We start from the raw sequence: 144,179 nt of genomic DNA on the forward strand, positions 1-144,179 counted from the left end.
GTAAGCTTTGATTGTCATCTTCAACCTTGAATTGTTTTGTGCATGCGCGCGTGCGCGTGTGTGTGAGAGAGAGAGAGAGTGGTGTAGGAGATGTGTCTTTTAGTGTCATAGCAAAGTGAGCTGAGTGTATGTTATCTCATATGATGGCATTGAAGCGCAGGGAATAAGACTTGGACCATGTATGATCCCTCAACGGCACAGGTTTCGGGACTTAGACGCGAACCCAATTTGCAGGAGGTAGGGAAAGAGACGGAAAGAGAAAAAAGATATTATTAATGTGTTCACCCAAAGGGTCTATAAGACCCGACAATAGAAGCCAACGAGGTGATAGCTCAAGTGGCGAAGGTGTTTGCCTAGGACCTAGAAGTCTTGGGTTCAAAACCCCCCTTGGTGCTTCCTCGGCGGCATTGCCTTTTGGGTGGATAAATACCCGGATGGAAGGTGCAGAGGAAGGTGTTCTTCAGGGTGGCCCAGTCTACAAAGTGGTCAGCTGGAAACTCATTGAACCACTTATCAACAGAGCCTTATAGAGTGGATGAGAAGGCATCCTCCCGCTTAAGGCCTTGGCTCTTTCATATGGAGATGAACTGATATGGTCATCTACATCTTCAGTGGGGAGGATCCTTTGAAGGTTGGAAGCTTGACATTGACTCGACCCAACATCGTTGAAAGGGGTTTCGTGCGCTAGGAGGATTGGCTGGACCAGGAGGGTTGACTTGGCCTCCGGCATATTACCGAGAGTGGGATTACCAAGGTTGGCTGCCATACGGAAAAGTGGAAGGGGAGCATACTCCATGCCATCTCCACATGTGCAATTCTTGTTCTCTAAAAGACCATTCTGTTGTGTGGAGCATAAACAATTGTCAAATCCCTCTTGATCTTATACTCCTTGTAGTAGGCATTAAACTTCCTTGATGTGAATTCTCCTTCTTGATTTGTTTGAAACTTCTTTAGCCTCTTTCATATCTCATTATCTATTACCAAGCTATATTATATTTTGAATTTTCCAAAAGCTTTAGCCTTATCCCAAAGAAAATATGCCCACATCTTTAGCCTTATCCCAAAGAAAATACTCCCACATCTTCCTTTGAATTTTACAAATGCTTCAGTCTTATCCCAAAGAAAAAACGCTCACATCTTCCTACTAAAGTCATCGATGAGTAATAAGTAGAAAGAATCACCCAATGTAGTGGTTGGCATTTTACCCACAAAGATCTATATGTACAAGCCCTAGAGGAGCCTTTGGATGATTCTTGCTTTCTTGTGAATGCATGCTGATGTTTCTTGCTTATCATATAAGCTTCACACACATCTGACATCTTTGAAAATACTGGTAGATGTGCCACAATCCTAGACCTTTGCATCTCTTTTATTAAGACTACAAAACTTAGGTCTCATGCCATAGCTTGCTTGTCTCAACATTGGCTTGGGCTATAAAAGCTGATAACTTATAGAAGTTATTGCACTAAATACCTCTCCCAAAACGACATTGCCGTCCGCTGGCATATGTGATAATTGCACCAGCCTTATCAAAGAGAACCTTCAAGTCACGGTCAATTATGGCCGCACAACAGACAGCAAATTCCTCTTGATGTCTGTGGCACATAAAGGACATCAGACAACTTCTTAGTACCACCATTGCTAGAAACAAAAGAAATGATACCTAAATCCATGGCTAGGAATCTGGCATTGTTATCGACTGTTACTACAAGGATGGACTCCCCCACGACAGTGAGGGAGCTATACCAGCTCTTTTAATTGGTCATATGTTGAAATGCTCCACTATCAATGATGGACCATTGGATGCTAAGGAATATTCTATCTTTACACATATTTCTTCTATTACCACAAATGGATCCAATTCTGCTTTCTACACTATTCTTGGACTCCTTTATATGCTTGAAAGTGCCATTCTTCTCACTTGTTTCCTTCGGTCTACATGATTTGATCACATGACTAGGCTTGGCAGAACAATTAGACTTTGATTTTTTCTTTTTAGAAGATTTAGGGTTACCAGAGCCCTTCCCCTTGCCTTTCTTTGCATTTGTGGAGAATGCAGCGTCACTACCATCTCTAGCTTTGAAACGCATCTCCTCCTCCATGAGCATTGCACCAAATTCCTCAAAAGTAAGAGGCGGGTTCTGCACTTGCATGTTTACTGAAGTCACCAACCCAGCTTTGCATCAACCCCTATTGCAGTTTTTCCACAACTTATATGAATTAAGAATAGATGTAATCTTGAACTTCCAGAGAGTGTTATTTATCCCATGCAACATTCCAGCACCAAAACGTGGAGGATGAGCACGGGCGAGGCTGGATTATTTTCAAGTTAGGCCATCTCTCTAAATCTGCCTTCAAATAGCAAACTATCAAAACAAGCTTTACCTAGATCCTATGCTCTAATACCATGTAAGAAAACACAATAGCGGAAGCAACATCAACACAATACAAAGCACTGAATTGCATAAGAAATGGAGAGTAAACGATATTATTTCTTGTAAACTTTGATTACAAACTAATGGATGTCCGCCCACTTGTATGCTCCAGGTAAGAAGCTTTGATGGGCGATATAGAAAGACTTTGGATGGAGGAAGAGTGTTTGAATACAATGAACTCAATAGGAGCTAAGGCTTCTAAACTAGTCTATATATAGTACCCATGCTCAGCTGCATCCACGTAGGTCGATGCAACTTCCACGGTCATCTGAGACTGTATGGATCCTCAAATAGGTCCCAGCACTCACTAATGTGGGTCACATAGCTCGCACAAGCATGCATCCTACTTGGCAGAGTGCCAAGTCTACATAAGCCGTCTCCTAACTATCTGGCTACATTTGGCCACCATTCCCATTGTCTAAACTGGGAACTATTGGGTTCCTAGATGCTCACCACAATGGCTACTCCTCGTAAAGTGGGCCTTACAAAATAGAGCACATTCATCACCTGTCGAGAAACAATAGGAGGGTGGATCATTGAGCAAATGCTTTTCCAACATATTTTTTATGTAGATCTTTGTAGTAAAATACTAACCACTCTATTGGGTGGTTCTTCTTACTTTTTATTACTGAATAATGACTTCAGTAAATAGGAATATGTGAATGTATTTTCATTGAGATAAGGATGAAGATTTTGGAAAATTCAAAATATGGCAGGGTTTGGCGAAGAATGAGATAAGAAAGAGGTTGAAGAAATTTCAAATAGATCGAGGAGAAGAATTCACATCAAACAAATGAGATAAGAAAGAGGTTGAAGAAGTTTCAAATAGATCCAGGAGGAGAATTCACATCGGGTGAATTTAATGCCTACTATAAGGAGCATAGGATCAAGAGAGATTTCATAGTTGCTTAAACTTTGCAATAAAGTGGTGTTAGAGAGCACAAGAATCGCACAATTTGGGGGAGGGCATAGAGTATGCTTAAAGGTAAAGCAATATTAAATTCTTTTTGGGCAGAGGTAGTTAACACTGTAGTGTATATCCTTAACAAGAGTAACACAAAGGTAGTAAAGGGCATGAAATCTCAAGGAGCTTATTTTGGTAACCTTAAGTTACACATTTCATGACATTTAGATGTGACTATTTTGTACATGTTCGAGACTCATCCAGAACTAAATGGGATTTCGAAGGCTAGGAAGTGTATCTTCTTAAGGTACAATATTGACTCAAAGGTTTACCAACTATACGACCTGGAGGCAAAGAAGATAATTGTCAGCCATGATGTGGTGTTCATCAAGGAATGTCCTCATCAGGTGGAGGAGACTAAATAGTGGCCAAATGTGGCTAGATGGTTAGGAGACGTCTTATATAGACTTGGCACTTTGCCAAGTAGGATGCATGCTTTTGTGGGCTATATGACCGCATTAGTGAGCCCTAGATATCAAATTGAGGACATACTATTCTCGGGTGTGGGGCTTGTTTGAGGGCCTAGATGATTTGAGATGGTCGTGGGAGTTGTGCGATGTCCTTACAATGTGTTGTTCCCCAGTTTGGCAGCCTTTGTTTATCATTGATTTCATTGTCTTCAAGCACTCTTGTAAGCTAAAAATCTTCTGTCTAGATCACCATCAAAGCTCCTTACCACCAAGAGTACATAGGTGGGTAGACAACCCATCAATTTGTAATCAAAGTTTTCAAGCGGTAGTATTGTTTACTCTTGAATTCTCTTTGCAAATCAGTGATTTGTATTGTGAAGATAATGCTTCCACTATTGTGTTTTCTTATAGCCTTAGTTTTTACATCACATTATACAAATTTAGATAATGATGAAAAAGATGAGTATAAAGATAAAAATTATATTTTTTCTAAAAATATGGTAGCTATTTTACCATATTAAGCTCTTAAGTTCTTGAAAATTGTGATGATCAAATAATTCTCTCTCTAAAGAATACTACTTTGGACCACAACATCATGATGAATCACATGAATAGTACTTCAAAGTTATTAGTTGAAATTATTGATAATGTGAAAAAGAAGACATTTATGTGATAGATTATAAGTCTCTTTGTATGTATATATTAGGTTAGTAAGACTTTGTACAACAAAGAATAGTTGTACATAACTCATAATTTGGAAGTTTTTATAGCAAACATGGTGTTTCTTAAAGATAATATTAAGCTTTAACCACATTGTTCAACATCCTTGATATCTAGGTGCGCATTGTCCGTTATAATATTATATAAATCATTTCCATCTTTTGTAAGTGTATAGTTCCATAAGCATGTATGGTGCCAAACATAAGTTTCAAAGAAAATGAAGGAGTTATTAACTTTGTTCATAACAATAGAAAAGAGAAAGTCTAAAAAGCCAAGGACTAATTTAAAGTGTTGGCTAGGAAAATGTGAAATAACTCCATGTTATAAGTTAATTTTGTAAATCAACGAACAACACATGAATATATCTACACAATATTGTGGGGAGCTCTTACCATATTGCCAAGCTTTAGTTGATACTGTCAAGGTTATAGTTGTATTTTATGAAGGGAAACTAGCCAATAACAAATTGCGCATATTAAGAAATGTTTGAATGTAATCATCCTAGAATACAAAATAATCTCACACCAAAGTACATCACATTCTTGTCTACGAAGCATATCCACAAATTTCAAAGCTAAATAAACATGAGTATCATCACACATTAAGATTGAATCACATGAAAATCACAAATGCATGTTGCATACCTTCAAGTATTTACAAATACATGGATCTCATAGATTGAACTAAGTAAACCCCCTCATCACACTATGTCAATTTATTCCACCAAATTTAAATCTTGCAAAACCAAAGCACAAAGGTCACATAAAGGCACCAACTCATGTCCACACGGTGTCACCCAACACATAATGCAAGAAAATATATTTTTCACCTTCTCCAAGAGAGAAAAATTTATTATTTTTTCACTATTTGTAAATAATATCATGGCCAACCGTTATTTTCAGATGTATTAAATTTTGTAAAAAAAAGAAAATTTTTAAAGAAAAGATATCAAAATTCAAAAGCTCACCTAGATTTGAGAGCAATCTTTGATCTTTAATTTTGATGGGAAAAATTAGGGTGAAAACTTTGATTTCATGTGAAGGAGATTTGAGTGAAGATGTTATTCTTTGAGAGATTGTATTAAATGCTTGAAATAAATTATTAGTCTTTCCACTAAAGAGGTTGTTCTACAATGGTTGATTTATTGAAGGAAAATGCTTTTTGTTAGGTTGAAATTCAAAAGTATTGGAAATATTTCTTTAAAAAGATGTTTCTTTTTTTCTTTTTTCTTTTAGAGAAACTCACACTCTTTCACCCTCTATGGAGTGAGGAGCATGATCGAGCCAAAGTCATGGGAGGAGAAGGGCACTGCCTTAACTACCCGACTATTGTCCTTTGTGAGTTTGGCTAAATTTTCTTACATTGGAAAAGCAAACATTTCCTTACAAAATAGAGCACATCCATCACCTGCCGAGAAACAACATGAGGATGAAGCATTGAGCAAAATGCTTTTCCAACAGATTGTCCATGTAGTTCTTTGTAGGAAAATACTAACCACTCTATTGGGTGGTTCTTCCTACTTTTTATTATTGAATAATGACTTCAATAAGAAGATGTGAGTGTATTTTCATCAAGATAAGGATGAAGATTTTTGAAAATTCAAAATATGGCAGAGCTTGGTGGAGAATGAGATAAGAAAGAGGTTGAAGAAATTTCAAATAGATCGAGGAGAAGAATTCACATCAAACAAATGAGATAAGAAAGAGGTTGAAGAAGTTTCAAATAGATTGAGGAGGAGAATTCAGATCAAACAAATCGAGGAGGAGAATTCACATTGGGTGAATTTAATGCCAACTATAATCAATATAGATTTCTTAGTTGCTCAAACTTCCTAATAAAGTGATGTTAGAGAGCACAGAAAGTGCACAATTGGGGGGGGGGGGGGGTATGCTTAAAGGTGAAGCAATAAATAATTCTTTTTTGGCCGAGGTAGTTAACACTTCAATGCATATCCTTAACATGAGCTACACAAAGGTAGTAAAGGGCATGACATCTCAAGGTTATTTTGGTGACCTTAAGTTTCACATTTCATGACATTTGGATGTGACCATTTTGTACATGTTCAAGACTCATCCTGAATTAAATGGGATTTCCAAGGCTAGGAAGTGTATATTCTTGGGATACAATACGGATTCAAAGTTTTACGGACTATACGACCCGGAGGCAAAGAAGATAATTGTCAGCTCGTGATATGGTGTTCGTCGAGCAATGGCCTCATCAGGTGGAGGAGACACTGGGTGGATAGTGGCCAAATGGTTAGGAGATATATTATATAGACTTGACACTTTGCTAAGTAGGATGCATGCTTGTGTGGGCTATATGACCGTATTACTGAGCTCTAGATAACAAATCAAGGACATACTATTCTCGGATGTGGGGCTTGCTTGAGGGTCCAGATGATTTGAGATGATCGAGGGAGTTGTGCGATGTCCCTACAATGTTGTGTTGTTTCCAAGTTTAACAGCCTTTGTTTATCCTTGATTTCATTGTCTTCAAGCACACTTGTAAGCTAAAAATCCTCTATCTAGGGTTTGTCTAGATCACCATCAAAGCTCCTTACGCAGAGTACATAGGTCGACAGACAACCATCAATTTGATCAAAGTTTGCAAGCAGTAGTATTGTTTACTCTCCAATTCTTTCTGCAAATTGGTGCTTTGTATTGTGAAGATCTTGCTTCCACTATTGTGTTTTCTTACAGGCTTGGTTTTTGCATCACATAAAAATTTAGATAATGATGAAAAAGACGACTATAAAGATAAAAATTATATTTTTTCTAAAAATATGATAGTTGTTTTACCATATTAAGCTCTTAAGTTCTTGAAAATTGTGATGATCAAATAATGCTCTCTCTAAAGAATACTACTTTGGACCACAACATAATGATGAACCACATGAATAGCACTTCAAAGTTATTAGTTGAAATTATTGATAATGTAAAGAAGAAGACATTTATGCGATAGATTATAAGTCTTTGTATGTCTATATTAGGTTAGTAAGACTTAGTACAACAAAGAATAGTTGTACGTAACTCATAATTTGAAAGTTTTTATAGCAAACATGGTGTTTCTTAAAGACAATATTAAGCTTTAACCACATTGTTCAACATCTTTGATATCTAGGTGCGGATTGTCCGTTATAATATTATATAAATCATTTCCCTCTTTTGTAAGTGTATAGTTCTATAAGCATGTATGCTACCAAACATAAGATTAAAAGAGAATGAAGGAGTCATTAACTTTGTTCATAACAATAGGAAAGAGAGAGTCTAAAGAGCCAAGGACTAATTTAAAGTGTTGGCTAGGAAAATGTGAAACAACTCCATGTTATAAGTTGATTTGTAAATCAACAAACAACACATGAATATATCTCTTGTTTACTTGCTTTTTGCACAATATTGTGGGGAGCTCTTACCATACTACCAAGCTTTAGTTGATACTTCCACGGTTATAGTTGCATGTTATGAAGGGAAACTAGCCAATAACAAATTACTCATATGAAGAAATGTTTTAATGTGTTCCTCCGACAATACAAAATAATCTCACACCAAAGTACATCACATTCTTGTCTACGAAGTATATCCACAGTTTCCAAAGCTAAATAAGCATGAGTATCATCACACATTAAGATTGAATGACCAATGGAAGAACCATTGGACCACAGAGGTCATTGCTATACAAGGCAAATATCTTCCCCTTTATATTCAAATGTTATTACATGATGTAAAGACCACTCTTCCAAGCATATTATAATAAAATATAGTTTCTTCTCATAATCCCATATCCTGTAGGAACCTTCCTTCGCCAACATTGCATTATGCCTTATGCCATTCTCAATGTACCGATGGTCACTAGATAACCACCAAATTACAATCCATGAATAGGTCCAAACTAGGCCCAATGTACTACTCGTGCTTATCTCACGACTTTATGTTTCTTGTTCAAAGGAAAAGTGAATGAAAAATGCATTGGTTTAGATATTTATAGTACAACCCCTTTGCATAGGCCTCAACAACTAAGGTATAATTAGCTTGAGGTCTCTTACTAAGAGATCTCTTCTATGATTGAAAGTGAGACTTTCTTACTAGTAGGTATTTACAATTGCTCATGTAATTTTTACATTTTCTCTTTCTTTCTTTTCATCAACTTTGCGATCAAGAAGAATCAACAATGTACTTTTGAGTGGCTGCCACAATATCACCCCATAGATCTTTGCAAAGTGGATTACATGCTGATAGGTCTTAAGCTTATTTCACCTCACTTCATTTTTGTAATCTTTAACTCTTATATCTTATGCCCAATTAAATAAACTTGCAAATGATGGAAGTCTATGGTCTCATCTCGCTCTCTCACAAAAGTCTCCATGAACAAATCGTGGGAGACCATCGAGGTCCTTGGAACATGGAATCATGTCTTTAAGGTGTTACCACCAAGCAAAGACACAACCTCTAGGGAGCAAAATAAAATATGCTCCACAAGGCGCTTAAATACACCTCCTACTCAAAATTATGAACGAAGGATAATTGTTTGTGGGATAGTCCATCGTTGTACTATACATGTTGCATACCTTCAAGTATTTACAAATACATGGATCTCATAGATTGAACCAATGTAAACCACTCCTCACAATTTGCCAATTTATTCCACCAAATTCAAATCTTGCAAAATGCACCAACTCATGTCCACATGGTATACATTGAAGCAAAGTAATCCCTCATATCACTCAACACATAATGCAAGAAAATATATTTTTCACCTTCTCCAAGAGAGAAAAAGTTATATTTTTTTCACTATTTGTAAATAATATCATGTCTGACCATTATTTTTTAATGTATTAAATTTTAAAAAAATAACAAACTTTTGCAAAAAATATATCAAAATCCAAAAGCTCACCTAGATTTAAAACAATCTTTGATCTTTAATCTCGATAGAAAAAATTAGGGCGAAAACTTTGGTTTCATGTGAGTGAAGATGTTCTTCTTTGACAGATTGTCTTAAATGCTTGAAATAAATTATTAGTATTTCCACTGGTTGTTCTACAATGTTAAGGAAGATGCTTTTTGTTAGGTTGAAATTCAAAAGTATTGGAAATATTTATTGAAAAAGATGTGAGTTCTTCTTTTTTTTTTTTTTTGGGGGGGGGGGGGGGGGGGAGAAGCTCACACCCCTTTGTGGAGTGAGGAGGAGCATGATCGAACCCGCGTCCCGGGAGGAGGAGGCCTTAACCACCCGAGAATTGTCCCAGAATGGCATGGCACGTGTCTCCAAACCGTTGAAAACACACCTTTTTTCAAGTTTCAAGTTATGCAATGGCGAGAAGGAACGGTTATCAGTTAACGTGTCAAACGGTCAACCGTCGTACACAAGCTGCCGAAATAGCTCTCAGAAAAAGCCCGCTAGCATACATGGAGCTTTGGCTCAGCGCTCACTGTTGGGAAAAACTCTGATTCACTAAGGTTCAGCCACCTCTGCCTCTCTTAAATAGACCTTTTTCTACCTTAGCTTAAAGCCTCTAAGCTTCTCTGAATAATCTCTTTCCTCCCTTTCTCATATGTTCCAAAACTTCTAAGGTTCCAATAGAACCTCTCTCCTTCTGAAATACCCAACGCAAATAGATATACACAACCAAACAATCTGCCCCTCAACAATAGATGCTCTATTTGGTTGCTCAGTTTCATGGTTACCCACAATCTTGATTCATAACCAAATTTACTAACTCCATCAACAACCCATTAAAACCAACACTACAATTAAAGCTTCATAATCTCCACAACAAAGTAAAACACCAAATGATACACCCCAAAGCAAGAATCACTAAGTGCTAAATGTCCACCCAAGATCTACAGCCACAAAAAAATCCATGAAGCAATCAAAATATAATCCACAGTCACCAATACTTGAACAATACCATAAGGACATATATATGGGTGCAACTAGCACTCTCCACCCAGCCATAGGCTCCAAACCAATTACAACTGTAAGCCACTCTTGAGCTAGAGACCACACAACCCTGGCCTAGTCCGCATCCTCAAGGCGTATTATGTCCCATGTTGTGCACTGCACCCGAATCCTCACATTTGTCATTGATGCAACTAGTCAGTGGGCTAACCCCTTGTGAGCCCCCCTTCCCAAGGTTTGAGTCTCACAAAGGAATTCCCTCTGAAATGAGCCACAATGCAATTGTATAGCCCAATAATCCAATCCACACTAAGTTAACTGTCCAGTCTCATGCTAGTCTCCCAGCCTTGTTATGTTCTAGTAGTACAACCGGCATCTAATAAGGTAATGCTCCTCCATCTCAGCCTCCATAGTAGAGCACTACCTCTTTTAGATGCAGGGTGTAGTAAGAGAGAGAGAGAGAGAGAAGGGGGGGGGGTGGGGGAGGCACGCTTTTCACTTGATGCACTCAACTCGAATATGTAGATCAGATTTTTATTTATCATTGGTAATGTCTTGTAGAGGTTACATGAGAGAGAGGGAGAGAGCATATTAAGGGCGATATAGATGAACAGATTTGGAAACAGCTTGACGGCAAAAAGGGCACCGCGTGACCACAGAACAGCAATTTTGACACATAACATGCCCACAGGGTACCAACAGGCTGTTCACTTCCAAGCTCAAACATACTCGGCACAGCCAGGATGCTCGTGCAGATTCCGCTTCTTTTGCTGCCATATCTGCCCTAGCCTGTTTACACACAGTCACAGTGGTCAAAGACGTAGAATTCTACAAGTGAAACATACCTTTTACAAAACAGTGTGAGAGGTGATTGATATTACGAAATAAATGCTCCCTTCACATCCAAGATTCACATTCCTTAATCACGTTATGTTGCCAAAACCAAAATTATGCATATGATTCCACTCTTTGCAGAAGTTGAAACATGACAATGCTCTAGCAATAAATTGACCCGAAGTGTTTAGCCTGCCGCACATAAACAAAAAAGCTGCTCCAAGAGGGTGAATATAGGGCCCCCAACCCCCCTCAGTAGGCCACCTCTGGCACTTTGGGGTTTTTTCATACTCAGTATTATAGCTCTGTGTTTCCTCAAAAAAAAAAAAAAATATAGGGCCCCCAGCTGTTTTTCTTCAGAAAAAAACAATTAATTTGCTTAGAATATGCCAGGTTGCCTAGTTTTTTCCCTAAAGTAGATTAATTTATTTATTGGGCAAGTGCTGAAAAGAAGGAATCTGCTAACTATGCTCAGGATGAATGGGCATCCTAGGTGCAGTGTAGCTATGATCCTTCTCTTTATGATGCATGCATGTTAGTGGCAGATACACATAAGTGGTTTTTTGATAGTGATGCTAGCAAGCACATTACGCCATAGTGCCACTTGTTTACTTCATTGGGAGATGCACCCAATGGAAGTATTGTTACATGTGCCAACAACTCCTCTTATCCAATCAAAAGAGTTAGGAAGATTATGCTCATTGTTGCCAATGGTGGGACAATCACGCTCTCCAATGCATTGTACGCTCTACCATCCCACTTCTCCACGGATTATGGTTAGCCGCGACAACGTTTTTGGGGAGAATATATCTCAGCCCTTACTTGAATGCAGAAAACAGCCAACTATTGGCTCAGATTATCTCTTTGATGCTCTCCTTCCCTTGTATTGGACACACTTACCAGGTGTTGGGCATTTGGACACTCAGCCTATGGCTCAAAATCAGCCCATAGTTAATGGAAATCAGCCCATAGATGCTGAAAATCAGCAACCAGAAATGCCAGATGTCGAGCCCATTGGTTATGCAGACATTGATGATGCAATGGAAGGACAACAGTTTAGCAAGCTAAATTGGTGTCTCTTTGGCTGTTGCAAACCTTGCCATGTAGCAGCTCCTTTGGTAGGTAGAACATGTGCTAGTTCTCGCCATGCATTTGGGCATTATGTGGATCATGCTCTTATGAGCAACTTGTGTAATGAAGAACCACCAATTCATTTGAAGAAGAAAAAGAGGATCAAAATTGGATGCACGGCATGCAACAAGAACATGATTTCATTTTGAAGAATGGCACTCGGGATTTAGTTGACTTGCCTTTTGGCAAGAAGGCTATTGGTATGAAGTGGGTCTATAAGATCAAACAGAAGTCTGATGGTAGCATTGATCGCTACAAAGAAAGACTTGTGGCAAAGGGCCTCATGGTTTTGTTTAGAAGGGTCACGAGGCCAAAGCATGCAGGTTATGGAAAGCTTTGTATGGTGCTCCCAGTGCATGGTCCAAGAAGATACATCCATATTTGGTTGCACGTGGGTTTTGTGGCAGTCCTATAGAGAGCACCCTCTATGTTAGGAAGACTCAAGAGGAATTGCTAGTCATCGTTTTATACGTTGATGACATGCTACAACTCACATGTCCCAATGTTAAGAAGATTTAAGGCTAAATTATGGGCTTCTTTTGAGATAACAGATTTGGGCCTGTTGCATTGCTATTTGGGCATTCAATTCTCATAGCGTGATGATGGGATTGTCATGATGCAATCAAAGTATATACACAACTACCATTGAGTGTGTGGCTCAGATGCCTTTTGGCACATCTTAGTGCTGGACATCAGTCCACTCCTATCTTCCTAACTCTTAGAGCGCATTGGCAGTTGCGAGGAACCGAGTATTTCATGCTTGCACAAAGCACATTGAGGTGCATTACCATTATGTCAAGGAAGACTCAATGCAGGAGAGATAAGCATGGTGTATGCCTCTACACATGACAATGTGGCAAATTCGTTCACGAAGGCTCTTCCTCATGAAAAGCTTGAAGCTTTCCGCAAAGCTTTAAGCTTATTGCCATTTGGGGCATAGTTGCAAACATTCTCGAATGCAAGGCTTTGCAAACGTTTGCAGTTTGCATCCCTTTGCAAACTTTGCCTGCAATTTTTTTAACACTTACAAATTCAGCCAATTTTGGGCAGTTTTAACATAACGACTCTTCTGGCGTACACTTCCGCTCCCTACGCGCTGTCGACCAGCACTACACGCCTACGCTCTCGGCTCCCTTGCGCGTCTCTACTCACCCACGGCGAGGCCCAGCCGCCCAAGGGGCTTCCGACCCGCGAGCTTCCGACTCCCGAGCTTCTCTCTACTACCGAGTGCAGGACTTCCTGCCTTCAAGCCTTTGAGATCAACAAGGAGAAAGATGATGAGAGACTTGTTTCTCTACAAGAGGCTCGTGAGTCTATGGAGGATGAGGAAGAAGAGGACATGCATGCAGTTGGTACTGAGCAAGCTGAAGCTGATATTGTTGAGACAGATGAGGATGCTACTTCATCTTCTTCCTCTGAAGAGGAAGATGATGAATGATCACGATTCACCATGTAAATGACCTCTCACACACGGGCACTTTTTCCCTTGGCTGGACAAGGGTTTTTTCCCGTGTGAGCACACTTCACTTTTAGTGTGTTGGGCTCTTTGCCTTGGGACTACAGTCTAGTACTCTGACTTATGTACTTCACTCTTTATGCGATAATATGAGTATTGAGTACATTTCCAGCACTCTTGAGTCTTGAGTCTTAAGTTCTAAATTCTAACATCTTTTAAGTTTCAAGCTTTCAAGTTTTTCATTGTGTTTTCAAGCATTGACTTTGAACATTCTATTTATGCCCAAAAAAATAAATTTTTTTCCCGCCACGAATGCGAATGCATCCACCCTCGATGCATTCTTTTGCAAACTCGGCATTCTCAAATGCGAATGCACGAATGCAAAGAATGCTTGCAACTATGATTTGGGGATTGATCAGCCATACTATTATCTACATAGATGTTTTTAGGGGTAGGATCATGCTGTCTGCAGGAAAAGTAGTGAGACAAGTGGAGAAAGTTTTGAAATGGTGGTACTAGTAGTGTGCCCGTGTGCTTTCATCATGCAATTATGTTCATTACTCTCTTATGGACTCTGGAGCCAACAGATTTGAAGGCTGGCTGCACGGATTTAACCCCGTTCCAAGTCTAAACTTAGAAGAAAGTCCTAGACATTTATTTCCAGGAGCGCTCGCTAACAAAGGAATAAAACACCATCTCAACCACCATGCCTATCTGTGAGCTGCTCTACCTTGTCAAATCTCTGTAGTCTCCTAGAAAAGAGTCAATCCATATAGATCCTTGCATAACAGAGGGCAATGTCCAGAAGCTCAAATAAGCACTTCCTTCTGATGACAGTCAGCCGATAACTTTGTGTATTTGGTCCAGTAAAATAGTACTCATTGAGCTTTGCAGAGTTTTACTTCATGTCAACTAACCTGCTCAAAAGAAAGGGCTGCCTGGGCAGCTGTCAAACGCTCCTGAAGTGTGAGAGCTTGGTTGAGAAGAGTCTGCTGATCGAGAGCCAAAGGAAATCCAACTGCAGCCATCATATCATTGACTGCATGCACCACTGCTGCTGCTTGTACGTTCTTTGGAAAGCTTTTAGCATTTCCCTCCTGCGATTAAGGAATCAATTAGTCATGTCAGAGACATAAGCCTGTTAAACAAGCTGCAAATTGGAGTCCTCACACGGTCCACAAATACACAAATACAAGAGATGGATGGCTTACTAGACTGTGTGTTCGCGAACTGTGGTTTATGAGTGCCATGCTTCCATCATGAATGGAATGCAGTGATTGGGATGCTGATAAAGAGAGTTGATCATGTGAAGTCTGGAGCTCCTTTTCAAGTGTTACACTTTTAAAGGAAAACACATTTGACGATAGAAGACTTTGAATCTCTCCTGGACCAGTCTCAACTTGCACATAGTATAATGCCTGCCCTGAGGGAGCACGCACATCCTCAATCATTATTCCATACCTCAGCTTGGTATCAGGTGTAAAGTCAGGGCACCAGGCCACAATTTCTCCAGCATAGTAGGGTCTCAAGGGGTGGACTTGCACTTGTGCAGCATCACCTGTTGAGAGTTCATTTCCAGGTACTATGCCTTGATTATCTTTATGTCTGCTTTTTGGGTTTTCATGTTGATGTGGTCTCATTCTCATCACCTCCACAGCATGGCCTTCAGAACCAACAGGTACACTAAATAGACCCGCGATTGGAAGGCATGCAGGGCTGTCTACGACCTTGCTGACCATAACAGATAATATATCTAAAACAGATAGGAAATCAGGAGGCTCCGCCAACAGTACCTTCCCGCTTTGCTTATCTATATATTCATAAACTCTGTGCCCAGAGTTATTGCCTGAACCCGCTCTTCCAGCCTCACTGTTATTTCTTTTTGTGATATCCACATTCCCATCTACTATGACAAACCGAGTGTAAAGAGTTTTTACACACAGTAAGCTTTCGGCTGCCAAAAGAAGCTTTTTTTCTACCTCAAATTTGGTCCAGGGCCTCAAGTTAGGCATCTCCTGGGAAAAGTCCTGGACTAAAGTCCAAACAGCAAGTTGGAAAGAATCGCTCTGTAGCTTTTCGACAATGGCACTTTTGGAGATACTACCAAAGTGATCTGTATACTCCAATGGCAGCACATCACTGAGAACCTGCACAAGATGGCATGCAAAACAAAGTGAGACATTACCTTAAGAAACGACTAGCTTTTATAATTCTTCAAAAAAGATTACCTCTGCAACAACTTCAGAGAGCTTTCGTATTCCAAGCCAGTTGCAACGATCCTCTTGAAGATGGGGATGCACAAACCTCAACCTTGAAGTGTCTATTTTTCTTACCATTGCACAGCCAGGTGCATCAATATAGACACAAGCCTGCGCATGCAATAATCTGCCTGCATCATCAGGCACAACTGCACCATCTGCCAAGGTGTGAGACTGGTTATCATTTGCAGCAATCCCAAACATGAAATCCAAGATTTTCAACACAGCATGGAGCTCGTTTGGGTTGAGACGCTGGTATCCACAGGCATTTTGCATTTGGAACAGCAGACTCTGCATCCTAGCAAAAGTTGGGGACTCTTGCATTCCAAGGTCAGTGAGCAGTTGCACAAATGGAAGGTAAGAACTTGGAAGCTGGAACACAAAGGGGGCAAGGTTCATTTCAAGCCGCACAAAAATCCTGTTTGCAGAGCATAGACGTGTGCCATTGGAGACTGGAATGAAGGGAACTTTCTGTAACAACGTTTTGTCTGCACCATTTCAACATTCAAATCAGTTAATGTAGCAATCCTCTTTGTACATAGTCAAAAACGAACATGCATACATGCATATGCACACGCACACATGCATACGCAGCACCCATGCAGGCATGTGTACACACACACACACCTGCACGCGTGCATCAGTATTGCGAAGAACGTGGCATCCTTGGCAACTTACTATACCTTATACACCCAAGTAGAACAGCAACACCTATAGATTGTTGCAATTGTCACAATTTTTTAAAATGGTAGAAAATTTCAACAGATAAACACTTACCAAGCATAGAAAGATTGCCCCAGTTTTTGTCCAAATACTTGAGTATCTCTAAGAAAGCATCCTCCACCGTCATCATACCCTGCACAGAAGGCCACCTTGCCAGGATATCCTCTCCATCGTGTTCCCCTACCATCTGTGTCCAAAAAATAGTATCAATGGCTTACTTTTATGACTCTATGAAGAAGTTTGTTTTACAAAACATAAATAAAAGTATCACCTGAAGATGTCTAAGAACCGTCCGAAAGCGGGGAGGGCTTTGCAAATGTAATAAGTGCCATGAGAACTCGGGAGGCACTAAGCTTGCCTTCGTAAGTATAGGACAGCAAGTCCAAGCCAGGGGCCAATCCTTCATCAAAACCACTTCTTTGTAGGAAGCAAGTACTCTCCTTCCACCATTTCCATTTGTGATAGGAAGTCCCATTTCAGCTGGCACAAATGCAATTTCACTCAATGGTTGGCAAAAGCTGCTTCCATAGACAGATGCAAAGTTTGCCAAGATAGCCTCCACAACAGTGCTCGCAGTCACAAACACCTCTTCAGATACTTCTTCCTGAGCAAACCTCGACTTTTCTGACCCATTCGTAGTCCTCATACCCTCCATTCCCATCTCTTCCACTTCTTTTGCACATTCTAACAAAGCCTCTGCATCCACTGTGCTGCGTAACCCTGCTCTCCGGAGGATATCGAGCCATTTATCACTAGTGAATCTTCCAGCTGGAAATCTAAACAATTTCTGTCTATAAACTTGCCTAAACAAAGATATTGTTGGATCTAAAAGTTCTCGCGGTTGGAACAACATGCTGGGTGTGCTGTCTCCATTTGATACAAATTTTGTGTCTGCCAAAGCGGCTACAACGCCATCATCATGCTGCAAAATCTCCCAGTTTGAGTACACATAAAACAAAATGCGTTCCTGATCCTGTGCACTTGTACCATCAAAGTGGGGAAAACAGAACTTCAAAAGTATTTCACTGTTTGATAGCTCTCGAATGCCAAGAACTTTATAGTAAGTGCCACCCATGTCAGGAGGAAAATGTTGCAAACAATGATCATTTTGGGGTTGGAAAAAGGCTTCTGGTGTCACAATGCAATGAGATGATCCATCAATGGATGTGTAAGTTCCGATGGTTGTCTTGTGTATGGGTAGAGACCTCAATAGTGCAAGGTCCGCAGGAGTGCAAGCAGAAGCCATAGAAGGAACAGAATGGAACTCAATTGCTAAAAGCGAGAATAGAGCATCACAATCTGAAGACGACATGCTAATTTCAGATGTTATGAGATGTCCAGATTGTTGAGCGGCCAACAGCTTTGACCTGATGACATGGCTGAGACTCTGCCCTTTCACAGGAAGACAGGACTTCACCGCTTTGCAGTCTAAGAAACTCTGATCAAAGATGGGGACCTTGCAGTGTTGTAGAAATGGAAACAACCAAGGATAACTTTCCTGGACTTCTGTAAAAGCCCTGTGATAAGCGTCAGTCACATCACAAAAATCTTCCATTTGACTAGAGCCATCCTCACTAGTCCCTTCATTGGTTGGGACCATATCAACCAGTGGTTCCGATCTTGGTGGAATGAAGATTAGATCCAGATATTGTACTTTGACCAGCATTGTTGAACCAAGTACAGCAGGAAGTAAAGGCCACTGCTGAAACAACGAAAGATCTTCTGTTGACACTACAACATTCCTCCAAAACATGCGTAGCCACTCAGAAGTTGGAGATTGCACCTTTGATTCACTATGATAATCCCATGCCACCCAAGGAGCAGAAGTTATTCTCTTAATCCATTGTTTAGGCAGCACAAATGACATATTATGAGACAAGAGCTGGGTTGTGAAAGGCTTTATTTCTAGAATTTCTTGCACAGAGGAATCATTAAATAGTCTCAGAAGAAGAGGTCTGTCTAGACAGCTTGTGTGAATAAATCTTGCAGCTAAAGGCATCAACAGCTTCTGCTGTTCACTATTTCCAACCCAAGTTTCTGTCCTCCCCAATCGAACAATGTCAGTAGTTGCTGTTGGGCATGGCAATCCCTTAAGCTCATTTATCCATTTCTCATATTTAGTTGCTGACGAGCTGCCACCAGGTGGGTCAGAGGAATGTTTCTGCACTGTACCTTTTAGACCTGACTCTGTGCTGAAGTCTTCTACAACACCCTTCCCAAACTGCAATATAGCTTGCCGGATGTTAGTCACAATATCCAGCGCATTGCCCCCTGTATCTTGAAACCCTACAGACCTTTTGTTCCTCAAAAACGCCACTTCTTCTCCAGGAGAAATCTGCACAGCAGAACTCTCACTTTTGCTTCCTTCATGTGTTACAAAGACGGTGCTGGAGTTCTCAGCTCTCTCCAGCCCTTCTTCGCATACACTCTCGAAGTCCGCACAACTATACTCGAGGAGCTCAACATATCTGTCCACAGTTGAAATTTTGGGCACCATAGGTAATGCACACAAAAGATATCTGACCATCCTCGGTGTGATGACCTTAATGCCAACCCGAGCATCTTCTAGCTCTTTCGTAAGCTCACAAGGCACTGCAAAGACTTTGTAGTGCTCTTTCAGAAACTCACAAACAGCTTCTGGTGGTAAAGGGTTTTTCTGTTCTGTGCTTGGATTAGAGAGAAACATGCCCTCGGTAGCCCTAGCAAGTAATCCTCCGTGTAGTTTCCAAAGAGGAAGATCTGCAAGCCGCACAAACATAGGTCTGATTAACAGCTCTACCAACCATTGTCTTTCTAATCCTCCCCAGTTTGACTCTTGTGTTACTTCGAGTGGAGCTGATCTCAGTTTTTGAGACATAGGCCACAAAGAGTAAGATTGATCGGCCAGCATCTTCCATGTTCCTTTAGGTATTTGTGAGTTGACAAAATGGGTACTTTTAGAAGATGAGTCTTGTCTTGTGTACATAGACTCAATAAGCAGCTGTGTATATGATTCACGCACACAAGCCATCAGCTCTTGATTCCACACAAGGTGTATGGGAAAGCTTGCTTGTTGTGAGCCTGAGGAAACTGGAACTTTTGCAGCAAAATCATTCACTGAACAGCTTGGGAATAGGTGCCGAAAGCCTTCGTGGGAAACAATAAAGCAACCTAGAACTGCAACTGGAAGCTTACAGCTGAATGATAATGGCAATGGGCACAAAATGCTGCTCTTTAACGGGGATGAAGGCAGTGAACCATTACGAGCTACATGTGCAGCAACACCAGCAACAGGACTTAGATTATATGATAGAAATTTCCTGTCAAAATTTCAAAACAAATTATCTCCTCTATCCTTGCGACAGTGGTTTGTACATGATCCAAACACAAGAGGCAATCATGCAAAATAATCCATTAAACCACCCGGGCATAGACTATATTCCTTCAAATAAATGAAGCACCAATGGCTTGGCTTCCAGACAACTATAGATGCCCCAGTTTAAAATTTAGGGTCCTAAATTGATCCACTACATCACTGCCTCTGTCACTCAGCAACGGATGGACCACCTCTCAAGGATATTTGATGAATCTATACCTCCTGAAGTCCGAAGCAGCTCTAAGAGGCTCCCATCCACCCTCCATGTACCAACTGCTATATCCAAAATAGAAAAACTATGATGGGTTACAACTTTGGCCTGAACAGGGGCCCATGCTTAGGGACTCCTAAAGTAGTAATGACTTTAGGGTCACTTTTGGCACCAAACAGTTGAGAGAGCTAATAATTAGCAAAATAATGATAAGTGTGCTTTCTAGGTCTAAGTAACTGAAAACTCACTACTTGGTAATACCACAATGGAATACCCTGAAAGCCAAGACTCTAGTTCAGGCCTAGGCTGTGCTCTAGCCATACACCCCATTGGGATGGGCACTGGTCGTATGTGACACTAGGGTTTGGTCAAACAGCTCAGCACGATGTTGGTATAGCCTCAGGCTTCTAAGGACGAGGGCTCTTCCAACTTACAAACCTCATAGCCCTGGGGTTCTGTTTTAGTTTTGTATCCGAGCCAGTTCACCAGCTTTTCCCAAGAGGGGTTTCCATGTATCTCTGTCATACAAGGTGGGCGTCCACCCTGTAGGTGTCTGAGATCTCTCAGTAGAGTGTGGGCTGCACAGTCCAAGACCTTAAACAGAGTGGTTGCGCTAATCACCCTGCTTTTTCTGGTACTCCTGTTCTGGCCTTGTGGAAAAGTCAGAGCTTGGGTACAAGGATCAAAAAAAGTAACACAATCTCTGACTGACGGGAATTCTTGGCCTGCTATTGTATGTTTTACATGTTTGCAAGGTAGAATGGAAGAAAAACTAGCCTTGATATGTTTGCCAGGATCCATCTCCTTCATGAATAGCTTGCCCTTCTAGGTGCTGTAGCCTGTCAGGAACTCACCGAGCCATATTTCTTCTGGTGGAGATGAGACATAAATGACCAGCCTACCCTAGACTATCCATCGCAGAATTTTAAAGGTCACTTTAGGGCTAATTTCACAAAGATACTCACTACCAAAGAGCTTACAAAAGAAAAATACTATACTTGAAACAGTGAGACAGTGGAGGAATACTTGTACAAATAAAACACCTTGTTTGATAATGATGAAATATTAAGAGCCATTACCTGTCGAGTGCAAGAGTCCTTGTTTGACCACATCCAAAGCTTAATACAACGAGCCACTTATCCATGATGCAGTTACCATCTTGATTGATAAAAACATCTATAGTGTTCATCTTTGTCGCATTAGTTAAGCTGTTGAAGATTGTTGAAAGCTGAAACTTTCTGGAGTTCTTTGCCAGAAAGGGATTACGCAACGCAGCACATGCTGGGTCAACTTTAACTGAGAAATACTCCCTTGAGCTATGCTCATCAACTTCCCACTTTGACATGTGTACCTGCAGTGTTAACAGAGAAAGAGTTTTAAACTTTTCTGGAAAAAAACTTTACCCAATGAAGTCCCTGCTTTCACTCTGGTTATCTTTCCTACCTGTTAACAGGTCTCACAAATTGGGCTTTTAGTAAAATCCTATCATGCTAAACAATAGTAAATTTATGCAGTGAGATTATCACGTGACACAATGTATTTAGGCTTGTGCTCATCAAATTTCAGACATGCACAACCCTAGTCCCTGGAACCTTCATGGCATTATTTTCCTCAGCCGTCTGGTGCACCTTGTAGCCCTAAGTGAGCCCCAAACACAGCCCAAACAGCATCTTCCTGCATAAGATTTCAGCGATTGGCCAAGGGCTGCTGAGGCTTCTTCTTCCCTTTCTTTGAGCGCAAAGTAGTATTGTTAGACATTCAGCCTCCAGCCATTTTACTCTGATTCAATCTTCAATCCACAAGCAAGAGGGAGTTTTCAGGTAGGAGCCCTGAACGGCTTTTTAGTCCTTTTTAACTTAATTGCATCATTCAACTTAGGAGTACACTTGGCAGAATCTCTGCTTGCTGCCCTAGATATGATGGAGTCAAACATTACTCTATTTTGCTTTTTGAAAATGCTTGCTAGTTGCCTATAATCTCTCAAAAGTATTTAAACTTATTTACGACACCCTTACTAGTATGGAGCTAAGCACCGCCTCCCCTAACCCCTTTACTTCACTTTTGACCAATAAAAGGGTGTTTGTTCGAGAGCACTCAAAAAGGCAAGAATATTTATTTGTATATATGCGTCCATACATGCATACATATTTTATTTATTTCTTTTTCTTGTTCTTTATATTCCTATTGACATTGTATATTGTATAATTACATTTGTATTTACATTCCTTCATTATTATGAAAATAAATGAAGGTCAATAAAGGGACGCAAGAATTGTGTATGATACAGTACCGTCTACAAATTTTATTCTGCAAAGAACAAGGCACTGGCATGTTCATGAATCATGTGCCTGTTTAATCTTAAAAATTAAAAACTTCTAACTTCTAACACCATTTCAGGAACTAACCAGTTTACAGTTTTAAAGTTGTTAATAGAAGTGAATGTTAGCTTGCTTACAGCTTCAACTGAATTCAAGAACAACAATGCTGTGGGCGCATGTTTGATGAAGTTTTTCAGGATGCAGTCAAGAACTTCTTCACTAGATCGAGTTCTGAGGCTTTTTTTTGCCTCACCAGACACCGACTCCATGTATAATGGCATGCGCAATATGGTAGTCTTTGGCTTTGCCCATGAAAGATTTTGATTAATGGCAAATGGTAGAAACTGATCAGAAAACCTTTGAGGTATATCTGTACCTGTAGAGACATGCATCAAAACGCAAATTAGTAACCATACCACAAACACATGAACCAATGTAAACATAGAGAGCATATATGGGGCACGTCTAGCACAGGCAATGGATTGACCAGGTAGCACCAGCAAGACCTCCCAGGGTGACATGGGCACACCAGATGGGCATCTTCTAGATGCCAATATATAGGCTGGCCAGTAGAACAGCAGTCCAACATCAAATCAATTACTAGTGAAGGCCAGTTGCCCTTCATAGGAGGTTCAGCAACACTGGCCTGCTCCAACAAAGGGCTATTGAAAAGCCCTCTACTCTTCCAAAATTTCTGCAGTAACGTGATCCTCCATCTCTTGCCAGCCCCTTCTGCTCAACCCCCCTGCCTTCTGCCTCCTCCCTCCCGTGGCCTGCAGCGCCAATCAGCAAGCAGACCCTCCCCCCCTTTTTTGCTGCTTCCTGTCCCGTGCCCACCGTTCCGCCTCCACCACTTTGCAATGGATTCCCCACCATGTGCCCCCGCCTCCTCCCCACCTGCCTTTGTCTTCCCGCCCTGCCGTATGCCCCACCTGCGCCCGACCCCTCGCCCACATCCTCTTCCCGGCCCACATTCTCTTCCCGCCCCCCACATTCCCTTCCAGTTCTCAGGTGCAGTTGCTCTATTCCCGCCCTTGGTCTTTCCTCTTTGGAGGACTCTTATGGCAGCCGCTCCCTCTTCCCCATTTGAGGCCGTCCCCAACTTGCTGAAATCGAAGAGAGTTGGTACAACCAACAAATTGCCAATTCCCAATGCCGGCTCCAGTTCATGTCGCAAAAGAAAAGCAACACTGGAGAATTGTTTGCTTCCACCATAGAAAATTTCATATCTAGCAAAATGGCCAAACTCGCCACCATACTCATGCTGACTGTGTTCTTGCAAACAAACTATATCTGGTCTCGTCATATGTACATAATCCCATAAACTTCTCCATTTATGAGGATTGCAAATACCCTGTACATTATAGGTAACACACTTTATTGGAACAATATTAGAGAAATGAGGGGATTTAACTCTCATCCATATGCGCCGACCCCCCCCCCCCCCCCCCCCCCCCCCCCCCCCCCCCGCCTGGATCTCGCAAAATACATTCCAAATAACATCATGCTTATCAATGAACTAAGTACCTTTAGTACAAACTTGAACCCAATTATGTGAGACCGCATTGCCAGCAGGATTCGCTTTTGCATTGAAAACATTAGCCACTAAAGAATCCACATTGTGAGCTACATTCTCTGAAGTTTGGGTCCAATCACGGGTTTTGTACAAAGGCACCTTGAAAGTCTTTTTCGGGGCAATAAAACCATCATGATCCACTATACTTTTCCCTTTAGACTTGGCAAATGGCACAACCTTACTGATGGAGGCTTGCTGATTAACTATAGGCAATGAGCCTTTTAGTTTTTCTTGCTGCTTAGCCAAAGTAGTAGAGGGCGACACAAGAATGGCATTTGCAGTAGAATTAGAAGGTGAAACTGATGCCCCCGGAGGCTAGGCCACAGTTGGTGGTTTATGAACGACAGTAGGACATTTATTGGAAATATGCCCAAACTGTTTACATTTAAAGCATGCACCAGTAGAAGTGCCCCAAATAAGCTCATAGTTCCGATGGCCAATCCCAAGTTGTCTATCATCAGTACATTTTATTCCAATAGAGACCGAGGGAACAACTTTCCATCTTCAACAGGTTGAGGAGGACAAATAACCTTACCCAATGAAGCAGCCAACATAGGCAAATGTTCACGGAAATGTAAATGCTTCACTATGACCCACACCGGGCATTTATGCTTAATGACATTTTCATAGTCCTTATTCGCTGACCATGGCAATACATGAACCAACTGAGTGCCTCTTGCAGCCTAGTACACACCATCAACTACATTTCCTTGCCGTTCTAATTTATCCATTGTACCACCTCAATTGCAAGAGGCATCTTGCCCGGGATGAAAACCACTGCAACATTTTCTAAGAATTTATTCGGTGGTGAGACCACCTTAGGGAGAGGAATATCAAACCGAGACTCCTAGAGAGATTTGCCAAGCTCAGTACAGAGAACCTTGTTCCTATGCTCATGATTCTTGTGAGCGTGATGGTAAACCTTGAAATTCCCATTCTGGTCTGAAGCCAACTGGTCTGGAGAAGAGGCCATGCCAAACCAAGCACTGAAGAGATACAAACTGTTCACTGTACACACACAGAGGGTGCAGGAAGCCTTGACAGAGGGAAAACAAGACACGTCAAAACACCAACACGAGCAGCGAACTCCTGTACACGCACAGCAGAGACACACACGCAGACTCACGTGTGCAAAGGCGCAAGAAGCAGGAGCACCGAGGTAGAGACGGCGCTGCACAGCGGGGGCGTCGGTGCTGCACAGAGGCGAAGGCGGTGTCGGCAGCAGATCTCCTCGTCATTCCTCACGTACCACACACACTTCTTCACACACACACACACCCCCCAACATTCGTGTCACATACACCATCAGTGCTTCCTAGGAGAACACCAGGATGGAGCTCCTTCATCTCATCCCACGTCAGAAGGGGCTACACCTCTTCAACTTCTTCCACCTCATCTTCACAGCAAAGCGTGGAGTCTACCGATGGCTCCATAGAGAGAAGGTTCCACCCGAGCAGACCAGGAAGCAGGTTGGGGAGGAGTGGGTACATCTCTCCACGTGCATCTGAGCCTATATGGGGAGGATTTTCCCTCGCATCAACTGCCACTACTCCCCATCAAAACTTGCCTCAAAGATTATCCATGCCATGGACATACTAGCCATGGCACCTTACTTAGCTTTTAGCCATGAGGATTGTCTCATGGAATGTTCACGGGCTTGGAAGAGCCTTGTGCAAAAGGTGCAAGTTGTCCGTCAGGGCGAACCTTCAAAGGGCCCTAGTGGGGACGTACCGTTGATGGGTTCAAGATTCATAAGCATCACCTCACTGCCCACCACACGCATTGCTGTGCGAAGGTTCTTCCCGCCAGCAAGAGCCACACCTATTGGTCCCCAGCTTTTGGTCCCCTTGGGAACCAGGGTGGAATATGGGAGAGTCAGTGGCTCCCCGAGTGGTGGGGACACAGGCATGATAGTCCCTAGACAAGCACAGTGGCTGATTCTCGAGGTTGAGGAGACCAGACTTGGCCCCCTCAACATATATGCTCCTAACAGAGCAGACTTGGCCTCCTTTACAGCATATACACTCCTAACGGAGCAGCGGATTGCACCGCCTTTTGAATTCAGGTGCACTAGGGTCTACCCCATGTAGGCACATCAAGGAGGGAGATGAGAGACTCAAGATTCACCAGTGGAGAAATGAAATGAAATGAAATGATATATTAACGTCTCTAAGAGGCCATAGTGGCCTATGAGACCAAAACTGAGAGTACATCTGAAGTTGGTGTCTCATCAAAGAGAACAACTAAATGAGACTAAAAAGTACAATAAACTGATTGTCCTACAGTTATAAGAACAAAACTATAAGACTCCAAGATGATACTGAGTAGAAAATATTGGAAAATGTATATCAGGTAGATCCATGTATGCCAATCAGTTGAAGTGTTGCCCTCTCCTTAGTTCAAGTATCTCCGCCATGGGGCTGTCTAGAATGGAGAGCTCCTAGAAGCGAGGTAGGCGCCTCCGATGCCGAGCAATAATGGCTCTGATCTGGCAATGGTGAGGATGCCGTGGTCGGGATCCTGGTGGGCGTGGCCGACGAGCACGACATAAGATAACTGCTCTATCAGTGGTGACTCCCTGGGAGCGTGGTCGGTGCCCTGATGGCCCAGTGGAGAAGGTATCAGGATGTGTGTGGGCTAGGTTGCTGGTGCTGGTGCTGGTGCTGAAGAAATCTGTTAGGGTCCTCTGTCTAGGTACATCATGGCTCGGCCTCCTGTTTGCCAAGAGGGTCTCTCTGTGTCTCCTGAGCTCAAGTAGAAACAATCCCAGGCATCTCTGATCCTCAAACTCCATGACCCTACGTAACGGCCCAAACCCCTCTCGGAAAAGCCAATGATATCTCCCTTGGATCTCATAATAGACTGTACATCGGCAAATGTAGTGTTCCTCTGTCTCTACCTCTTGGTAGCATAGCTGACAAATGCGGTCATCCAAGATTTGAAGCACATATCGCCCTGTCTCAATCCGCAGCTGGTGTGATGAGGTCTGGATCTGTCCCCAATGGCACAACGTATCCCATGTGATAGGTGTACATCCATGTACGCAGGGCGGGTGATAAAATCATCCGGTGAGAGGTGTAGAAAATGGCTCTTGTAATAAGCCATTTTCGTGCCCGAGGGCTCAAGGGGGCTAGTCCATGTCCTCTCTGTGTCCACTCTAATGATATCCATCCTGATCACGCGGTTTTGCTCTGAGCGGGTGAGATCCAAAAATGGACAATCCAGACTGTACTGAAAGGGTGGTAGTGCCTCTACCCACAAACCATGTAGGTCAAACCATGATCTCATTTGAGCATACCAACAATGAGTATCTCCATCCTCTGCCAACTGTATGGATGAGGTCAATGCCAATCAGGAGTACCTCTGCGGAGGGAGCTCCCATAGCCGCTGTAAAAAGGTAACTGCCTGGAATAGGGCCTCGGTTACTACTGGTGGGGCACCCAGCTCAGCCCGAACAATCTCATGTGGTATTGATGATTTGCTTTGAATCATGCGGGTAATCATCATAATCAGTGGTCTCTCCATTTGCCTCCATCCCTCATCTGTCCCTCTCTGAGATCTGTGATGTATACTGGGTCCCCAAATTGGAGCTCCGTACAGGAGGGTCAGTGTGACAAGCGTATCAAATAGCCACAATTTGGTGCGTGGCTCCTGAAACTGTATGTGTGCACACTGCCTCTCAAGTGCCCCCAAGGCTGCATGCCCTCGAGCTAATCTAGCTACTGCTGCCTCCTTCGGGGAGCACCGCGGTCCTGTGAAAGTAACTCCCAAGTAGACATATGACCCGACGTACTCTACCGGCTCCCCTCGGAAAGTGAACTGAGGCTCTGATCTCGTCACCCATGCCTGTGTGGCGTTAAACACCATAACCTTAGTTTTCCCAAGGTTCACTGTCAGATCTCTATCCGCACAGAAAGCTTGTAATGCATCCAGGTGTCTCTGTAATCCCTCCAGAGAGTCTGAGATTAGAACAATATCATCAGCATATAACAAGATGGGTATCAACACCCCTGCCAAGCATGCCCCTGGGCCTCCCAATCTGTCTACATAATCAGAGACCGCATCAATGTATAGTCCAAAGAGGGTGGGCGATAGCGGGCATCCCTGCTTCACCCCTATCGTGTTGGTCACCCTATCAGATAGTCCGCCTAGACCTCGGACTCTGACTGTCACAGACTCATACAAAGCATATATCCCCCACTGTATATCCTCGGGTACCTCAATGTCATGCAATCTGTGCATAAACCTGGCACGTGGTACGGTATCGAAGGCTTTGCAGAAGTCCACAAAGCAGTAGTATATCCTTCTCTTCTGTGCCCTGCCCTCTTCAATAAGTGACCGAAGTGTCAGTATGTGATCCAAGGTAGTAAATCCTCTCCTAAAGCCAGCTTGTCCATGTGCTCGATGACCATGCCTCTCTGCCCATCGCCTCAGCTCTGACTCCAATATAGAGCCATATAATTTGGCCAAGTAATGACCAATCATGATCGTCCTGTAGTGGCCTGGTACCATGGGGTCCCCACTCTTAAAGAGTGGTACAATGATATGCTCTGTCCAACTTGTCGGGAAACCCTCACAAATGGCACGATTAAACACATGTACGATGAGCGGAGCCAAAGTGTCTCGTGCATATGAGAAGTGCTCTCCAACTAGCCCATCATGATCCTGTGCCTTTCCATTCTATAACCTGTCTATCGCATCTAGCACCATCCGCATAGTAAAAAAGGTGCTGCTAGCCGGTCTAGCTTCTAGTGGAGGGGGGGTGGGGGGCTGTCCTGGTGCATCATATAGCTCTCTAGCATACGTATGCCATGCCTCACGTGCAGTAATCGGAGTACCAGGCTGTCTCTCCTGAAACATCTTCCATGCCCTCTTGCTGTCCTTCCCCAGGAAGAGTTGGTAGATCTCCTCCTCTAGCTTAGCTAGATAGGCTCGTTTCTTCCTCCGCACAAGGCGCCGAAAGATCATCCTAGCCTGTCTATGCGTGTGAGACCCAATGGCAATCTCACGCTGTAGCTGTGCTCGTGTCTCACGACACTCATCATCATACCAACTGTTCTGTGGGGCAGTGCTACGGGGGTGGGAAGGGATAATAGTGCAAGGAAACGCATATGAGGCGGATGCATGTAGTACACCTGCCAATCCTCTCGTGATCTCGTCCAGAGGGCTATGCGGGTCTAAAGCGTCAAGCCATCAGATACTGCATCTTGATAAACCCCAACTGTCTCACGTGTAAACTGATATCTCGGGTACCTAGGTAGATGAGTGGCTGGCCCATCTCTCGGGGATCTACCTACTAGTGTGAAACTCAGGTATGCATGATCGGCTGCTATGCCAATGGGCCTACTGGAAATCGTGAAACCCCGCACATCAGGTATCAATGAAGGAGATCCCATCAAGTAGTCCACTGTGCTCGCTCCCCCTTTAGAGTTCCAGTGTGTGAGAGCATCTGATCCTTGCCATCTCGATAAGCCATTGTATATGACCAACCCATGTGCACTCCCAAGTGTGAGAAAATGCCTGCCATAATCTCTAATCTCCCCCTCATCCTGTGGCTAATCTCTGCAACCCTACATCCTCTACCGTGATCTCCCGGTACATAGCCTCTTGAGTATCATACAACTCTGTCTGCTCTGTGCCTATACGTGCATTAAAGTCTCCCAATAGTACTATATCTCCCATGCTGGCAAACCTCATGATATCATCATATAGTGGTATATAGGGCGACTCTCCTGATGGTGCAAACCTGGAGTGGGCTGGGGGAAGTAGCATACCGCCACATATAGCTCGCAGAGCCCCTCTCTGCATATTCGAACCCACATGTACCTCGCATCTGCATCTCTATAAACCACATGTATTTTGTCACGAAGCTCCTCCCTGTAAAGTATTGCCACTCCTCCAGATCCTCTGGTACCTCCCACTGTCCTCTGGTTGAGGGTGGAAAACTGATTCCCATCTATAACCCCGGACGTCAGGAAGCCTCTTGTTTGTGCACTGATGGGTCTCCGTATACATAGCAATATCACTGTGTCTGAAAGTATCCTCAAAGTATCCTCAAAGTATCCTGCATCTGTTCTAAGGGCTCCGTTGCAATTCCACACCGTGAATCGCAAGGTCTCATAGGCCGCGCACCATCAAGCGGGCCTCCTCTCTGTAATGATGACTCGGCGATCTCTGTATACCGCCCATTTCCCCTCTTTCCTTGCCTCAAGCACACGCGGCATGTGTTCCTTCCGGTGTGCTATCTGTGCCAGTGTAAGGTCCTCATCCAAATAAATTTTTTCCCCCTTAAGGGCCATCCTTTTGGAGAGGAAGGCCTTCTTCTTCTCCAAGTCACCAAACCTGATGATCAATATCTTCGCCCTGGTTTCATCTCTGCCTACTCGCCATGTTCCGATAATGGGTACATCAGTGGCTCCAATTTTTGTTGCAAGAGCTTTTGCATCCTCTTGGGGATTTCCCTTATCTTCCCACCGAACTACACGTACATGTAAGGCACGTGCCCGTCCCTTGGCTTCCTCTTCCAATGTAGCATTCATCACCTCTACCTTATTGACTGGTGTATCCTTCTGTTTTTTTACTACTTCAATCCATGGGTTGACTTCCTCAATTTGTTTCTTTGTGGCACTGGCAATTTCAGCCCATCAATGCATTTCCTTCTCACCCGCAGCCACTTTTGCCTTACATGATTCCAAAGTGTTTTTCATTTCTGTGATGTCTTTTTCGCAGTCAGCCATACATGTCTTCAAAGTGCCTTCGTACGATGCAACTGTTGTGCCAATCTCTCGGAGCATGTCATCCTTCCATTTATGTATCTCTTTTTTCATTTCCGTGTGCATCAAGGCTTGGGCTAATTCCATCTCAACCCGTACTTGGGCTTGCATTTCTCCCTTCAATTGGACATATATCTCTTCCTTCAGCGTTTCGTATATCACTTTCCTTTGGGCATGCATCTGCTCGGTCCATTCCTTTTCACGCTCATGTCGCATGGTGTTCATCTCTATCCTTATGTGCAGCTGTAGCTCCTCATAAAGGGCCTCATCTCGTCGGGCCATCTTCGTAATCCTTCGTGAGCCAAGGGACATGATTCCTTCCCTCAGTCTTCTACGGTAGGCATTTGGTGCCTTTGTGGGGGTGTGAAAGGTTGTCTCACCATCTTGTTCCCCCTCTAGGGGTTAAGACATGTTTTCCCCTACTAGTTGCTGACTTGGGGGCCTGAGCAAGGGTGGGTGGGAAGAGGGAGCAGAACTGAGAACTGGCAATGCTGTGTTGTTGCAGCAGCAGGCGGAAATTCTGCACAGGACAGCAACAGGTGAAGAGGCGCAGCCAGGTAGTAGGTAAGGAGACGGCGCAGTTGCTGGGCAGAGGCGACACAGTAAAAAGTGGGGGACGGCGCTGCTGGACAGAGCAAGGGCTGCACAGGATTGAAGGCGGCACTGTAGGTGGTGCTGCAGGTTCAGTGGCGCCTCTCGGATCTGATCCCCTCGACATAGGTAGGATTTATTTGGGATGGGAGCATCCTGGACAACATCACTTTTTGGGAGGCCACCACAACAGCCAGGATGCAGGGAGAGGACCTTGCAGTGCTCCTCCTCGATTTCGAGAAGGCGTATGATCTTCCTGGAGGGGATTATGATCCACATCTTGGATTCGAGGCCTCTCTGCCATCTACTCCAGTGCCCTCATCCGCGTCTTCATACACAGACAGACAGGAGATCGCTTTGCCATTTCGTGCTCTGTGGGGCGAGACTGCCCGCTAGTGCCCTTTCTATTCCTCTTCCTAGTGGAGGCGATACATTCTTTCCTCTAGGCAAAGGACACACGACTCCAGGGTCCACCTTCCCATCCGCACTCTTGAGGAGCTCCTTAATTCCAAGCTTTAAGATGACACCCCTACAGACCTAGAGGCTCTGAGGGGAACGTCCGCTGATTTGCAGTAGCAATCAAGGATTTTCGGCTCGCCTCAACGGCTCAGATCAACTAGCACTGGGACTTGACATCACCTCAAAGTGGCAGATCGCCCCCCTCTTGGGCATTCAGAGCAAACTTCTTTGCTTGTGCACCGCTTGCCTCTCCCTCGCTGGCTGGGCAGTAGTGGCCAACCAGGTCCTCCTCGCCACCATTTAGTACATCACCTCCTGGTAGACCAGACCCCGCCACTGGCTGCACACCATTACTTGGGAGGCCAGGCAGGGGGAGGCCAGAGCAGCACTCTTCTATGAGGACAACGGAGGTGGCCTGGCTCTTGTACTCTGCACCGCTGCATTTCAATGGCAACAATGGCCACAGCCCGTCCCCTCAAGACTTGCAGGGGGAGGCCAGAGCACTCTTCTATGAGGACAGCGGAGGTGGCCTGGCTCTTGTACTCTGCACTGCTGCATTTCACAATGGCCACAGCCCCTGTCCCCTCAAGACTGGCACATGCCAACACTGGGTGAGCGTGCTGCCGTGAGACTATTGCAGGTCAGTGCACTACCCCCACAGAGACCATTCAAGCTATCTGGGTTGATCACATCCACAACCTGTGGGGATGCCTGGAGCACTTGGCAGGGGACTCAAAGCACATGCAGAGACAAGGGGCTGCTTCCTTCCACGCCTGGAGCACCGGACCCTTCTTCACCCAAAAGCAGGGCACAACGGTCATAACAGGCCCCCTCCGAGAGACGTCAACCATGGAGGGAGTCCCCCCTTCATCTTTTCTATTTTCTTACTGTCATAGACAGTGTTGTATCACACTTCTTGGCAGATTTTTATTTTAATAGAAGGATCTATTCTTGAAAAAAAACAAAAACAAAAAAAAAAACCAAAAAATGAGAGAAGAGATAACCCTTATGTAGCATCTTTTTGAAATTAGACTGAGATTACCTTGCAAAGTATAGACTTTGCCCTGTGGAGATCTGGTTGATGAAGCTTTCCCATTGGTAATAGAAGGTGCTAAAACCACACCTGACGGATCAAACAGATGCAGGCATCCACTAGACACCAACAGCAAAAAGTCTGCGATATTATAGCAGCTTAGAAGACCTCCACCGTAATTACTACTTTGTCCTCGACTCCTCCATGATGGGGACATTTGTAAATTACAGACTTCCTCTGTAGTGAGCTCAGCGCCCTCAAACACGACTGTCAAGGCAACTCCTTGGAATTGACCTGAACATAACAAAATATAGAATAACCTTTACATTTTCATCAAAGTACACCTTTAGTGTGATAGGTAAACTGATGTGTTCTCACCTAAATTTGGTTGAAGAATAGAAGTCTGAGGGTGTTCCCTCTTGTCATATAAAACATGTACTGTATGTGCTTTGCATTTATCAGCAATCTCAAGGAGATCAAATAGCAAAGACTCCTCCTCCCCATAGTTTGCAAGGATCTTGGATATGTCATCTAATGAGAGGCATGGCAGATCCTTGGTCATCTCCTTGTCTACAAAGGATAGATAGCGCAATGACTTAGCACCAAGTCTATCTGCCAGTTCATTCTGTACACTTGGGTGAACAAAGTGTTTCATCTCTGCTAGCCCTGGTACACTCTTTGCAAGCCAAGGTGCATCATTATAGACAAGATCTTTGGCAGGGCTAAGGACACCATTTGCATCTGGAACCAATACTGCACTCAAAAAGCTTTCATTCACGACAAAGTTGTCAGCAAGTAAAAACTCATCAATGGCTTCCAACACTCGCACTGCGAAGTCAAGGAGTTCTTTGCTCAACGCTTTTCCTTTCATATCTACTGATACACGTTGCAGTACATTGACAAAGTCCATGATATCAAATGTCTCCCTGACTCCCAATGCTGAAAGAAAACCTCTATATCCAGACATGCTTGATGGAACTACATGCAAATAGGGTTGAAAATGAGAGGGTGAATCAAAAGCTGCCTCTTTAGGGAGAACAAAGCTGTCTCCCACCCACACCCAGCAAGTGCCCTCAAGCATTGACTGCAAGCTAAGGATATTTTCAGAATTAAGAGACTCTTCCAAAAGTCTGTAAAGTGATGGAATTATTTGGTCAAGGATTTTATTGAATCCTGTGTCTTTCTCTTTTGTCTCTAATCCTGTGTCTTTCTCTTTTGTCTCTAATCCTGAAGAGCATTCTGATTGGACTTGAGCATGCTTTTCAGAGAGTTCGATCAGTTGCATGGCTAAAATACTTAAATTCGGCTTCTCTAGCCACCCAAGTTTAGACATCATCATCCTTGAACTGAAGTCACCTTCAAGTATACGCATAGTTGCAGATACAAACCACATCTGGGCCTTCGGCCTTATGATCTTAGGAGGAACTAGCAATCTTTTCAGTCCCTTAGGCCATGGAAGTTCTAGAGCTGGAGCATCAATCAAAGCTGGACACCAACTGATACCTCTTAGTTCAAGCCAGAACTGCCTGTCATCACTGTTATCAAAAACATCATAAGCTGGTTCAGACTTCTTTGCAAATCTTGTATCTTCAAAACCAAGACTTTGCTCATCCATGGTTTCTTCTGTGCCCAAACTGACCGAAGTTTCTGAATAATGTGCAGGATCAGACATCATCATATCGTCAGCAGGTTGACCTTCAAGTTCTAGAGCTAAGCTATCAATGTGTGCAAGTAAACATTTCCCCATCTCAAAGGCTCTCTGTTCATCCACTAAATCCATGGTTGCAACACAAGTTGCACTGTCCACTAAATCTTTTAAACCCAATGACTTTTTTAGACCTAACTGGACCAGCACATCCAATATGGTAGCTTCTGAAAATTCTGCTGTAGGAAAAAATCTTTCATCTAGTAACAAATGCAATTCCTGTACACGAGGATCATATAGCCTGCAAACAGAGCCAAAACATTCCATAAGTCCGCTTCTGGCAGCTTGTCAATTGTCGTCCAGTCTCTCAGAGGAGGCTCACTCACAATTGGTCTCACAAACTCACCACTGGTGGAAATAATAGGAAAACCAGTGTTGAGATACCAAGCTGACCTAGTGCTGCAGACACGCATGCACACGCAAGCCACACATAAAAACAAAGAAAAAACAAACTTTGAGCACTATCCATAGAGAAAAATTTTCAGAAGCATCCTTCAAGTCAAACAAGAAAGCAAGCACAATCCTTAAGAGAAATTCAGGGTCACATCAAGAGCAAGCTGGATCTTTGCTCCTCCCCTTGAGCAGCAACCCCCCCCCTCCCCAACACACTTTTAAAAAAAAGTGAAAATCAAGCTTCTATTATGGAAAAAAACTACAAGGAGTTAACCCAAAGTGGGATTAACTCAAAAGCATTGGAAAAACAGCTCAAACTGGGCAAGACAAATATGAGTATTGCGCATTTGCCATATTGTCCAAAGTGCCCAAAATCTAACCCACGAAAAGAACATAGCGTTATCCTGTAATCCTGGATTTCCCACACCAAAAAGCCAAAAGTTCTTGGAGCATCTTCTACGAGGGAAACAAGCAGCCAGATCATCAGCTAGACGTGTCAAGAACTGTCTGGAATAAGTACAATGCCATAACAGATGTGGCACAGTCTCAATGTGACTATGACATCTACAACATCTGTTAGATGCAATACCACGTTTCATAAGAATATTAGAAACGGGCAACGTTCTAGTCAAACATCTCCATAGAAACAATCTTTGTTTGAGCGGAAGACCATTTTTCCATATACATTGCAGGTGTTTCTTCCACCAAGTTTGAGGTTTATTTAGAACCCATAAATGATTCGCATGCTCCTGTGTCCATGGCCGTGGAAGTAAATGGCAGTATATGGAGGCCGCGGTAATCATATGCAATCGTAATCTACTTCCATCAGGATGTTGGAAAGCCCAATCATGCATTCTATCATGTGGATCTAAAGGAGGCACTGGTTCGAGAGGATGCAACATATCTTTGAGCTTTCTCCATAGTGGCCTGATACCAAGCCCATATCTTCTAGAAGCATGCGGAAAAGAAAGTACCATGCCACTATCATCCACAACATCTTCTATTTGATTTATGGCAAACCTTGCAAGGGAATATGCTTTTCGAGGCTCTTGAAAAGCTAGAGACCGAGGATGTAGAGAAGACCAATGGATACTTTCCAAGCGCATGGAATTGCCTTGAGGAGCTTCCCTACCATACCATGAAATAGCAGACATTATAAGCTTCCAGTCCTTCAACATGCGGTTGATATATGAGCAACCCGCAATCCAACCTTCAAATTTCCCAACTATCACATCCCAATGAGTGGGAATCCAATTACCATATGCAGAAGTAGACATGGTGGTCATCAAGACTGACATCATTATTGTCCAAGACTGTTTTTGTTCCATAAATGTTGGAATCACGGTTTGCCTTTCTAGCCAGCACATGGAAATGTAGAGTCATGACATTAAGACCTCCATGTGATTTAGGACTGATATTTGAGGAGCCTCAAGCCTTTCTTAATGGGCTTTGTTTCCAAAATAACTCCATGGCTTCCATAGTGTAAAAGCGTAAATCCACATTTTGCCAGTTAATCAATGGAAGATAAAACTGAACATATGCCATAATGATCGATTGGACTATGCGCAATCGTACATGCAATGGCCATGTAGACAATTTCCAGTATTTCAAGTTTGATTTGAGTCTTTGGAGCACCCAATCACATGCCTGTTTGGCTGTGAACCCCCAACCCAAGGGGTATCCCAAGTGTCTGACAATGCCTTCTCCAGACCATAAATTATAGTGCCAATCCATACATTTCATTGGGAGCAATTTGGATTTTGAGAAATTTATACGTAACCAACAGCATTGCCATACATATCTAGCACTTGCATAATACATGTAAGATCAAAAGGTATCATCTGCATATGCCCGCGCCAGAAAGCCTTTATTTCTTGGAATGCAAATGCCTGTGAGCTACCCCATAGCAACCATTTTGTCAAGAGTGCGCAGCAACGACTGGGTGGCAATAGCAAACAAAAGGGCACTCTAAGGACAACCCTAGCAAACAGACTTCCCCAGAGGCCAAGCATCAAACAATTCACCTTGTAGGAGACATTGGACAGTACCACCCTGATACAACCAGAAAATGACATTCTGCATTTTAACTCCAAAACCTAGGGCCACCATGACTTGTTTAATGAACTCCCAATAAATCGTGTCAAATGCCTTAGCAATATCCACCTGCATGATCAAAACACCCTGTCTTGTGCAATTAGCATACTCCATAGCGACATAGGCATTGGCTATATTATCATATATTTGTCGACATTGAACAAACCATACTGTTGTGGATGCAATTTTGCATTCAGCAAATCAGCTACCCTCCTCACAATCATTTTCGCAACCAATTTATGGACCACATGCATTAATGTTTTAGGTCACCATTCTTCAAGTGAGTCACAAAGTTGTTTTTTAGAAGTTTGAGTAATCCTTCCTTCCGACAGTCTGGGAAAGAGCCATGCTCCCAAGAAGTATTGACCATGTAAAGAATGGGACTTTTCAAATTTTCCCAAAAAGCTTGGAACAGTTCAAGTATCAACCCCCCCCCCCCCCCCCCCCCCCCCCCCAAACACACACACACACACACAAAACAAAAAACATGTTCCCTAGCTAGAGCATGACTAGGGGATATTTGATGAGGTCAAACTACTCATGGTTCCACATGGCAGTCAAGACCCCTCTGGTCATTTTTTTGACTCAAACTCCCCCCCCCCAAGAGAAAAAAAAAAAAAGACATTTCTTGTTGGCCCAGCTGTTACCCCCATTTTCTTCCTCTCTACATGTCCCGTTCCCCCTTGTCATAATCTTTTTCTTCTGCTCACTGGATCAGCACTATATGTCACAAAACACTTGTCAACGATTTCTGGTACTCTACCGCCCTCAACAATCTTTTTTCAAAAGTGCTCCAGCTACTCTACCTTGGTGGCCTCATTGGAGACCACCACATAGGTTTGCAAATTCGTTACGAGAAAACCCACACGGGGACAGATTGAGGACCTCCTACAAGCTGCTTTTGTTGGCGATCACAGATGCATCACTGTAGCCACCAAGAGTGTCGAGCATGCAAGTGGACAGAAACTCCCAAGTGGATGCAAGTGGGTAGGAACTCCCAAGTGGATGCAAGTGGGTAGGAACACCCACGGGACTTCAAGTAGGCCTAAACGGAATCAATTATACAAGCTGTTATCCGACGGCTACTTCAACGGTGCGATTCAATAGGACTTTCCACAGCAAGGAGAGGGATTTTGTGTTCCTGATCTTGGCTTATCTTGCAATCAGCTGTACTAGGCCTTATGTCTCCATTGACTTCTAACGGAGTCTATGTCGGACTATTTCACTGTGAGGCGTGACCCACTGCTGAGTGTGCACAGTGCAACGACTAGCCTGTAATGGTGTTGAGAGGTTAATAGAATGAGTCTTGAGCATTGTGCTCTCCTCTTTGTGTCTTGTCATCTTGTCTATATTATTCAATATGTGAGAAAGCTTCCATGTTAATCTGCGTGATCTCCTGGTCGTAACTCCCATACATATTGTCCAAAGAGAACCATCCACTCCTTAGTGTGCCAGGCAGCCCAACCTACTACAAGAACACTAAAATTTGGCGTGGCCGGTGGGACTCTCGATAACTTTGGGAATCTTTGTTATCTTGTCTTTGTGTACCCCTGTATGCCCAATACACGTTCCCGTGGTACCCTGACCAATCCTATCAGGAGTCCCCTCTCAGTGCGCTACTAAAACTGTAAGAGGTTAATTTTGGACCTCCTAGAAGTGCCCCTCCACCCCTTTCCATGGCTACTAATCTTGGTGATCCCACATTTGATCACAATGCAGAAGGTTGAGCCAACCCTCCGGGTCCAGAGCACCTCTCGACGGTGTTGGGGCTGGTCAATGTGTCGCTGTCCGATCAAGACTCTTTAGTGGCTCTAGACCACTCAGCCGGCATCACCTAGCCAAGCTATACATATGTGCCCAATGCCACAAGTGGGCAAAACATGCCCAGCAGCACCAGGAGGGACCTTCTGCAAGTTGGTCTAGACCATAGTAGTTAGGAAACGCGTTTCCTACAGGGAAGGAAACTTGGAAACGTTTCCTTGTAGGAAACACGTTTTTTTCAAGCAATTTTTTGACCTTTTTTTTTTGTCCCAAATCTAACATCGAAATCTGTGCGACTCTTTTGTTATTTGTGATTCAAAGACTGTAGGCTTCAAATTGATGTTCCCATGTATTCTATGCATTTAGTGTTATTTTTACATATTTTATACAGTATATATTTGAAATTTTGTACATGCAAAAACCTGTAGGTAGGAAACTTTGGGCTGATTTTACGAAACCCATTTGAAACGCGTTTGAAACTTTTAGGAAACCCGTTTCAAACAACCCCCTAACTACTATGGTCCAGACGAGCTAGAGTGCTGTCCGGAAAGCTTCTTGGCAAGTATCACAAGAGCCTACTGCTACCAGTAACGAATTAAAGAAATGCCACTGATGCTGGACACACCAGTGACCTCGACCGCTCCCAAGTTTCCAGCCTTCTCTGTGTGGGAACTGTTGAGAGGAACCAACATCGGAGTGACTCTGTATGAGTTGCTGCAACTGAGCCCCGATGTCTAGGAACAGCTCACTAGACTGTTGGAACAATTGGATCATGGGTCACACAATCATAGTGGTGGGCCGTCACTCTTTACTAACACCAAAACTGCACGATGCATGAGCATCAGCTGTACCAAACCCTATCTCACTGATTACCAGAGCCCCCGCCGAACTGTGCAGATCAACGGTACAACCCTCTCAAGGGCTATTATTGATGATGGCTCCAGAGTTAACCTCATGCCAGAATTCACCCTCTAGACAGTGGGTCTCCACGTCACCACGCCAGCCAATTTCTGCATGAGGATGGCAGACCAACGGAAGCCGACCCCCATGGGCCTAGTGGAAGGACTGGCAATGGTGATCCAAGGAAAATCAGTATGACAACTTCCCTATCTGTCAGCAACCTGCTCATAATCCCACTGTCCTTCCCAAAGCAGCTGAAACAGGGGAACCACTTTCCCTTCCCTCCTGTCAAGATCCCGTACGAAAGTACAACCTTGGCACCGAGGCGGATCTCGTCCAATCTTGTTGGCTTCTTGGCTCAGAGACCACCCAACCCTGCTAGACCAAGTACCAGCTGATATTGGTGTCCATACCATACCCTCTTCAAGAGGGTACTCGGACGGTTCCGTGGACGGGGCCCTACAAACTCAACCCAAAGTATGCACAGGCAGTCAAACTGGATGGGAGGATAGAAGCCACTCACATTATCTCCCCAATGGAACACTCAGAGGGGCTCTCCCCTATGGTCATCTATCCGAAGAAGAAGACCAGCCAATAGCATTTAAACAAATTGACACGTAGCATTGAAGCATATATATACGTGGGTATCCAAGTCATCATAATCATCTGTTTTCCTCAGTATTGGAGTTCAAAGAGTGTTTCTCTATAAGCAAAGTGCTCGCCAGGAGTGTACATTAGGTCACAGGGCTGTATTTGACGTTTTCACTCAGCCATATCCATTGTACTAGAGATTCAATTGTATTACTTCTTGTACAAAAAATAGACAATAGTTTAGGACTCTTGTGTGTGATGTGTGTGATTCTATTGTGCTCTTCTTTTATCTGAAAACCCTAGCACATAAGTACAAGTGTTTTATAGTTTGTATCATAGTCTAGTGAACCTGCAAAAAGTTCTTAGTTTGCCACCCATGTGCGTTGATTGCTTGGTTAGGATAGAGTCTTTAGGCTCCAGGTGGAAAGGTAGCTCAATGGCGATGGAGCATGTCTTGGAGCTAGAGTTGATGAGGGGATCGTGGCTGACGTCCACGGGGCCGAGGGCGTCAAGCACGCTGGAATGAGGAGTCTGTAACCATTTGGCCACCCAATTGCTCCACCCGTGTTTTCTCATTATGTATGTACATTGGACTGACATCTATGGCAGTTGCATATGCCGGGGATTGATACCACTCATGTGATTATGTGGAGTTGGCTTTCCGTTGGGACTTGTGCCTGTGTGTACATGCCAGGAAATGCCTGGAGGATTGGTGTTCCATTGGGTCTACTTGCCTGTAGCATGTCTATTTTGGTATAGTTTCATGAACGAAGATTGTCCATGCCAATGCTGCATTGCATAACATCTTTATGTGCTTGCTTGCAATTAAAATTGCGAGCTGTTTTCATGCTTGCCTAACCAATGTGTAGTTCCAGGTAAGAGGACGCCCGCCCGTGAACTGTGCGTGTAACTATTTGCTGACATGGTTATGTGGCATGTGACAGGTAGTAAGTATTGGTCATAAACCTAGCTTTAGGAATTAGCACTAATTTATAAGTGAGTGTGTATACGCTTCATTAAGTTTTGGGCAACAAAAACTCATAAGTTATGACCAGCCCTGTGTTTGCACACACTGATGTCCGAAGGTGGACAAAACCCAATGCCCACCACCCAGACCTTATTCCCTTTGTAAAAAGGGAGCAACCAGCCATGTGTCTGTTCTAGCTTGCACCACACGGCACTTGTCCTCTATACTTGACACCTAGAGTGGACAACTCACCATCTCTCTTCCCTCTCTCTCTAGAAGTAGGCACCCCCTTCATGAGGCCTCTTTGGCTGTATTTTCTACACTTTCTCCTTCCCAACTCCATATCCAAGCTTGCTAGTGTGTTTTCCAAGCCTCCAAGAGTTTTTCCAAGTGGTGTTCACTCTCCCACACACTCCCCGTGACTGAAATTCAGCAAAACAGCTGTAATTTTTCATCTTTGCTGAAAAACCCTAATTTCAGCCCTTCTTTCTCAAGTTGAACCATAAGGGAAGCTTTCCCAGGGTTCTCTTCATCCTCTTGAAGACTTTTGTCATGAAGGATCGCAATAAATCAAAGATTTCAACACTCCAAATGCTTCCATTGCGAAGACTTCCGCTGTCATCAACTCTACTTGCAATTGGTAAGCTTTGATGCTTAAATATGGAAGCAAGTAGCAGGAAGAGCAACCGGACTGCATGATTATATACCCTCTGTAGTGTTCCCTTGTCCTATGTGCTCTCTTGCAAATTGTTGCTACCATGTGTTGGTGGAACAATAGAGAGCAGATGGTAGGGAACATGGGCACTTGAGAGGGTAGTGTGAGCTGCAAGTCTACACTAACAACACATTGTTTGCAATATTGTATTCATATGCATTGGTATGGAAATCTCGTTAGAAATGCCCATGACACTATGTACTTGATTCTCCCAAGATCAATATACTTTATTTGAGAGAGAGGCCGGCCGTTCCGGTTCATTGTGCGTCTCTTGTCAATTCAGCAAATTACTTCTTGTATTGAGTATGTTGTCCATTAAATCTTGGTGTATTTAAGTGTATTGGGTATGTTGTCCATTAAATCTTGGTGTATTTAAGTGTATTGATTAGCATTGTGTTCAACCAAGTTACAGAGGCCTAGTCTAAGGTAACTCCTCTCGGGCGAGGTACGTCCAGAGCAGCCCAAGGTGGGTCCACAGGATCCACTGTATGGGTGTCCTCCTCTTGGGTCCAAAAGAAGCTAGTGATGGTTGGCTAGTGAGGGAGGGGTTGGGTTGGCTAGGGCCGAAGCTCTTTCAAGAAAGTGTCCCAGTGTCTGCGGAGCTCGAGCAGGAAGAGCTCTAGGCAACGCTGGTCTGGGAAGTGATCCTGGAAAGTGGGCAAAATCCCTCATGGAACAGACAGTGGAACCTCCCGTGGATCTAGCAACATATGTAATGCTCCTCTATCTCAACATCTGTGACATAATCACCAGATCCTCTACTCCCTAGGTCTCCGTATGAGCTCCCTGGCTCTGAGGACGCGCTCAGCTTTTCTTGTCTCCACTTTGAGGCGGAAACCCGTATCTAGTCAATCACAATCCGCATGGCATGGGACATGTGAACACTAAGGTAGCCCGGCTTCTGGATGAATCCATCCTCAGCGAGTGTGAGGAAGTATTCACTGTAGAAGTGCATCTTCAGTGGGAGCTCCAAAGGTCTATTGGTGTCCTTATGAGAGAGCTAGAGAAAAGGGGAGTCCAAACTATATGAAGGGGTGGGAGGTGGTCCATGCAGAGCCCATATCCTAAGAACCAAGTGGAAACTCGAGCATACCATACTCCAAGGTGGCCCTCGAGTGCTAGATGTCTCAAGGACTCCAGGCCAAGTATCTATGGGGATCCATGTGAACTGATGCAATGAAGGTACGTCACTATTTGGGAGAGTGCATCCACTACCATCAGGGCTATAGCAAACTCTGCTTGGATATATCTATATGCGTATATATATACGATTGTATATCTATATATGTATATATATGTGTGTGTGTTTATACATACATACATACATACATACATACATACATACATACATACATATATATATATATATATATATATATATATATATATATATATATATTATACACATATATATACGTATATAGATATATATATACACACATATATATACGTATATATATACGCATATATATATATAAATCTATATATATGCATATGTCTCGAGGTGACCATCTGACTAGGGGAGGTACATCCCTGCAGTCAAATTTGCCTATAATAGTACTAAGCATTAGACTACTAGTTACAGTCCGTTTATGAGATTCCCCCGGTCGGGGTTGAGCACAATCTTGGCAAACACTTAAGCTATTAACATAATTAAACAATTTTAAATGGCGCAACACAATAGAGTAAGAAGCTGAATTTTATTTTTGCACACTGCACTAGGGCCGGAAAGGGCCGACCCCCCTTGTAATAGATTTTATTATCAAGGAAAACTGTTACAAGCCTCACGGGCATTCACATGCCAAACTGTTCAAGTGCATCCATGATCATGAAAACAGCATTGCAAACAAATTTGTCGTAGACGATGGAATCCATAGCTTCACTTGAGAGTAGCTTCGTTCCTTGATTCCTTGAAGCTTGTCAAACGCAGCTATGCTCCACTGGCATCCATACACATACACATGTGTGTGCCAGGACCGAGACATAGGAGACCATATTGACAAAGCATTCGAATCTCAAATTGAAAATTGCTTGCAAAATGCTCTTACCAAGTATTGGACGATCAATGTCGAGCTCCACCTCCGTGCGGACGAACTACAGCTTGAATGTGACCGTTTTCCACTTCCGGCTGAAATTAGGGTTTCTGATTTTTAGGGTTTTAAGCAGGTTATATGAGTCCAAAATTGGGCATTTTGGGCTCTTTAGATGCCTATGAGTAAGGGGCACAGCTTGGTATGGTTTCCTCCAAAATTAGGGTTTCTGAAATTAGGGTTTCTGCAGAATTAGGGTTTCTGAAAATTAGGGTTTCAGCAGAATTTGGGGGCGGTAGAATGGTTAGGAGACTCCATATTCATTTAGAAGAGAGAGATAGAGTGAAAAGGTGAGCAACTGGAGGCTTAACTGTGAAAGGAAGAATCTTCAAGCTTTCCATTGGAGCTGGGAGCAAGAGGGAATGAAAATCAGCACTCTCACCAAGCAAAAAGTTAGAGAGAATAACAAAAAATAGGCTCTCTTGAAGGGGGGCGCCTATTTCTAGAGAGAGAGTGTAGAGAGAGGTAATTTTCAAAATGAGTAATAGCATGGTGGCAGGTCCTCATACTGCCACCCAGTCCATAACCATCCCTTTTCCACACAAATTTAGTGGGAAGGGTGCCTGGACACTCGCCTAGCCGACCGGAAGGGAATTCTAGTCTATTCTTACTTATAGTTTGTCCGCCCGAGCTTTAATGAAGTGTGGACGCCCAATCTCACTTATAACTTGGGCGGACACACTTATTAAAGTGTGGACCTGCAAAACAAAGAATACATTGCTTTAACTCATAAAAAAGTAAAGTGGTGTACTTACCACCTGTCTACAGCCCACAAACGAGGTCAGAATACAGTTTCACTCGCACGGTTCACAAGAGGGCGTCCCCTACATGTGAACTACACAAACAAATCTTGCATGCAATCAAATAGTTCATGCAAAGACAGGATTTTTAACTTGCAAACATGTTATGCAAGGATGCATTGAACAGTCTCCCTATTCATTTAGCTTGTAGTCCGTGGTACCACACTCTGGATTTGGGCGCAGATACACAATCCCAACCCATATATCCAGCCTACTGGCTCTCGGTGTAGACATAAGTCCCCAACCATAAGATGCCAGTCCATCCTACAGAACTCGTCCATAGGCCTGAAGCGCAGAGAATGCCCAAATAGTGACATCCTAATTTTAGCAATACCAAGTCATTCTCTTTAATGTCCAATTGCCTTCTATGCTTGTCGGCAGCTTTCTTATGCTTTGCTTGAGAGCGTGCAATGGCTGTCCGAACTTGTGAAAAGGCAATATCAAGGTCCCTGACAAAGTCATCAGCAGCAAATATCTCATCTTTTGTGCGTAAGATAGGTGGTAATACCACTTTGCCATAAATGATCTCAAATGGGGCCTTGCCTGTAGAAGCATGTACCGTATTATTGTATGCAAATTCTACAAGCGGTAGATACTTTTCCCAAGAAGATTTCTGATCTGTCACATAGCATTTAAGCAAATCCAACACAGCTGAATTTGCAGCTTCACTTTGTCCATCCGTTTGAGGATGATAAGCTGAAGAAAAATTCAGCTTTGTGGCCATGTTATCAAAAAGAGCTCTCCAAAAGAGGCTTGTTGTTCGGGGATCCCTGTCTCCCACAATTGATTTGGGCATACCATGGTGTTTAAATACCTGTGACACAAAAATTTTGACCATATGTTCTGGTTTTATGGTCTTTTTGACAGGTAGAAAATGTGCTTGTTTACTAAACCTGTCCACAATTGTCCATATTGCATCATTGCCATTTGGGGTGCGGGGCAAATCCATAATAAAATCCATTGCAATGCTTTCCCATGGCTGGTCCGGAATAGGCAAAGGCTGAAGCAAACCAGGAGTCTTTTGCCTATCAAATTTTACCTTTTGGCAGGTGACACATGCACGTACATAGGCTTCTATATCTTTCCTCATACCTGGCCAAAAGAAATATCTCTCAATCATTTGAGTAGTAGGGAGTATCCCTCTATGCCCTGCATAAGGTGGTGCATGACATTCATCCAAAACTTTTTGTCTCATGTTTGAAACCACACATAAGCAGTTATCCTTCATGATATAACCATCTTTGACCACATAAGAAGCATGTGTATGACCAGTCATTAAATCAGCCCATAAATCTGAAAAATCAGCATCCAAATGGTACATTTCTCGCATAGTAGACAAGTCTTGATGAGAAGCAACCGAAATTGCAGCCACATATGGTTTTCTGGACAATGCATCTGCTACCACATTTTTCTTGCCAGGAGTATGCAAAATCTGAAAATGAAACATTGAGAGAAAATTGGCCATTCTCATTTGTTTCTCAGAGAGTTTAGTTTGCGTAAGAAAGTACCGCAAACTTTGGTGATCAGTTTTGACAACAAATTCAGCTCCCAATAAGTAATGTTTCCATACTGTGAGAGCATGAATGACGGCCAATAATTCCTTCTGATAAACATCAAGAGTAAGTTCAGCATTTTGCAATCTCCTGCTTTCAAATGCAATGGCATGTCCTTCTTGATTTAAGACGGCTCCAATGCAATTGCACAAGCATCACATTCTACCACAAATGGCTTTTGCAAGTCTGGAATGATTAAGACTGGCCCTGTGAAAAATAGGACGTTTCTTGGTGAGTTCATGCAATGGCGAAGCAATCATTGCAAAGTGAAAGATAAATCTCCTGTAATATGAACATAGACCAAGAAAGCTTCGGACTTCATGAATAGATTTAAGTTCTGGCCAATCTTTGATGGTTTGGATCTTTGCAGGATCCATTCGTACACCATCCTTTGATACTATGTGTCCCAAGTAGTGAATCTCTGAAAGGAAAAATTCACTCTTTTTGGCGTTGATCATAAGCTTATGCTGCCTTAGTTCTTCAAAGACCACTCTTAAGTGCTTTTTGTGATCCTCCTCATTCTTGGAGAATACAAGAATGTCATCAAAGAACACACCTGTAAAAGTTCTATGATTTCTGAAAATTCGGTCCATCATGCGATTGAAAGTAGCCGGGGCATTTGTAAGACCGAATGGCATAACCAAATACTCATAGAGACCAAAAGAAGTGCGAAATGCTGTCTTATGTACATCCTGTGGCATCACTCGCACTTGATGATAGCCGCTTTTAAGATCAATGCGACTAAAACAAGATGATCCATCCAGCTTGTCCAAGATATCATCAATCCTCGGTATGGGAAACCGATTCTTGATGGTAATCTTATTTAATGCCCTGTAATCCACACACATACGGAATGAACCGTCTTTCTTTTGTACAAGAAGAACGGGTGAACAAAATGGCGAAGAACTAGGCCGCACCAAGCCTTTCTCAAGTAGTTCACCCACTTGTTTCATAATCTCTTCTTGTTGGCAAGCACTAACACGATATGCTGGCCTATTTGGAGGTGAATTCCCTGGAACTAATTCAATGCGGTGATCTTCTGGCCGTGAAGGAGGCATTACATTAGGTAAAGAGTCAGCAAAACAATCCCCGAATTCGCTTAAAAATTTCAGCCTCTCTTTAGTAAGAGTGTCCACATGTACATTACTGTGTTCCACATTATCACGTACAAAAACCAAGTACGAAGAAACACTCTTTTTCATTGCTTTATTGATTTGTATATGAGATACAACGGGGATAGTATCACCCGACACACCTGCATCTAAATGATGCTCTCTACCTTTATACATAAAAGTGATTTTGTTGGTCTTGTAATTCTTGGTAGGCTCAAGGCGTGCATGCCAAGGTTTTCCCAGTAATACATCACATCCACTAAGAGGGGCAACGAGAAAGTTCTCGTGGTCGAGGTATCCTTGGATATGCATTCGCAGCTTTCCAATAAGGGGTGTAACCTTCACATCTTTTTCCAGAAAAGCTGAACATGCATGAATTTCGGGTCCCATGTCACCTACTTCAATCCCCAAGGCAGCAGCCATATCAGTGGAGATGAAGTTGTCAGTGGAGCAGTCATCAAACATGAATAAAGCTGGCTGGTCTTTTAGTTGTCCCCATGCTTTGCATACCATTCTATGCATGTTTGCATGTCCCGTGTTGCCCTGTACATCATATACCATATTGACATGCACTTTAGGCTCTTCTGGCTTCTTATTCTTGTTAGGGCATTGTGGAGAGATGTGATCTTTACTACCACATTTAAAACATTTGCCTTCACGAATGTATTGTACCCTTTGTTGAGGAGTCAAGCCATAAACACCCTTTTTCTGCCACGGTTTCTTTTCTTTTGCATTTTCAGCTCTTTGAGGGGGCTTTACATCCTTCAAATCTGAATTTTCAGCTTTGTGCATGGCTTTGAAATCTCTTCTAAAGGGCTGTCCACCCTTTTGCACATTAAAACCAGCTTTCTCCTTACCCTTGCCCAAGCTTTGGTCAATTCTAGATTGCACCCATTTGACATTAAGCTCTTCGGAAGCCAAGACCGAGTTTATGAGTTGACGAAGAGTTTGGTTTGGATAGATTTGTAGTCCTCTTTGGAAGATGGGTTGCAATCCTGACTCAAATTTCCTCTTCTTTTCTTCTTCAGTAACGGTCATGAAGGGTAACACTTCCATTAATACCTCCCAAAATTTGGAGACGTAAGAGGTAATGGATTGCCCTTCTTTTTGCTCCAACCTGTCCCACTTCCTGCATATATCCTGAGTAAAATTTGGAGGCAAAAATTGATCATAAAACTTTTGTTTGAATTCAGCCCATGTAGAAATGGTGTTGCCGGAAAGCTTCTCGGCCAACCACCAATGAGCAGCAGTGCCTTTCATGTACATGCCCACATGTCTGAGTTTTGATGATTCTGAAAATTCTCCCTCATGAAAAGCAATTTCAAATTGGGAGATAAAAGATAGAGCTTTGGTAGAATCATATTCTCCATGAAAATACTCAAACTTAACTGTTTTGTCACCTGCAGTAAACTCTTTAGTCTTCTTCTTCTTATGTTGATGCGTTTCCTCTTCATCTCTCTCGATTGGTTGCTTATTTGCTTCATTAGTAGGAACATATCGCTCAATTCCATCATGAGGAGGGGCTGATTTATGAGTCGGTTCCTTGAGAAGACTTTCATGAGCTTTAATAGATGACCTGTGGGGAGGAGAAACATGTGCGGTAGAGGCATGATGAGAGGTAGCAGACGCCTCTTCTCTTTCCTGTCGCACAATAGATTTAAGCTTTGATGTTTCAGCTGCATGTTGATTCATAAGAGGAGGCTTTTTAAACCTAAGCCCTCCTTCCTTTCGAGTAACTACATCACCTTGTCCCATGAGATAAGAGACAGCCATATCTCTTGGTTGAACCCCCAATTCCATGGCAACATTTTCCAATGCATCATTCACAAAAGGAGAATGCTTTGACACACGAGATACATGCCTTGACTGTGAGTCTTCATGCATATCCTTGAGTTGTTTTTGCATCATACATAATTGCCTTTTGAGGTCTGCAATTTCAGCCTGCATAGCATCATGTGCATCACTCTGTATAGCCTTCTCCTTACCTCGGGATGGCTGTCCCATATATACATGAGTTGCATTTCCTTCCCTTCTAACATAAGATGGCTGTCCGGCATGTGCAATACCATCATGTGACCCAAGAAAAACATTTTCAGCAGTGTATTGTTCATGCATTTGAGTATCATCATGCACATTGTCTCCTCTTGGCTTCACATATGTACTCTTCCTTGGATTTACATCCCGTGAAGTACCTGTTTGGCTCGCCATAATGCTTAAGAATGCTAACAGCTAGTGTAAGCTAGATTAGGACCGTCTTCCACACGGAAAGGAGGAAGATCCTAGGCTCTGATACCAATGAGATTCCCCCGGTCGGGGTTGAGCACAATCTTGGCAAACACTTAAGCTATTAACATAATTAAACAATTTTAAATGGCGCAACACAATAGAGTAAGAAGCTGAATTTTATTTTTGCACACTGCACTAGGGCCGGAAAGGGCCGACCCCCCTTGTAATAGATTTTATTATCAAGGAAAACTGTTACAAGCCTCACGGGCATTCACATGCCAAACTGTTCAAGTGCATCCATGATCATGAAAACAGCATTGCAAACAAATTTGTCGTAGACGATGGAATCCATAGCTTCACTTGAGAGTAGCTTCGTTCCTTGATTCCTTGAAGCTTGTCAAACGCAGCTATGCTCCACTGGCATCCATACACATACACATGTGTGTGCCAGGACCGAGACATAGGAGACCATATTGACAAAGCATTCGAATCTCAAATTGAAAATTGCTTGCAAAATGCTCTTACCAAGTATTGGACGATCAATGTCGAGCTCCACCTCCGTGCGGACGAACTACAGCTTGAATGTGACCGTTTTCCACTTCCGGCTGAAATTAGGGTTTCTGATTTTTAGGGTTTTAAGCAGGTTATATGAGTCCAAAATTGGGCATTTTGGGCTCTTTAGATGCCTATGAGTAAGGGGCACAGCTTGGTATGGTTTCCTCCAAAATTAGGGTTTCTGAAATTAGGGTTTCTGCAGAATTAGGGTTTCTGAAAATTAGGGTTTCAGCAGAATTTGGGGGCGGTAGAATGGTTAGGAGACTCCATATTCATTTAGAAGAGAGAGATAGAGTGAAAAGGTGAGCAACTGGAGGCTTAACTGTGAAAGGAAGAATCTTCAAGCTTTCCATTGGAGCTGGGAGCAAGAGGGAATGAAAATCAGCACTCTCACCAAGTAAAAAGTTAGAGAGAATAACAAAAAATAGGCTCTCTTGAAGGGGGGCGCCTATTTCTAGAGAGAGAGTGTAGAGAGAGGTAATTTTCAAAATGAGTAATAGCATGGTGGCAGGTCCTCATACTGCCACCCAGTCCATAACCATCCCTTTTCCACACAAATTTAGTGGGAAGGGTGCCTGGACACTCGCCTAGCCGACCGGAAGGGAATTCTAGTCTATTCTTACTTATAGTTTGTCCGCCCGAGCTTTAATGAAGTGTGGACGCCCAATCTCACTTATAACTTGGGCGGACACACTTATTAAAGTGTGGACCTGCAAAACAAAGAATACATTGCTTTAACTCATAAAAAAGCAAAGTGGTGTACTTACCACCTGTCTACAGCCCACAAACGAGGTCAGAATACAGTTTCACTCGCACGGTTCACAAGAGGGCGTCCCCTACATGTGAACTACACAAACAAATCTTGCATGCAATCAAATAGTTCATGCAAAGACAGGATTTTTAACTTGCAAACATGTTATGCAAGGATGCATTGAACAGTCTCCCTATTCATTTAGCTTGTAGTCCGTGGTACCACACTCTGGATTTGGGCGCAGATACACAATCCCAACCCATATATCCAGCCTACTGGCTCTCGGTGTAGACATAAGTCCCCAACCATAAGATGCCAGTCCATCCTACAGAACTCGTCCATAGGCCTGAAGCGCAGAGAATGCCCAAATAGTGACAGTTTATGCTAATGTACAAATATGATTAGCCTCTACATGCTGGGCAAAACCCTACGGGACCATACACCTCATCGTCGGGCCGCTGGTGGCGAGAGGACTTAAGCCGGCGGCCTGTCGCCCTCTCAAGCTCCGTCGCTCGATCCTCCCGCCCCTCAGAGGGATGTCTACGCACTAGGGTGGGCTAATTCACCGCACTAGCCTTGGCTCTCAGAACTAGGCAGCATCACAATCATCCGCCTCAATCGGCGAACCTCATTCTCCCAATGGTATGAGGGATACCATGCGCCAACTCCGGGCCTTACTAACATCTCCGCCGTCCGGCTATACAAGCACAAGAATGGCGCAGCGGAAAGTGTACATTAATTAGTCTAAGGTTGAATGGGTAAAGTGTAAAACTTTACGTTTGAATTTTAAAGTGTAAAACTTTACGTTTGAATTTTTAAGGTGTAAAGTGTACGGTTGTTTTTTAGAGCTAAAAAAATAAATTAAATAAGAGAATAATTTTTAACTGATTTTCTAACTCAAGCCTGCTTAAAAGAGCTCCGTTAACTTGATGTAAGGGTTAGATGCATGTGGAGTGGTTGGATGCATGAAAAATGAGAGGTCTCATAAAGATTAAGATTGAGTTGCACGGATTGTAAAAGGGGACTATATGCATGAGTCGTGTGGAAGAGCATTAATAGTTCTCAGCCATCATTTTCAAGTATAAAAAGGCTCCTCCCTTGCAAATAACGGCCATAAGCAGGGAACGGGGACGGGGGAGGGAACGGCATTCAAAAAATACTTTTTTTTTAAATTTTTCTACTCTACACTTATTCTACTTTGGAAGTACATCAAAATGAGCACAAATTTACACTAAAATGGTAAGTTTTTGAGTCATATTAATAATTAAGTAGCTACAAAATGAGTCATGACTCAAGAGTCAGGAGTCAGGACTAAGCCTTAAGGAGGCAGAATACATGGACGGACTCAAATGAGTCAATGACAAAAAAGTGCTGAAGACTAGACGCTAGAGGCTAGAGCTAAGTAGTAAGGCCCATGAATCATGATCCATGAATGTTCATACACGTGAAGTGCTCGCCTCATGGTCATGGGTAGCTTGTGCCAAAGAAGCATCAAGCTCATCCTCAGTCTCATCCTCACTGGCATGCTGCTCCTACACCTCATCCTCTTGTTGCTCTTCTTGTTGGCTCATCTCCCACTCGGTGAAGGAATCTGCCTTCTTGGTCACGCTCTTGCAAAGCATTCGCAAGTTCGCGCTGACGAAGACAAGGTCATTGGCACGCTCTACCCCGAGTCGGTTCCTCTTCCTAGAGGCAATGTGGCTGTAGGTACTCCAAAGTTGCTCCAAGCAAGAGGAGCTGACAGCCTGGCTAAGTATGCGGATGGCAAGCTGCAGCAGCTCCGGTCCATCTGAACCAAAGTCCTCCCACCATAGAGCAGCACCAACTTTGGAGGAGCGGTCAACCTGTGCATCATGACAGCCATAGGAGCCATGAAATGACCTGTACATCGAAAGCTGGTCCCTGATCTTGCGCCTAACCGATGCATCAGGCACAAGATGATCCAAGATGATCCTCCAATGGAGAGTAGTAGGAATTCCACCTTCCTAGACACAAGGCATGGATCTCCTCATATCTGTCTTCGTCAGGCACGAAGTCTTTCAACTTCTCTATCATGCGATCCATGGCCTCGTAGACCTTGCCTATGCATGGTTGCATAGCGTCTACAATCCTCAATAGGTGGATTATGGGCCTCACCAAGAGGCGTCATCCGCCCGTAGCCTACACTCTTGGCCACTGTTTGTATGGGACTCTTGCATGGCGACAAACTCGTTGCTAAGGAAAAGCCCCCTCAAAGCACCGCTACAATCCTTCAACCGGCCCAACATGAGAAAGTTGTAGGCAAACCGGGTGTCGGAATATTTGAGGAGAGAGAGAAAGGACCTCTTGTTGAACTCATGCCGAAGTCGTTGGTGGTTGAGGACAAAGGAGACCGTGGTGTTGGCCTCCTCAATGAGTGGGCTAATCCATGGCAATGCCCCTATGTCCTTAAGGAGGTTGTTTAGGCAATGAGCCATACAAAAGGACACCGTGACATGTCCATACATACCTTGGAGAATAGCTCCCGGCGCCCTATTGGAAGGCTCCCCATCCGCAACAAAGCCCACTACATGCTTGGGGCCAACGATCTCCATGGTGGTAGCCCACTCCGCCGCAAGCACATCCGTGCTCTTCCCAGTGCCGGATGCATCATGAGATGAGATGAAGTACATCTCTCCGCGGGAATATGCAACCATGCCGTGAATACTCCTCTTGCGGGTGTCACTCCATCCATCCACAATGAGGGAGACTCCGTTCCTCTCCCATTGCCGCTTTGTGTTGTTGGCCGCTTACTCTACAATGCGCTTCTCCTTCTCGAGCAATGTAGTGCGCAAGCTCTCGGATGAGGGGGGCGTATAGGTTGAGCCATACTCCCCAATCTTCTTAACCATGACCTTGAAGTATTCCGACCTATTCAAGAAAGTAATTTACTAATGAGAAGGGGACTAGGATGATGAAAACATGAATGATGAATTGGCAATGATCGATTGCACTTACCTAGCCGCTTGAAAGGCAATGTGGTCATGGAAGAAGAAGCGGGCCACCGCCATATTCACCTCCTCCTTCAACTTGGGGTTCCAATTCTCCCCAAGTGTAGATTGTCGCCGTGGGCCATGTAATGATTGAGAGGCCGTGGAGATGGAGGGTGCCGGTGTCGTGGATGGAGTAACATTCCGACTTGATGGTGAAGGTGATGGTGTGCATGATCCCGATCCACCACATGACTCCATTGTAGAGGCTTGAGTTCCTCTCCCCATCGTCGCGGGATCCACGGCCACTCGTGGTGTCCTTCTTGTCGCTTCGACCGCTTCGTAGAGGCTAAGCTTGTCAAGAAGTTCCCGTCTCTTCTCGGGCGTGACATTCGTGCAAAACCTCACCTCATGCCCACTCTCATGCAAGAGGTGGGCTCGCACTTCGTTGGCGCCACCTGTTCGCCAGTACGGGCAAAGCTTGCATACCCATGGCCGAGAACAGCCTCCATGAACGGATGTGGTGTAGTTAACCTCCTCCCATCATGTCCATCCCGTTGTCCTTCTACGAGAAGCCCCAGCACGTGAGGAGGATGCCATGGTTGAAGATGGCTTGACTCTTGAGCCTTGAGGAATGAGAGAGAGAGAGAAAGAGAGAGAGAGAGAGAGAGAGCCTAGAGGCTAGAGGCCTAGAGCCTAGACTCTAGAGGCTTGGAAGTTGGAAGACTCAAGAGGCTTGAAAGTTGAGGGAGAGGTGAACCGTGAGAGAGAGAGAGAGAGAGAGAGAGAGGCCTAGAGCCTAGAGTCTTGGAAGTTGGAAGACTCGAGAGGCTTAAGGGAGAGGTGAACTGTGAGAGAGAGAGAGAGAGAGAGAGAGAGCTTGAGCCTTGAAAGCTTGAGCCTTGAGAGTTGTGTGTGCTTGTAGCCTTGTAGAGGCTTGTTCTTATATAGATAGGCAAGAGAGAGAGAGAGGAAAGCCTCAAGGGCAAGAGAGAGAGAGAGGGCCAAGCCTCAAAGGCTCAAGGCTCAAGGGCCAAGGCCCAAGGCCAAGCCAACAGCCATAAACGGCTAGAAACGGGAAGCGCAACGGCCAAAAATGGCGAGCGCAACGGCAAAAAATGGCGAGCAACGGCTCTTTGCCATCCCCTCACAGAGCCGTCCCCTGTGAGAAACGTGCCGTGGGGGACGTCCGTCCGTCCGTCCCCGTCGCTGTTCCGTCCCGAATCGTCGTCCCCGCGTTCCAAGCAGCCGTCCCCTCCGTCCCCTGTGACTATGGTTGCGGATCATACGGGAGAGTATCATGACCTAGGGCCTCTCAACTTGCTGCCAATCCTCATCGGATAAATCTGGCCCTACTCCATACATCAAGGCTAGTGTGACAAGGGTGTCATAAGGCCAACCCTTGGTCCTGGGCTCCTAGAAATGTGCTAGGAAGTACTGCGGCTCAAGTAAGCTCAAGGCTACATTTCCCCGTGTCACTCTGGCATATGCTACGAGAAGCATGGTGAAGTGTGGGCATAGTAACAAAAAAACCTGTTTCTAGCTTTCCAAACCTCGAAACTTCGAAACGTTTAAAAAACCTCGAAACATCTCCAATACGGCAATTTCATTCGAATTTCAGATTTCGGTTTTTTTCCTCCCCGATTTTTTTGGGATTTTTTTATTTTTTATTTTCTTCCATATCACCTTCCTTCCCTCTTCTTCTCTTGCCTCCCTCCTTTCCTTTTCCATCTTCTACTACTTATTTCACATCTTACTCCTTCCTTCATTCTCTTCTTCTCTCCTCTTCTTCTTCATTTCTCTTGTATCACCCCAGTGAGATAGCTATGTTTATGTTTTCTTTCTGTTTTATTTTCCATTCCATGATGAGATATGCTATGGACATTATTGTATCACTTTGGTCTCATAGGCCCATTGGGTTTTTAGTAGACGCTTAATATATCTTTCTTTCTCCTCTTCTTCTCCTCTCTTCTTTCCCCTTTTTCTTCGTACACCATCCTTCAATGTCTTTAATCTTTTCCAATTTCTACCTTCTCTTCTTCAATTTCTGAAGAGTCCTTGATTGAACCACTTATGGCATCTACTCAAGCAAAATTGTCATAATGCCTGCTGAGTGCAAAAGTCTTGTAAGGCTTCTAAATGTCTCTGAAGCCCCTCGGCTGAATCCAAGGTGGTTCCAAACGTAGTGAACAATACGTTTAGTACGTTTGGAAAACGTGCTGAAAAGATTCCAAACGTAGTGAACGCTGCCCCCAATCTATATATATATATATATACAAAATTTATAGTTTACTTATAAAATTTTGAAATATGAAGTTTGAAGATTCATCAATGAACATTAAAGCACTTAACTAATACTATACAACCTTTAGTTTCAATTTTGCGGAAGAAAAAGAAAGAAAGAAAGAAAGAAAGCTGTATTAACGTCTACTAGAGGCTGAACTCAACCTATGAGACAAATCAATGTACAACTATCAATGTCCTCCGGATGTCCAGAAAAAAAGGACAAAATAAACATGAAATAAACTATGAAAGTACTGAGCTAGTGGGGGGGGTGTGATGGATGGAGCACTACTGCTAAAGGCTCAGTATGCAACCTATATGCGTACTGAGAGAGAGAGACTTGAGTGTGTGTGGGAGAGAGAGAGAGAGAGAGAGAGAGACTTGAGCACTGGATATAGAGACGCCTGCAGGAGAAGACTTGAGTGTTGCACAGAGATGCCGCACAGAGGCTGCCACACGCATGTAAGGAAAAGCGAAAAAAAAAACGACGTTGACTTGCGTCCATTTTTTAACCTGTAAAATCAAAAGTGCATGTTCACTACGTTTCCAAACGTTTGCAATGTTTGGATTACATCCAAACGTAGTTTGGATGCAACTATGGCTGAATCTGAAAGGAGGAAGATGTCATTTGCATAAGGTAGTACGGGGATCAATATGCCTACCAGTGTGGGACCAGCCCCGCCTAATCTGTCAACGAAGCTGGTGATCTCATCAATGTAGAGGCCAAAAAGAGTGGGTAATAGAGGGCGGCCCTGTTTCACCCCAATAGTGCTAGAAATCTCCTGCGATGTATCTCCTAGGGCTCTCACTCGTCCAGTGATAGACTCATAGAGAGCGATGATGCTCCAAACCATGTCAGATGGGACTCCTATCTCCTGCAGGCGCTGTAGGAGGCGGGCTCGGGGTACAATATCAAAAGTTTTACGAAAATCCACAAAGCATTAGTAAATCCTCTAATGCCATGCTCTACCCTCTTTGATGATGGCATGGAGGGTGAAGATGTGGTCAAGGATAGAGTAGCTCTTCTGAAAGCTTGCCTCTCCTGAGGCTCTGCATCCTTGTCTCTTTGCAGATAAACTGAGCTCCGCCTCTAGCACCGATCCATAGAGTTTCACCAATGTGTGGCCAACCATGATCATTCTGTAATTATTAGGATCAAGTGGATCTCCGGCTTTGAGGATGGGGATGATGGTGTTAGTGGACCTAGAGGGTGGAAATCCTTCACAAAGGGCTCTACTGAACATGTAGGCTAGTAGGGGAGCTAGGGTATCATCTGCATGTGAGATGTACTCAAGTGAGTCCCTCGTGATCCGTCGAGAACCATGCCCTTTGTGAAGAAGGTGAAGGTGGTGGGGCGTGGATCTAGTGGTGGGGTGGAGGTAGCTGATGGGGGATATGATAGAGGATAGAGGGAGTGTGCATAGGAGTGCCATGCGTCCGGGGAGGTGATAGGTGTGGGGGGCCGATGTTCTCGGAGTTTTCTCCAGGCCTCTTTGCAGTTCGGCCCTAAGAAGAGTCGGTATAACTCATCCTCTTTAAAAAGTGTAGAACTCCCATTTCTTGCGTTGGGTGAGGCGTTGAGAAATCCGTTGTGCTTGGCGCTTCATAATTTGCCCAATCCGTACCTCATGTTTAAGATGGGAGAGCGTGTGGCTCAGCATTCGTCATCATACCAATGGTTTTGGGGCATGGAACCGCAAGGTGGCTTGGCAGTAGACCTCCATGTGCAGATGAAAGAAGTGGTGGCAGATGTGTGGAGAATGGTGGTGAGCTATGATGTGAGGGCGGGTAGGTACTAGGGGGACAATAGTATCCACATCCTGGAGTTGGCAGTAGATGTGGTCGGAGTAAACAGGGTGAAGCTCATGATCAAAGTGGACGCGGGTGTAATGTGAGATGGGAGGTGGTGGCAGAGGGATGCAAGGTGTGCAAGTAAGATTGAAAGAGAGGTAGGCATGGTCAGCTTCAAAGGGGGGTGGCGGGATGGAGAAGCCGAGGAGGTGTGCCAAAGCCAGAGATCCCATCAAGTAATCCACGGTGTTGGTACCTGCTAGGTAAGGGAAGGAGGTGAGGGCATTAGAGGAGGACCATCAGGACATCTCGTTATCGATAACAAGACCATGTGGAACTCCCAGCTCTAAGAAATGTCTCCCATACACCGTGACCTCCTCACGGTCCTATGGTGATCTTGGTAACCAATTGTCAATGACATCTAGCTCCTATAGTCTAATAGGGTCATCTAGATCAAGTAGTGGGACCTGCTAACTCCTCGTCCCAGTGTTGGAATCCCCGAGCAAGAGGACTTCCCCCAACTGTGAGAAATCCCCATATAATGGCAAGTACGGAGACTTGCCATGTTATGCGGCATAAGGGGAGTGGTGCGGTGGAAAATAACACAACAATGTGGATGACTCTGTCCCCGGTAAGTTGTAACCGTAATCAAAGATACTGTGCATCTTCGTCCTTCCAGACAATGCTAAGAATCTGTCGGAGGTGGGGTCTAAAAAGGACACCTACCCCTCCTGAACCACATACTCCTCCTAATGTGCGGGTCTCATCTCGGAAAGCTGACTCCCACTCACACCCGGCTATGTATGGTAAACCCCTCTCAGGCTCTGATAAGTCTCTGTATAGAAAATGACATCCTTTCAGGTGAGAATCTCGCTTAAACCTCTTGGATTCGACCATAGGGTGCCATTGCAGCTCCATACTACTAACTTCAGGTGTTTGTTCTCATAGGCGACGCGTCCCTTTTTGGGATGGTGCGCAGTGATAATGACCATGCCTTCTCTGTAGATAGCTCACTTTCCCGATCTACAAGCCTCACATGAACTGCCACCATCGCCTCACGCCAGTGTGCCACCTATGCTGGGGTGAGATCATCCCCCATGTAGACTTGTGTGCCCTTGAGGGCAGTCTGCCTCTCTAAGAAGGCCTGTCTGCTCGTAGCGTCAGGGAATCTGATGATGAGAGGCCGCTCTCGTGTCATATCCTTCCTACCCTCCATGTATCTGCAAGGGGGGTGGGGGGGGGGGAGGGGGGAAGGGAGGGCTTGCCCACTCCTATCATTTGGCAAAGCATCATGGCATCTACCTTGGGGGAAGCCCCCACCTGTAGCCCCCGCACTCGCACATGGAGGGCCCTATCCTTCCTGCATTTCTCCTCCTCGAGGGTCTCAGGTATGATGCTCTCTGGGGATTTGTGCTTCTTCACCACCTCCACCCAATCTTTCTTAGGATTTTTTTTTTTTTTTTTTTTGGGGGGGGTGGGGGGGGGTTGGGGAGGGGGGTCTATGAGACCAAAATGATTATATTATGATAATACTTCCACCATGTACAATGCTGGTGCCGTTCTCTTAATAAGAGGGTGTTCACACCTAAAGTGTTCATACACCACTAGCACTTGCCAGACTCTGAAATATTCAACAAACCCCCCTTTGGAGTGAAGGAATGTCATCTAAGAGAGACATTTAGTATGATGATTTGGGCTCGAAACTGAAATCATGTGATACAAAAGAACACAATGATGCCAACACCTGAAACTCTCATGTCAAGCCTACTACAAGAGCTTGACCCTAACATAAGTCTATCCATAGACAAACCCCCTTGGCCCTAGTGGGAGCCAGTAGTGCAATGGTGGCACCAGATAGCTCAATGGATGAAATGTCGATGATGAGCGTGTCAAAATGGCAATGGGTAATAGAAGTTTAGGGGTAGGGGGGGGAGGTGGGGGTGGGTGACCAATGATACGAGAGATGAAAGTGGAAGTCAGCTGCCGACCATTGGGCGTTTTTGGAAAGTTGGTGCTGAGGGCGGCACAAGGTGGTGAGTTCGGCGTGACTAAACAAAGTGAGAAACTCAAGGAGTTGGAATGAGATGGGTCAAAAATTGATGGTGAAAGGGGTGGTGCGGGTGACAAGTGCAGAGGTAATAGCAGTGTCATCCTTAGAGGGAAGATACCAAGGATCGGCAGTGTCAAAGGAGGTTGAAGAAGATTCGGATGCTGCGAAAAAAGTAGTCGAAGATTGTACCTCTGGAGCCACCGTTGCAACGCTGCCAGATGTGGAAGTCATCGGTTGCACCGCTAAGCTAGCCACCGAAGGAGGTGTAGGCATGGGAGTCATGGCTATTGAAGAGAGAAGTAGGGCTGAAGACTTTGTTCCGCAATGAGGTTCAGAGTATGGTATTCTGGTTGGCATAGGGGACGTAACAACTACGCCCTGAATGACCGCTAGCTACAAGCTAAATGAAAGGGAGATTGTCTTTATTGCATCACATGGTGTCACCCATTGCTGCATCATGAAGTCGCCAAGATAAGCCAGTAGGTGGGCCACCAGCGCTATGGTCCACGCCAGGTCGGAAGGTGTGGAGGAAGGTGTCCCTCACGGTCGCCCAGTCCACAAAGGGGTTAGTTGGGAAATAATTGAACCACTTGTCTACATAGCCTTCCGGAGTGGACACAAAAAGTACCAAGAGGGCATCCTCCCACTCAAGACCTTAGCTCTTGCACATAGAAATGAACCGCCGGATGTGTCTACATCTTCAGTGGTGGATCGTTTGAATTTAGGATTCTTGACAATTACCTGGCCCAACAGTGTGAAAAGGGGTTCCGGGCCTCCAACATTGTTACCAAAGGTGGGATGACCAAGATTGGAAGCCATGGGGAAGGGTGGAAGGGGATCCCTAGGAAGGACCTCTTTCAGCTATAGCATTGTATTGAGAGACTCTTTCAATGAGTTATTACTTGGGTTTATTGTCAACATCAAGGTATTATTGGATTATTATTCTTATTCTTCGGATGCCATCAACTTTGACTTGAGGCGAAGTTTTGAGTGGCTAGATGCATTTAATGCATGCAAGCCTAAGGCAAAGATTCCGGGAATATACCAGAGGGAGAAACTGATTTGCAGAAGATACAAATCTGAGAGGAAAAGAACAACAAAGCCCTCGAACACATTGGCTTGGGACTTCCACACAACCTTATCCATCACCTCGATCTTGATAAGACAACAAAATAGGTATGGGACAAATTGGAAAACCTCTTTGGGAACAAAATCAATAACTCTAAAGTGTTCTTAAAGAAAAAATTCTTTGGTCTAAAAATGAAAGAAAGTAATAGTCTGCAAGAACATTTAAGAAATCTTGGGTCTTCAACAACTGGCTGCCTTCAAAGCACAAGTTGATGAGGATGATAGGAAAGCAGTCCTATCAAACATAGAAGACATTTCAAAGTTCTCAAAACCCTATCCATGCCCAAAAAATGCGCTATGAAGAGATGATGGCCATCCTCATTGACGAGGATAGACGTCTTCAAGAGCAAGCTGCTGCCAACATCAACTGAGAAAAGGGTTTCTTCACAAAACAAAAAGGCAAGAGCAAAGGGGAAGCTGTCAAGTGCACTTTCTAGAAGCTAGGTCACAAGAAGACCGTTGCTTCAAAAGAATGGCAAAGGAACAAGAGAAGAATCGTGCCAACTAGGTGGCTGAAAATGCAGATGAAGACAAAGAGTTTGAAGATGCACCACAAAAGCCAGAAACCTCTACAGTACCTAAAAAAGCTTTCACTGCTACATTCTCCAATCTCTCTTTCAAAGATAGATACTGATTGGGCATTCTAAATATAGGTATGTCACTAAGTGTTCTCTGCCCGGGATGTCCCCCAAAACATGATTATATTTGTTTGTGTGTTTGTATTTTGCCTTGATGCTATAAAAGGCTTTGTTCTATTTGTAAGTTTTGTTTCTCAACTAAATCCCTGTTTTGAGTCAGGGGGGTAGTCCAAGATGGCTGACATATCTAATGTGTGGTCAAGCCCCATATCCGATTTACAGCTTTTTGGCTTGAAGCGCCGGGTGGTCTTATTCACGTTGCGCGCTAGGTAGAGTTTCCTGCTATCATCAGAATTGGGGACGTGTGGGGATCTTCTTGGCTGCCAATCTCTTGGTCGCTGCCCATAACTCCAGTACCATGTGAGAGTGTGGAGATTGAAGACAAGCTTCTAAGCTTTTATGGATCCATGAGTTCACAAGAATCCGTGGAGCTATGGATATCTTTTGGATATTGTCCTTGGTGACTTGGATAACCAGGTGCTTATCTCACGAAGCAAAATTCCCCGCGGGGGATGGGGGTGGGGTGGGAGGAGGGGAGGGGGGGGGGGCGGCGGCATTCTGGTCCTAGTGTGGTATCTAGTATTTTAAGTGTGCCTGTGGTTTTAAGTGTATAAACTATGTGCCTTTATTTTAAGTGTTTATTCACATTAATAGTCGTGTGTGAACCCCAGGATTAGTTATACTTCTTTTCTCTACTTTGTACATTTTACCTCCTTAAGAGGGTTTTGGTACACTCATGAGCGGACATTCTGATTTTTGGGGGAAAAAAAAAACAAACTCTAAATCATGCACATACAAGCTGTGAACTATGCAACCTCGAGTCAGCCATACTATTTTTTTTCCCGGGAAAAAGATCCTTCTATTAGTTAATGAAAAGAACAGCCATAGAGGGCTAGATACAACCACGAAGGGCTGAAAACCAAACTCGCCTCTTTTAAGGACGAAAATCAGATCAAAAGGGAAAGAGACACTTCTCCTTCGGCTGGCCGATCTATGAGGAGAAGGCTATCTCATACAAGGGGGGGGGGGGGGGGGGGGGGGGGGGGAACCACACAGGTGGTATGTAATGCCAAGTGGGGTCACCACCTCTATCTGTGAGAAATGGGCCAAGCCTCCAAAGCCTCAAGAAAGCTTCCCGCCGCTTCCGCATGCGGTTAGAACTTCCCCCACTGGCCGCGGAGGGTGTGAATGATATCAAGCCATATGCTCCCGATGGACTCAGCCGACGAAGCATAGTTGTTACGAGGCGCGCCTCTAACAGTTCGAGGCGTTCAATGCGTACGACTGCCCGATCGAGGCGTCCACACACAGAAAAAAAAATGCTGGTTTGATTCTTTAGACGGGGGCTTTAAGGGCCCAAGGCAGCCCCTCTCACACACACACTCTCTCCCGCTCTCATACATTCTCTCCCTCCCTCCCTTAAGCCTTTCTCAAAACCCAAAGTTCAAACTTCAAACCTCAAACACACTAGGATGATGATGTTTTTTATACCCACTTTTGGAGCTATCTCTATACTCTATCGGTTCATTTCATTTTACTTTATACCCTTGAATCTTGATGATGTATCCAGATGATGAGAATGTACTATTTTGGTCTCATAGGTCATTTTCGCCTTCTGCAGACGTTTAATACAGCTTTCTTTCTTTCACACACACGCTCTCGCTCCCTCTCATACACACCCTCTCTCTCCCTCCCTCAAGGCTCATACATACACACTCGAGTCTCTCTATGCCGAATATGCCATGGGGAGCCAGAGACAGAGCTGCATTATATATGCCATTGTACTGCATACTATGAGATACGTGGTCGTTTCCACTGTTTATTCAGAGAGGGTTTTGGACCACTTTCCAGAGTCATGGGGTACCAGGACCAGAGATGTTTGGGATTGTTCTTGCTTGAGCTGCGGAGATATAGAGATAGCCTGCTTAGGCGCACAGAGAGCCAGACAGAGGCACATTACAGACTTCTTTAGTCCAACCATCACTGCGCCAGATGGACCACAGCAGCAGCAGGACATGGATACCGCCCACACCAGCGGTACACTGATTGATCGTGCGATTGAGCTTGGGTAGTCCAGACGCCCACGACTACGGAGGAGGGCATCCCAACATAGACAGAGGTTGCAGCGGCGGATTCGGATTATTCTTGCGAGACATGCGGGACACCCACTCAGGGTGCTGACCACAGAGGATATTGAGGAGATCCCCCGGCGTCCGATGCGGCACATATTATGAGATGGAGGCACCTAACCCTCACTGTACTCCACTCACCTCCATAGCGTACCCCCCCCCCCTCACTATATTCACACCCTATAAGGGTTTCTGTTTACCTTCCAGTTCCAGTTTCATTTTCTAGGTGCCAGTAGTATCATCTTTATTTTTTCATTTTCTGGTTTTTTATCCAGACATTGTATCAGATCCACCATGATGTAACTTTTTGGTCTCATAGGTCATTATGGCCTTTTGAAGACGTTAATATAACATTTCATTTCATTTCTCTCTCTCTCTCTCTCTCTCAAACTTTCACTATATATCTATCTATCACTATGTATATATCTATCACCCTCTTCAATATATATCTATCTTTCACTATATATCTATCTATCACTATATATCTATCTATCACCCTCTTCAATATTTTTTATTTTTTTTAATCTTTTTATTTTAGCCACCACCCAAAGCCCAAGAGGCTGGTCCCATGGAGGAAACAAACAACCCAAGAGAGAGGTCAAAGCATCATAATATATATATATATATATATATAAAACAGACGCCTCTAACACGCCTCTAACATCTATAAAAAAATACGAGTCTTTCGAGGCGCGTACCATACCCGCCTCATACCAAACGCCTCTGACGCCTCTAACAACCATGCGGTGGGGTATGGGTACCCTCGATGGCCTCATCGCATCTAGCATGCCAAATGTACCAGGTTGCTATGCTACTGCAAAACTCCCATCTCTGGCATGAGCCTGGCCACCACTCGCCTGAAGGTGAGGCTGTGACTAGTACTACTGTAATACGATGGTGAGAGACCTGAAGGGCTAGCCCTCCCCCATCCTCCTCGTAAGACCTGACCACTCTAGCCTCTGTGGCCCAAGAGACAGTGCCCCATGTAATGATCCGGGTCGATACCTTGTCCATAGTGAAAACGCGGAGAATTTGCTGAGCCTTCGGGCAATCCCAAAGAAAATGTCTCTCAGACTCCCGAGAATGTCGCTCAGACTCCCGAGAATGGCCGCACCGCGGGCAAGCTGCTAGCCAACCTCCAATTGCCAACCAAGTACCGACCGCCAAACTCATGTGTGTGGTTCGCCACTACACCACTCTGCCTCCTAGGGAGAGCCTTGCCGAACTCCAATATAAAAGCTTCTTCCGAGTACTCAGAAGAAGCGGAGCAAGCTGCTGCTCAGGGGAGAGATTGTGACCGCTCCCTACAGGAGGCCTGGTACAACAAGTGCAATCTCGTACAGTAGGTACTATTCAGTAAGTACGGTCTAGATTCAGCCGGTACAATCCAAATGTAACACGTGTGAAATTCAGTAGCAAGTACCATCAGATTTCAGCAAGAACAGTTTAGATTCAGCACACGTGTGGGTTTTCAGCAGTACAATCCAGCAGGGCCGCAAGTACAATCTGGTTTTCAGCATGTACAATCCAGTAGGGCAGCAAGTACAATCTGGTTTTCAGCATGTACAATCCAGTAGGGCAGCAAGTACAATCTGATTTTCAGCAGGTACAGTCCACGTGGGCAGCAAGTACAACTAGATTTTCAGGACATGTGTGGGTTTTCAGCAGCAGGTACAATCCATGGGAAGCACGTGATGAGAAAAATGCAGCAAAACCAGCCCTAGAAGAGGTAGGCGATGGAGAACAAGGGAGAATTGCAGGCGATGAGAGGAAATGAGCAACCAGCTTCCCACGTGTGATTTATTTCTATAATAACTCATGCAAGAGTTTATCCAAAGGTTTTTAAAAAGGGTACACCCTATTAAAAGGGTATTTAAAATGCTCATGGGCACTCTAATATAATAATCTCCAGCCCCTAATTTAAATGTGTGTGAACACATGGGCTTATAAATATTAAAGTTGGCCATAACTTATAAATTTTACATTTTAAAAAGGGGAAAATGGTAATACTTACCACCTATTCACACGCCACACCAGCAAGTCAGCGAACAGCACTCCACGGTACACTGGGGGCGTCCCCGTCCAGTGTACTGGCATGGCATACGCAAACAAGTCATGCAAAAACAAATTTATGCATGCAAGCATAAATGCATGTGCACATGTAATGGACGAAATCTCCCTTTCATGAAACTTGTACAAGAAAATCCTGTTGGGCACAAAATTGGCGCGACAAAAATATAAAAAAATGTCCTAGTCTTCCTATGGAGTGAGAGTCCCATAGGTAAGACACCATCCTGGCCATACATGGGTGGCACCAACAGGCTCCCGTCCATATAGCACAAAGCAAGTCACACACGGGTGGCACGAAACTGGTTCTCGTCCATGTGACGCAACACTGGTCACACACAAGTGGCAGTAATCTAGCTCCCGTCCATGTGACACCAAAAGACTAGCCCTTTCACATGGGACACTGGCCTAGCCCCATGTGAACATGGCACAAATCTGGCCGCTCTATGGAGTGACAGTCCCATAGAAGTGGCTCTAGAAATGGAGATGGACCAAATGGTGACAGATATCAATGCCAACCTAGCAACCAAGATAGCGAATTGGAGTGCCCCTCAGTATCCATTGGAAAGCCTCAACTAGCCGCCAAGTCGCGGCGGGTGCTAAGCCTACCCAAAAACCACACGACTTGTGGCAGTTGATCTACGCTCTTGATGCACGGCAGAACATCTCGATCGCCTCCGTAAATCTCTCGAGATTCCCCACATCTCCGGCAAGGAAAGCTGGTGTGTCGTCTGTTAACTCTAAGTCGAGAAGTTCCTCCTGCATGCAGAGGGGAAGACGCAATCCCTGAAGCCCAGTCTCTTGGGTGGAGAGAAAACTACTCATGGCCTCAGCGATGAATAGGAAGAGGTACGGTGCCAGAGGACAACCCTGCCTAACTGAGTGGGAAAGGGGGAATCTGTTGCCACGGGCTCCTTGAATGAGAACCTCACTATGTGAGGCTGAGTAAAGTCCTGAGTCCACGAATCCACTCCATGGGGAATCCCATCCGGCTCATTGTGCCCTCCAAAAAGCTCCAATCCGCCCTATCATAAGCTTTCTCAAAGTCTAGGAGTAGCACAATGAGGTCCTGCTGCCGCATCCTAGTGGAAGCCGTCGCCTTCCAGAAGGTAAAGATGTTGTCCAGAATGCTCCGATCCTGAACAAAGCCAATCTCAGTGTCGTGGATCAAGTCTGGGAGGAAAGGTTGAAGTATCCTACTGATGGCCTTGGCCAAGATCTTATGGGCTGTCCCTAGAAGAGTGATGGGTCTCCACTGCCAGATCTTCAATCTCTCACCACCCTCCTTGGGAATCAAGTGAATCAGGCCTCTCTAGCATGGCCCCTTAATCATAATCTCATTGCAGGCAGCTCAAAGGATGCCTTCCATGAGGCCCCAATGATGAAGAAACAGAGAGACTGGAAGCCCATCCGCCCCCGGCATTTGCCCCTGGGAGGTGCCGTCAATGCCTCTGCCAACTCCTCAGTTGTGAATGATGTCACTAAAAATGACCGAAGAGAAGGGGGAACCACCTCTCTCATGTGCCGCTAGACCCTCTCACGTGCGTCCACCACCTGTGGAGATAACGGGGCACCTATGAGAAGAGATTGAAAAAAGTCCGTGGCGATGGCTCGCACATGGGGGGGATCTGAAACAACAGCTCCATCCTGGCCACGCAACCTGGAATGTCATCTCTCCTCCTGTGGGGGCCGGCTATCTCAAAGAAATCCCCTGTGACTCTGTCTCTCCGACCAGAGTCCAGAATGAGACCCTAGCATGATACCTGTACTCCACCCTCCTCTCCTCGATGGATCTAATCTCCATGCGAGCGGAAGCAAGTTGACTCTCGATCCACTGGCTGTCGGGGGACCTCTCCTGAAGCCGCTATAAAGAGGCTAGACTCCTCCTCAGACTCCTCTCCTACTCCCGGAAGCCCTCCAATCGGCTCTAAGCTGCCTCTTGCAAGAAACTGTTGATCTCCCCTAGGCCCACATCCAACGTGCTAGCAGCAAAGCCTGAAATAAAGTCCAATCCTGCCCATATCTGCTCTATCCTGCTGCATATCTCAGGGTCCTGAATGAGGCTATACGGAATCCTCGAGCCATATATGTGCTTACCCGTCTCTGGCCTTTGGCTCAGATGGAGTTGGGAAGCTCCAGCCTTAGGATGGTGTCCTCCAGCCTGGAGGTGCTGCTTTTTGTTTTCCTACATGTTACTGTGGCAGTGCCACTTCCCCCATTCTACAGATACCTACACTGTGACAGATGGAGTCCAGAATATGCACACTCTTCATGGACTTCCCGGATCAGAGATGCCTCGGACTTTTTCTAAGGCTACGCAGAAAACAGTTTTTTTCTTCTTTTTGAGCTATTTTTGTGACATTGTCACGTGCACATTGCAATTGGATGTCTCTGCAGCTTGCTTCCGAAAAGACTCCCTATGCTGCTTCCCATGAATGCAAGAACTGCAATGTCCTTGCTTGCCAACATCTGGCAAGCCATCCACCATCTAGTTGATTGGTATCCTGACAGGCAATTCCTTTTCTGATCACGCCCGGTTATTCTGTCCTTAGTGCCCCCTCGGCTGCAAGCCCACTCATCAACATAAAACCTGTCTAATCTAGAGAGGTTGGGGCCGGTGTTCCTCCTATCCGATCTCGAGAAGCAAAGGCTCCCAGGGCTACGCCCAAACTCTGGAAGATGCCAAGGGTCTTGTCCGTTGAGTTCAAGAATCATCTCCTCCAAGACCAAACACTATGCTCCTGAGACTTTGGCCGTGCCACCTCCAAGTCTGTCCTCTGCTACCTCTATCATGTTAAAGTCACCGCAAAAGTCAACCTAAAGAGGAGGGCCTGCCGGACTGTGCCCCAATAGAGGACTCTACCTGCAGCGGCCTTCGGAGCATAAACATTGAGAAAGCCAATGCTATCCTCTCCAATCAAAATGGTAATCCACTGCACGCCCTAGGACTATGACTCCTGAGCCAGTCACTGTCGGTAAAAGCTGCTCACTGACACCTCCCTTTGTCCCTAAGGGGCCGAAGGATGGGGACCAGAAAGTGTGACTCCAGAAAGTGTGACTCCTAATTGGAAGAATCTTCTCGCATCGGCGAGTGCGCTCCTATGAAAGGTGATGCTCCTGGAGGAATAGACTGTCTATGGGTCCCCCAACTATGGCTCTCTGAAGCTCACCTCTGAGGACGCCTCGTCTTTGAAAGCACTAAGGCCCCCCTAAATCCTGAATGTTCCATGAAACAATCCGCATATCAATCTCTGTGTGATGTGGCACTAGCGGAACTGCCCTCCACTTGAAGAGTCTTGGGCGAGGGTTTAGACGGGGCATAGTCACAATCGGTGCGGGGACGAAGGCGTGCCACGTGGGCACTGATCCTATCCTCCATGTGACGCCACTCTGTCTGAGCGCATACTCCGGACTCCATCAATCACAATGGAGGTATCTGTAAGAAGGGGGAAGAGGTACCGTGGCAGAAGTATGCATAATACGAAGAGCAATACCTCCAAGCTGACAGCATGTAGTGCGGGGGCAGGGTTCGAACTCGCAGTCTTCAGGTCATGAGCCTGATGAGTTGGCCAAAAGGAAAGGTCTGTACCTCTTGCTCCAAGGTTCGTACTTGTTCCAAGGCCAAACAGGATTTCTCACGCTCTTGCTCCAGGTCCAAACGGTATTTCTCATGCTCTTGCTCCAGGGCCTGTGTCACAAGCTCCGGTAGCATAGTGTTGACCACTTCTTGAACGGATGACCTAATCTTGCGATCCATCTAACCTTGGGTACTTGCATTGAGCACCAAAGGCGGACCCGAGATGGGTGGTTTGAGATGGGTTTGCTTCTCATAGACCTTCAAGGGTGTGGTATCGACCCATCTATTATTTTCATCTCCCCGTCCTGGCCTCGGTGGGCTGAACCTCCAAGCTCCATCCTAGCCAAAGGCCAAAAATGGGTCAGAATGTCGGTGATGCAAAGATCGTAGAGATGGTGGGAGAGCTCAACTGCCTGTCCCTGGATGGCGGCTGCCGCCAACTCACGATCCCACTCCGTCCCCAGGGCTGCACTGAAGGGGAAAGAGAAGATCATCACACCGTTATATGGCGTAGAGAGTCTGGAGTGGTGAAAAACCACACATACCCGAATAGGGGCTACTCTCTCCTCAAACATGTCGGTCCCTTCCGTCGGCAGACATCACAAGAAGCTATAATCCACAGGCTGCCCCAAGATCCTGGGGGCCCCACCTAAAACTCAGGCGTGAGGGCCTTCACTGGGGAGGTGGCAATTGTCATCTCAACCGGCTCAGAAAAGCAGTGAATCAAGTGGCGGGACGGAACTCGGGCGGGAGGGCCTTCACTGGGGAGGTGGCAATTGTCATCTCAACTGGCTCAGAAAAGCGGTGAATCAAGTGGCGGGACGGAACTCCTCGGCTACCTCCACTCCAGGTCGGGGGTTGCAGGGCGGTGCTCGAGTGCTCTGGAGAGGTAGATGAGGGGGGGAGGGAGGGCTCAGATGATGAGGGTGGGGCAGAGTGAACTGCTGCGGGAAAAGTCGGTGTCGGCGATGGAAGAGGAGGGATTGGGGGGGGGGGGGGGGGCAGGCGAAAACAGGGGGGGAGGCAGGGCAGGCAAAAACAGGGCGGCAGGCAGGCGAAAATGGGCCAGGGGCGGCGCGGGGGGGGGGGGGAGAGAGAGAGAGAGAGAGAGAGAGAGAGAGAGAGAGAGAGAAATGAAATGAAATGAAATGAAATGTTATATTAACGTCTTCAAAAGGCCAAAGTGACCTATGAGACCAAAGTTACAACCATATATGACATGTGATACACTATCTGGAAAAGAAAAGAAAGGACTGAAGGCAAGTATCTAGCCCTACAATACATTAGTAGGGAGCATCCGGAAGCAGCAACTAGGGAGAGTGGGAAGCTAATGCTACTAGACAAAATGGGGTACATGAGTACATGGATACATGAATACATAAATATGGCTGGAGTGGTAATCATCCTAGGAGCTCTAGCATGGGTCTCTGTCGGATGGCCTGGATATCTGCCATAGTGAGATGCCTAGTCAGACGAGCCCGATGCCTCGCAATGATGCTCTGAATCCTCCGGTGTAGGCATCGTCTCTGATGTAAGGATCTGCAAACCCTCGGGCGTCTGGATCTGCCCAACTGGATAGCTTTCTCAACTAGAGTCCCACGGGGTGCCCACTGTTGGGCTGTCGGCTGTGTGTCCTCCCGGGTAGTCCCTCTGAAGAAGTTAGTGATCTGTCTCTGTGTGGACTCCTTGCCAGTCGGGCGTCTGCTCCTCATAATGGACTCTCTGAGCCTGCGGATCTCTAGGAGATAAAAACCCAAGCATCGCTGATCACAATAGTCCATGACTCTAGCCAGTGGTCCAAATCCCTCTCTGAAAAGGCAATGGTAGCGCCCTCGAATCTCATAATATGTTGTGCAGCGACAGATGTAGTGCTCCTCCGTCTCTGGCTCTATCCAACAAATCTGACATATCCTATCCCCTGAAGGTATGCCTCTAAATCTGCCTGTCTCTATCTCTAACTGATGTGAAGAGGTGCGGATCTGCCCAATGGCACACCTCAATCCATGGGACAAATGGGTATCCATGTAGCTCGGTCGAAGTATAAAGCCATCCTCAGTGGTGCGGAGAAGATGGTCTCTATAGAAAGCCATCTTTGTCCCTAACTCCTGTGAGGGCTCTAGCCATGTCCTCCTAGTGCCCAACTGAATGAGGTCCTATCTGATGACTCTACTAATCTCAGAATGTGTCAAGGTGAGAGAGGGTGCCTCTAGAGAGTACTGGAAGGGTGGAAGTCTGTCTAAGCTGAACCCGTGGAGCTCAAACCAGGATGCTATCTGCGCATACCAACATGAGGTGTCTCCCTCCATGGCTAGCTGATGAGAGGACTCTAAAGCAAGTCGTGCGTACCGGTGTCGGGGAAGCTCCCAGGTGCTATGAATGAAGGACACTGATCTGGCAAGAGAGAGAGAGAGAGAGAGAGAGAGAGAGAGAGAGAGAGAAGGCGGGCTGGACAGAGGGCGCGGCAGGCAGAAGGGGGGGCGGAATGGCGGGCTGGGGAGGGAGGCGCAGCTGCGCAGGGAAGAGGGGGTGGAGGGTGGCAGGTGCTGGGGGGGGAGGAAGAGGAGCAGGGGGCGGAAGAAAGATAGGGGGGAGGTGCAGAGGCTGCGAATGAGAGGGGGGGGCGGGGGCTCAGGAACACAGGAACGCAGGGGGGGAGCTCAGAGCCTCACGCACCCGTCACCGTCTACTTGCTTAGCTACCAGAGTGGTTCACTTTGCACATTTTAATATACAAGCCTTTCATACCAAAGGAAAATAAGAGGAAAATATACAACCCTCTATTTTTACAAGGAAGAAAAAGCCATCAAATTATTGGCAAAACAGATAACTTCTTAGATTAACTTTTTCTGATGAAGCAAATGTCACCATGTAACACTCAATTATCCAGGCATCTCTCAAACAGGTCATTGGCCCCTATGGTACATGTCCCTATGTCATGTTGGCCATCGTCTCCAATTCCACGTGCATCATGTGGCCAATGCAAAATTCCATGATGCCCTTGAAAACCAAGCAGACACCATCATGCCCACATCACGTCATGTCAGCCATCTTTTCCTATCTCCCATGGATCATGTAACCCATGCCAAACATCATGATGCCTTGAGAACCAAGCATTCACCATGATGCCCACATCATCGTCCACCTTGCTAGGTCCACCCCCCGCCCTGCCTCTTCCTTCTTCGTGCAAGGTACTTCACAACCTAAATGCACATTCTAAAATGGCTTAGTTGTGATTAACTTGTTTGTAGGAGCCTTTCCCATATTTTCAGCCCTGTGTTCATGAAAGTTTCACCTCAGTGTCCGTAAGTAGGTTATTTGCACCGGTTCTTTCCCAAGCTCTCAGCTCAGTGTCCATAGTTGACTTGTTTGTAGGAATTGTTTTCAGCTCGTTTTTCAGCTAAGCCTGAGTGTCCATGATTCTTAGTTCAGAGAATCTATAAGTCTGTGCATCCATTGACGAAAGAACAGGGTTTGAACCTGTCCCCTGTCAGAAAGCATAGATCCAAGTGAAACCAAAAATTAATTGCACCCATATTATCATTTAATTGTTAGACCTTGTCTTCTGAATGGTATCAATCAACACACAGAAGTATAACAGGGGACAAGAGCATCAATCCTAATTAGATAACCTAAAAGGCACGCTTTCTTTAGAAGGGGATAAAAGAAGCGATATGTAATACAGCAAGGAAGTAAAACATACTCTCCAGGAGCCTTCAATTTGCCGTGCACAGTTGGAATTATGGGCAGCAGGGATAGAATGCTTTGGATGGATGGAACTTCTTTTTCCAGAGAAGTGAAATCCTTAAGTAAGCTTGAGATCACTCTTTCCTGCACAATCAAGGGAACATTTCCCAACCTCTTGAACGCATAATGCTCATAAAAGTCCTGCTTTCCTAACTTCTTAATCCCTAGGAAATCTCTAAGGATACTTTCCTCCTTTTCTGACTCTGCATGAATGAAATCATCTCCAAGGAGCACCATGTCCACCTCATCTGGTGGGAACATTCGTATACAATCTGATAAATTGACAAAAGCAGAATTTTTGAAGGACTTGAAAATGGGAAGATGCTTGAAAATTTCAAGATGTACAGCACCCATATGGTCATTGGAGAACCACTTTCTCTGAAGGAGAAACCCTCTGAGCTCCTGCATCTCCAATTCTGAGACTCCTTTCAATGCTTCTGACAAGCTCTTCAACCCACCAGCTGCTGCAAGCAAAGCCTCCAGAAGTCCAGAGGCAGTTGCATCATGCACATACTCTCCTAATTGTGGATGTTGTATTGTGAAAGAGGAACTGAGCATGAAGCAATTAGCCTTCTGAAGCACGCTGATCATATTCTCACTCCATCTGTCACCCATCATAACACTTGAGCCTTTTGTTAACTGCAGTAAATGATGCTCATCAGAAGTAGGTAGAAGTGGCCACTGTGAAAACAGAGATAAGTCTGCAGAATGTGCACTCAAGAAACTCCATAATAGCTCCATCCATGCTTGACTGGGATGTCCATCTTCACCACGCGTCCAGTAAACTAGACGCTTCCCATACCAATCTACAGGAAGAATGTTGGGAAGAAGATCTCTCAATAGGATGGGAGACAACAGAGCCATGTTAGTGGTTTGGATTTGCGCAATATCATAAAGCTCTTTAAAAAGCTCAGGGTCAATGGTCCGATCCACAAGTCTATTTAAAAGTGTACCTTTTAATAAACTGTATTCTACTTCATCTGCAACAAAAATCTTCTCCGCTGTGTTGGAGCCAGTGAAAGTTCCAAACATTCCGATTGCAAGCGGGACCAGAGGCAGTCCCTCTAATTTTTTTACAGCCTCAGACTTTTCTACGTCGCACAAACAATATTTCAGAGCTGCAAGCATTGCAGTCCGGCTATTCAAAGCACGATTACGCCTGACCAAAGAGTTTCTCAGCATTTGCGGTGACAAGTATCTCAATGAGGGACAATGCTGCTGAAATTTAGATACCACAGACTTAGGAGCATTAACCAAGGTTAATCCTGCATCAGCTAGTGCATTTCCTAGCTCAACAGCTTGTAAATAAGAATAGTCTGGAAAAACTGCTTTCTTTGCTGAGATCCAGTGACCACCTTTGGCAGTTGTGTACAGGACGGGCAAGTCCAGTTCAGCTGCTGACAAATATACACCACGCAACAAAGTGGCCCAAGGCTCTGAAGGCGACCCAGTTGGCCATAAGGAAAAGTAATCCTCAGATGGGCCTAGCTGACAGGCAGCACTGGCAAGCAGCCGAACATAAGCAGGAGATAACACCTCTTTCAAAAGGCAACCATTCCATTCAGAACGCAACCTACCCCCACCTGCCATGTCATCACCATACCAGATATCTCTGCGATTTGATGAGAGTTCAAAGTAAGCATTCACATGCACTGGAAGGCCAGTTTTCACAGGTAAAGGTAGAAAACAAAAAGCCCGTCCATCCAAGGATGTGCATTTTACACTAGAGGATTCTGGCAGTCCTCCTATCAAGCTTCCACTTTTGTTAGACTCAGCTTCCGCACCTATTTTAGCAGCAACACCTGCCCAAGGAACAAAACCATGGGTTTGATTCTCCTTGCTTGTGGCCATCTCCACTGCTTGCTTTCCCCCTAGATAATCACTTACCATCCAAAGCTGAGTAGACTGTTTCTCAGCTCCATGTGTGGTGATACTCATTAACTGACAATCAGATGGCAATCGGTCCTCTGGTGTATCTTGCAATCTCCTGTAAAAATTACTTTTGTCTCTTACCTGAGCCGTAAGGCCACTAACAAAATCGTACACTGATTTATCCTGTGCACCATGCTTTTCAGCTCGGTAAAGCATGTGCATCTCTTGGTCCAATCCTTCTCGGGTGTACACTGTGATACAAGTCACATTGTGCAAAAAGAGGAGCACCTCAGAGACAATAGTCTGAAAATTTCTGAACAAGCTTAACACCATGTCAGGGCTGTAAGCATTCTGCTTGATCTGACTGCGAGCAGCTGTTACAGCATTTCGGAGGGGAAACCGAAAAAGGGTTCCGTTGTAACTGTGTTGCAAATCACAACCGAAAAGCAAGTAAGGACGGCATTGATCAGGAAACTGCAGGGCTATCCCTTTCCCAACAAAATTAATTTTCAAACCAGGATGAGAAGGTGATATCCCTGGAAGATGACTGGCATGAGGATCAAATATCACAAAGTTATCCCCAGACACAAAACCTGGCACATCTGTAAAATGGTACACAGAATTAAAGCCCAGCCCAAACCTCCCAACTGCATGAGGTTTTTCGAGCTTGCTGTCCTGCCCTATCCGTGAAATGGCATGCAAATCCTTTGATGTAAAGACAGAATTATTGAAGCAGTACAAAGCTGGCCCTTGCCACTCAGACATTCTCGGAGAAAGTACAGATGATGACCCAAACTGACTTTGGTCAAGTAGAAAGCTGACCTCTGAAGCACCAGCATCATCTGAGTTCTGCAAAAGCTCACATAGAATCCCTGGACCATCTGCATACATATCCACAATGTGTTTCAATCGGGTGGTCAGAGCCTCATGTTGACCAAATGCCTCGGCTGCACCATGCAAAGTCACATTCATCGAATCCGCACTCTCTGCCAGAAGCAATCTGCGCAAAGACCTAACACCAAGCCTCTCTGCTACATCATTGGATATGTTAGCATGCACAAACCTTTGTAGGCTTGTGTTCCTGACAGCTGCATTGAAAGACGCAGTACCAGGTTCTGAATCTCCCAAGAGCCAGGGAGCATCATCATAAGCAAGCTCTGAAGAAGGTACAAGGATACCACGGACATCAGGAACAAGTAAAGTTTTACTCTGTCCACTGAAGCCCAAGTCTGCCAAATGTTGGAGAATCCAGATAACTGTTTTTAATTCGTGAGAATCCAAAGGCAAGCCACTCTTCTGTGTGGCCATTTTTGACAAAACAATGGCAAAGTCCTCAATTGTTAGAGATTCTTTTACACCTAGCTCCATGAGAAGTTCTTTAAAAACAGCAAGGTCAGCAGGTATGACCCACAAGTATGGAGCTAAATGAAGAGGTCCATTCAAGACTACTTCTTGTACAGTTACAAATCTATCACCAACCCAAACCCACTGACTTCCTTCCAAAACTGTCTTAACAATTTCAAGCTCTTCAGTGCCAATCTTTTCAGTCAAAAGTGCATACATTTTGGGAATGACAGTTGCAAGTGCTTGCTTCAACCCTTGACTATCGGCATTAACATGGTTCTTCCCCAGTTCCAGAAGCTGTGCAGCGAGAACATTTCCCCCTAAATGGTCAGCCCAGCCCAATTTTTGAGATAGAAAAGCAGACCGGCAATCCCCATTCAAAATGCGCATGCTAGCTGAGGCCAACCACAGGTCTGAGGGAAGCCGGACAAGTCTTGGAGGGGCAAGCACAGTAGTCACCAATGGCCAAGGCAACCCTGGGTGAGGGGACTGCACCAAAACTGGACACCAACAAATAGAAGCCAACTCACTCCAAAACTTCTTGGAAATGGTTGTATCAGTCCTGTGATTCTGAAAGATGTCAGTCACTTTGAGAAACATTCCATTAATTCCATCAGTACCCGTCACTGGAAACAATTTTGCTGCATTGACCTCCAAGTATGATAATAGAAGGAATCCACGTACAGTTGCCTCATCAGGCATCTGTTTCAGCAGTGTCTCTACTTGATGAGCACTCTGAAGTATTGTGTCTGGTGAGACTGCAGTTTGTAAGCCAAGGTGTTGCAAAACATCAAGAATCTCCTCATTTCTGAAAACATCTGATGGAAATGAGTGTTTCTCATTCAGAAGGACTTGAAACTCATCTATGCGAGGATCATACAGAGACTTTGGAGATCGAAGCTCACCACTTGGTGCTGGAACAAAAGCTAAGTTCCTCAAAGTATCCTTTAGAGATGAGTCCTGTAGACACAAGAGAGGAAGCTCCTTCAAAATAGTTAGCACTGCCTGGTTTCTAACATCTGAAGTAAGCTCCTCAATTCGGTTGATGACCCTGGATCTGAAAAAGGTGGCTCTTTCCATCTGCTTTACATTCAATGCCCTAGTCAAAATCTCAACTTCTTTCTGTGATTGAGTGTGAAGAAAATCTGTTCCTACCAGAGATTCATCCACATTAGAGGGTGGAATATACCTCCTTGAACTAAGGAGGTCAACAAACCCTTTTTCACTGCAACCTGAGATTTTGTATGCTTCAAAGACTGGCAAGCTTTTAAGAACCTGCAAATGATAGTCTTTCATCTGGTTTTCCCTGTACCATTTTTCATCAAGAAAAAAACTACGTAACTCACATCTCTGCTCATAACTGATATTTGAGAACATTTTCTCATATGTGCAACCTGTGTTCACAGCTGTACAAGAAATTGCATCTAAGATGCCCATGCCGGTTGGAGAATGCACACATTTTGACAGCCATGGATGATTGATTCGAAGGTCAGATCTCATCGTGAAACAACCAAGCTCAATCAAAGTACTTTCAAAACTCTGTGACAGAAATCCATCACTTTTTACAATCCCCAAACTTCTCTTTGCCTTGCATAAAAGTCCATCAGTGGTTGGAAGTATGGGCCAGCTGTCAAATAAAGAAAGATCTGTGCAAGCATCTCTTAGATATTCCCATAGCATAACCATCCAGATCTCGCTTGGATGGTTCTCCATAAAGCTTGGCATCCACTGTACTGTATCCTTATCTTTCCATTCTGCTGGCAGAATCTCAGTGAGGAGTTTGGCAAAGTCTGTATTACTTAAGGAGCTGATGTTTGCATTGGAGGCCTCAGCAATTTGAGATAGCCTTTGCAGAAGAGACTTGGGAATTGTTCTCGCAATGAGCCTGCCTTTCACCTTTTCCATCAAAAAACACTGTTTCTCAGAGCAAACAAAGTACGACAGCTTTGCATTCCTGTCTCCAAAAATACCAAATGTGCCATTGGCTAGGGGAACAAGCGGCAGTTCAGAGAGACTGGCAGATGCTTCTTCATCAACAACATCACCAAGACAATATTCCAGTATATTAAGTCCTGATTCCCAGTCGATAAAAATCCCATGAATACCAATGTTTTTAAGGTGCTGTCTAACAAGATTTGGACAAACTAATTTGCAAGCACAGTGATTAGAAATTGTTTGGAACAAAGCCTTCGGCAAACGTACAATTGGAAGTCCTAGTGCAACAAGTGCTGATGCCAGCTGTTCAGAATTTTGCATCTCTTCATCGTGGAAAATAGCTTGTAAAGGTGTAATCCATCTTCCACCATCAACATCTGAGTGTAAAAAAGGGCTTTGTGAGACATGTTTGAAAAACTCGGCCACCATAGTCTTCCAGGGATTCACATAAGATCCAGAAGGCCAGAATGAATAGCATAGGCGATTTACTTCAGGAGCAACTGAAAGCAAATGGCAATAGGCTGATGTCACCACGTCATTCAAAAGAAGGGTATTCCAGTCAGAACGTATCTTCCCCATGCCTTCCATATCAGCCCCATGCCATATGTCTCTGCGATTTGAAGAAAGCTCAAAAAAACCATTGACGTGTACAGGAAGATTGGTTTTCACAGGAAGAGGAAGAAAACAAAAGGCTCTCCCATCATTGCTACTTTGGCCATTGACCTGAAAACAAGAAATAACTACCAAAACACAAATTAGTGATACATCAACAAAAGCATCACCAGAGAAGCAATAATACAACAAAGTTCGATGTCTCTGATCCTCTAGAGCATTGAAAAAGGAACTGGTAGCCGACAAGAACACCGAGAAGGAAGAAGGGGAGATCAATGGCAACACTCTCACAGCCATCAAAGAAGAGATCTCCAAGGAGATCACAAAAGACATGGAGGGGAAACTCGAAGCAAAGCAATCAAGATGGGTTGAAGTGGTGAAGAAGAACATCCGTAAAGAGGTGAGGGAGGAGACTCAGAGGGAAGAACACCAAATCATTCACACCACCATTGCAGAGGAGAAGATGAGGCAAGCCTGCTGCCTCAACATTCGAGTCACAGGTATAACTGAGACACCAGAGAGCACTGGGGACCATTACACAAAGACAGGCGAGCCGACAGATACGGACCCTCACATGCCGTAAGAGGTGTGCATATGAGGAGGCACAGTACTGGGATATGTACCACCTTCTCATAAGCAGAGATACAGCCACTGCATGGCGCAGGATGAGAGAGCCTCGGCCTCGTACCCCGATTGAGGATCCACACACATGGCGCACACATGCAAAGAGCCTCTACCATATCCCTCAGTAACCACCCATAACACAGCCACACCAGCCCCGCCCTACCACCACCTCTACTTTCTTTACCGCCCCGATGGTGGTAGAGAGAGCTATCCGCCGGTTACAACATGGGAGATCGGCTGACCACACAGGTATACAGAGTGAACATCTTATTTATGCAGCTGACACACTGGCACCTTTTGTTGCTCACCTCTTTAATAGGGCACTAGTGGAGGGCCTACCAGAGCTGAATGGACTATGCACACCATCATGCCTCTCCACAAAGCAGGAGACATGCTAGACCCCAGCAACTACAGGATTATCATGATTGGTCATACATTGGCCAAACTTTATCCAGTCATTGGAGATCCCATCAGATATGGTCTGGGGCATCTATGCTTTATATGAGCACGTCATCGAGCGCATACAATGCCCCGGGGGGCTATCTGATGTTATTGCTAGCACCATAGGTGTGAAGCAAGGATGCCCACTCTCTCCTACACTATTTGGGCTATACATTGATGAGGTGGCTGACTTCATTGTTCACAGTGGTGGGGACTCGGTAGACATCTCAGGTACACAGTCCACATTATGCTATATGCAGATGATATCATTTTGGTCTCTGAGTCGTAGATGGGACTACAGCATCATCTCCATGCACTCGATGACTTCTGCACACAGAGGGGACTTACAATGAACCTTGGGAAAACCACCGTCATGATTTTCCACACCCAAAGGCCAGTTAGACGACAGGCCATCTTCACACGAACAGGAGGAAAGGTAGAGGTGGTAGACTCATATGTGTACTTGGGGATTACATTCGCGACTCCGCCAGGAAGATTTACTATGGCACAGGCAGCCAGGGATAGACTCACACGAGGGTATGCAGCTCTGGCCATGCTAGAGAGACAGTGTCACCAGGCACACTTCCAAGAGCCCCGCACGAAGGGGTGGTTGTTTGACACACTAGTCACCCCTGCTTTGATGTATGCTGCAACAGTATGGGCACCTAGGCTCGCCACCTCCACATGGTCTCAGATAGAGAGGCCTCAGATTCTCATGCTCTCACGGATGATCCGCAGCAAACCCTCCGTCCCACATGACATTGTCCGAGCGGAGTTTGCTGCACCTCCTATGCTAGTAGAGGCCCTCTTCCAGACGATCTGCTTCATACACAAGATCAGAGATATGCCATCAGATCGATTCACATAGAGCTTTTGAGGTGTCCAGGCAGCTCACAAAGAGTGGAGATAGGAGATCATGGTATTTACAGATGATACAGTGGCTCACTCAACATGGTCTCCACATAGATCACCTACCACCTTTACAGTATGATATACATGCACCACACATCCAGCTCTCTCAAAGTGAGAGGAACAGAGTCCTTCGGCAAGATTTATGGCAGCGATACACCCATGAGACTTGGATTACACCCAGTCAGCCTCTACCACCGAAGATGCTATACTACAGAGATCAGTTTATGCGTATCTCAACGGATGGATTCATTCAGCCACCCGGATATATGGATGTGTACATGCCTCACAGTGCTCGAGTGGCGATTGGCCAGCTCAGAGTGTCATCACACCAGCTTGAGATTGAGGCAGGTAGGGCAGCACCACGGATCCCCAGAGCAAAGAGGATATGCAGACTATGCCACAAGGAGGTTGAGAGTGAGGAGCATTATGTATGCAGATGCAAAGCATATAGTGTCATTAATGAGAGAGACACCACCATCTTCAGTGGACATCCCTCACTCCGCCAGATCATGGAGTCCGCAGATCAGCGCAGATTTGGCCAGTTCTTGCTAGAGACACAGCGCCACAGAGAGACACTCCTACAGACTCATACCACAGGGAGAGGTGGGCGACAGCTCCAACTCACTGATTTCTTCCAGAGATCTATCCCAATGCCTACCATGACACAGGAGGGGGTTACACTTCAGCCCGCTACGGACCTCCGAGCCAGATGGAGACCGAGAGCACCAGGCTACTAGACTCCCAGACTACATCAGAGGGAGATCAGAGAGATACGGGCTTGACATCAGCACCATATCCAGGAGCAGCTAGCTCACTTACACTCACACCCGGAGATCATGCTCGGAGATATTTTTGCCTCGCCATCGCCTATGTATCACACATTATGGTACTGGTTGGAGCTAGATAGATCTGCATTGCATTCTTGTATACCTTACGCATATAGGTTGCATACTGAGCCTCTAGCAGTAGTGCTCCATCCATCAAACCCCCCCCCCCCCACTAGCTCAGCACTTTCATAGTTTATTTCATGTTCATTTTGTCCTCTTTTTTTTTTTCTGGACATCCAGAGAGGACATTGACAGTTGTACATTGATTTGTCTCATAGGTCGAGTTCGGCCTCTAGTAGACGTTAATACAGCTTTCTTTCTTCTTTCTTTCTTTCTTTCTCTCTCTCTCTCTCTCAGCCACCCTCCATACATCCGCTCCAGCCACCTTCCCACACTCTAGAGCCACCCCTACATCACCAGGAGGGACTGTCCCACAGAATAGCTGGTACGACCAGGAATGTCGTCATACCCAAGCCCGTCTATAGCGGGAGGTGGCGCTAGGATTCACCACTCACCAGCAGGCACAAGTGATCTTTCGACGTTTCACGCGGAGAAAGAAGTGAGCCTACCTAGCCAGGCTTGAGCAGGGGCTATACCTATCTCATTTTTTTAGTAATACTCATATTTTTTCACTAATAAACCTTGTCCTTAGTCAACTCTTCATCCTATGTGAGCATTTACTCATTTTTGTGGGTTTTTCTTTTATTCTTCAATTTATCTCCTCCCTACATTTGGATTAATCTTATTGGCCCATAGGAACCTTAATTGGAGCATAATTCAAAAATTTCTGAAAATCTAGACCCTTAGGCTAAGGTCTTTTTTACCTATTTTCAATTAATTCCAATTGCACATTGGAAAGTTCTTTTTGAATGTTTGTTTCCAGGGGAAACCATTTTAGACACTAGGAGGATTTTTATATCCAAAAATATCTCAATTTGGACTACCTCCCTCCAGACATTTTCTCTCTCTAGGTCAAAATAGAGTTAAACAGAATCTTTCTTTTATTTCAAGGAGGGGAATAATTACAATATCAGAAGGGGAGGTTCTTACACTTGTACACCTCAAAAGCTAGAGGGAGGAATCTTACAAAACCTCTGCTAGTAGTTCCTAATGCCTTGACACAGTCCGTGGTAGCCTCTAGCACCACAATTCCCTCTCGCCAAAGACCGCCCATTGACGTCCTGACGGCCCGACGGTATGTCGAGTACCTCACCCATTTCTTCCAAGGAGAGGATCCGTTTAGCACCCACCAAGCAGAATCCCAGATGCTCTGCCTCTCCTGCAAGATGTTATCAATTGCCTCTATCAAGAGAGGGACTGTAAGGAGGCCTAGAGGGTCTTCCAGGATCATCGCCTGCCAACTCCAATTACTTCACCCGGCACCTGGCACACCTATGCCACCTCTCTCTACCATGCCCCCCAGCAGCCACCTCTCCCCCATCCACCTGAACCTCATCCCCCACACTCTTCCTTCTTTCACCTAAGCATGGTGAGAGATGCTATTGTCAGGATGCAGACTGGGAGAGCACAGGATCATGATGGACTCCTCATCGAGCATCTCTCATGCTAGGTACACGCTAGCCCCTTTACTGGTTCACATGTTTAACAAGGCTCTATGTGAGGGCTTCCCCACCAGCTGGTCATCGAATACTATTGTACCTATCTTGAAAGCAGGTGACCCCATGGACCCCATCCACTACAGGACTATCATGATTGGTCACACCACTCCACACAAGATCATATCTTTACACTACGGGGGATCATTGAGGAGGGGAGAGTACGGGCTCCAGGAGGTGACACAGAGATCATACACAGCACTATCGGGGTGAAGCAAGGCTGCCTCTTGTCCCCTTGTCTCCTGACGAGATCTTGGATTACATAGATAGACAGGGTGTCATGACCCTGTGTTTTTCTCTTGACAGCACGGGGACATGGTGGACAGTGTGAATGGCATCAGTTTGGAGTTAAAAAGGAAACCCGTGTGTGGACAACCCCAAGTGTGAAGGGGACAAAGGAATTAAAATTTAAAAGGTTTTATAACCTTTGGTGGCCCAAAAGCTAATTTGGGAGGCTACTCCACTTTTGGGAGACACGCTTTTCTCTCATGCTTTTTGGGAGGCGCCAGCTGCATCTTCAGGGGTATGTTTTTTTCGAGAGGAGACTGGCAGGCTAGTTGGGCTGCAGCATAGGGAGGTGTGCTTTTCTCTTGGACAGTTGGTCAGCAGGGCACACAGGACTGAAGCGCTCTCTCTCTCTCTCTCTCTCTCTCTCTCTCCCCCTTGGAGGGTGGCGGGCAGACTGCAGGCAGCGCATAGCTCAGCAGGGAGCACAGGCGGGCAGACTGCAGGCAGCGTACAGTTCAGCAGGCTCACCCATGGGCGTCTCTCTCCCTCTCTTGCTACAAGTCGGCTAGCAACACACACAGGGCCCTTTCTTTTGTGCAACAGACCGGCGGGCTGAACTGCCATGTCTCTCTCTCTCTGGGAAGTCCTCCTTATGGGGGACTTCAATGCACAGACACAGAGCCGACAGTGCGACATTTATGATTTCGAGCACCCCGAGGTGATGCACACACTAGAGGTGGAGGACACAGGAGCTTGCAGGGTGTCAGAGGACATGGGGCCGGATAACACGAGATATGGTCATCACTTACTTGAAATGGGAGCACGACACCATCTCGTTATTTATAACGGGATGAGACAGTGGCAGGATTCAGGAGCACTGACATGCTTTCCACGATCAAGGGGCGGTAGCACAATGGACTACATCATGGGGTCCACTGATGCACACACTAGAGGTGGAGGACACGGGAGCTTGCAGGGTGTCAGAGGACATGGGGCCGGATAACACCAGATATGGTCATCACTTACTTGAGCTGGGAGCGCGACACCACCTCTCAGGGGTATGTTTTTTTCGAGAGGAGACTGGCGGGCTGGTTGGGCTGCAGCATAGGGAGGTGTGCTTTTCTCTTGGACGGTTGGTCAGCAGGGCACACAGGACTGAAGCGCGCTCTCTCTCTCTCTCTCTCCCTTAGAGGGTGGCAGGCAGACTGCGGGCAGCTCATAGCTCAGCAGGGAGCACAGGCGGGCAGACTGCAGGCAGCGTACAGTTCAGCAGGCTCACCCATGGGCGTCTCTCTCCCTCTCTTGCTACAAGTCGGCTAGCAACACACACAGGGCCCTTTCTTTTGTGCAACAGACCGGCGGGCTGAACTGCCATGTCTCTCTCTCTCTCTCATGGGCAAAAAGTGGCTGCAGGTGAAAAGGAAATGCATTCATGGGCTGAAATTGCCAGTGCCACAAAGAAACAAATTGAGGAAGTCAACCCATGGATTGAAGTAGTAAAAAAACAGAAGGATACACCAGTCAATAAAGTAAAGGTGATGAATGCTACATTGGAAGACGAAGCCAAGACACGGGCACGTGCCTTACATGTACGTGTAGTTGGGTGGGAAGATAAGGGAAATCCCCAAGAGGATGCAAAAGCTCTTGCAATAAAAATTGGAGCCACTGATGTACCCATTACCGGAGCATGGGCAGAGATGAAACCAAGGCGAAGTGATCATCAGGTTTGGTGACTTGGAGAAGAAGAAGGCCTTCCTCTCCAAAAGTATGGCCCTTAAGGGGGAAAAGATTTATTTGGATGAGGATCTTACACCGGCACAGATGGCACACCGGAAGGAACACATGCCGCCTGTGCTTAAGGCAAGGAAAGAGGGGAAATGGGCGGTATACAGAGATGGCCGAGTCATCATTACGGAGAGGAGGCCCGCTTGACGGTGCGCGGCCTATGAGACCTTGCGATTCATGGTGTGGAACTGCAACGGGGCCCTTAGAACAGATGCAGGATACTCTGAGGATACTTTTAGACACAGTGATATTGCCATGTATACGGAGACCCATCAGTGCACAAACAAGAGGCTTCCTGACGTCCGGGGTTATAGATGGGAATCAGTTTTCCGCCCTCAACCACGCACAGTGGGAGGTACCAGAGGATCTGGAGGAGTGGCAATACTTTACAGGGAGGAGCTTCGTGACAAAATACATGTGGTACATAGAGATGCAAATGCGAGGTACATGTGGGTCTGAATATGTAGAGAGGGGCTCTACGAGCTATATGTGGCGGTATGCTACTTTCCCCCAGCCCACTCTAGGTTTGCACCATCAGGAGAGTCGCCCTATATACCACTATATGATGATATCATGAGGTTTGCCAGCATGGGAGACATATTACTATCGGGAGACTTCAATGCACGTACAGGCACAGAGCAGACAGAGTTGTATGATACTCAAGAGGCTATGTACCGGGAGATCACAGCAGAGGATGTAGGGTTGCAGAGATCAGCACAGGATGAGGGGGAGATTACAGATTATGGCAAGCATTTTCTCACACTTGGGAGTGCACATGGGTTGGTCATATACAATGACTTATCGAAATGGCAAGGATCAGATGCTCTCACACACTGGAACTCTAAAGGGGGAGCGAGCACAGTGGACTACTTGATGGGATCTCCTTCATTAGTACCTGATGTGCGGGGTTTCACGATTTCCAAAAGGCCCATTGGCATAGCAGCCGATCATGCATACCTGAGTTTCACACTGGTAGGTAGATCCCCGAGAGATGGGCCAGCCACTCATCTACCTAGGTACACGAGATATCAGTTTACACGTGAGACAGTTGGGGTTTATCGAGATGCAGTATCTGATGGCTTGTTCGCTTTAGACCCGCATAGCCCTCTGGACGAGATCACGAGAGGATTGGCAGGTGTACTACATGCATCCGCCTCATATGCGTTTCCCTGCAATTATCCCTTCCACCCACCCCCGTAGCACTGCCCCACAAAACAGTTGGTATGATGATGAGTGTCGTGAGACACGAGCACAGCTACAGCATGAGATTGCCATTGGGTCTCAAGGATGATCTTTCGGCGCCTTGTGCGGAGGAAGAAACGAGGCTATCTGGCTAAGCTAGAGGAGGAGATCTACCAACTCTTCCTGGGGAAGGACAGCAAGAGGGCATGGAAGATGTTTCAGGAGAGACAGCCTGGTACTCCGATTACTGCACCTGAGGCATGGCATACTTATGCTAGAGAGCTATATGATGCACCAGGACAGCCCCCCACCCCCCCTCCACTGGGAGCTAGACCAGCTAGCAGCACCTTTTTTACTATGCGGATGGTGCTAGATGCGATAGACAGGTTACAGAATGGAAAGGCACAGGATCATAATGGGCTAGCTGGAGAGCACTTCTCATATGCATGAGACACTTTGGCTCCGCTCATCGTACATGTGTTTAATCGTGCCATTTGTGAGGGTTTCCCGACAAGCTGGACAGAGCATATCATTGTACCACTCTTTAAGAGTGGGGACCCCATGGTGCCAGGCAACTACAGGACGATCATGATTGGTCATTACTTGGCCAAATTATATGGCTCTATTTTGGAGTCGGAGCTGAGCCGATGGGCAGAGAGGCATGGTCATCGAGCACATGGACAGGCTTGCTTCAGGAGAGGATTTACTACCTTGGATCACATACTGACACTTCGGGCACTTATTGAAGAGGGCAGGGCACATAAGAGAAGGATATACTGCTACTTTGTGGACTTCCGCAAAGCCTTCGATACCGTACCACGTGCTAGGCTTATGCACGGATTGCATGACATTGAGGTACCCAAGGATATGCAGTGGGGGATATATGCTTTGTATGAGTTTGTGACAGGCAGAGTCCGAGCTCCAGGCGGACTATTTGATAGGGTGACCAGCACGATAGGGGTGAAGCAGGGATGCCCGCTATCGCCTACCCTCTTTGGACTGTACATTGATGCGGTCTCTGATTATGTAGACAAATTGGGAGGCCCAGGGGCATGCCTGGCAGGGGTGTTGATACCCATCTTGTTATATGCTGATGATATTGTTCTAACCTCAGACTCTCCGGAGGGATTACAGAGACACCTGGATGCATTACAGGCTTTCTCTGCGGATAAAGATCTGACAGTGAACCTTGGGAAAACCAAGGTTATGGTGTTTAACACCATACAGGCATGGGTGCCGAGATCAGAGCCTCAGTTCACTTTCCGAGGGGAGCCGGTAGAGTACGTCAGGTCATATGTCTACTTGGGAGTTACTTTCACGGGACCGTGTTTCTCCCTGAACGAGGCAGCAGTAGCTAGATTAGCTCGAGGGCATGCAGCCTTGGGGGCGGCAGTGTGAACACATACAGTTTCAGGAGCCACGCACCAAATTGTGGCTATTTGATATGCTTGCCACACCGACCCTCCTGTACGGAGCTCCAATTTGGGGACCTAGTATACATCACAGATCTCAGAGAGGGACAGATGAGGGATGGAGGCAAATGGAGAGACCACTGATTATGATGATTACCCGCATGATTCGGAGCAAATCATCAGTACCACATGAGATTGTTCGGGCTGAGCTGGGTGCCCCACCAGTAGTAACCGAGGCCCTATTCCAGGCAGTTACCTTTTTACACCGGCTATGGGAGCTCCCTCAGCAGAGGTACTCCCGATTGGCATTGACCTCATCCATACAGTTGGCAGAGGATGGAGATACTCATTGTTGGTACGGTCAGATGAGATCATGGTTTGACCTACATGGTTTGCATTACCACCCTTTCAGTACAGTCTGGATTGTCCATTTTTGGATCTCACCCGCTTAGAGCAAAACCGCGTGATCAGGATGGATATCATTAGAGTGGACACAGAGAGGACATGGACTAGCCCCCTTGAGCCCTTGGGCACGAAAATGGCTCATTACAAGAGCCATTTTCTACACCTCTCACCGGATGATTTTATCACCCGCCCGGCGTACATGGATGTACACCTATCACATGGGATACGTTGTGCCATTGGACAGATCCGGACCTCATCACACCAGCTGCGGATTGAGACAGGGCGATATGTGCATCAGATCTTGGATGACCACATTTGTCAGCTATGCTACCAGGAGGTAGAGACAGAGGAACACTACATTTACCAATGTAGTCTATTATGAGATCCGAGGGAGATATCACTGCCTCTTCAGAGAGGATTTTGGGCCGTTACGCGGGGTCATGGATTTTGAGGATCAGAGATGCCTGGGATTGTTTCTACTTGAGCTCAGGAGACGCAAAGAGACTCTCTTGGCAGACAAGAGGCCAAGCCATGATGTCACTAGACAGAGGACCGTGACAGATTTCTTCGGCACCAGCACTAGCAACCCAGCCCACACACCTCCTTATACCTCCTCCATTGGGCCATCAGGGCACTAACCAAGCTCCCAGGGAGTCACCACTGATAGAGCAGTTATATTATGTCATGCTCGTCGGCCACGCCCACCAAGATCCCGACCACGGCATCCTCACCATCGCCAGATCAGAGCCATTATTGCTCGGCATCGGAGGCGCCTACCTCGCTCCTACGACCTCTCCATTCTAGACAGCCCCATGGCAGAGATACTTGATCTAAGGAGAGGGCAACACTTCAACTGATCAGCATACATGGATCTACCTGATATACATTTTTCAGTATTTTCTACTCAGTATCATCTCGGAGTCTTACAGTTCTGTTCTTATAACTGTAGGACAATCAGTTTATTGTACTTTTTAGTCTCATTTAGTTGTTCTCTTTGATGAGACACCAACTTCAGATGTACTCTCAGTTTTGGTCTCATAGGCCACTATGGCCTCTTAGAGACGTTAATATATCATTTCATTATCATTCCATTTCTCTCTTGCTAGGAGGCGGGGCTGGATTGAGCATGTTTTCTCTCTCTTTGAGGACTGGCAGGGTTGGACAACAGGGAGCGTCGGGTTGGACAGCAGCCTTGCCCATGCGTTTTTCTTTCTCTCTCTCTCTCTCTTTTTTCAAGAGGGGTTTGGCAGCTTGAAGGGTGGATTCCAGGGACTTTTTATGGGCTGTTTTTGTTTGGCAGCAAATTCAGCTATGTGCTTGGGTTTCCGGCTGCAAGTACAGGTCACTTGAATGTGTTTCTTGGCATGGGAGTGATGCAAGCTCGCATGGCTGCATGCTCATGGAGCAGATTGTTTTCTTCCTGTTGAAAAGGAAGAGAGGGACCTACAGTTATGGGCATCTCTATGTTTCCAGATGTTTCATGAGGGAACAGGTAACTAGATGGACGCCGTTGTTAGCACTGTTGTTGAATGGTGCTGTGAATGGTTCTGTATGGAAACAGGACAAAGGTTTCAAAGGGAAACAAGCCTAAGGGTTTCACGTGGAAACAAGTCGTAGGTTTCTCGAGGAAACACGTTTATGGTTCTCTAGGAGATAAGAAGGTACAAGAATGGACACATGTTTGGTACAGCCTTGCTACTGATTGGACAGGGGACACGGAATCCATGACAGAGATGGATAGTATCCTTGGAAGGTAGAGAGGGTTGGTACAGGTGTGTCGACTGTATGGTATGTTGTGGTGTGATGCGAGTTCTCTTTTGGGAGACAGTTTGGGAGTCTATGCTGTGATGCAGAAGCACTGGATATGTCAGGGTGTGATGTTGTTCATAGGGTGAGAGGCTATGGATGGTTGTGGCAGCCATGATCATGGGAGAAAGCTTCTGTATGCAGACTCAATGTGTGAGAGTCTTTTGATGTGAACAATGGCTGGACTTGTTTGTGGAAGCTAAGTGGACAAGACGCCATGATGCAAGGTCTTAGCAGGCTTCTGGAGTTCTACTGTGACGGCTGAGTTTTCCAGCCTTATTGTAATCAAAGCTCATATAATCAATTAAAGAAATACCGCAAGGGACGCCACAGCATTTTGGGGCCAATCGGTGTCCGTGTACTGTTTGCAGGAGCACTCTAGCTCCCCCTGTTTGTTTTCCTTTTCCAGATCTTCAAAGGTGTTGAAGTGTTTTGTGTGCAAATTTGTTTTTGCACCGCCCTTTGGTTTCGTCTGAAGGCCCGAGGCCAGTTTACACAGGAAGGACCAGGAGCACATTTAGCAGGAGTGTTAACCTATGACGAACATTGAGACGTACTATGTTTTACGTCATGTAATTAATTTAAATATTCTGAGTCATGGGCCGGGCTTGTCGGCACCATATGTAAAGGATAAAGGGATTGGGTGATCGCCGGTGAGAGGTGCACCTTGAATATCAACAGGGTAAGGGTTAGGATTGGCCGGCCATGTATAGGCGCCCATGTGTGAACGGCTAAGTCACCTATAAGAGTCAAATGTAACCCTAAAACTCTCATTCTCAATGTGTTGAATACAAGAGTGCTCTTGCCTTATCTTCTTGGTTTCCTTCTCCTGCGTGTGTGTGTGTGTGAGAGAGAGAGAGAGAGAGTGAGAGAGCGATCGACACTGTGTAGCAGCACGGCGGCGGCGAGGCGGTAGAGCGGCGACGGCGGCTCCTCCTTCACTGCGACGCGGGAATCCTTCACGGCGGCGGTTTGAGCGGTGAGTGACACACCTTTGCATTCTGTTTGAGCTTGCTTTCCTCGTTGTATGCTTGAAGCCATTCGTGGCTCGCATACGGTGTTCGGCAAGTCCCCAGCTACGACTCGTGCGGCAAAAGCGCACATTTTTGGCGCCGCTGCCGGGGAAATGCCCTGCACCAAGCCCCAGTTTGCCGCTCGGTCTGCTGCGTGAAGCGAAATTTATACAGTAGGAAAGGCGATTGCGTGTATGTTGTTGACGTTGTTGCGTATTTTGTAATTTGTTTCTGCAATTCTGGTTTTCTTGGTTATTATCTTGTTCCGCGCTCTGTTTCCTGGTTTTCTGCATTGTGAGATTTGTCTGCGCTGTGTGCGAACTGCGCCGCGGCAAAGTCCAAAGCCGCGGCGAAGTCCAAATCCTAGAAAGAAACCCTAGAAAACTTTTCTCCAAAAAAAAAAGCGAAAAAAGACAAAAATAAATAAATAAATTTGAAAAGAAAACCCCCAATTGACCCCGACCCCGACCCCGGCCTCGGTCTCGGTCTCGGTCTTTTGATATATATATATAGGAGAGTGAGCCTCCATAGCTTTCTTTCAAGTGAGAGCTTAAGGGAAGTGGAGCTCTATATGTAGCCCACCCCCAAGGAGTGAAGTGAGCATGTGGGATAAAGCCTTCACCCTTTCCTCCACAAGCAAATAGGACTTCACCCTTTCCCCCACAAGGAAACTGTTATATGTACATTATGTGTGCTATGTTATATACACATTATGTGTGCATATACTAGGAGGCTAACCCACATTAGGCTTGTGAGCATGGGAGCATGGGAACAAGCTCTAGTGGAGCATGGGTTAGGACTAACCTTAAGGTTTAAGGTTAGGGTCAGGCATCCAAGGGTCACACATGAGGAATGGAAAGTCAAGAGTCACTTGAGGGCCCTCCTATATAATAGGGGCATGGGACACACTCAAGGGGGCTTGGAGGCTAGGAAGCTTGAGGCTTATGCTATGGTCTCTGTGTAGAGATCCATATCTACTCATCTACCATTTCACACTTTAGCTACATGCTATTGGATTGTGTTATACCTCTTGATGGTATGAGACATCAAGGTAGAGGTATGATGTATTTCATTTATTATTCATGTGTGCATCCCTTGGGCTCGAGGATGGTTGGGTGGTTGAGTTTATGCCTGATTTATGCATGATTATGCATAACAATTATCTAGAGAGATCTTAGGGTTTTAACAGTGGTATCAGAGCAATCTCTATTTAATTGTTGATTTTTTTTAGTAAATTTTAATATTTACTACTAAAATGTTATTTTTTATTGATTTGTGTTGATGGATTGCACGTGGATCATCGATATGGTGATTGGAACGTGTGTAACTACAATTCAATGGACGAATCGACGTTGCGGGGAAATACCGTGAGTTAATGCTATTTTTTCCTATTTTTTATGGTTAAAATCAAGCATTAATGGAATTTTTTTTCAAAAATACCATAAAGTTTATGGTGGATATTTTTGAGAGAATGGATTCCCTGAATTTCTAGAAATTTTTCCTAATTTCTTAGGAATTTTTTGAGCATTTTTTTGATTTAAAATGTATTTTTATACATTTTTTGCGGGTTTTTCCGCGGGAATGCGATCAAATTTCTGTCAATTTCTACTGAAATTCAGTAGGGAACAGCATGTTGATGCATGAGATGCTCTCCCGTGTGCGTGGGACTCTCTCCGTCTCTCAAATCTGATTTTTCTTTCTCTTTTCCGAGTGAAAAATCTCTTTAAAATGATTTTTTAACATTAATCATAATTAATGATAATTATGATTAAGATATGTTAATTAAAAAGTTAATCAAAAGATTAAGTTAATCTTTGATTAACAGAGAAGTGAGGAGGAAAGAGATTGGAAGGAAGAAGAGGGAGAGGAAAGTAGGGAGAAGGAGGAGAGGAGAGAGTTTCTCTCCCTCCCTCCACGATTTTGCGCACAGGCCGCGGGGGGGAGGGGGGGGGAGGGGGGGGGGCTGCGCTGCAGCCGGGCGAAAAAAAACGCCCCCCTCCCTTCAAAAATCAAAAAACTGATTAAGCTTAAAAAGCTTATTTGTATTTTTTTTATATTTTTTTTAAAAAATGAGTTTATTATTATTTAAAAAAAAGCTTTTGAATTTTTTTCAAGAAAAAAGCTTTGGAAAAAAGCCTTTAAAATTCAGAAAATTTGGAATTTGAGATTAAAAAATCTCTGAAAAATTCCTGGAAATTTCTTATTGAAAAATTTTGGCTTTTTATCTTCCGGAAAACCTTTGGCTTTCCGTTTTCCCGAAACCTTTTGGCTTTCCGAATTCCGGAAAAACTTTTGACCTTCCGTATTCCGGAAACCTTTGACCTTTCACATTCCGATTTTTTTTTGTCTTTTCATTTTCCCAAAACTTTTGGCTTTCCGTATTCCGAGAAAACCGTTGGAATTCCGAAATTTTTTGACCGTTCGTATTCTAAATGCGTTCGGGGTTGATTAAAAATTTCAAAAAATTCCTGAAAATTAGTGGAAAATTAGACAAAGGTTATTTTAAATTTCGGGAAAATGTGGGGTTGGTGTTTGGCATGTGGTGTGTCCATTCGGGGGCCCGTGACCATTCAAATTTCTTTAAAATTATATTTTTTGACCCAAAAATTTAAAAAAATCCATTAAAATTGAAAAATTTCATTGGATTTGAGAATTGTCAGGCGGAATTGCAAATTTCGTGAACGATGGGATTCTCAGGAAAAATTAGGAATATTCTGAAATTATTTTTAAAAATCCTAAAAATTGGTATTTTTTAAATATCAATGGTATTTTGACAAATTTAATTGCTAAAAATTTTTTAAAAAAATATAGGTTTGGAATGCCATAGGATAGGTTTGGTGGAATTCAAAATTATTATATTTTGAGGCCTTGTAAAATTTAGAAAAATTAGAAAAAAAATCATGATAATTCTTTTTCTCGAGAATTTAATATTTTCGAGGGTTATTTAATGTTGAAGTACGTTTCCTCGTGCTGACATTAGATAGATGCGGGTTATTCGCATATTATTAATATGATTATATCTCGTATTAATGGATATTTATGTTTGAATTAATTCTAAACGATGTATTCATGATTTTTTACCATTGTTTAGCCATTCTTTTTAGACATGTTCCTTAATTTCTTTTGATGGCTATAATTTTCGTTCAAAGTGTGTTTCACCTTTGACATTTTTCCATGATAATTTATTTTGGCACTTATTAAAGTGTGGATTGTGCTTAATTTCTTAAGCCTAAGACAAATTCTATCATGGGTTAGTTGATCGGTTTATTTTGGTGGATTTTTATTGGATGTTTTCTAAGTTTTATGGACTCATCAGATTCTGCCTAGATCACTTGTGTCTAGGGGTTTTTTATTGAGTGCTACACACAAGTGTTTCACTTTCTTACTTTGGAGTTTTATTTGAACAACATAACGTTCATATACTCCGGATTGATGAGTTGGCCACCAATTTTAATGCTTCTTTTGGCATGATTACTGTCCATTAGATGGTATGCATTGATTTTTATGATCAACTATGGTTTTTATGGATTCGAGGAGCTTCTATGGTTTTATAAGGATCTTTTGATCTTTTGAATAATTACATGCGCTTTGAAGATAGCATTTGCCTTCGTTTTTTGCACATAATTTTGGAGCATATTTCTTATACTCTTGTATATATTCCAACTCGGATACCTAGTTACTTATATATCTAGGTGAGTTATTTTTCTACCCTAACTTTATTGTGTTTTGGGTAGTTATCATTAGAAAGGCGCCAATAATTCAATTTCTTTTCTAAATGATGTACTCAGAAGGAGTTATTCCTTGATGTAGTCTCAAATATATAGAGACAGGTTTAGTATGTGAAAGTCTGGATAAGGCCATCTTATTCCTTTTATACAGGATTTTATTCATATTTTCCTAGACGGCATACTAGGGAGTTTCAAATTGTTAAGGTATGTATGGGTGGTATCATGGTGGTATGGGACGCTAGTGATCCCTCACATATATTATCTTATGGGATAATTTGGGCTCAAGATTGTTGCTTTGCTTACATCACTTAGCATGTTGACCTCAACATTCAAAGACAATCTTATTTTCTAAATTCACTAGAAGGCATTCTTTAGATAAACTTCTTTTATCTATAGCCTGCATGTTTTGATGAGGGAAATCTTGTCGGCATTTTCACTTGTTGAAATCTCTTTCTTTAGAGTTCAAACAAGTTTATCTTGTTGTGTTCGGATAAGGAAATTTGGATTCTTCCTTTGTTAGCATTTCTTTCTCTAGTTCCGTACTTTAGGTGATTTACACAATCAACCTGATAAGTTTACGGATGGACATATGTAACTCATCGAGACGTTGATGATTCTCTATGTTGATATGGGTAACTCGAGACGTCGATTATTCCATATGCAGATGTGGGTATGTCAGGGCGCCGATAAATCCATGGTTTCTGCTGTTATAATGCCATGCTTTCCTACTTTATTCCGAATGGTTTACAATGAGGAAGTTACTTTGAATGTGAATCGCTCTGATCATCCGCAGTAGTCTGATGGGCAAACAGAGTGTATGAATCAGATTATAGTGTATATGCTTCGTGCATATGTCTCTAGAAAATCATCATATTGGAAAAAATATCTTCCAATGATGGAATTTGCCTATAACAATTCTAAATTTACGGCTATTATTTTTTAGTCCGTGCATACTTATGTATGGGTATCAACCCAGGGCACCTATTGATGTCGGTCTTAAGGACATCGAGCTTGATGCATCGAGGGATTTCTTGCGAGATATGCAGGAAATGCTGACCGAAGCTCGGGATTCTATCAGGAGTGCTCATGAAAGGGCATGGTTTTATGCTGATAGGGGACGCTCATGTCGGTCTTTTGAACCAGGAGCGTTGGTTTATTTTAATGTTCCTAAAGATTTTCAGACTTTGTCAATAGGAAAATGCTCGAATTTATCTCCTAGATATTGTGGTCCATTTCGAGTTATACATCGGATTGGCACGGTTGCGTATGAACTAAAACTACCTCCAATTGTTAGAGTTCATCCAGTCTTTCATATCGATAGATTGAAAGGGAAACTGGGAGGTGAGGATAACACAGTTACTCCTCAAGAACTCGTTGAAGTCGAAGATTTATCCTATGTTCCACATGAACCTGATATGGTACATGAATTCAGGGAAAGGAAACTTTGTAGTTGACTTATCCTTGAGGTTAAAATTAGGTGGAAAGATAGGGAAATTGAGGATTCGACTTGGGAGTCGGTTGAGATTGTTCAGCGCACTTCTCCTTCTTTTCATTGCAAGAGTGCAATGTTTTGAGAGAGGGGAAGTATGTTATATGTATATTATGTGTGCTATGTTATATACACATTATGTGTGCATATACTAGGAGGCTAACCCACATTAGGCTTGTGAGCATGGGAGCATGGGAACAAGCTCTAGTGGAGCATGGGTTAGGACTAACCTTAAGGTTTAAGGTTAGGGTCAGGCATCCAAGGGTCACACATGAGGAATGGAAAGTCAAGAGTCACTTGAGGGCCCTCCTATATAATAGGGGCATGGGGCACACTCAAGGGGGCTTGGAGGCTAGGAAGCTTGAGGCTTCTGCTATGGTCTCTTGTGTAGAGATCCATATCTACTCATCTACCATTTCACACTTTAGCTACATGCTATTGGATTGTGTTATACCTCTTGATGGTATGGGACATCAAGGTAGAGGTATGATGTATTTCATTTATTATTCATGTGTGCATCCCTTGGGCTCGGGGGTGGTTGGGTGGTTGAGTTTATGCCTGATTTATGCATGATTATGCATAACAATTATCTAGAGAGATCTTAGGGTTTTAACAGAAACAGACTGTTTTGAGGACCACAGGAGCTCTGGATAGACGAACACGGTGCTGTAAAGCACGCTAGGACCCTTTAAACGATACGCTCGTCTCGAGCTATCACATGCCCTAGTTCAGGTTCGACCATAAGTAAGGGGGTTAAAAACGGGTTAAAAACAATACAAAAACAAGTAAAAACGGGGTGCGAAACACCCGAGAAACCACTTGGGTAGGCCTCAAGGGTAGTCACCAACGCCCGTAGGGTACCCACGTCATATGCATCTACGCTCTGGTCAGATGCTAGAGCCTGAGCCACTAGAAAGCGTTTCAGTCTACGCAGGCTCACACCATCCCTCCACGTTAGCATCTTGGCCTTCGGCTGGAACCCAAGGGAGTGCAACCCAAGATCCACGAATAGTGGATAGTGACTCGTCCTCTGACTCAGAAGCCATGGAAGGGCACCCTACCAAGAACCCTGAGGAGGCAAGCCAAAACATGCCAGTTTGGGCCCCACAACCCGGATCTAGCATGTTTAGTCGTCTAATAGAGACCTTTAGTAGAGCTACACGCTCTGAACATGCGACAAGCGAAGTAAATGAAGAAGGAGGGGTAGTAGATTCGCCATTCACATCTTATGTAGACCCTACCCTCCCAAAGAGTGTCCATGTGGATATTCTATCCACTTCGTTTAATGAAAGCCCTACTGAGCTACCACTTTCCGATGCTCTTCCTAAAGTAGAGGTCCCTAGAAGTTGATCCATAAGAAGTGACATTGCGTCCACTTCAAGAGAACCGTTTGGCACACCAAGTCTGGATGGGATATTTCTCAATGAAAATTGGGAATATGATCTACACACAGAGACTCTAACTGACCTATACACGGGTTACACATACCATGTAGGTTGATTAGAAGTCATACGATCTACATCTAGCGCCACTAATCTAGAGGAGCAACAACAAAAGATATGTGAGGTTATTCATAGAATTATCCAATTTGAGAGGCAAAATAGGGGAGTGAACCTAGATTCCACTGGCCCTATGAGATTTTTGGATACGGGCAAGGCCAAACAACCAACCCTATCACAATTGCAGACTCCCTCGGTGAGTCCCATAGACCCTTCGTATGTTGTTTCGCCTGGAGTCTCAATGCAGGTTGAGCCCACGAGCAGTAACTTTAGCTTTCCAACCTTGGCTCAACTTTCCATTAAGGAATCCACAATGTCTACCCCAATGATGAGCATGGCGGGAAGTGCACCTGTTACCGCTGTAGTTAGTACGACGCCGCTACCTAGTGGAACAGTACCTACAACAGTGCGTGCCAGTGCCTATCGACCATATGTACCTATTGCTACTCATGCTCATGTAGCTCCTACGCCTCTTAGTATGCCAATGGCGTATGCTCCACGACCGCCTTATCGCAACCCTTATCCAAGAGGAGCTAGGCCTAGTCACATGTCATATCCTATGTCAGCTGCCTACATACCAAGACCAACGCCAACTCCTATCAACCAGGCTATCCCAGAAGTGCCTCCACCAGCTATGCTTGCTCACCTAGGTGATCTCGCAGCGTTTGCTCAAACGATCAGACGATCTATTGCGGAAAACATGCGGGGCATGCCTGAGAGAGAACCCAGAAGCAAGGCGGTACAAGTGGCTAAGCTCACTCAGAACTTCAGTGGTAACGAAGATGTCAGGAAGCACATTGAAGTTTTTGAACACGTGTGTGATTCCTTGGAAGAGCACAATGAGCTACATAAGTGAAAAGCCTTAGGCTTAACCTTGAGTGGGAAGGCCGGAGATTGGTATCGAACCTTAAGGGTTGAAGAGCGTACTCACTACCCCACTCTCAAGAGATTGTTCTTGAAAGAATACATACGTGAGGGTGTGCTTTGGGGAGTAGCATCTCAACTCCAAAAGGCTGAACGCGAGGAAGGGGAGTCAGTGAGAGACTTTATTAGTCGATTGAAGCATCTAAATTCTCGCTGCACTCCCGATGAGCGCTTCAATAACAACCAACTGCTCGATAGATTCATCCGAGGATTGCGCCATGAGGACATATACAATGGCCTAGTCATTAGAGGTCTTACAACGTGGGAAGCAGTCACTGCCAATGCAATCCAGTTAGAAGACAACTTGATGATTGCAGGTAAAAAGGTGTCTTCGGAGACAAAATCCGTTAGTTCGCAAGTATCTGGGCACGAGCCAATGACGGTAAAACCTATTGCCAAGGAGCCCAAGATATCCGAAATGTCTGTGATGACCGACCTTACTAAGGCTCTCCAAGAATACTTTAGGGGTAATCGAGCTCCTCAAAATAGCCATATGTACCCAAGAAGAGAGCAACAATGGTGTTCGGTTTGCTTAGGACCACATAGCACGAGTGAATGTCCCACATTCAGAGTCAAATTCAATGGGAATTGCAATGCATGTGGTAAGTATGGCCATCAATCTAAGGATTGCCTAGTACTTAAGCGTATGTTAGCAAATCAGGCACCCCTAGCCTGGTCAAACACACCTCAAGTACCCGCGCTGATGCCTGCACCACCTGTTGAGCAACCGTCACAGCACATAGTTCCAAGGAACCCAAATGTAGTCTAGTATGTGCCGTTACCACCGCCAGTGCTAGGACCACAACCTCCACATCCAAGGATTACCCCTATAAACCAGATGGGTTGTGAGTCACATAGTGCGTGTGGGGATTATGAAGAGGAGATAGACCCCACTGTTTCATATGGGATTGATACGTTTGAAATGATTCCCCAGTACTACATGGAGGATCATTTCGGGCAAGTCAAGCCTGTATATCAAGCGGCTGCTCTCGCCACAAGAGGGCAAAACCTTAATACCTTGGCAAGGAGACCACCTCTTCAATGCTACGATTGTGGTGGACCGCATCGTGTAGCGGAGTGCCCTAATAGGCTACAGAAGATCGCTACTCAGATGCAACCAAATCAAGGGAGCAGATCAGGAATGCCGGTACTTACATGTAATCGTTGTGGCATAGATCATTTGATTGCTCAATGTCCACATAATCCTAATGCACCCAAGATTACGCCATTGAATGTTTCATTCCACAGTTGGTGATCCAACTCATGAGGGTACAGGACAGCCAGCAAATGATGTAGGTGGTGCAGAAATTCAGCAGCAAAATGAGCCAGAAGCTGAACCAAATATGAGGCAACAGGCACCACAGGTCAAACACATACCTAGATGGTATTTGAGGACATTACAGGACAGCCATTTAGAGGGTCCTCTTGCTGGTCGTACTCGTAGGGAGACACGGACCAATGAGCATGCACACATCATGGATTTGAATCTGGTTATGGCAGCCAGTTTACAGGATGATGATGAGCCTGATTCATTTGTGGATACACGAGATAATGTGCATTGGAACAAAGCCATGCAGGATGAGCTTGATTCTATTAAAAGGAATCAAACATGGGATTTGGTTGATCTGCCCAAAGGCAAGAAAGCAATTGGTACTAAATGGGTCTATAAGTTGAAAAGTCATGCAGATGGATCCATTGACAGGTACAAAGCCCGTCTAGTTGCAAAGGGCTATGCACAGAAAAAGGGCATTGATTATGAGGAGACATTTGCTCCTACATCCCGTATGTCGACACTTAGGTGTGTCATTGCATTGGCTGCACATCGTGGTTGGGTTGTTCACCAGTTAGACATAAAGACTGCATTCCTACATGGGGACCTCGAGGAGGAAGTTTATGTATATCAGCCCATGGGTTTTGCAGAACATGGTCATGAGGGGAAAGTATGCAGGCTGAAAAAGGCCTTGTATGGTTTGAAACAAGCTCCACGAGCTTGGTATGCAAAAATAGATGCTTTCCTACTCACTCAGGGATTTGTGAACAGTCCAGCAGAAGCCACTCTGTATGTAAAGAAAGAAGAGACAGATCTGCTGGTCATCAGTCTTTATGTGGATGATCTCTTGCTCATGGGATCAAATGATGACAAAATTGCAGCTTTTAAAGAGATACTGGAACAGACATTTGACATGTCTGACTTGGGGCTTGTACACTACTATTTGGGCATACAGTTTGTGCAGGATAACAGAGGCATTGGGTTGTTGCAATCTCGGTATGTTGCTAAACTTCTGGAGAAGTTTAAATTTCAGGATTGCAAGCCTATTAGTACTCCTATGGAGCCTGGGATGAAACTGTCACTACAAGATGACAGTATTTCCTTTGATGCCACTACATATGCTCAGGCTGTTGGGTGCCTTATTTACTTGTGTAATACAAGGCCAGATATTCAGTATGCAGTCTCTCAGTTGAGCAGATTCATGCACAGCCCGCGGTTGTCACATTGGCAAGCTGTGAAGCGTGTATTCCGTTATTTGCAGGGTACCTTGTCTCTTGGATTGCTTTATCCTGAGGGGGAGACATGCAGTTATACGCTTACAGTGATTCAGATTGGGCTGGTGATTTTGATACCAGACATTCCACTAGTGGATATTGTTTCTTTCTTGGCTCTTCATGCATTTCTTGGCTAAGCAAGAAACAGACCACAGTGGCCACTTCGTCTTGTGAGGCAGAGTACAGAGCAGCCTACACTACTACTGTTGAGTGTGTTTGGCTGCGTCGTCTCATGACTGATATGGATATTTCAGTGGAGGAGCCTACACCTATCTATACTGATAGTCAGAGTGCCATTGCTGTGGCCAGGAATCCTGTGTTTCATGCTCGCACGAAACACATTGAGATTCACTATCATTTTGTTCGGGAGAGACTCCAGGCAGGAGATATCAGTCTGATCTACTGTCCTGCAGATCAGAATGTGGCAGACATCTTCACCAAGGCATTACCACGTCCGAAATTTGAAGCATTCCGCAGTGCTTTGAATTTGTTTCCTTTTGGTGGATGATGTACAGTGATCACATATCACTCCAGGGGGGTTTGTTGGGTTTTATGCTGTGTATGCACCCAGAGGAGTGCTAGTGATCATCAGTAGATTACTGGGGCACTTTTTACTTCAATTAGTGGAGGTTTTTTCCCCCAGTTTAGCTTAGTTTCACTTATATTCAGTTTATAGGTGTTTTGGTCCACCCGGCACATTTTATGGCTGGACATGTGAACACATCTCTTTAGGTCACTATTATGTGGCTATTGTACTTCATTTATTTTATCAAGCATAATACACTGAAGTCGTGTTCTCTCTCTCTCTTGGCCTCCACGCCTGTTTGCAGCTTCTCCAAACCCTAACCCTAACACCCCTTCTGCTTTACTTCAGTTAGTGGAGGTTTTTTCCCCCAGTTTAGCTTAGTTTCACTTATATTCAGTTTATAGGTGTTTTGGTCCACCCGGCACATTTTATGGCCGGACATGTGAACACATCTCTTTAGGTCACTATTATGTGGCTATTGTACTTCATTTATTTTATCAAGCATAATACACTGAAGTCGTGTTCTCTCTCTCTGTTGGCCTCCACGCCTGTTTGCAGCTTCTCCAAACCCTAACCCTAACACCCCTTCTGCCTTCACCGGGGGATCGAAGAGCTGCATCCATTCAACATCTTAGGGACTCTCGCATTCGTATTGATTAGATTGATGCAGCTATTCCGCATGAGTGGCTCTTTGGGACCTTTCATGGAGACTATCATCCGAGTTGGTTGGGAGTTTTTTCGAGGATAGGCATACCTCTACAGGTCATTGCTCTCTCGGGCCAAGAGGCTACAAATTGCATCATTTACTCTATCATGCCTGGAGGGAGACTGAGGAGATGTAGTATGGAGGAGATCATCCTAGATACTAGGCTTAGTCTAGTGAGGATTGTTGGTCGTTCAAGGAAGCATTGGGTCATTGACCCTTCTCCTCAGATAGTGACTCATGGCTCTTGGTGTTTGTGGTTATAAGGTGGCAGTCCTATCAGATATCTTCAGTGGAATCCAGGAGAGTGGGAGTGGATTGATGCCTTCGATCCTTTGAAAAGCCTTCCTTTTTTCAGTTTCATCGTCTGGAATTCCAGGCTTCTTCTCACTCGACAGATGCATAGGATCCCTACTCTACGGCCTCATTGGGAGAGCTATGATATTTTTCCAATGATACAGCGCAGATATTGGCATAGACTTTAGCACTCATACAAAAGGAGCCAAATCTCTCATTTCTTTTGGTTATTCTTACGTGGTGGTCTCCCCACCAATCAGTGGAGATCGGTTTTCGGTGTAGCACCTTCCTATCCTAGTTGTGCAGCAGATTCTGAGACTGTACAACATTGTTTATGGGGATACAGCACAGTACAACAGATTTGGGGTTCTGTAGCCCAACTTATGGGCAAATTGAGTGGCCGAGCCATGCATGGGAGCAGTTGCTTGGCTCTCCCAGTCCGGTCCGCAGCTTTTTTATGAGGGTAGTGGTACAAATTCTGCTATTTTCATTCGTAGAGGTATTGCCCAGCATGGTTTATTGCAAGATGTCCCTCGCTATGATTATGCCCCCCCCCCCCAGACAGAGGATTGACACCACTTGAGAGATTGTTGCCAGTATTACAACATGGCAGATCTAGAGAGCTAGATGCACGGAGGCTATTGAGGGTGTCCACATTTTTGGGTCTCAACTATATGGGGTGATATCATCCATACTCTTATGGCTACTTGGCTTGTATTCAGGAGCCCTCTCGTTCTGCACAAGCAAAGCGCGTGATATTTATGCGAGAGTGGGACCATGGCATCTTCTTTTCCTCTTCTTTCATGGCATCATGATGCTCCTCAGTGGTTGAAATCACCTTACATATTGGGGTGATTCTATTCTTTTCCAGCTTATAGCTATGAGTGTTGTATGTCTTTTTCATACTTAATAGAAGTCTCTTTCTGAAAAAAACAAAACAAAAGCAAAACTAAATTATCGAAGAAGCATATGAGAATGGCCAATTTCCACTCTATGTTTCATTTTCAGCTCTTGCATACCCCATGAAACAAGAATGTAGTGGCAAATGCATTGTCACGAAAGCCGTATGTAGTAGCTCTCTCGGTTACCTCTCATGGAGACTTGTCTGCCATGCGTGATTTGTATCATACGGATGCTAATTTTGCAAATATTTGGACTGATTTGATGGCTGGTCATGCACATGCCTCATACGTGATCAAAGAAGGTTATCTAGATAATTGCCTATGTGTGGTGTCTCACATGAGGCAAAAGGTTTTGAATGAGTTGCCATGCTCCTCCATATGCTAGTCAAAGAGGCATAATGTCTACTACGCACATGATTGAGCGGTATTTCTTTTAGCCATGTATGCAAAAGGACAGAGGCACATGTACGTGCATGTATCACCTGTCAAAAGGTAAAATTTGATAGACAAAAGGTACCAGGTTTGCTTCAGCCATTGTCTATTCCCACGCAGCCATGGGAAAGTATTACAATGGATTTCATTATGGACTTGCCATGAACCCAACAGGGTAATGATACTATTTGGACAATTGTGGACAGGTTTAGCAAGCAAGATAACTTCTTGCTGGTCAAGAAGACCATCTAAGCTGAGCATATGGTTAAAATATATCTTGCACAAGAGTTCAAGCATCATGGAATGCCGAAGTCCATTATAGGGGATAGATCCCAAGACTACAAGTCTCTTTTGCTAGGCCTTATTTGATAATATGGGCACCAAATTGAACTTCTTATCAGCTTATCATCCTCAAACAAATGGACAAACTGAGGCTGCAAATTCAGCCATGTTGGATCTCTTGAAATGTCATGTGGCACATCGAAGTCTTCTTGAAAGAAGTACTTACTGCTTGTGGAATTTGCATACAACAACACGGTGCATGCATCTACGAGAAAGGCCCCATTTGAGATTGTTTATGGTAAGGTAGTTTCGCCACCCATCCTTCGCACAAAGGATGAGATATTTGCAGCTAATGAGTATGTAAGAGACTTGGATATTCCCTTTGCTCAGGTTCAAGGAAGTCCTCTCTACACTTGAGTGTCAAGAGAGATGACTTATGACAACATGGTAGCAGTCCTTGTGACGATGACAAGAGGTTGCAGGACCAGAATATAGTGGTCCTCGACATGGGAAAAAGATTCTTCTCAAAACAAAGAAGCAAATTCAAAAGCAAGGCAATGAAGTGCACCTTTGCAGAAAGCTCGACCATACTGAAGACAAGTGCTTCAAGAAAATGGCCGAGGAACAAGAAAAGAACCATGCAAACTTGGTGGCAGAAGATGCAAATTCAGAGGAGGAAGAACCAGAGAAGCCGGAGACTTCTACAAGACCTGATAAAGCCTTTTCTGTTGAACTCTCAAATCTATCTCTTGCAGAGATAGATACCAATTGGGCTTTTTAGCCTACTTCATTTTTTTGTGTTTGAGTTGGGTTCTATGCCTAGGATGTCCCCCAAAATCTAAAAAATAATCTTGTGTGTGTTATGTTTTCCCGCCTAAATGTTTGTACCGCCTTGTGTTATAAAAGGCTCTGTAATTTTCTTGTTAAACCTGTTTTGAGTCTCGCGGGCGCGGAAGAGGGAAGGGGGGGGGGGGGGGGGGCAGTGTTTGGTTTCAAGAGGCTAAAGAATCTTATGTAAGGTCAAGCTCCATTTGCAGGCTTGGTTGTGATCTCTTGTATCACGCCAAGTACGGGCACTGAACTGCACTTCCAATATGCTTTGTACTTGCGGGAGAGGTTCCATGTATTATATTTCCATACAATGGACTCACAGGGCACCCTAGCTACCTGTCACGTGCCTTAAAGATTCCTTTGCATATTATTTGACAAAACACTCAAAAGAGGCATAGAGGTGAAGTGTGCAATGTATGACTGCGAGAGAGTTGAAACAAACCTGAGAAAAACATAAAGACAAAGACATGTAGATACCAATACTTCAAAAAAAAGATGGACAACAATACTTCAAACATGAAAGCAACTAAAAGTTGCAAAGAGAAAGAAGATTATAAAAGCTTTTTGCACCTCTTTGTTATCTTCGGAAATTTTTGCAGCGACAGCTGCCCAGGGTAGCAGGCATACACCATGTTTCTTGGCAACAAGAGACGACATCACTCCAATCCTGCTTGTAGATGTCTCTAAACACTGCACTATCAAAAAAGACTCGATCTTTACCTCCATGGTTTGAGTTCCAACATATCTCTTAGTGTTAAAATGTAATGTGAAGGAATCCAGCTGCTTTGGAATTGAAGAGTCACCCCCCAACTGAGAAGTCCAAGCACTGGAAAGCCTGGTCAAGGAATGCCGATCCCATCGAATCTGGGCTGTTGGAGACTCCAAAGAGCACGAGTGCAACAGGAACGGATTGTCTGAGCCAGGCTGCCAATCATATATATTGATCAACTCAACATTCTTTAGGAAAAGCATACACAAACTTGCTTCTGAATGAAGCTCATCAAACAAGCGTAGAATATCTTCTTCAGAGTAGTACTGCTTTGAGAGTTGGCTCTGAGCAGCCTGACTGATTGTCCGCAGAGGGAATCGAAAGATAGTACCTTTATAAATTGTCTCCATGTCACAACCAAAAACACAATAGGGTAGGAACTGGTCTTTATAATGACTTAAAGCAGCTGAATTAACAAAATCAATGCGCTTTCCAGGATTGACTGCTGAGATGTTTGGAAGAAACTTGCAATGAGGATCAAAAAATACAATGTGTTTGCCACTGACGAATGAGGGCAAATCTGATAGATGGTATACTGAGTTGAAGCCCACTCTGAAAATCACAATTTTGAAAGGTATTAGTGCTATGATTAATTGAGACATCGATCCAAAGCACATGTATTTGCAAGAAGCATACAGCTCCCTTGTCCACACCAAGATTCATAACAGTAATTTCCTTTTGCACAAGAAGAGGAAAGTATGTTTCCATTTTAAAACATTCCAAGAACATCCATAGTAATTTTATGCAATTAAATTGTTTGAAAGAACTCTAGTTTGGCCCAATCGTCAGTGTGAGTCCATGGATGATTGGATCTGAATGTGCATGTGACTTGATTTCGGTCGTGAACATTGCTTGGATTTTATTGCATGTGAAATTATGCAGGAAACCCCATATAAAGGTGTGGATTCTTTTCCCCCCAAGAAAAGATCCTTCTATTAGTCAAAAGTAAATGTCTCCATGAAGTAGACTACAACCTCTTTGTGAAAAGGATACAAAAACCAAATGGAAAGGGGCCTCCCTCTCTGGCTGGCTGCTCTCAGAGGGAGACAACAACAACGGAGGGGGTGGAAAGTGGCACACACTGAGGAAGGCACCCAGGCTCAATGTGTGCAAGAAGGCTTCACAATGCTGCTGCATCCGCTCCGAGTCGCCTATGAGGCGCTCCCACCCTCCCCGCAAGGTGTGGATGATGTCCCTCAAGATGGAGTGGATCATCTCTACAGGTGGTGTGGTTGAGCCTTCGATAGCCCACCTGATGTGCCAACAAGAGGCAATGCTGCTGATGAGCTCCCAGCTCTAGTTCACTCCTGTCTCTTGGACCAAGGAAGCAGCCAAGAACCGAAAGTGTGAGCTGCAAGGCAAGGCACATGCCATCTTCCTCGTAGAGTAGTGCCGCACCCGCCTCCATGACCAAGCAATCACGACCCATGGAACAAAGCGCAGAGTGCTCTGCTCAGATGTTAATAGCCTGAGAATCCTCCAACAAACTTGTTGGGCCTTTCAGCAATCCCAAAAGCAATGTGCCTGAGTCTCCACTGGGGGCTGCTTAAGCTACACGGGGATGTGCGTCCTCTAATGGCCATCCACGTGCCGACTGTAGGGCTGCAATGTGGCAACAACATAGTCACAGGGGTCGCAGGGGACGGGACCTTGGGACGCAGGGACAGGACGCGGCAGCAACGGGGACGGACGGACGTCCCCCGTGGAGGCGTCCCTCACAAGGGACGGGACGACGGGGACAGCTATGACCCAGGACGCTGTGAGGGACCTTGCGCTCTCCAACGGTCAGTTTTTCGACCGTTTTTCTGGCTGTTTAGGGACGCCATCTCCTCTTGCCTTGGCCCTTGGCCCTTGCCTCTTCTCTTGAGTCTTGCCAAGTTGCCTCTCTCTCTTGCCTATCTATATAAGAACAAGTGCGCACACAATTCCTCACACACACACCTTCAAGCCTTCAAGGAAGTTCAAGTCTCTTGAGTCTTTGCTCATTGCTCGAGCTTCAAGCGGCAAGCCACACTCCAGTCTCTACTCTCTCTAGTCTCTCTCCCTCAAGCCTCGTCCAACTTCCAAGCCTCTCACACAAGGCTCAAGCACTCTAGTCTCTACTCTCTACTATCTAGTCTCTCTCTCTAAAGCCTCTTCCAACTTCCAAGCCTCTAGGCTCTCACACAAGCACTCTAGTCTCTAGTCTCTCTCCCTCAAGCCTCTCTCCCTCTCACAAGCCATCTTCAACCATGGCATCCTCCTCACATGCCGGGGCTTCCCGTAGAAGGACGACGGGATGGCCATGGTGGGAGGATGTTAACTACATCCCATCCGCATGGAGGCGGTTCTCGGCCATGGGCATGCAAGCTTTGCCTGTACTGGCGAACGGGTCGTGCCGACAAAGTGCGAGCCCACCTCTTGCATGAGAGTGGGCATGAGGTGCAGTTTTGCACGAATGCAACGCCCGAAAAGAGACGGGAACTTCTTGACAAGCTTGCCGTCTACGAGGCGGTCAAAACGGCAAGAAGGACACCACGAGTAGCCGTGGATCCCGCGACGATGGGGAGAGGAACTCAAGCCTCTACAATGAAATCATGTGGTGGATCGGGATCATGCACACCATCACCTTCACCATCGAGTTGAAAGGTTGCTCCATCCATGACGCCAGCACCCTCCATCTCCACGGCCTCTCAACCCTTGCAAGTTGCCGGGCCCACGGCTACAATCTACACTTGGGGAGAATTGGAATCCCAAGTTGAAGGAGGAGGTGGATATGGCAATGGCCCGCTTCTTCTTCCACGACCACATTGCCTTTCAAGTGGCTAGGTAAGCGCGGCCCACGGCTACAATCTACACTTGGGGAGAATTGGAACCCCAAGTTGAAGGATGAGGTGGATATGGCAATGGCCCAGTTCTTCTTCCACGGCCACATTGCCTTTCAAGCGGCTAGGTAAGTGTGATCGATCATTGCCAATTCATCATTCATGTTTTCATCATACTAGTCCCCATCTCATTAGTAAATTGCTTTCTTGAATAGGTCGGAATACTTCAAGGTCATGGTTAAGAAGATTGGGGAGTATGGCTCAACCTACATGCCCCCCTCATCCGAGAGCTTGCGAACTACATTGCTCGAGAAGGAGAAACGCATTGTAGAGCAAGCGGCCGACAACACAAAGCGGCAATGAGAGAGGAACGGAGTCTCCCTCATTTTGGATGGATGGAGTGACACCCGCAAGAGGAGTATTCAAGGCATGGTTGCATATTCCCGTAGAGAGATGTACTTCATCTCATCTCATGATGCATCCGGCATCGGGAAGAGCGGGGATGTGCTTGCGGTGAAGTGGGCTACCACCATGGAGATCATTGGCCCCGAGCATGTAGTGGGCTTTGTTGCGGATGCGAAGCCTTCCAATAGGGCGGCGGGAGCTATCCTCCAAGGTATGTATGGACATGTCACGGTGTCCTTTTGTATAGCTCATTGCCTAAACAACCTCCTCAAGGACATAGGGGCATTGCCATGGATCAGCCCACTCATTGAGGAGGCCAACACCACGGTCTCCTTTGTCCTCAACCACCAACAACTTCGGCATGAGTTCAACAAGAGGTCCTTTCTCTCTCTCATCAAATATTCCAACACCCAGTTTGCCTACAACTTCCTCATGTTGGGCCGGTTGAAGGATTGTAGCGGTGCTTTGAGGGGGCTTTTCCTTAGCGACGAGTTTGTCGACATGCAAGAGTCCCATACAAACACTGGCCGAGGGTGTAGGTTATGAGCGCATATTGCCTCTTGGTGAGAGAGTGTGAAGACCACGGATGCTATGGTGAGACCCATAGTCCACCTATTGAGGATTGTAGACGCTATGCAACCATGCATAGGCAAGGTCTATGAGGCCATGGATCGCATGATAGAGAAATTAAAAGGACTTCGTGCCTGACGAAGACAAATACGAGGAGATCCATGCCTTGTGTCTAGGAAGGTGGAATTCCTACTACTCTCCATTGCATGCAACAGCTTATGTGGTGGACCCAAAATTCCAAGACAACAAGCAGAAGAGCGAGGTGAGCGTTGGATGGAGGATCATCTTGGACCGTCTTGTGCCTGATGCATCGGTTAGGCGCAGGATTAGGTACCAACTTTCCATGTACAGGTCATTTCATGGCTCCTATGGCTGTCATGATGCACAGATTGACCGCTCCAAAGCTCGTGCTGCTCTATGGTGGGAGGACTTTGGTTCAGATGGACCGGAGCTACAGTAGCTGGCCGTCAACTCCTCTTGCTTGGAGCAACTTTGGAGCACCTACAGCCACATTGCCTCTAGGAAGAGGAACCGACTCGGGGTAGAGCGTGCCAATGACCTTGTCTTCGTCAGCGCGAACTTGCGAATTCTTTGCAAGAGCGTGACCAAGAAGGTAGATCCCTTCACTGAGTGGGAGATGAGTCAACAAGAAGAGCAACAAGAGGATGAGGTGCAACAGCAGCATGCCAGTGAGGATGAGAGTGAGGATGAGCTTGATGTTCCTTTGGCACAAGCTACCCATGACCATGAGGCGAGCACTTCACGTGGATGATCATTCATGGATCATGATTCATGAGCCTTACTACTTAGCTCTAGCCTCTAGGCATTAGCACTTTTTGTCATTTGAGTCCTTCCATGTATTGTGCCTCCTTAAAGGCTTAGTCCAGACTCTTGAGTCATGACTCATTTTGTATCTACTTAATTATTAATATAATCAACTGTCAACGCCTTCACTCTTTGATCGGCGTATTTTGTTAATATGACTCAAAAGCTTACTATTTTAGTGTAAATTTGTGCTCATTTTGATGTACTTCCAAAGTACAATAAGTATAAAGTAGAAAAACTTCAAAAAAAAGTATTTTTAAGTGTCGTTCCCTTCCCTATCCCCGTTCCCTACTTATGGCCATCCTCCATCCCGTCCCGTCCCCGTCCCCGTCCCTTGTGACTATGGGCAACAACCATAGGAAAAGAATGATCTTCGTAGGCTAGAAGCTTCACCAAAGCCACTTGAGAATATATTTTAAGTCCTCTTTAAGAATATTATTTTCCCCTCTTGAGTAATTTGGGGACGCCTAGGTTACTCTTGCGTCATGCCGGCTAGGTTAATATCGTGGGTGACACCACTATAAATATTAATACGTGCGGTATATGACGCATGCTTAGGACCGTCCATGATTATTTCAGTTAGGTTTGTATGGCAGGGTGATTCCTGGGATACTTACGCCTGGTAGTCATGAGTTGGTGATGGTTTGTGCCTGTTTAATATTTGTGGGATTAATTTAATTATTAATTGGGCTTATATTTTCAGGTGATAAAGATTACGAGGATTGATAAATAATGTCGAGGAGAATGTTTCTTATGCGCATCATATTTAGTAACCTTAGTAGTTGATTTTTCCATTTTGATACATTGGAAAAAATACATTTATAATGTTGAATTTATTAAAGCCTAAAGGCTTTACCCTAGCCCCAATTTTTGGGACACTCTATTTTTGTTGTGGAAGAGTGTCGTGCTCTCTAAAAGCACACTTTGTATATTTTTGGGGGCTATGGCCTATTTTTGATTGAAAGCTAATAAAAATACTCTTGTGTGGGGGGAAGGCCATTCACAAGGGGGGGGAGGGGGGGAAGATTGCACCCAGCATGTTTGTCTTGGAGCTAAGTATTATGTTTGCTATGCTTTTGTTCAATTTATTTGATTTTGTTGAAACCTGCAAAGCATGTGTTTTCATGGTTGAATTTATGTGTTGAATTTCTCAAGTGTTCCACAAGCTATCCTAGAGAACGATTCCGTTTTTAGTGGTATCAGAGCTTGGGCTAGGAGATTTGTGGAAAGGTGGGAAAGGTCTTCATCAACACAACTCTCCAGAAAGTTGCAGGCTTTTAACCGGTGGGCAAAAGAAGGGTTTGTGGTCTTTAACCAAAAATTCAAATTCTCAAACTAGCTCTACTTCTCAAACCCACTTACCTCTTCCCAAAACCATTCTTCTTCATCAAAAAGTGGTTTTGCTCAAAGCTTCATGAATTTCAGATCTGACCGTACAGATGGATTCCCCATGGCCAAAAACCTCACCTGCCCTGCTCAAAATTAGAAGAGGTTCAAGCTGCAAAAATCCTATAATTGACGGTCTGCATGTTTTGTGAGCAACTAGCTTTGTAAATTAATCAACAAGAAGCAAAAGCGAAGCACCGATTTGCAGCCTCACGGGCGAAAAACGTGAGAAGAAGAAGAACCCAAAAATCAATTAAGCTAATTACTTAATCTCAAATTAAGCCAAATCCTCATCTTAACCCAATTCTACTTTCCCAAGCCCAATGCATGTCACATCAACTTTTGGAGCTTTCACGCTTCCTATTTTCCTATTTCAAGGGAAATTCCAAAGAATTGCAATTTTCAGATTTTTGGGTGCAGAAAATTGATTTTTCAGGGCTCAAAGAGGCTTAAAAAGACCAAATAAATGCCAGAAAATTTCAAAATAATTTCTGAAAATTTTTGAAAATTCTCAGAAATTATTACAGAGGTTTAGCCAAGTTTTCAGAAAAATGGTTTTCCTAGAGAGGCCAAGTCATTTGAGAGTAACCACTCTAAACCTTTTTCTAAACCTTTTCAAGAAATTTTCATAAGCCAGGGTTTGACAAAGGCAAGGAGATGGTCAAAGGCGAATCAAATTCAAAGAAAGTCAACGGTGGCAAGCCCAAAGGTCCTCCAATCAAATGTTTTCGATGTCATAAAGAAGGACATATAGCACCAAATTGCCCAGAACGTGCAAAGACTCCGACACTTGCGGCACGAGTCAATATGCTTGAAGGGGACGACAATGAAGATGAATCGTTCACGCAAGAGGGTAACTCTGACCCTGACTATTCAGAAGCAGAAGGTAAGCCTCAAGCTCATTCGCTACTCAAAATAAAAGGAAAAATTAATGAGCACGAAGTCATTGTTTTGCATGACGATGGTAGCACTCATGACTTTATTTCTGAAAAGGCAATTAGAGCTTTAAACATTCAACCTTCACCTACACATTATAGAGTTAAAGCTGCATTTACTGGAACCAAGTATAATTGCATGCAAGAGGTGAAAGGTTTAACTTTAAGCATCAATTCCTTAACAGAAAAAAGGGATTTATTAGTTGCACCTTTACAAGGCGTAGATGTAATATTGGGTATGCCTTGGAGACATATATACAACCCTCTTATAGACTATGATACACATAGCATTTGTGTAAGGAAGGACAATGAAAATATTTTCCTCCAATGTCTAGTCAAAGGAGAGACACGCCCTTTATTGAGTCATACTCAAGCAAAGCGAGCTCTTAGGAAAAGGGAGAAGACTTATATGGTTTGGCTAGACAGTGGAGTATGTTGACTCATACACATATCTTGGAGTGGTGTTCACTGGGCCCACATTTTCCATGAGAGGGGCAGCAGAGGCCAGACTGACTAGAGGATATGCAGCACTAGGAGGTCTAGAGAGGATGTGCTCATAGGTACAGTTTCAGGAGCCACGCACTAAGCTGTGGCTTTTTGACACGCTCGTCACATCGGCGATGCTCTATGGAGTGCAGATCTGGGAGCCTAGCCTAGATCGTCACAGTCGATCAGGATGCACATACGATGGATGGAGATCGATGGAGAGACCACTTGTGTCCATGATCTCTAGGATGATTCGGGCTAAGGCCTCGGTACCCCATGAGATTATCAGAGCCGAGACGGGAACACCACCGATTGTAGTCGAGGCTCTTGCCAGATCAATGTCCTTCATTCATAGCACCTGGGAGCTTCCCCGACACCGGTATGCACGACTTGCTTTAGAGTCCTCTCATCAGCTAGCCATGGAGGGAGACACTTCATGTTGGTATGCGCAGATAGCATCCTGGTTTGAGCTCCATGGATTCAGTTTAGATGGACTTCCACCCTTCCAGTACTCTCTGGAGGCACCCTCTCTCACCTTGACACATTCTGAGATTAGTAGTCATCAGACAGGACCTCATTTAGTTGGACGGATGTTATGGAGTGAAGAGAATGGGTTACCATGTGGTGGAGAGGCATGGCGAGAGGTTAGGTGCACTGCAGATTTCAGCCCTGTAGATGCTGCTCCATAAGGACTCACATGAGTTGAGTTGACTTCCTAAACATATTCAATGTCCTTTCCATCCATTACATCTCCATTGTTTATGAGAAAAAAGAGAGCCATCTCTCTTGACTTCACACTCAATTACAATGCAACAGTCTCCATGGCATCATTCATAAAAGCAGATTGCCTTTGAGCATCCAATACCTACCTTACACCTGGATCTTCATGCAGCCTCTTTAGTTGGGCATCTCAATTACGAATCTACCTCTTGAGATTTTCCATCTCAACATTACACTACTTAACATTCTTAATTATTTTTTGGGAGTATACCAATAAAATCACCATTATGGGTTTATTTCACATCATCATTCTGAGAGTGATAATCAGAATAGAATATCTAAGTAGATTATTGATAAATATGTTGAGGGCATAGGTTCCATGTAGGCAAAGCAAACACAAATGGTAGGAAGCACACATATTGATATTGTTTAGAACTCCTTGGGGGAAGAAGGCATATGGATATTGATTAGAACTTATTAACGAAAACCCGCTTACCTTGGTACCCAGCTGATTGCTCCAAGGGTGCTCAGGCAAAAGCCAGACATTACAGAAGGCCATAGGATAATACTTGATTCATCTTTTTAAATAATATACAAGGACTATAGGGTGTCTCACAGAATGGAAAATATCTTCTTTTCCAATTCGAACAGCATAGATTGTTGCATTTTCTTCGGGAAAACCCAAGGTTGCAAAGCCATGAGTCAGCATAGCACCTGGTGTTGTGACCCTAATTGCAGGCCTTCATGATCCCAGCCATTATTGGGAAAAATAGAAGAGGAGATATATTGATGCATGCAATGCAAATCTAACCATCTATGCATGCATCATCTATCTATATGCAATGTGCATCATACATAAAAATCTACGTATGCATGCATCATCCATCAATATGCGTACTTACAAACCCATGAATGCATGTATCATCCATCCAAATGCATATTTGCTTACCCGAAGCGTCCAGTTTTCCACGGCTCCCTTTGTTTTTTGCTGCCTCCAAGCTTTGAGATGCTGTCGAAGTCATCATCTGAGAACTGTGCATTGTTGTGAGCCAAGAGGGCAGGCCCTTGCCATGCAGCAAGCTCTCTGTAAAGCAAGGTGTCCTCTCCATGCCTTCTTCTATCCAAGCAGAAGCAAACCTCTGTTGCCCCTGCATCATCAGCATTCTGGATGAGCTCCTTGAGCACAGTAGTGCCCTCTGGATAGTTGGCCAGAATCTCTCTGATCCTCCTTGTCAAGTCCACTCTCTGCCCAAAGTCCTCTGCTATGTCTAAGGGCGCCCTACTTCCACCGCCTCCGCTGGCGCCATCTCTGCGAGATGCCATATCGGATCAGGAAATCTCTCAGCTCTTTTGGTGGCCGCCTCTGCATCCAAGAGGAATTTTTGTGTGTGTGTGTGTGTGTGTGGGTGGGGGGGGGGGGGGGGGGGGGCCGGGAGAGAGAGCTTCTGTTTATGATGCTGTTGTGCGGGGAAATCTGCTTCCTGTGCTGAGGAGGAGTGCGATGGCGTGCTAGACTATCAAACGCTTTGTGTGGAGTCTGGCTGACTTGGAAAGTTTGATGGACATAGTCTTCGGACAATCAACAATAAATATTAATATCACTTGAGAAAAACATACAGTCAAACCATAAATAACGCATCAGACCAAAACTTCCACCAAAGTGATTTATTTATCTCTAGGTAAGTGGGTTTAACAAATGATTAGCTCATATGCACCCAAGATTTTTTTTTGCTTGAATTAATTAATTAGTGTCTTCCTCTCCTGCATAATCAAAAGCTTGGAAATAATGGCTTAGCTGCTTGATGTTCACAAATTTAAAATGGTATGTTCATAGTTTTTTTAGCGTCCAATTTTTTAAGGTTGATTTGTGGAGATCTCTTTATACACGTGCTGGCAACCCCCTCTCTCTCAGTGTTTGCCTCTGGAGATATCTTCATACACATGCTAGTAACCCCCTCTCTCATGAAGCAATTGCTTATGTGGTTGTTGAAAGCCTTGTTTGATTGCCTTGCAATACCTAGATCGGCAAGAAGAAATAAATAAGCAGATTAGGAGAGAAGAAAAGAAAGAGATTACACAATCCAAGGATGGCATTGCCTTCCCAAACTCTAAGCATCAACATGCCTACATACACTAGCACATGCAATTACAGGGGGTGGGGTGGGGAGAGACACGCATAGAGAGAGAGAGAGAGAGAGAGAGAGAGAGAGAGAGTACTCAATCTATTGTATGAATGGGGAGATAAAACGCGAGGAAAAGACTTATATAAGTCTTTTCTCGTGAGGCCACCTGAGAATAAGTGACCCAAGGGCATCTATTGTTGGCTCTAAGAGTTTGACATGTGTTTGTCTGATTGCCTTACAATGCCTAGACCTGTAGGAAGAAATAAATAAGAAGATGAAGAGAGAAGAAACGAAGGAGATTACACAATCCATTTGCTAGCATTCCCTTCCCAAACTCTAAGCATCAACATGCCTACATACACTAGCATACAATCATAAGGGGGGGTGGGGAGAGAGAGAGAGTACTCAATCTATTGTATGAATGAGAAGATTCTTACAACACGAGGAAAAATGACTTATATAAGTCTTTTCTCACTGGGCCACCCAAAAATAAGTGACATGAGGGCATCTAACATGTGTTTGGCCTTCCTAGCGGATTTGTATGAACATCCTCAAGATGCTTTCAACTTGGCAAAGATCCTTTTATGACATAATGAAGATGTTTTTCGTGGACATTGTGTGTGTATGGTTGTAATTATAGCCTCAAATTGTTGGAATTAAATCGGCCAACATAATGTCCTTCTTATTCTTGATCACATATTTGTGATTGGGTTGAAGGTGTGGTTTGCAAGGGGGTGGGGTTGCCATGGCACTTGACTAGAAAGTCTACAAGTTCTTGATCACATCCTTGTGATTAGATTGAAGGTGTGGTTTGGAAGGCAGTGGGGATTTCATGCCACTTGACTAGAAAGTCTGCAACATCATTAGAAGAAGAAGTTCAATTATTTATTATCCCTCTAGAGGAGATGGTTGGGGTTGTTAGTGTAAAGAAAGGTGTTAGTGGACCTTTCATTGCATAATGATCCGCTTGTCAAGTGGATAATACCTTTTTTTTCATAATAGAAGATATATTACCAAAATTACTTTACAAATGGCCACATGGCCCGCCATGTGATGTATTAGCTTTCCCTCACTAATTACCCCGAACCACAAGTGTAGCTCAGAGTACCCTCATCCAATATATAGCCGTGTCATTCTCCATCAAATGAGCTGACCACAAGGAAGAGACTTGCCACAATAGTAGCCCTTTTATACGACCTATGTGAGCTGTAATACCAACTTTTGCATTAAATATGAAGGCATTCCTAGTTAACTAGTTATGCCACAAACGTGTCCACCTGGAAAATTGAATGTTCTAGGTTATCCGGCCCATTCGGAATCTTGCCAAAAATCCAGTCTTTAATCTTTATGGGCCTATCAGTCAACGAAATCCATACGCAAGAAAGGAAATCCCACACCTTCTTTGCCGCCAGACATGAAATGAAAAAATGCGGGCATGTTTCTAAGCATGTAGTACATAACACATAATTACTAGAAGTTATCCACCACTTTCGCAACTTGCATGGGGGAGTGGCAGTTCGGCATGATCATCGCTCTTGAACGAGGATGATGTGGTCTTGGTTGAGAGCCAGTGCGGATGCTAACCCAATCGTCACTGTGGCCAACATGCTTAGAGTGTTGTTTCTTTTGGGATGAGGCCTTCTTTAGCTTGGCCTGCAAACAACCGTGTGATGACATTCAACAGGACAGTGGATTTCTTCCCATGTTGTACGCTATCAACACGTTGAGGGATGGCATGCCTTCGACTGTGGAGTAAGAAATTGATTCCAAAGGGCAATCCTTGTAGTAATGGTCAATTCCATGGCCATGACATTGTGGTGTCACTGGCACGTGTTTCTTTTGAGGGCATTTAGCCACTCTATAAGGTGTCCATGGTGTGCGGGGAAGCTTAGAAAAGCTTTAACGGTGCAAGCGCGGGCCCGAAATAGGAGTTTTAGCTCACTTTTGCCTTGCGCGTGAACACACGCTTAAGGTTAAAAATGGTCTTTTGAGGCGTTTTATGTGTGTAAAAATGACCCTAGTAAGTCGAGGAGGTAGACCAAAAGCACCTCTAAAGATTTGAAAATTTTTAAAATTTTTTAAGTTTTTTTTTTTGAATGGACGTTTGTACGCTTAGGTTGGTACGACGGTATGCTTAGGATGGTGCTCCCATGGCTAAGGTTGGTACGGGCACACGCTAAGGATGGTACATCCAATGTTAAATTTTTTATATATTTTTTGAGAATGGTACGCCTGTGGTAATTTTTTTATTTTTTTCGAGAATCGTATGGCCATACACTTAGGATGGTACGCTCGTAACTCAATGACACGCTTGTTGTAGACATGGGAAATAGTATGGGGAGATGCATTTGGGGCATTGATCTCAATGGCTCGAAGATTACAACCATTGGGTTTAGTGTGGGTGTGAGCCCACGTAATCCTTCTATCATTGCCATAGCTTGAGGTTGTCTCAATAGCTCCTTAATGAGCAAGCACATGTTTTTGTTTTTTTTTTTACTTTTTAGGTTTTCTTACAACCCAATCTCAAGAGGCCTAGTGTACCCTTTGTTGGATCAAACGGGTGTCTATTTGCCCTAATTAGCTTAGGCGGCGCTACACGCACGTGAACAACCTCTTAGAGATATTTTTATGAAAAACGTGCATGCCAATAGTATCCCAGATGGAAGAGGAGGTCTCAAAACCTATTTTCCATCACTGTCTCAAGATGAAATTTTTTTCGATAAGATTTTTTTTGTTTCGCAGCCCGTTTTTTAATGTTACCCAAAAGGAATTTGGAAAAACTCTGTATGAGAGAGTTGTAGTATTTTTGCAGTACTACAACTTTGTCTCTCTGAGTTTTTCGTGATTTTGTCATTTAAACACTCAAAAAGTAATTCGAATATGGTTCGTAATTGTTTTTGGACTGTTTTGGATGATTTTTAGTGCTTTAAGGGTCGTTTTTTGCCTCGATTTTTGGGTCAAATTTTGAGGCTGATCGGAAGCCAAAATGATGGTTTTTTCTCTCGGACGCTTAAGACCAATTTTGAAGAGCTTGATGCCGGCTTTTTCGATGAGCACTAGAGCGCATTCATCAAATTCACGGTTTAGGAGATACGAGCCTCCAAACAAGGCTGTTTTTTAGATGGACCCCCTTTCACGAAGTGAACCAGCAGGGTGTGGTTGACGATGTGAAATGGAATTCACAGATTTTATCAAATTTAATATAAAAAATTTAGGCACGAGGCCTTAAGGCGTGAACCTTTAATGCGTGAAACGTCTGTTTTTTTTTGGACGGGGGCTGTTTCACGACGTGAAACAACATGTACGCTTCACGGCATGAAAGGGGTGGTTCACATAAATTTTTTTAAAAAGGCATAAACCGCTTAAGGCGTGAGACCTTAACGCGTAAAACTATTTTTATATTTTGTCGTGAGAGCTTAATGCGTGAAACGTCCTTTTTTTAATGCGGGGACTATTTCACAACATGAAATAGCAGGTACGGTTTACGACGTAAACTAGGTAGTTCACTTTTTTTTAAATATTTTTTTTGAAAGTCGTGAGGGAAATTCAAATTTCTTTGTTTGGGGGGAATATAAATGGAAAGAAAAATTTTAGAGCTTGAAAGAAGAAGACAAAAGCCAGTTGTACAGTAGAAAAAGCCCTACAAAAATGAATGGATAATACCTGAGAATGACCTGCGAGAGCATGTCATGGCCAATGCCGGAGCAGCTAGAAGAAAAATCAAATGAAGAACAAGCACTCCAGGCACACACAGAAGAGTTAGATGAATTGGTCAAAGAATACAAGAAGCAACAGGAAAAGGTCAAGGATACCGTTAAGGAGCTAAAAAATAAAGTGAAGGACAATTCACCAAGGCTGTTTTACAAACAAGTGCTAAGGAAAAGGAAGCAACCAAGGAGCAGAATCCAAAACTCATTCATGTCAGGGCCAAGCTAGCCAAAAGAGAAGCAGAAATCTGCTCAAGGATAAGCACACAAGGTTGAATTAGAGATGAAAGATGAGCGAAAAAACAAATTATGCCCGATTTGTAAGTGATGCCATACCCCCTATGATGTATTTCAACACCCGTCACATTCTTGCCTTTCAGTGTGGTGGGGTTGATTTGAGAGAAGCTATTAAGGACACCAATTGCAAGGTTGATGTCAGGACATGTATTGCATTGGAAAATCAAACTCCCCCCAACTTCATGTACTCCTTCATATCTTTCAGAGGAGAAGCATCTTCAATAGAAAGCTTCACACCAACCTCCATGGGTGTAACCATAGACTTGCACTCAGCCATGCCAAATGCCTCTATAAATTATCTTGCATACTTTTATTAAGAAATGAAGATTCCATATCCACAAACAAAAATGCACAAGCCCAAGGTCTGTTATATCAAACTCTGAACTCAATATCTCTTATGTCTGTGCTGGATCTTCTCTTCATGGTTCCCCATCATAATGAGGTCGTTCGCATATAGGAAAATAATCATGAACCTACCCTACTACAAAAATATACAAATTTGCATTTGATGGGAATTTAGAAAGACCAGTACTTACAAAGAAAGCATCTACCCACTAGTACCATGCCCAAAGGGCCTATTTCAGCCTGTACAATGCCTTTTAGAGTATGCACACTTTGTTTTCTGAGTTAAGTATCTAAAACTTAGGTGGTTGCAACACATAAACCTCCTCCTTGAGATGGCCATTCAAAAAAGCTAACTTCACATCCATATGCAATACCGGCCACTGCCCATGAGCAGCCAAGGCAAGTAATGTACAAATGGTCAACCTAGCTTTGGGGGTGAATGTCTCCTAAAAGTCCAACCCTATTCTACTCCTCTATTCTCTTGGAAAAACTGCTTTTGGATCTTCTGTGATTGTCGATAGAGGTTTCCCATCTAAGAGCTGCTTCACCCATTTAGGATATGGCACCTTATGAGGTATTGTAAGCTTCTCTTCTTCATCATATGATGAGTCCACCTCTTGTGGAGGTTGTACTAATGCATGCTAGGCTAGTTCTTTGTTGAAGGATAGTGTGAACGAAGCCCTCTCCTCCACATGATGAGGTTGTTCCTTGAACATAACATCATGACTAACTATTATCTTCTTTGCCTCTAGGTTATATAGTCAATAACCCTTTCACTTCATACACTATACCCCAAGAATTTTACCCTAAGAAGATACAATTTTTGCTCTTAGAATCTCACTTAGTTCTGGACAAATTTGGAACATGCACAAAATAGTCACATCCAAATGTTCTGAAATATGCAATTGAGGATTTCTTACCTGAATAAGCTACTTGAGGTAACATGCCCTTCGCTACCTTTCTGTAAATCTTGTTGAGGATATGCATTGCACTGTTAGCTGCCTCAGCCTAAAGAAATTATGTAATCCTTTTCCTTTGAGCATGCTCCATTCCATCTCCCCGCCATTGTGCTTGCGCTCTTACAACAGCATTTTGTTACAGAGTATAAGCAACTATCAAATCTCTCTTGATCCCATGCTCCTTGCACTAGGCAATAAACTCACTTGTGAATTCTCCTCCTTGATCTGCTTGAAACTTCTTCATTATCTTTCCTATCTCATTCTCTACTAAGCTATGCCATAGTTGCTTCACCCATATCTTGAAGAAAATACACCCACATCTTTCTACCAAAGGCATCTTAATTAGTAACAAGAGGTAGGAAGAACCACCCAATGCACTGGTTATCATTTTACCACAAAGATCTACATGTACAAGCTCTAGAAGAGCCTTTGGAGAATTCTTACTTTCCTATAGAAATGCTGCTGATGTTGCTTACCCCCATCATACAAGCTTCAAACACATCTCTAAAAGTACTGGTAGATGTGTCAACATCCTAGACCTTTGCATCTCTTTCAAGACTACAAAGCTCAAGCACCCAAATCTCTCATGCCATAGCTTTCTTTTGCCCACATTGGCTCGAGTTGTAAAAGTCAACAACTCATACAAGTTGTGATGTTAGATTTCTTTCCCAATGACATTTTCATTTAGCATGGCTAAACCAACCTTATCAAAGAGAACCTTCAAATCATAGTCAACTATGGCCGATAAAGTAGATTCCTCTTTATTTATTAAAAATAAAGGATATTGGACAACTTCTTAGTATCACCATTGCTAGGGCATTTGGCATTGTTCCCAACTACTACTAGGATAGACTCCCCCATAAGCTTAAGGGAGGTATACCAGCCCTTTGGTTGGTCATATGTCGAAATGCTCCATTTTCGATAATCCATGAACCATCAGATACCGAGGAATGTTCTGCATTTTCATAGATTTCTTCTATTGCCAAAAACAGCTCTAATTTTGCTTTAGCATTGTTCCCAAACTCCTTCTTCCAAGGCTTTAAAGTGTCATTCTACACTCAATAAGAAGAAACAATGATAAAATGTGCTTGAGTCCCTTGAGCAGGACTAATGGGTTTGTTAATACCCCATTTCTCAAATGGCTACAGGGAAACTATAGGGTGTAGAGGCATTCTATAGCAGTTGCGAACCCTAGAGAAAGGCTAACATTCATCGCATAGTCTCTTATAAATTTTATTATATCTCTAAACAAGGTAGGCCATAGGCCTACTAGTAGGAATTTCTTTGCAGTGGTGTCCTACTGGCACAACTAGCCACACCTGAGTGGGCTTGCTTAATGACATCAACATATTTAAATTCTTGAGGACATCACGTCATTCCTTGAGGATTCCCTATTTTTAGTGTGATTCTTGGAGTAGCTCTTTTCTTTGCCCCACATTAACTTTTCCTCCTCCAAATGGAGTGGAACTAGAACTTGGTTTTTTTTTTAAATTATCCAAAGAGGACACCACGCTTAGGTAGTTTAAACCTCCCGCCCCAACATTTGGTATGGTTACAACATTGGTGGGGTCATTGGTCATCAACAAACAAGACTTTTCCCTATCACAAAAGTGGTTGGGCTTGATAGCCTAGGGAGCATTCCTAACTCAAGATCTCTTATGTGAGTAGCACTAGGGTTTTGGAACATAGTTGCATCCCGTCTAAATCTTATCTGAGTGTAACTTTGGGTTGAGCAAACCTTAATGGTCCTACCGTTGCTCCAAATTTGAAGCTTTTGGCTAGTGGGCACAAGAATATCCTTTTTAAACAACATTATTAACAAAGCCAATAATTGTATTTGGGGTTGCTTGGTTCGTGGCATAGCCTGTTTTTAGATGTTCAACGGCTTCTCCACCAAAATCTGGATTGATTTGGTTCAGATGTTTCTAAGACTCTTTACTTGAGGTGGTCTCAATGGATTCTTCCTTCTAGTAGGTAAGATCTCTACAGCACATGGAAGTTTGAAAACTGAATTTTGATTTTTTTTCATTTTTTATGTTTAACTTTTTACTTTCCCTCCTCTCTATAATTATGCATAGTCAACCTTAGGATAGGGATTTGATTAAACCATGAGGGATAACCTTAGTAAATGATGTTTCACACTAGGTGTACCTTGTAATAAATTAATGTAGTAAACCATATGATAAAAAGCTTATAATTTGGTTTTGTCAACCCTCCTCGATGACTTTAGGAGTGGCCTTGCATTTCACTACCTTTTTATTTTCCCCCTTCTTTTGGTGGACTTGGTAAGGCACGCACTTTGGCATATATGCATCTATATCTTTCCACATCCCTTTCTAATAAAAACTCTTTATTTTCTTTTGGCGGACTTGGTAAGGCACGCACTTTGGCATATATGCATCTATATCTTTCCACATCCCTTTCTAATAAAAACTCTTTATTTTCTTGTCATAGGTGTTGAAAAGAACCAAATTCCCCACAATATGTGATGAATCCATTTCCTTGATCATCTTTAGCTTGTATTCCAACATGGGCACAAGATAGACTCTTTCCTTACAGTATAAGAGACCATTTTGAAGCTTAAAATGGGGCAAATCTTCATGAGTACCATATTATAATTTCTACACCATTTGTGACACTTCCTTATCTAAGAGATACTTCTCTTGAATATCCATGATCCAATCGTTATGCACTTCACAGATAGCGCGATAAAGAGCCCACATTCTAGCTAAGAGCATCAGCAAACCACATTGTCTTTGCCCTTTGTGTATGTGATCTCAAAGTCATAATTTTGCAACGTGGCCAATTACCGATTTTTCTTATGAGATAAATTTGGTTGAGAAAGGAAATATAGTAGCACCCTATGATCACTTCTCACATTAAGGTGACTCCCAGAGAGGTAATGTTGCCACCTCTTGATAGCATGTAAGATACAAACCATCTCTTGGTTATATACATGAATTTGAATTTCTTCTCATTCAACTTACATTTCTCATAAGAAGTCACACCATGATCTTGGTATAAAACTATCCCAACTTCTTTCCCACATGCATCCGCCCTCACGGAGGTGAATGGATTAGAGAAGTTTAGACAAACCATGGCTTAAAGAAGTCTAGCTTAGAGAAGCAATCACACCATGATCTTGGTATAAGACTGTCCCAATTCCTTTCCCACATGCATCGGCCCTCATGGAGAAGCAATCACACCATGATCTTGGTATAAGATTGTCCCAATTCCTTTCCCACATGCATTGTCCCTCATGATGAATGGCTTAGAGAAGTCTGGACAAACCATGATCTTGGTATAAAACTGCCCAATTCCTTTCCCACATGCATCATACCTCATGATGAATGGCTTAGAGAAGTCACCATAAACCACAATAGGGGCTGAAGTGAGCATCCTTTTGAGCTCCTCAAAGCTCTTGTTTGCTATTTCATCCCAAAATAAGGCTTCCTTCTTAAGCTTTTCAGGTAAGAGGGGGGCTACAATTTCTACATGCCTCTCAAATGAACCTTCCTTCATTCTAATTTGATGGTGCTCCGACCTCAAATCAATATTAGAGAAGTACTTGGCATCATTAAGTTCATCAAGAAGATCATCCACACGAGTTATTAGGAATCTATTCTTGATGGTGATCATGTTGAGATCATGATACACTCAATGTACTTACGGAGGAATGTCCCATCTTTCTTCTTCATCGCATGTCTTTATAAAGAGTTTAGCCATGCCCTCATACATTACTTTCTTATCACAACCTATAAACTCATCTTTGCAATGTTGTAATGCATAAGCACACTCCGTTTTCATGAGCTCTCTTTTGAGTTTGGTGCCATTGATCAATGTTAAATTAGATAATCAAGATCCCGTCAATGTAACACATCCTTCTTCATGCATAAAGCTCATGAAACGCTACTACAAATTAATGTTGAAAGTCCCAAGTGTGGACAATTTAACACAATCTCTACTGGCCCCATGTCCAACACTAGTAAATCAAATTTGCATGTGTATTCATTAGGCAACATGATATCCACATCATTATAGAAAATTATACAATCCTCCTCCTTTTATACAAAGAAGACAACGGCATAGGATGCAACTTGAGGTTATATAATGATTTTCGATTCTCACAAAACTATGCGTGCTACCATTATCCACCAATACATGTGCTACTCTTCCATTTACTGAAACTTTAAGTATCAAGATATTTGTACCTTTGCACAACTGGATCCATTATAAGAGAGTGAACACAAGGTAGAATTATGCCTTGATGAATCCATAACATACATGGTGGGTAATCCATCATCATAATCCCCATCATGAATTCCACTGGGATCAAAATGAAACTCCCCACACGAACCTCATGATCATGATCATCATCCTAATCCCCATCATTCCACTGGGATTAAAAGGAATTCCCCCACTAACCTCATGATCATGATCATCATCCTTCTGCTCATTGCAATCCACAAAATATTAGCATTATCCTCAAGTCCTTCATCATCTTGTTCCATGAGAACCATACTCAAAGATAGCTTCTTTTCCTTGCATGCTTTATAGTGATCCTTGCTCCATTTCTCCCCACATTTGAAGTATAAGCCTCTGTTCCTTTGTTAACACATGATCATCCTTAATCACATTGATCTTGGTCAAGCTACCTTGAAGGATCATCCTTAATCACATTGATCTTGGTCAAGCCACCTTGAAGGATTTTCATCCCCACTCGGAACCTTATAAGAAGCATTCCCAAATCTGAAATTTGATTTTGCATCTTTTCCATAGATCGTAGGATATCTTGGAATGGTAGGTCCCATTATAAAACCATATGGAGCCTTCACACGAGAAGTAGGAGTCAAATCATCTTTTTGTTGAAATTAGAGTAATGTGATGAGCTATGGTGGATCAAATACTAGAATCAACATCATTAACAAAGCGCGATTAGTAAATAATTAAGATGTAATTAGTGATGAATAATTAGCAAATAGCTTAATGTAGGCATGGATAATCAAAAACCAGCAAATTTTCATTAGGCCAATGCCTCAATTTATAGAGTTTACATCCAAGCATCAAATCCCACTGATTTCTCCTTGATTCACTCCACGTCTCCCAGAATATCTCCACCTCTTTTGCTTGATTCTCTCCACCTCTTCACTTTTCCTAGAATATCTCCACACTTCCTAAATCTTCTCATGCTACCCTTTATTCTCTTCCAGTAGATTCTTCTCACCTTTTCACAGGTTCTCGCACATTTACAGATTCTCTTTTACAGCCTCTAACCAAGGGCTTGTTTCTACAAACACCCTATTCACTTGTATATTTCAACACCTCCCCTCAAGTGTGAATACTCCTAGCACACCTGGACCCTATACCAAGTTTCCCTCTTACTTGATAGTCCGCGACCAGTGTCTAGCACACCTCCCCTCAAGTTAACTTAGCACACCTGGACCCTGTCACAGTTGTGGGGCAAGTGAAGGTCCTGGCTTTCCACAGTTGTGGCAAGTGAAGGTCCTTCCTCCTACTCTGCCTCTTCCTCGTCCTCGTCCTCGAGAGAATCCTCCTCGGGTGAAGAATGCTTTTTCTTCTCCTGCTGTTGAGTCGAGCCATTTCTTCTCTTTGCCTCTGCTCTCTTGCTCTAGTAGAGCTGCTTCTATCTCGTATAGCTTCAATTCAGGTACATTCTTTAGTGTTGCTACAATATTTTCATATTCACCTTTGTCCACACTCTTCTCAGAAGCACTGCTAGTGCCTCATCATCTTCTACCTTTTTGCCAATAGTAGCTGCCAGCTGTTGCTTAATGCTTTTATATCTGTTCAAGTGTGTGATTAAAGGTTCACTTTCCTTCATATCCAATTTGTAGAATTGCATTAACAGATTTATCTTTGAATTTTTAGCTTGTGTGCCAAATAATTTATTGAGTTCATCCCATGCATCTTTTGCCCATTGTATCCCTGTGATGTGATGAATGATTTCATCATTTAAACTGAGTGCAATAAGTCCCAATGCTTTTTTATTCTTGCTCTTCCACTCATTTTTCCCTCTCGCCTCTGGGCATTCATCTCTTCCCTCAACTAGCCCCCACATATTTTTTCTCATGAGCAAATACATGGTTTTTGTCTGCCATGTGTAAAACTGCTCCCCATTAAATTTGGCTATTTCTTGTGCTGTACTCATGATGATGTGAAGGGGGTCTTACCTCTTGATCCAATTTCAAGATTCAAGGGCAGTGTCTACCCTTTTATAACTCAATCTGGTGTTTAAGAGATGATTACAACAAATTTATCAGCATATCACCAGAAATTACATTAAATCAAGGGTAACCAATTTGTACGGAATGGTTGGAGTATCAAACCAACTCCGAATTGCAATCTGAAGTTATAGGGATCTGTATCAGATACCTAATGGTTAATTTGAACCCTCAATTGTACCAAAATATAGTGATTAGTACTGATTAATCACTGATTAGTAAATTAATCCACTATTTTGTGTGCAAAAAACAGAGTATGCGGGGAGTCTAGATCTGGGGCCTTAGACTTCAAATGAGATCAAATGCTTTTAAAGCCATCAATAGCAATAACTCTAGTAGAGGATTAAGCTAAGAAACACAAGATTTGACCAAATATTGAAAGCTTAATCTCTGTTTTTACAAAGTCACCTGTAGATTTGATGAAGAGCTTGGATCTCACTGTAGACTTGATGAAATTGAATTCTGACTTCACCAGCTTGTAGAGCATGCTTGAAAACCCCTGGAGCTATGAGGAATTAGGCTGATTTGATTTGATGAAGTGAACATCTCAATTTTTCTCAGAAAAACCTGTGCTGGAAAAAAACATAAATCCTCCTAGATGAGCCGGCGGTTTGCGCTTGTGATTGGCTTGGTTGGAGCTCCTATGGGTTTTTAGCTATCTTGGTCTAGAAGGGTTTGGGCAATGGTTGAGTGTGCAAGGAGAGGGAGCTCCTCCACTGGCTGGGGATATAGAGGTGAGTTGAAAAATAACTAAAAATTTGATTAATTTCTAATTATCTACTTATCCTAAATTAACTAGCTAATGGGCTCATAAACTTGATGGATTCTAGGCATGGCTCTAATACCATGTTGAAATTAGAGCAATGTGATGAGCTATGGTGGATCAAATACTAGAATCAACATCATTAACAAAGTGATTAGCAAATAATTGAGATGTAATGTAATTAGCAACAAATAGCTTAATGTAGGCATGGATAATCAAAAACCAGCAAATTTTCATTAGGCCAATGCCTCAACTTATAGAGTTTACATCCAAGCATCAAATCCCACTGATTTCTCCTTGATTCACTCCACCTCTCCTAGAATATCTCCACCTCTTTTGCTTGATTCTCTCCACCTCTTCACTTTTCCCAGAATATCTCCACACTTCCTAAATCTTCTCATGCTACCCTTTATTCTCTCCCAGTAAATTTTTCTCACCTTTTCACAAGTTCTCTCACATTTACAGATTCTCTTTTACAGCCTCTAACCAAAGGCATATTTCAACACTTTTGAGGACCTTTGTATTGCCAATTTATGAGCATATATTTCAACTTATATATCTCGGCCACAACATCATAGCCTCCTTAAGAGAAAGAGGCCTTTGAGAATTCACATTAGCACCAATGCTAGGCTTCAAGCCCTTGATGTACTTGATCATTTGGTACTTTTCACTCGCCCCTTCTACATGCAAAGCAAGCTTGAGAAATAGGTGTGAATACTCCTTTATAATAGTCCCTTTTTGATCCAAATAATTCCAAGTACCAATGATCTTGATGTTCATGTGAAAGTCTCTCCCATTTCTTCTTTAAAGGCTATCCAAGTAGTAGCCTCCTAATCTTGAGAAGAAATGTGTCTCCACCAAGTGTGGGCATATCCTTCAAGGTGAAGAGGAAAAATAGACTTTGGTCCTTTCACTCCTTGGATTGAGCTAAAAATACATGTCCATTTTGTTGACCCATTTTTCAAACTCCTCATTAGACTTTATCTCTCATTTGAATTTGGTGAGAAATACTTTATTTTTGACCCCTTTGAATTCATCCCTCTCTTAATTAGTGTTGTCCAGATGCATCCTTGTAGAAGGTCTTCTATCATTTTGAGTGCTATCTATGTATGCGAAATCATTGATCATAGTTTTCCCTTTGTCTTGATTCCATGATGGTGGCAGATGATTCTCCTTATTAGCATAACCACCCATATTTGCATTGCTAATTAAAATGCCGACAAATTGCCTTGATTGAAATGGCATTTCTTCATACACCCTATAAGAGCAACCCACTCCTTGTGTACCATATGCATTGGATATACACCATGAGTTGCACCAAAAGATGATTTTCCACAATGATGTGTACCTTCACTCTTGAGATAATTCCTAAGGAAAGACATTTCACTCATCATTCCTTTAATCAACTTTTTTTATTTCTTCTTGAAACTATCCATTATGTCTTTCATCATAGAACACATCATCATCATTAATTGCGTATCCATGCTTATTGGAGGGTTTCTAGTGGTATCCATATTCTCATCCATGTCATGTATTTGATCTATAATATTGTGGTTACTAACACCCAACTGCACTTGGGCAACGTTCTCTTTATCAATTGCATCCACATTGTCACACTCAACACTGGCGTCTTACAACACTTTCTAAAACTTGCTTGGTCTTCCCCTTGCCATAGCTAAAAACCTTTAAGCTTGTCATCTCTAGTTTCCCAATATATAGGTCCTTTCACTTTAGAGTCCAAGGTTAACCATTCCCTATTTTGACTTTTGTGGTTCACAGTTGAAAATAGAAAAATGGTTGTAGATTCCCAATACGTAATCCAAATGGGATGCATATACAAGTATATATAAAATAAGAGTCACCATGTTACATCATGAAGTTGAGGAGAGTAACAACTATTGAAAAAAAATAAGGCGATCTTGAAGCTCATGTGCGGATAGCTAGAAAGAGTTCATGAACAAATAATGGGGGATTGCACAGCTCAACTTAGGGGCTCTACTTAGGGACACTGTGTTTCTGAGAAAACACAATGTGAGTGCTTAACGAGGCTGATACCAGAGACTATTATGGTTGGAAAAATTGAAACTAGCAAGAGAAAATATATTCTACCATTAAGAAGATTTTTTGACAAACAAAATGTAATACTAAAAAGTGAAATAAAGGATATATTTATAAGCAGCTGGTGTATTAAAACATACACTAAAAAATATATAAAGAAAAAACAAGCACCTTTGACTAAAACATAAGAAAATAAGAAATTATATCTTAAACATGAAAGAAATGAAGACAAAACTTGCATCTTTTTTGGTTCTATCATTACCACTACATAGAGCATCTAGAGGATCTAAGTTTGATAACACAACACCATTATAGTCAAGAGCTTTAGAGCAATTCTTATAAATTGATCATAGATAAATATTCAAAGAGACCAACAAACTTGCATAGCATTCCCTTGTAAAATAATTATTATTTCATAAAATGGACGATAACAAAATTTTTTGTTTTAAAAGAAACAACAATCATTAGATATTTTTGCACCAACAAACATATTAACCCAAAAAATTAATCAAAAAATGCCATTGTTTATGTTCCCGATTCATCAAAAAGTGAACTTGAACAATGTTCTAAACATAAAACATGGCATATAGCCCATTCAATAAATACATGGACAATAAATGAAAACTATATAGTATTTAACAAAAATAAAAAACCTTAGATACATTAGAGATACCTCTACACCATCAATAAAATTATTTCATAATGGCAATTAGCCCATTCAATAAATACATAGACAATAAATGAAAACTATGTAGTATTTAACAAAAATAGAAAAAACTTAGATGCATTAGAGATATCTCTACACCATCAATAAAATTGTTTCATAGAAAATGAATAAAAATAAAAGATATTAAGATATATATATCTTATGTACCCTCTAAAAAAGGAAAATTATAAATGACCATACAGTATCAAACAAAATGGCACAACTAAGAATAAACACCACAAGATGGAAAATGTAAATGATAGGCATGTCCACAAACTTCATCATGTATTGCTTAAGCAAAGATCTCTAAAAAATAATATATTCACACATATAACTTGATCAAACACTAAGCTATTCTCACCTTAAGGTGCCATGGGAGATGTGCTAATTCCTAAGCTTGTATCTCTTGAAGACTTTGTATCTAGATCTTTGAGTTGGTAGCTACTTTAGGGTTTGCTTCAAATAATAAAAAGGCATCCAAAACCCTATGTACTATCATGGCTTCAAATGTAGTATGCATGTAAGATGACATACATCTAAGGTTGTGGTAATAATACATGATGACATCCTCTTCTAACCCTCTATTAAGATCCAACTTCTTATGTTCTCTGTTGAACATGTACATATAATTATCTTGTTTATCTATTAGGATGATGAACAGCTTAAAGAATCTAACCTATCGATTAGGATGATCAACATCTTGAAGAATCTGACCTATCGACTATGCGCACGACTGCTGGATCTGATATGTTCTGACAAGCTTTGTTTATTGTTAGCTTGTAATTCTGCTACATGTTTAAGGTATCAAAGTTGCTATGTTCAGAGAAGGAAAAATTAAAGCAGTAAAGGGAATCTCTATCCCTATGAGCTTTGAACTTTATTTTTTAGTCCTCCTTTTTATCAGTCAACTTGTGAGCTTTGAACTATGTCTTTTAGTCAACCTATGAGTTTTGAATTATGCTTTTCAATCAACCTCCTTTTCATTGGCATGCATAAAAGACCTGTGGAGATCTTTTGTAAAATTTCCCAAGTCCTATATTTCAAGGAAGTGCATACACCATGCTGGCTCTAAACAACAATAAAATGGAATCATCCAAGCAAAGAGATACATGAATCATTTAGAATAGATTTTGGAAATAGAGTAAACTAAACATTCCTCTTCTACACTATCTACAATAATTATGCATGTAAAGATCATCAAATAAACGCAATGTCATTGGAGAACCTCTGTGTGTGTGTGTATGTGTGTAAAAGAAAACATACACATGATAAAATTTTCTAAATTTTAAAATAATCATGTACATCATTTTGAGATGAAATGAGTATCATAATGTCATTATGTGGAGACCCAAGAGTACAATATATAATCCATATCAATATTCATGCCATACATATACATGTGTATAATCAAATCAATAAGCTTCCAAAATGTGTTAAACAATGTTTCACTCATTCAAATGTATAGTTACCTTGAATATGATGTTGCTATCAATGATGTGGTGTCCATGGTCTTACTATTACAAAGTAACACTCCAAGTCATAAGTAACATATATCAGTGATGTGGTGTTCGTGGCCTTACTGCTACAAAGTAACACTCCAAGTCATAAAGTAACATATATCAGTGATGTGGTGTTCATGGTCTTACTGCCACAAAGTAACACTCCAAGTCATAAGTAAGGTATATCTATCATCCCATGGTTATGATCCTCTATACATAAAGATAACCTTAAGGTTCATCTCCACACTGAGTTATGCACAATTTTTAATGACATTCTAATGTATAGTTACCTTGAATATGATGGTTATATACCATAAGCTGCATATGCTAAACTAATCATATAAACCATCAATTTAATCATATATATCATTTTCTTATGTTTATTAACCTCCTTAAAATGCTACTTCATTGATACACTTGCTATTTCTCTACATCACAGTCCCATACTTAAGCCAAAATAAGCTTTTTTCTTAACAAGGATAACAACGGGTTTCGCTTTTGAAGCCTACATATATCATATATCTAATTGATAATATTTTTTGGATGGATGCAAGTGAGGTGCTAACCTTGCCACCATGAAATTTTTGCATAACTTAGCATGGAGATGAACCTTAAGTCTATCTTTATGAATGGAGGATCATAACCATGGGATAATATATATACGTTACTTAAGTCTATCTTTATGAATGGAGGATCATAACCATGGGATAATATATATACGTTACTTATGACTTGGAATGTTACTTTTGTAGCAGTAAGACCATGAACACCATTAACAATTATCTTCTTTGTCTTCAGGGTGTTTAATTGGTACCCCTTTGACTCCATATTGTACCCTGAGAATATACACTTCTTGCTCTTAGAATTCCACTTAGTTTTCTCCACCAAGCTATGCCATATTTTGAGTTTCCTAAAAGCTTTAGCTTTATCCCAAAGAGAATACACCCACATCTTCCTCCTGAAGTCATTGCTCTATATCAAAAATTAAGAAGAACCACCCAATGCATTGGTTAGCATTTTACCGCAAAGATCTATGTGGACAAGCTTTATAGGAGGGCCTTTGCACAATTCTTGCTTTCTTGTGGAAATGCAAGCCAATGTTTCTTGTCCATGATACAAGATTCATACAATCTAACATCTCAAAAAAGGCTAGTAGATATACCACAATCCTAGTCCTTTGCATCTCTTCTAAGACTACAAAATTCAAGTGCCCAAATCTTTCATGCCATAGCTTTCTTGTCCCTATATGAGCTTAGTCTATAAAAGACCACAACTTATACAAGTTATTGCATCAAATTACTCTCACCAATGACATTTCCCTGTTGGCATTTGTGAGGACTACACTAGCCTTATCGAAGGGAATCTTCAAGTCAGTCTATCTATGGCTACCCACAAAGCAGATAGCAAATTCCTCTTGTTGTCTAGCACATTAAGGACATCCAAAGAACAAATCCTTAGTATCACATTACCAAAAATAAAAGAAATTGTATTTATTCCCATTGCTAGGCATTTGGCATTCATTATTGCCAAAATTGCTACTGAGATGGACTCCTACACAAGCTTGAGGGAGCTACCAACACTTTTGACTAGTTAGGGATGCTCCACTGTCAAATGATCTATCAACCATTAGGTGTTGAGGAATGTTCTGCCTTTGCACATATTTCTTTGATTTCCACAAACATCTCCAATTCCGCTTTAGCACGGTTCCCAAACTCCTTGAAAGGCTTCAAAATACCGTGCCTCTCATTTTCTTCCTTCAATCTACATGATTTGATCAAATAACCAAGCTTGTCACAATAGAAACTCTTTACCTTTGATTTCTTCTTCTTCTTAGAAACATTAGGGTCATAAGAGCCCTTCCCCTTCCTTTTCTTTTCATTTGCGGCGGAGAATGTAGCATTACTACCATCTCTAGCTTTAAAACACATTCCTTGCTCTACCAGCATTGTGTCGAACTCCTTAGTAACTGGGTTGCACACTTGCATGTTCAGTGAGCTTACCAAACTACATACTTCAGGGGTAAAACTATGATATACCTACCTGCTTGCTAACAGCTCTTCACTGGTCTTGGTGATTCCTATCTCTGTTATCTAATCTCGCAAATACTTTATCCATGATATGAATCGATAGCTGTTTCTTCAAAATGTTTTTCTATAGTAAGCTAATTCTCAAGGTTTTGTATCCTTGTCTGATTCCTCGTCTCATACTAGTTAGCAAGCTACCAAACCAAGCTTTTCCTAGAGCCTAAGCTCTGATACCATGCCAAATGTATAACAATAGAATGTTAACCCATTTTTAGGGTTAACAAGGGCTACTACCATTATCTTACCAAGAAATCAATGTGGATACACCAAAAGGTCATACATTCAAGATATGAAGCAATGCTATCCAAATCTACAACTCGGACCGATGCGCGTAATGGTCCGATGGAATACTTATGGCAATTTTTGCTTCAAGAGCGTGAGGTAGTAAGCTAGGATGAAGTCCCAAGTGATGTATTTCATGGATATATTATGAGAATAGTCATTGTAATAGCATCAGGCCTCTTATGAGCCTAAAGTGCTCGGTCGGTCACAGTTTAAGTGAGTGTGAACACTTATGGCCATGTATATAAGTGAAACTCTCATAATACAAGGACTCTCCCATTGTGCAATAGATTCTTGCTCTTGCTAATCTCTCTCTGCTTATCTCTCTCTAATTTATGCTAGTGAGTGTGAGTGAAGTGAAGTGAGGTGAGAGGAGTAACGAGTACACGTAGCGCAATGCGGCGGTGTGATAACGCTCGGCGAGGCATGGTGGAATTGCTTCTCAAGGAGTTGTAGAGCTTGGAGACCTCAAGGGTTATGAACTTGGCCATTGGAAAGATCCTCATGACAATTGCGGTTCAATCTTCTTCTTGGATGTGTTTCAAGAGGGGTTTTGGTTAGCCATAACATTTTTGGTGCCACTCTCGGGGAATCATCCCTTGGCTTTTTCTATTGTTTTCCTCTAATGTACTCATTACCCATTTCCTATTCTCTTGATTAGTGGTTTACCATGAAAAAGATGTAGTTTTGATGGAGATTTGTGTATGATTTGGTGAGAGATAGCTCTCTTTTTTGTTTTGTAAAAAATGCCTTTTTGCTTAATTTTTAGCTTAAATTGTTGTTTTTGTTGTTGTCAATGTGGTTTTTAATGTTCCTAGGGCTTGCACATAGAGCGTAATAGGCTTTGTTTGCTTCCATTGCATCAAAAAATGTAATAGAATGTAATTTTTAGTGGTTTTTAACTCTCTTTAGAGTTAAACATAGATCTAGAATCATTAATTTTTGTTTGATTTGTATGCATTAGAGTGTTAGCAAGCATTAGGAGTAGCTTAATCATTTAATTTTTTTCAAAAACATTAACAAACTCTTGAAATCAACTAATCTTTCTTAATTTGACTGGTTTTTATCATTAAGGGTGATTAATCCAGTCCAAGAGGCAAAAAGATTAGGAAATGTGTTTTTTGGGATCAAATTCAATCATGTAAGAGATCGAAATTAGTATTTTTGAGTGTCTTGAGAGCATCTAGATGTATCAAAACACTTAATTATATCAATTGGAGGAATTTCACTCTCTTTCGCTTAATTTTGCATAAAGAGAAGAGACTAGAATTAAGAGTTTAATTAATGTCTAATTATATAGTAATTTACACATTAGTTGATACACATAACTTAGCAATTTTTGTACTCAATGGTATAAATTAATTAATGATTAGTGATTAATTAGAGCTCCTACTTAGTTCAAAAGGGAGAAAGATTAGTAGATGGATTAATCTTTGATTAATTTCTAAGCACTTTTTTCCATAACTCATTAAGGCTAATGTGCATTGAATGAAAAAAGATGCTAATGAGTTGTCAAATTATCCATTTTGGGGGTCATTTATGAAGGGGGTAAGGGGGTGTTATAAAAGTGTTGACTTTTTTGACGCAATTCTTATACTTCATGTATATTTTCTTCATAGAGCACGTAAATATACATAAAAGTATAAAAAGCACATGGGAAGAAGCATGTAGGAAAAGGTCCTACTCAACAAAATTTGATAAGAATCCTGCCACAAATAGGACATCATCGAAGGCCAAATTCTTCAAGTGATGAATGTCGCTTCAATGAATCACATAAGGAACTGAGAATCACAACCTCGTTCTGATGATTTTATCTACGTTCCTCCAAAACCTTCCTTCTCTTCTACCCCATAATTAACATCTCTTTCCCAACTAACATAAATCAAATGTAACTTTGCTTATAATTGCCAAAAACAAAGTGAGCAAAAAATATAACCCACATAAAAACATGCTCACAAAAAATAAAAAATGCAATTACTCACAAAACCCCCCACCCCATTAGAAATTCCTGCTAATTTCTAACCCTTTTCATTCCTTTCTTATTCCTTCTGGAGAAACAAAGACCATTGAACGTCACTCAATATCAAAAGACATCAACACAGCCAATTCTCCCCACACAAAGGTCTTCAACGTGATCATGAGAATGCGATCGGAATTAGGAAGGGGAGAATGTTAACCCATTCCTAGGGTTAACAAGGGCTACTACCATTATCTTATATCAAGGAATCAAGGTGGATACACCAAAAGGTTATATATTCAAGATATGAAGCAATGTTGTCCAAATCTACAACTTGGACCGGTGCCCGTAATGGTCCAATGGAATACTCATGGCAGTTTCCACTTTAAGAGCGTGCGATAGTAAGTTAGGATGAAGTCCCAAGTGATTTACTTTATGGATATATTATGAGAGTAGTCATTGTAATAGCATTAGGCATCTTATGTGCCTAAAGTGCCCAGTCGATTACAGTTTAAGTGAGTGTGAACACTTATGGCCATGTATATATAAGTTAATATCCCTCATAATATACGGACTCTCCCATTGTGCAATAGAGTCTTTCTCTTGCTAATCTCTCTCTAATTTATGCTAGTGAGTATATGTGAGTGAAGTGAGGTGAGAGGAGAAACGAGTACACGTAGTGCAATGCGACAGTGTGACAACGCTCAGGGGAGGTGCGGTGGAATTGCTTTTCAAGGAGTTGTAGAGATTGGAGACCTCACCGGTTTCAAGAAGTTGGAGAGATTGGAGACCTCACGGGTTACAAACTCGGCCATTGGAGACCTCACGGGTTACAAACTCGGCCATTGGAAAGATCCTCATGTGACAGTTGTGGTTCAATCTTTTTGTTGGATGTGTTTCAAGGGAGGTTTGGGTGAGCCATAACATAAAAGAATAATCCTCACAACATAAAGTTATTGAACTATAAAAAGAAGTGAAAAGTGACCAATATTATTGCTTATAAACCCATGTACTCCAAGTAAGAAGCTTTGATAATGATCTAGATAAACTATGAAAGGACGTCTTGCACATACATAGATACACTACTATAGTGAAGGTAAATCTCAATCACTACAAGATAAGATATGAAATGGAGGAACTACCACTAGACTATATATAGTCTCTTAATGATAGCAATATACCAGCGGACTCTTGTTGATCATTAGGTACATGGGTACATGAACCAACCCCACAACTCAAGGATACGCTATCCTTAAAAGATCTTCTTCTACCCAAGAGAATTTGACCTGCACTTGCATGCATCCTACTTTACTACTTGGGACTACTTGGCAAGGTACCAAGTCTACATAAGCCATCTCCTAACCATCTGACCAGTGTAAACTAGGGACTTCCACGTGCCTGGGTGCTCACCACAATGACTCCTTCTCATATAAAGGGCCTTACAAAATAGAACACATTTATCGCCCATAGTGACAACACAAGGGTGAAGCATTGAGCAAATGCTTTTCCAATAGGGTTGCATGCATCCCAGTTGGCTACTTGGCAAGGTACCAAGTACATAAGTCATCTCCTCGCCTAGTTCTCAGCAACAACAACTCCTCCTCATATAAAGGGCCTTAAAAAATAGAGCACATTTATTGACAACCCTTAGTGACAACACAAGGGTGGAGCATTGAAAATGCTTTTCTCCAATAGGGTTGCCCACCAACCAAAGGAGATCTATTTTTTATATGGACCTCTCTTATCCTAGATTCCAAGCTCTATCCGAGATAATGTATTAATGCTTATAAGATTGTAGAGGAGCACATAGGATCTTGATATCTATAGCCTAGCTCTTGGGAGATTGAGGAGTGATTTTATCTATATTACTTGGGGTGCTATTACATCGTTGACTAGGTCTGGCCCACAACTTTTTTTGAGGGTAAGGGAATAGATCTTGTTATACTTTTTTTGTAGGGGAATAGCTCAAAGATGTTTGCTTAAGGATATCCCCCAATTATGATACACATAACTTTGTTGAGCATTGACACCACCTTGGAGATATCACGATGTGGCATGTCTGGAAGACCAGATGCTTAGAAGCCATCGCAGATATTTAGGTTTATGACACCCAATGTATTTCAGTATGCAGAGTGACATCATTCATGTTCTTTTGGCCATGTGGTCCTACAGATAGGGATCTTCTAGAGTTGCACAAATAAAATGTGGTCCTACAGATAGGGATCTTCTAGAGTTGCACAAATAAAATGAAGCATAGTATTTGTGACAAAAAATCCCGTGGATTCAAAATCCTTGATAGAGGTAACTGAATAGTAGTTGTGATTTTTTTCTAGAATAGTAGTGAATAGTAGGACAAACCACATACTTATAAAAGCAGGGAGGCAAATGAAAAATTATTAATTAGTGAAGGAGATGCTTTTTTTCTAAGGTGTTTTTTGTAAGGTTTTCAGGAAACCTTTGTACAATTTTTTATCAAACGTCGCCTGTTCTCCGTGGATCAAATCTTTACATGTAGTTTTTGACATTTTTCCTCTTGAGCCAGATTTCCAAGCTACTACCTCGTTAATTCTCTTTTCTTTTCTTTTTTTCTTTCTTTTTTTGCTTTTCGTTAATTCTCTCTGATTTTACCCATGTTTTTCTAGATTTTAATTTTAAAACTAGGAATAGAAATGTCACTCCACTTTGTAATTTTTTTTAAAATACATATGGAGGCAGATTTCACATAGAGCCGTAGATTGAGAGACACGTAGAGCCGTCGAACTGAGAGAGATTTTTTTCCCTATATAAGAGCCTTAAATAGAATTTCTCACAAGGAAATTCTATGGTCGGGTGGGAAATAGATAAAGCCCTTTTTGTAGTGATTTACAAATTACACTTGATTAAGATATCTATTGTTAATTATAAAATAGTTGAATTAGTGTTTGTAGATAGGGGCCATAAATTTATTGTTGATGAAGATTCTCCATTCTTTTTCTTCGCTTTCAAAATATGAGAAGATTGTAGTTCCTATTCTTCCCCTTTGTTTATGCTAGGCTCTTTTTTAACCCCTTTATATATCAAAGCTTCACACCTTTAGTAAGCAACCCATTTTACATCTTATGTGGCGCCCTCTAGTAAGGTTTACTAACCCCTATAGAAATAAGGTTATAAAACCATACAAATCTAAGCTTCAACCGGTGAAGTCAATGCATGCAATAGCCTTGCCAATGTATGAAATACCCATACATTGTATAACCTTTTACACAACTATCACAAAGCTAAGCTTGAGTAGGCAATGTACAAAGATTTTTTTCAAAAAAATAAATACCCTTGTGTTGGACAACTTGGGACAAATCTGAAACGGCCAAAAAACCTCTACATCTATACATCACTTCAAATAGGGAAATCATTCTTAAGCTTAAGGGCATAGATGATTTCTACAAGGTCATAGGTTCACCAATGGATTAGAGTCTAACTATAACAACATGTGTAATTAGAGTCTTTCAAGACTCTTGAAGATGCTATTAAACATGTCTTTATCTTTTATGATACTCTGAGGTCTAAAAATAAACCTGAGTTTTTTCTTCTTCTTCTTCTTCCAAGAGGAGAGCCTTCCATTAGTTATCAAAAAGGATGCAGCCGAATCAGCTAAGTACATGATCCAACCCCTTTTTTTTCTAGAAAAAGATCCTTTATTAGTTATATGAAAAACCAACCAATAGGCTAAAATACAAACTCCGACCCTCTAAGAAGAGGAAAAAACTCAGGGGAGGATAATCTCCTCCATTAAGCTTATTTCTTCTTCTTCTTCTTCTTCATATGTTTGTGAAAAAGAACAAGAGGAAGAAGAAGAAGAGGCATGCCTTCTCTTCTTCTTTTTTGAAATGAAGGCACATCTTTATTAGTGATACTTGCATGAACATAAGATTGTCTTACTTAGCCAAGTCCCCTATAACTAGTATACTTGCATCAAAAAGTTAAGATTTTAAATGTTTGAGACTTATTACATGATCAATATTGAATCTCTACCAGGATATTGATCTATAACAATAAAAAATTACAAATTTTCTCTAAATAACATGTTTTTAAGCTTGGGAAATTGTAAGTATACATGATATAGGTTCAAAATTCTAAATCGTCAATATAATGATGAATCTAGAATAAATTACAAATGTTCTACAAATAAGATGTTTTTAATCTTGGGAAATTGTAAGTATACTTGATATAGGTTCAAAAATCTAAATTGGCAATATAATGATGAATCTAGAATGCTCTCTCTCTCTCTCTCTCTCTCTCTCTCTCTCTCACACACACACACACACACACACACACACACACACACACACACACCCCACAACAACAACAATGACAACAATAATAACCAATGGCAAATAATAGCCACTAGTGTTTCTTTTAAGCTTATAGATTGAGTATAAGAAATAATGATCAATGATCACTTGAAATAGTAATGTGTGAAGCTAGATGAGATAAAAAATTATAGTTCAAAACTTAAACTAAAATCTAGAAACATAAGAGTGTGTGCAATTCTTGAATAAGAGAGTCTCATAAATCTTTTCCACAATAAAAATCTCAATAAAGAGGATGCTATTTCCCCATGTATTCCCAAGCACAATATACATCAAGGAAGCAAATGGAGTATTTTGGGTGTGCTTGGAATCACAAGATAGTGAAATGCACAAATAGGGTGCACAAAGTACAATATCAATGTATATAAAGCTAATGGAGTGGAATGTCTCTATCAAGATTGTCAAAAGGTGGCATCTACTTTGGTTACTTAAATATTACCAACCACAAGGTCATTAAGGTTCTCCTTAATTGAATTTACTAATGCGAGATTTAAAGTGCCAGATTTAAAGAAGGTGATAGATCAAGGTAAGAAACTATTGAGTGCTTGGTGTTAACAAGATCAAAGCACAACAATAACAAAAAATAAATAAATAAATAAAGCAAGAAGAAAAGGATCTCAATAATGCCTCAATTAAGGACAAAAAATTAGAGTTACAAAGGCCACACAAGAAGAAGAAAAGGCATGGAAGGAAAGTAGTGAAAGATAAATCTAAAGAAGCAAGAAAACTACACTCACTCAAAAGAGTTGGAGGACATGATAAGCTTGAATAAAAGTGGAGTGTGCCCCAAGCACCCCAAGCTAGTCTTTGAGAAGAAATGGTATATCAAGGCTAAGGTATACCAAGGCTAACAAGGTGATTTTCAAGGTGTTAAAGTAAAAAACATCGGATTGTGATCAATCAAATGAAGTTGGGGAAGGAAGGGGTAGCCACACAACTATTTCCAAAAAGGATTTTTCAATTATCTAAATGGAATGTTTTCCTATGCGGAAATCTACACACCATGGAAAGGTGGTGAGAGCAGGAAGAAAAGAGAACTAGAGCCTTCTTGTTGTGCTAAATCAATCTATTAGTGAATTCTTATTAAAATGGAGAAGTGGATGTGATAAATTACTATGGTAGAACTTTGCCCACAACTTAAGTTAGAGATAAAACTTTGCCCTAGGAGCTACCCAAAGGTGCAAGGCAAAAGATGATTGAGCATGGGCTCAAAGAGATCCAACTGAGATATAACAAGGAAGTGCAACATAGAGAAGGATGCATCAACTAAAACAAAGTTTCAAAATGGGTGCCGAAGAATTTATTGGAGATCAAAAACCAAAAGAAGATTCCGAATGTTTTTCATTTTAAGATATTGTGCGAAAGTACCCTTCCAAGATAGTCCTCCATATGCCACAAGTCTTAATGGTTATCATTTAAACATTTAAAGATGTCAAATTGAAAACCATAGTTGATCATAAAAATCAATGCATGCCATCTAATGGTCATTAATCATGCCAAAAGAAGCATTAAAATTGGTGGCCAACTCATCAATCCGAAGTATATGAACGTGGTGTCGTTCAAGTAAGCAAGTGAAACACATGTGTGTAGCACTCATTAAAAAACTCCTAGACACAAGTGATCTAGGCAAAACCTGATGAGTCCAAATAAAACTTGGAAAATATCCAATTCAAATCCACCAAAACAAACAGATCAACCAACCCATGATAGAATTTATCTTAGGCTTAGGAAATTAAGTATACACCACACTTAAACAAGTACAAAATAAATTATCATGGACAAGTGTCAAAGGTGAGACACACTTTAAACACAAATTATAGCCATCATTGAAAAAATTAAGAAACATGTCCACAACAAATAGCTAAACAATGGTAAAAATTCATGAAACCATCGTTTAGAATTAATTCAAACAAAAATAACTACTAATACGAGGTATAATCGTATTAATAATATGCGAATAATCCACATCTATCTAATGTCAACAAACACGAGAAAACATACTTCAACATTAAATAACCCTCCGAAAATATT

General features: G+C 43.3%; 2 protein-coding genes across 2 annotated transcripts in view; one reads left to right on the plus strand and one right to left on the minus strand.

Moving 5' to 3' along the window:
• The window catches only part of LOC147627683 (Haloacid dehalogenase-like hydrolase (HAD) superfamily protein), a 3,205-nt gene extending 3,181 nt beyond the window's left edge, over positions 1-24 (plus strand). The window contains exon 1 of the mRNA XM_086814616.1: positions 1-24. This exon is cut by the window's left edge and continues 3,181 nt beyond it. The gene's annotated coding sequence lies outside the window, so the exon portion shown is untranslated.
• A 10,908-nt stretch (positions 25-10,932) lies between these two features.
• Positions 10,933-116,280, minus strand: LOC147627684 (Zinc finger, C3HC4 type (RING finger) family protein). Its single transcript, XM_086814617.1, has 13 exons — positions 115,730-116,280; positions 106,451-107,201; positions 73,666-79,583; positions 33,521-35,088; positions 33,152-33,436; positions 22,848-23,086; positions 21,472-21,743; positions 17,098-20,125; positions 16,881-17,013; positions 16,074-16,591; positions 15,057-15,992; positions 14,763-14,942; positions 10,933-11,213 (listed from the first exon to the last, which is right to left on the minus strand). The coding sequence occupies exons 1-13, from the start codon at positions 116,101-116,103 to the stop codon at positions 11,016-11,018; spliced, it is 14,400 nt and encodes a 4,799-aa protein (XP_086670743.1). The 5' UTR covers positions 116,104-116,280; the 3' UTR covers positions 10,933-11,015.
• Positions 116,281-144,179: the final 27,899 nt, after the last annotated feature.

The sequence above is a fragment of the Cibotium barometz genome, chromosome 20, assembly GCF_041138505.1.
Source record: "Cibotium barometz isolate CiBa-2024 chromosome 20, ASM4113850v1, whole genome shotgun sequence".
Taxonomy (NCBI): domain Eukaryota; kingdom Viridiplantae; phylum Streptophyta; class Polypodiopsida; order Cyatheales; family Cibotiaceae; genus Cibotium; species Cibotium barometz.

Excerpts from the sequence above, each read along its gene's own strand:
- LOC147627684 (XM_086814617.1), bottom strand. The coding sequence starts at position 116,103 with ATGGCATCTCGCAGAGATGGCGCCAGCGGAGGCGGTGGAAGTAGGGCG. Across the intron at positions 107,202-115,729 it reads TGGAAAACTGGACGCTTCGG|AGTGGGCTTCAACTCAGTAT; the intron begins GTAAGCAAATAT and ends TGTGATTTTCAG. Across the intron at positions 35,089-73,665 it reads AAATTGAAGGCTCCTGGAGA|GCTATATGATCCTCGTGTAC; the intron begins GTATGTTTTACT and ends CTCTGTTTGCAG.